This window comes from Petromyzon marinus, chromosome 21 (assembly GCF_048934315.1).
Source record: "Petromyzon marinus isolate PM22_M1 ecotype Great Lakes invasive population chromosome 21, UKy_Petmar_22M1.pri1.0, whole genome shotgun sequence".
Taxonomy (NCBI): Eukaryota; Metazoa; Chordata; class Hyperoartia; order Petromyzontiformes; family Petromyzontidae; genus Petromyzon; species Petromyzon marinus.
Window position 1 is genome coordinate 454,317 of NC_133687.1, and position 110,887 is coordinate 565,203.

Consider the following 110,887-nt stretch of genomic DNA (forward strand, 5'->3'; position numbering starts at 1 on the left):
CATCCCCCCACCCCCTCCTGATGCCGAGGGGAAATGAGCGAGGTTTTACTCCGGTGGCTCTTTCAGCTGCAATCGCTGCTTTGATTATGCAGTCCAAACCTGCCCAGAGAGACCCTGGTTGTTTGAGAAAGTGTTCCGGCTGGCTGAGTAAAAGCTACAGGCCCATTTCCACCATCTGCAGCATTCCATATTGGAGAATGAGGCTCATCAGAGAGTCGTGTGTTGCTGCAAGGATGAGTGGTCGTCACAGGTTGCTGAGGAGATGGAGTCTGCCTCCGTTGCCCGCAATCACAAATCGCTAAATTTCATTAAAGTAACTTGCAGCACCACACCTATCGCCATCCTTCGGGGAACGAAAGGTCATCAGATCTCCGCCACCTGGGAACAAGTTTGCAGTTTTGCTGAGAATTTTTATGAGGTCTTGGGGGAGGGGAAATCCCTCCACTCAGAAAACATCATGGGGGCAAAGTGGGGATGCCCTGCTGAGGCTGCCGTGCCTCAAATAATGGGAGAAGTAGTTACCCTCTGTGAGTTGCTGGCTGAAGTGCCATCTGTTGAAAAACTACGGAAGGTGATCCAGAGTCGGACCAGGAAGAGCGCTGGGCAGAGATCTCCCAAGCTAAATGCTCAGGAACGGTGGTATTTGTGTGCCGACTGCCCTATATGACATCATAATAACAGTCTTGACCACTGGATGGGTTTCGGAGGATTGGAAGGATGCCCCTGGTGATCCCCCTCTTTAAGAAGGGGGACCGCATAGACTAAATACTACAGGGCATCTTCCTTCTTAATGTACCGGGAATGGTCCTGGCAAGGATTAGGGGCCGTCCATAAATGATGTCACGCACCTGGGGGGGGGGGGGGGGTCAGACATTTGTGATGCCGTGTGACGAGGGGGGGGCAAAAAATCGTCCAAAATCACGTGATGTCATTTATGGACGGCCCCTTACTCAACATTGCCTCGTCAGGCACGCTGAGGAGAAGCTTGCAGAGCCCCACAATGCGATTGTGGTGCCATGACCGCAAAGCAACTCCGCAAACACAGCGAACCCCTCCCGCACCTCGTATGAAACACACACCCACACGCAGCGCAGCCACGTAGTGTCCTGATGGGGGGTTGCCTGGCACATCGGGTTTTAATCCGAAGGGCCCCTAGAGTGAAAGTCCCACAGTTTCCCAGTGCCAGGAGATTGGCCGACCCTCGCAGGACAGGTTACATTGCAGTGCCCCTAAATTGGTTTAAAATTGTATGGGCGCACAGAAAGTCACCGGACTAACCGCAATGAGAACGCTCACAGCACGGGGGAGGGGGCAGGGGGGAAATAGCATGTGGCGGCGCAGACGGGGAGGGGGGAGGGAAAGCCCTGGACCCACCGCAGAGGTGTATTTCGCGGGATGGCAACACCGGCCAAATCGTCTGAATCCGAAAGGGGGAGGGTGGGCGCGTAGACAATGGGTCGAGGCATAACGGAAAATAACGCTCCAGGTCAGGGTGGGACGTCAGTTTAAAATCGAAAGGTAGGCGCATGATTGGCTGCGTGGCGCGACGTCCCCCTGGGCCTTTGAAGTTTAAAGAATAAAGGTGGGAGCCCCGGGACGATTAGTTGAGTTGTCTTCAACCTACGGGCCGTCAAGACCCACTCCCTGCCGTCCTGCCTCCTCGAGCCGCTCGCAGCATCCGTGTGATGCCAGCAGCGAGTGCTGCTACAAGGCAGTGATAGGTGAGGTCGCTCGTCCTTCTCCCTCCGACTCTCACAGTGGTCCGTGCGACGCCGTGAGCCCAGCTTCGAGGTACGTGGTATAACGCTTGGGTTCGTAGGCAGAATCAGGCTAAGCCCTTCTTGCGAAATATTCCCCTTCCATATAGGGTGTATTTGCGCCATTAATAAACTTTAGTTCAGAGTATCGGTGCAGTGCGATTTCTGTGTGTGTGTGGGTAGAATCTCGGTGTGGTGTCTGTGATTTGCGTGTGGTGTGACTGCACGGGGAGACGATGTGTGCGAGAGAGCGAGCGCAGGGCTGCAAGTGTCGGAGTGGTGTTGGTAATTTGAGCGTACGTGTGAGGCGTGCGTGTATTAAAACATACACGGCCGCCGATGCTCGCGCGTGTTTATGCGCGCGTGTGTGAAAAACGAGCGCCTGCAGTGTGCCGCGTGGGCGGGGGCAGGGTGCGATAAACCCACTCGCCAGAGCTCGCGCGCTAACACAGCATGTTTACACAGCGACAATAGCAGGCGAGGCGCAAATTCGCGCAGCTCTTTAACGCTAGACTTGGTGTGCAAGCGGATTAAGGAGGTGCGCGTGTATATTCATACAGCTCTTTGTGTAAAACGAGCGCCTTGCAGGGGCGCACGTGTGCACGCGGGGGAAGGGTACAATTGAAAATCGCTCGCCGACGCTTGCGCGTGTCTACGCGCGCGTTTGTGCGTGTGGGGGAAACACGCGCCTGCAGGGGTGCGAGCGTGCACGCCACCACGTTCGCTTTTGGTGGTGGTGTACGTGGGTGTGTGCGAGATAACCCCGGGCGGTGGTGAACCAGCCGATTAGCGATGTCCCTCAGAGGGGGCGCTGGCGTGGGGGGGCTTATCACCTGATTGGCGGGGACCCGGCGAGAGGCGGCCGACGAGGAGGAGGGGAGAGTGGGGGGGACGTCGCGCCCCGCCCGCTCGCAGGGAGCAGGGAGGCAGACGTTGGCCCCCACATGATGCCATATTTTCTGTCCGTCTGCTATAGTCGAGGTGTAGGGAATTCCAACAGGACCTACATCTCTGCTTTATTGACCTGGTCAATAAAGGTCTGGGCTCTGGGTTATTCATCGTGCTTTTGGAGTGCCTGCCTCTCTGCTCACAATCATTAAGGACCTTCATTGTGGTGGGCAGGCCTTGGTAAAGCTACATGGCCAGGCGTCAGAGCTATTCCCTGCTCACCTTTGCGTGCGACAAGGATGCACTCTGGCTCCCACATTATTTAACACTAGCTATACTCTTTGGTTCTTTCGGTAAAGTCACGTAGATAGAAAACATTAAAGAAACACGACGTTTCGGTCGCAACCCAAGCGTCCGTCATCAGGTGATAAAGAATGATCTGCTGTTGTGGCTTTATATAGGCACGGGGGGGGGGGGTTGTAGAGTTGTGGCTGCAGGAGTTCACGGGGGGGGGGGGAGAGGGTTTGTGGCGTGCTGGGACGGGTGGGTGCTGGAGAAATAAGCATGTCCATGAGCTTGAATTAGTAAACGACGGAGACGGATCGTCAAGGCAGCGGGCGAAGCGAAGCGACTACCCAGAGAGAGAGAGAGAGCGCAGCGCTGTGCAGACATTCTGTTGAATAAAAACACCAGTCAAGAGTCGTCGTGGAAGTCGTTTATTACATTAGTACCTGGTGTGGTGTGTAAACATCGCCACTGTGGAAAATCCGAATCAGAATATTTATATCAGAATCAGCATATTTATTTATCCTGGAGAAATCCAATGAGCTGTAAAGCTCTGTTGCACAGATGTCCGGTTGAGGCAGGACAAACGATACAAAAGAAACCATCAGAGTGTAAGATATAGGAAAGGAACTCAATCAAAAAAATACATGCAGAAAATAGATAAAGTATATAAGTTCAAATGGCATAAGTATACCAGTTCCCAAGCTTGGGCAAGGCAGCAAAACAACAGCAAAAACAGTCCCAGACCACAGCAAGACAACACATCGTCCCTCAATAAAATTGCACGTAAATTATTTTACGATCGAAACACGGGTAAAGATGAAAGTTATAAACCACATTTGCAAATACAGTTGCATCCAGCATTAATCTTCTGCTTTAGGTATTTTTTTAATAAAGTTTGACGATGTTCGATGAAACAAGGTTATTCTAAAAAGTTGTTGCTGCAACGACAAATTCTTTGTCACCTTTTCTTGACCGTGGCGGGTAGGGCGTGGTGTTGGTCATCCACCCACTCGTCTACTGTGCCGACCTTCATAGGGGCTCGCTCACAGTACTTGCCCCAAAAGTGTGTCGAGTCTATACGGGGGATCTTTGTCTTTGTATGTGATGTGGGCTGTGCTGGGTGTGGTCGCTGGGCTGTGATGGTGGTGGAGAGATTTTAATTCGCTCGCCTGGTATGCAAGAGCTACGTGGGTTTGATCCCGACTCGGACGCCGTCTTTTATTTGGAGTTTGCACGTTCTCCTCATGGTCACATACATTTTTCTCCGGGTCCTCCGATTTTTACCTCCATATTTAGAACGACAAGCCACTTCGTTGAGCTGTCATTTGTGGCCAGGTCGCGTTTGAAAAAGAGCTGTATAGCATCTCAGTGGGCCTTACTTATCTGGTAACAAGTGGTAGTGGACTGGAGCGGCGTACTCTCCGGCGCATCTACGTGAAGCCAACGCCGCTATCAATACCGCGGGCTCGCTCACCCACTCGCCCTTATCGGAGTGCGCGTGTGGGAGACGCGCGTCAGCGCACGCCTGCGGGTGTCAGTTGTGTCGCGTGTTTGTGTGGCGGTGTTACATCTGCGCCAGTTCATGGCAAGGATTATTCAACATCGCCTTGCCAGGCACGCTGAGGAGAGGCTTGCGGAGCCTCAATGTGGTTTCATGAATGGTCGGTCCTGCACAGATGCCATATTCTCTGTCCGTCTGCTATAGCAGAGGTGTAGGGAATTCCAACAAGACCTATATATCTGCTTTATTGACCTAGTCAAGGCCTATGATACCATCAACAGGCCAGGGCTGTGGGCAGTTCTTCGTGCTTACAAACATTAAGGGCCTTAATTATGGTGGGCAGCAGGCCCAGGTAAAGCTACGTGGCCAGGAGTCGGAGCCATTCCATGTTCACCTTAGGGTGCGATAGGGATGTCCACTGGCTCCCACATTATTTAACATCATCTTTGACCACATAGTTCGAGAAGCTTTCCATGGCTGTACCAGAGGAATTTCCATCTGGTAAAGATACATCTGGAGGCTGATCGATACTCGAGTGTTCGAGGGATGGCTCCCGATTGGTAAACCCATGTTATGTATGCTGATGATCTGGTAATTACTTTTCAATTTAAAGCTTTCGTGACTGCAAGGATTCATCTTCTTTGGTTCTTTCGGTAAAGTCACGTAGAATGTGGCCGAAACGTCGTGAGAATATTATTGTGTTATTTTATTTTATCAATGTATTATTTTATTCTCATTCTACGTGACTTTACCGAAAGAACCAAAGAAGATGAATTGCTTTTCACTTAGAGGAGTTGGAGGTGCTGCTGCTGAACCTGGAGTGTGCCACTAAGAGGTGGGGTGAAACATGGACGCCTCTAATGGAACATCTGTACCAGTTAGAACCATTCAGAATGGATTGTGTGGGGAGCTCACAAATCCTTGAACGATCTGGACACGAGTGCGCTCCTCCAGCAGGCAAGGCTGCGTTGGCTGGGTCACGCAGCCCGCATGCCCAGCCACTGCATGCCCAAGCAGCTTCTGTTTGGCCGCATAGAGGGGGCTAAACGGGCACGACATGGGCTGGAAAAGAAATTGACGGATGGGGTATGGGAGGATGTGGAAGTGAGTGGACTTGCTGGCAACTGGTACCAGCGGTGTCAAGATCGGCCTCTATGGAGGCTCGTGAAGGTCGCGACTGGGCAGTTAGAGGCAGTCCCCCTTCAGCAACAAAGGAGGGCAGAGGAGCGACGCTCACGGCAACGAGCGGAGCGCCAGGCGGCTAAAATGCAGCACGTTAGCACGGTAGGGTCTACCAGTCATCTCAGTCAGCCAACCCATGGCACCTTGCTCTATCCCGAGGCCTCCTGTCAGCGAGCCTTCGACACTTCACGTGGCCTCAAAGTGCGTCTGGCCTGGCACAGGCGCCGTGGTGACGTCACCGTCACTTAGTGGGTTGTGTGGGGGTGTGGGGGGGGTGTGTAGAGTGTGTGTAGGGGTGTATTTCAGGTGTGTTTGGGTGTGTGGGGTGTGTGTAGGGGTGTATAGATGTACGTGGTTTGTGTTGGTGTGCATAGGATTGTGTGGTGTATGTGGGGTTTGTAGGGGTGTGTGGGGTTTGCAGGTGTGTATAGGTGTGCGTGGGGAGTATGAGGTGTGTAGGTGTGTCGGTGTGTAGGTGTGTGTGCATGCCGAAACAGCTTTTGTTTGGCCGGATTGAGGGGGCTAAGCGGGCGCGGCACGGGCTAGAGAAGAGATGGAGTGATGTGGTACGGGAGGACGTGGAGCTGAGTGGACTTGCCGATGACTGGTACCAGCGGTGTCAAGATCGGCCTCTGTGGAGGAGGCTCGTGAAGGAGGCTACTGGGCAGTTGGAGGCAGTCGCCCTCCAACAACAACGAAGGGCGGAGGAGCGACGCACAGAACAACGAGCAGAGCGCCGGGTGGCTAAAGCACAGCAGGTTGGCACAGTAGGGGGCACAGGTGGTGCATCAGCCAGTCATCTCAGTCAGTCGACCCGTGGCACCTGGGTCTGCCCCGTGACCTCCTGCCGGCGGGCGTTCGACACTTCACGTGGCCTCAGGGTGCACATAGCCTGGCACAAGCGTCGTGGTGACGTCACCGCCACTTAGTGGCGAATGGCGGTTGTTGTTGTGGGGTGTGTGGGGTGTATGAGGTGTGTAGGTGTGTCGGTGTGTAGGTGTGTGTGGGGTGAATGAGGTGTGTAGGTGTGTGTGGGGTGTGTGGGGTGTGTGGGGTGTATGAGGTGTGTAGGTGTGTCGCTGTGTGTGGGGTGTATGAGGTGTGTGGGGTGTATGAGGTGTGTGTGGGGTGTGTGGGGTGTATGAGGTGTGTAGGTGTGCGGGGTGTGTGGGGTGTGTAGGTGTGTCGGTGTGTAGGTGTGTGTGGGGTGTATGAGGTGTGTAGGTGTGTGGAGTGTGTGGGGTGTATGAGGTGTATAGGTGTGTGGGGTGTATGAGGTGTGTAGGTGTGTAGGTGTGTGGAGTGTGTAGGTGTGTGTGGGGTGTATGAGGCGTGTAGGTGTGTGTAGGTGTGTGTATAGGTGTGTAGGTGTGTGGAGTGTGTAGGTGTGTGTGGGGTGTATGAGGTGTGTAGGTGTGTGTAGGTGTGTAGGTGTGTAGGTGTGTGTGGGGTGTGTAGGGGTGTGTAGGTGTATCAGTGTGTAGGTGTGTGTGTATAGGGAGTGGTAGTGCAGCGGTTAGCATAGTGCGCTACGAACCCGGTGGCCCGGGGTCAATTCCTGTTCACGGCTAACACCGGTGACTATTATCTGAATCGGTCCTGGGCTTCCCCTAGGTCGACTCAGCCTCAAATGAGTATCTGGTGCGGTGTGTAAACATCGTCACTAGGGAGACAAAGGCGGTCGGGCGTGGGGCTGGCCACCCACCCCCTCGTGTGCCGCGCCGACACAGACACACAGACACGCTGCTTGCTAACAGCACTTGCCCCACAGTCTGTTAAAGGCTATACGGGGACCTTTGTTTATTTTACACCTTATCACGGATTCCATTTCAGGCCGCCCACGAGTGGAAACTCTTATCGGTATCTGTCTCTCCCCTAGGTCCACTCGGCCTGAAGTGAGTGCCTGGGAGTGGACGACATCATCAGCGGCACGCGGAGTCAGAAGAGGCAGGAGAGAGAGTGGGAATCTCCTCCGCTCCCTCCCTCGCTGCCTTAATAGGAGCTCGCCGAAAGCCCTGGCGCAGGCCGCGATGTCGGGGGAAGGAACGGGAGCGGTGCAGCCCCTCCCCCCAGATGCCACCCCCTGCTCCACTCTCCTCCATCTCCACGATATTTCCTCTGCCCTCCATCTCCCCGTCTCCAATTCGTCCCCTGATCTCTCCCTTCTCTCTCCACATTCCTGTCCCATTTTTACTCTTTCCCCCAATAATCGCTCTCCTCCCTCTCTCCCCAATATCTCTCGTTCCCTCGACTCTCTCTCTCTCCCTTCCCGCCCTCCTCTCTCCTCCCTCTATCTTCCCCTCTGTTCTATCTCCCCGTTATTCCCTCTCCTCTCCCATCACCTCTCCCCTGCCCTCCCACTCTGACCTCTCTCCTCCCCTCTCCTCTCCTAATCTGTCCCCTCTCCATCTCCTCCCTTATCTACAATCTGCGTTCCTACAACTCCCTCCCCTCTGCCCCATCTCTCTCCTCCCTCTCTCCTCCCTCTCCCCAATCTCCTGTCCGCTCTCTCTGACCCCTCTCCCGTAGCCACTATAAGAGTTCGCTCCCCACGCTCCCCGTCACCGTCCGCAGGCGACCTCCAGCCCGCACCGAGCGCGCTATGGTGAACCCCTTGGTGGTGGTGGTGGTGATGATGAGTGTGGTGGTGGTAGTGATGAGTGTGGTGGTGGTGGTGGTGGTAATAATTGTGGTGGTGGTAATGATGAGTGTGATGGTGGTGGTGATGAGTGTGGTGGTGGTGGTGGTAATGAGTGTGGTGGTGGTAATGATGAGTGTGGTGGTGGTTATTAGTGTGGTGGTGGTGGTGGTGATGAGTGAGGTGGTGGTGGTGAGTGTGGTGGTGGTGATGATGAGTGTGGTGGTCGTGATGAGTGTGGTGGTGGTGAGTGTGGTGGTGGTGGTAGTAATGATGAGTGTGGTGGTGGTGGTGGTGGTGATGAGTGTGGTGGTGGTGGTGATGAGTGTGGTTGTGGTGGTCGTGATGAGTGTGGTGGTGGTGGTGGTAATGATGAGTGTGGTGGTGGTGAGTGTGGTGGTGGTGGTAATGATGAGTGTGGTGGTGACAATAGTGGTGGTCATGTGCTCTCCGCTTGTGGTAATTGTAACGTGATAGTGATTGTGGTAATGCGATATGATGGTATGTTAGTTTGTGTTGATGGTTGCAGCAGTTGTGATGGTGTTTGTGGTAGGGGTGATGGTGTTTGTGGTAGAGGTTGATGGTGTGTGTGACACGATGGTGATTGTAGTGGTGTTGTTGGTGTATATTGTATTTACTAGGTTAAGGCAACCTGGCCACGCACGGTAGCTCATCACCGCAGTGGCGGAGATCACGCACGGGAAATTAGTTGTAGTGGCAGAGGTGCCAGTTGTGGTGGTGGTTGATGGTTATGGTGGTGGTGGTGATGTTGTGGTGCTTGTTGTTGTTGTTGCTGCTGCAGGCGAGCAGAAAGAGCCGGCGCAAGGAGGGGAAGCCACAGAGAGCCTCCTCCAACGTCTTCTCCATGTTCGAGCAAAACCAGATCCAGGAGTTCAAGGAGGTGACCTTCCCAGCAGCACCACCACCACCACACACCTCGTTACACCACACACCTCGTCACATAACACATACACTACACACCTCGTCACATAGCACACACTACACACCTCGTCACACTACACACACACTACACACCTCGTCACACTACACACACACTACACACCTCGTCACATAACACACTACACACCTCGTCACACTACACACACACTACACACCTCGTCACACTACACACCTCGTCACATAACACACACGCACTACACACCTCGTCACATAACACACACCCTACACACCTCGTCACATAACACACACACTACACACCTCGTCACACTAAACACACACTACACACCTCGTCACACTACACACACACTACACACCTCATCACATAACACACACACTACACACCTCGTCACGTAACACACACACTACACACCTCGTCACACTACACACACACATACACACCTCGTCACACTACACACACACTACACACCTCGTCACACTACACACCTCGTCATACAACACACACACTACACACCTCGTCACACTACACACACACTACACACCTCGTCACACTACACACACACTACACACCTCGTCACACTACACACACACCTCGTCACAACACACACACACTACACACCTCGTCACACATCACACACACTACACACCTCGTCACACAAACACTACACACCTCGTCACACTACACACCTCGTCACACTACACACCTCGTCACACTACACACACTACACACCTCGTCACACTACCCACACACTAAACACCTCGTCACACACCCACACACTGCACACCTCGTCACACTACACACACACTACAAACCTCGTCACATAACACACTACACACCTCGTCACACTACACACACACTACACACCTCGTCACACTACACACCTCGTCACATAACACACACACTACACACCTCGTCACATAACACACACACTACACACCTCGTCACATAACACACACACACTACACACCTCCTCACACTACACACACACACTACACACCTCGTCACACTAAACACACACTACACACCTCATCACACTACACACCTCGTCACACTACACACACACTACACACCTTGTCACATAACACACACACACTACACACCTCGTCACACTACACACACTACACGCCTCGTCACACTACACACCTCGTCATACAACACACACACTACACACCTCGTCACATAACACACACACTACACACCTCGTCACATAACACACACACTACACACCTCGTCACACTACACACACACTACACACCTCGTCACATAACACACACACTACACACCTCGTCACCAACACACACACTACACACCTCGTCACATAACACACACACTACACACCTCGTCACACTACACACACACTACACACCTCGTCACATAACACACACACACTACACACCTCGTCACACTACACACACTACACACCTCGTCACATAACACACACACTACACACCTCGTCACACTACACACACACTACACACCTCGTCACACTACACACACACTACTCACCTCGTCACATAACACACACACACTACACACCTCGTCACACTACACACACACTACACACCTCATCACATAATACACACACTACACACCTCGTCACACTACACACACACTACACACCTCGTCACACTACACACACTACACACCTCGTCACACTACACACACACACTACACACCTCGTCACACTACACACCTCGTCACATAACACACACACTACACACCTCGTCACGTAACACACACACTACACACCTCGTCACACTACACACACACTACACACCTCGTCACACTACACACACACTACACACCTCGTCACACTACACACCTCGTCATACAACACACACTACACACCTCGTCACACTACACACACACTACACACCTCGTCACACTACACACACACTACACACCTCGTCACACTACACACACACCACACACCTCGTCACAACACACACTACACACCTCGTCACACTACACACACACTACACACCTCGTTACACAACACACACACACTACACACCTCGTCACACACCCACACACTACACACCTCGTCACACATCACACACACTACACACCTCGTCACACACACACTACACACCTCGTCACACTACACACCTCGTCACACTACACACCTCGTCACACTACACACCTCGTCACACTACACACACTACACACCTCGTCACACTACCCACACACTAAACACCTCGTCACACACCCACACACTGCACACCTCGTCACAACACACACAATCATCACTACTATTATTCCACACCTCGTCACACTACACACACTACACACCTCGTCACACGACACACAGACTACACACCTAGTCATACAACACACAATCATCACTACTACTACTCCACACCTCGTCACACAACACACACCACCACCAGTACTGTACCAGTAGACACCTCATCACGCAACACACCACACGACACCAGCAGCATGGTGTGTGTCTGTGTGCATGTCTGTGTGTGTATCTGTGTGTATCCCTATTGCTCAACCACGTTATGTATGCCGATGATTTAGTAATAGCTGCTCATTCAGAGGAGGAGTTGGAGACGCTGCTGCTGAGACTGGAGCGTGCCACTAAGAGATGGGGCCTTACCATCAGCCTCATAAAAACTAAGCACCTTCCTGGGTATTTTGTACCATCGGACACTCCACCCCCCCAACTCCCAATCGGTGATGGGGCAGTTGTGGAGAGAGTGGAGAGTTTCCCATACCTGGGCAGTGTGCTTATGACTGGCTCCAGTTTAACAGCAGAGGTCTCACTCCGAATCAGTCGAGCGGCAATATCTTTTCATCGGTTGCGTAACGCTGTGTGGAAGCTACCTGGTCTGTCGTTCCGCACTAAGCTTCAGGTCTTCTCGGACACGGTCATTCCCTCCCTTCTATACGCTTGCGAAACGTGGACCCCCCTAATGGAACATCTTCACCGGTTAGAAACATTTAGGCTAGCCTGCCTACGATCCATCCTGGGTTTAACCAGGCTGGATTGTGTGAGGAGCTCACAAATCCTTGAAAGATCTGGGCAAGGTCCCACCGGTGAGTTCCTCCGGCAGGCAAGGCTGCGTTGGCTGGGTCATGTACCCCTTATGCCCAGCCACCGCATGTCGAAACAGCGTTTGTTCGACCGGATCGAGGGGGCTAAACGGGCGCAGCACGGGCTAGAGAAGAGATGGAGTGATGTGGTACAGGAGGACGTGGAGCTGAGTGGACTTGCCGATGACTGGTACCAGCGGTGTCAAGATCGGCCTCTGTGGAGGAGGCTCGTGAAGGATGCTACTGGGCAGTTGGAGGCAGTCGCCCTCCAACAACAACGGAGGGCGGAGGAGTGACGCTCACAACAACGAGCGGAGCACCGGGTAGTTAAAGCACGGCAGGTTAGCACAGTAGGGGGCACAGGTGGTGCATCAGCCAGTCATCTCAGTCAGTCGACCTGTGGCACTTGGGTCTGCCCCGTGACCTCCTGCCAGCGGGCGTTCCACACTTCACGTGGTCTCAAGGTGCACATGGCCTGGCACAAGCGTCGTGGTGACGTCACAGCCACTTAGTGGCGAATGGCGGTTGTTGTTGTTGTTGTATTTGTGTCTGTGCATCTGTCTGTGTGTGTCTGTGTGTGTTTCTGTCTGTGTGTATCTGTGTGTATGTGTGTATCTGTGTGTGTGTCTGTGTGTGTCGCTGATGTGGTGGTGGTGACTCCCAGGCATTCACGATGATTGACCAGGATCGTGACGGAGCCATTGGAAAATCCGACCTCAAGGAGACATACGCCTCTCTTGGTGCGTCTCGACTCGCTATCTCCGTGTGTCTCCCGTGTGTCTCGGCATCTCCGTGTGTCTCCCCGTGTGTCTCGGCATCTCCGTGTGTCTCGCTATCTCCGTGTCTCCCAATGTCTCGCTAGCTCCGTGTCTCCCGCTCTCTCCGTGTCTCCCAATGTCTCAGTATCTCCGTGTGTCTCCCGTGTCTCTCGCTATCTCCGTGTGTCTCCCCGTGTCTCTGCTATCTCCGTGTGTCTCCCCGTGTCTCTGCTATCTCCGTGTGTCTCCCCGTGTCTCTCGCTATCTCCGTGTGTCTCCCCGTGTCTCTCGCTATCTCCGTGTGTCTCCCCGTGTCTCTGCTATCTCCGTGTGTCTCCCCGTGTCTCTCGCTATCTCCGTGTGTCTCCCCGTGTCTCTGCTATCTCCGTGTGTCTCCCCGTGTCTCGGCATCTCCGTGTGTCTCCCCGTGTGTCTCGCTATCTCCGTGTCTCCCAATGTCTCGCTAGCTCCGTGTCTCCCGCTCTCTCCGTGTCTCCCAATGTCTCAGTATCTCCGTGTGTCTCCCGTGTCTCTCGCTATCTCCGTGTGTCTCCCCGTGTCTCTGCTATCTCCGTGTGTCTCCCCGTGTCTCTGCTATCTCCGTGTCTCCCCGTGTCTCTCGCTATCTCCGTGTGTCTCCCCGTGTCTCTCGCTATCTCCGTGTGTCTCCCCGTGTCTCTGCTATCTCCGTGTGTCTCCCCGTGTCTCTCGCTATCTCCGTGTGTCTCCCCGTGTCTCTGCTATCTCCGTGTGTCTCCCCGTGTCTCTGCTATCTCTGTGTGTCTCCCGTGTCTCTCGCTATCTCCGTGTGTCTCCCCGTGTCTCTCGCTATCTCCGTGTCTCCCCGTGTCTCTCCGTGTGACCCCAACGTTGTGGTTGTTGATGGCTCGCAGTGACGGCTCCACGCGCGGGGGGGGGGGGGTAGAAGCTGCCCCCACGTGAAGCAGGCGCTGCTGCCCCCAAGCTGCCCCCGCGTGAAGCAGGCGCTGCTACTCCCACGTGAAGGAGGCGCTGCTACTCCCACGTGAAGCAGGCGCTGCTACTCCCACGCTGCCCCCACGTGAAGCAGGCGCTGCTACTCCCACGTGAAGCAGGCGCTGCTACTCCCACGCTGCCCCCACGTGAAGCAGGCGCTGCTACTCCCACGTGAAGCAGGCGCTGCTACTCCCACGCTGCCCCCACGTGAAGCAGGCGCTGCTACTCCCACGTGAAGCAGGCGCTGCTACTCCCACGCTGCCCCCACGTGAAGCAGGCGCTGCTACTCCCACGTGAAGCAGGCGCTGCTACTCCCACGCTGCCCCCAAGCTGCCCCCACGCTGCCCGTGTTCCCCAACGGGATAAGTGGCTGGCAGCAGACGCTCCCTCAAACTCCAGGCGCACTCTGCGAGCCCCACATCCGTGTCCTCATTGCTGTGTCTCCATGTACCTCCCGTGTGCCGCCATGAAACACCGTCCTCATATCTGTCTTGTCTCCCCGTATCAACATGTCCCCCGCGTGTCTACCCGTGTCCCCCCACGTCTCCCCGTTCGTCCCTGCGTCTCCCCGCGTGTCCTCGAGTCTCTCCTCATGTGTGCCCGCCTCTTCCTGCGTATCCCCGTGTCTCCCCCGTGTGTCGCCGCATGTCCCCCCATGTGTCCCCTCGTGTCTCCAGGCAAGCTGAACGTGCAGGAGGAGGAGCTGACCTCGATGTTGGCCGAGGCGAGTGGCCCGGTGAACTTCACCATGTTCCTCACGCTCTTCGGGGAGAAGCTCAACGGTCACTCCTCACCACCACCACCACCACCTCACCATCCACTCACCATCTACTCACCATCTACCCACCATCCACATCACACACTCACCCTGCTCACTCACCTCTCAAAGCACGTTCACCACCCCTTTCCCTCGCCTCGCTCAAAGCAATCACCACTCTCACCTCACATACCACCACTCACCTACCATTTAGCACGCTCACCGCACTCGCACCTCTCACCTCCACTCACCACTCACCATGTACACCACGCACACCTATCACTCACCACGCACACCACTCACCATGTACACCACGCACACCTATCACTCACCACGCACACCACTCACCATGTACACCACGCACACCTATCACTCACTATACACACCACTCACCATGTACACCACTCACACCTATCACTCACTATACACACCACTCACCATGTACACCACGCACACCTATCACTCACTACGCACACCACTCACACCTATCACTCACCACGCACACCACTCACCATGTACACCACGCACACCACTCACCATGTACACCACGCACACCTATCACTCACTACGCACACCACTCACACCTATCACTCACCACGCACACCACTCACCATGTACACCACGCACACCACTCACCATGTACACCACGCACACCAATCACTCACCACGCACACCTATCACTCACTATACACACCACTCACCATGTACACCACGCTCACCACTCACCATGTACACCACTCACACCTATCACTCACCACGCACGCCTCTCACCATGTACACCACTCACACCTATCACTCACCACGCACACCACTCACCATGTACACCACGCACACCACTCACCATGTACACCAGGCACACCAATCACTCACCGCGCACACCTATCACTCACTATACACACCACTCACCATGTACACCACGCACACCTATCACTCACTACGCACACCTCTCACCATGTACACCACTCACGCCTATCACTCACCACGCACACCACTCACCATGCACACCACGCACACCAATCACTCACCACGCACGCCACTCACAATGTACACCACTCACACCACTCACACTGCACAGCATTCACCTCACCACCACACCCCGACCCCACTATGACCCCGCTGTCACCCACAGGCACGGACCCTGAGGAGACCATCATGAACGCGTTCAAGATTTTCGACCCCGATGGGAAAGGGCACATCAACGCAGACGAGTGCGTCCACACACCATAATCACCACTCTGATCATCACCATCACTACCATAATCACCATCATTAACATCATCACCATCGTGTCAACACCGTCACCTTGCCATTGCCAGAGTGTAACTCATCATCACATCACCACCACCACTAACAACACCATCACCTCCAGTTGTGTGTTGTTATTGTCACGTGTTGTGTGTGATGTTTGTGTTGTGATGTGTGGCGCAGCATTTTGTGTGCTGCGCTACAAACCCGGCCTCCCGAGTTTGTTTTCCCGCTCAACGACCAGTGACGATTATCTGAACCAGTCTTGACTCAGCCTAAAATGAGTCTGGTGAGTTGTGTAAGCACCGATACTGGAGAGACAAAGGCGGTCGGACGTGGTGCTGGCCACCCACCCCCTCGTGTGCCGTGTCGGCCTTCATAGGTGCTCGCTAACAGCACTTGCCCCAACAGTCTGTTGAGGGCTACACGGGTGATCTTTGTCTTTGTTGTTTCACTCAGAATGAAGAGACTGCTCATGACACAAGCCGACAGGTTCACAGCCACAGAGGTGATGCGACACACCTCGTCACAGCACACCTTATCACACAAACACAACACACCTCATCACAAACACTCCCCATTGCATACACTCATCACAAACGCAGCACACCGCACACCTAGCCTGGCACAAAAGCTGTGGTAACATCACCGACAATTAAGTGGATGTTTGTTGTTGCATGTTCTTGCGATGTTAGTGGTGACGATGATATTAAATTGTGGTGGTGTTGATGTTATGTGGCAATGATGTTGATGATGTCATGGTGTGATGTTGATGTGATAATGTGAATATAGTGGTGTTGATGCGATGATGTTAATATGGTGGTGATGTTGATATGACACAGGCAGACCAGATGTGCAACATGGCACCCATTGACCCAGCAGGACATCTTGACTACAAATCCCTGTGCTACATCATTACGCACGGAGAGGAGAAGGAGGAGTGATGGCATCACCACCACCATCGTCACCCTAATAAATATCACCATCAGCTTCACCAACATTATCACTGCCGAAATGCATCACAAACCAACACCACCACCATCATAATTTTCATCACCACTGTCACGATAAATTACCACCACTCTTACCAACATTACAAACACCACCACTGTCATCACCTTCATGACCACCATCACCATAAACAACACGATCATCTCCATCACCACCAATCGCAAGTCACCATTGTGAAGGAGACGTGAATAAAGTATATTGAAACTGCTGTGTGTGGGTTGATGAGTGAGGTGACAAGCGCAACAACAACCGCCGTTCACCAATAAGTGATGGTGACGTCACCACGGCGCTTGTACCATGCTAGGTGCGCTTTGAGGCCACGTGCAGTGTCGAAGGCCCGCTGGCAAGTCACGGAACAGATCAAAGTGCCATGGGTTGACTGACCGAGATGACTGGCAGATGATAATGACATTTATAACGTGCCAGATTTTGCAGACAAGTCAAAAACTCAGAGGCGCGGATCCAAGCTCAGGGCTGCTCGAAAGCCTGACCAAAACAGAGAAGCCTTAAAAGTAAAAGTGCATTTGTTACGGATGTGCAAAGGGATAGAGTTCCACACCGAACTCTATCCCTTTGTCCGAGGCAGATTTTGAGTGATGCTGCATACGGTTTTATCATGAACTTCAGTGCAAGGCGAGAGGAGTGATGCACCAACTGTGCTCTCCACTGTGCCAACTCTGTGTTTCAGCCGCACGGCGCTCCGTTTATTGTTGTGAGCGTCGCTCCTCTGCCCTCCGTTGTTGCTGTGTCCTTCACGAACTTCCTCCACAGAGGCCGATCTTGACACTGCTGAGATCAGTCTACAAGTCCAATCAGCTACACATCCTTCTCTATCACATTAGTCCATCTCTTCTCAAGCCTCATGCCGTATCCATTAAGCCCCCTCTATCCAGCCAAATAGAAGTTGCTTGGGCATGCGGTGGCTGCGCATACGGGCTACGTGACCTAGCAGATGCAGTTGCTTGCCGGCAGAGGTCACTGATTGGACAGTGTCACGGTGATGAGATGTTAACTACCTCGCCTGGTCTGGAGGTCATGAGTTCGCTCCCAACCCTGACGCCTGTATATTTGGTTTTTCCCTTCACGTGTATAAGCTACTATACATTTCAACATCAGCCAGTTCGTTCAGATATCATTTGTGGCCAGGTAGCTTCTGAAAAAACAGCTCTATAGCTCAGTGGCCCTTGCCTGGTCAAACAAAAAGTAAAAAAAATATTGTCCAGATCTTGCAACAATCCGTGAACTCACACAACCCAGTCTGGTTGAACCCAAGATAGCTCGTATGCAGGCTAGCACACACTTATACCTACACAATCACACATCACAACTCAACACCCCACAACACTCAGCTTGAGCAGGCAAAAATATTAATATTGGTTGAACACCAAAAACACACCACACACAAACACACGCAAAACACCCACGACATGAATACACTAACACCCAATTGCATCTGTAACAAAACACACATGGGAACACAAACACCACTTCAGAAACACACACCCAAACTGGAATACACCACAATACGCAGAGACCGAACACAACACACCCACAGGCTGAACACGCCACGTCGTTTCACTTGTTTACCCGCGACAGTCTCAGCCTCATGACATATCTAGGAGGGTCTTGCCAAAAAAATGTTTTTATGTAGGGGGCGATGATAGCGACATATATTCAAAATGAAGAAATTGTGAAGTAATCTGACAAATTATTTTATACTCGATGGCCTCCCATCCCACAGACGGGGTTATGTTCCCAATCGGCTCAGTCCCCTTCTCTTGCTGGTGCCTCCACCATTGCCTCCACCTCTCAACTCCCCACTACTATGCACCTGACGCCATGCATTTAACACCATTGCCAGTCGCCCACCACTCACCTGATGTTTGACTCTCACCAGACAACTCACCATTCTCACACCACTCGCGAGCCATCTACCTGACCCTCACCAGACCCCTCACCACTCGGTAGACGCCACTACTCTGCTAATACTCACGACTCTCCTACAACTCAGTAGACATCAAAGACAAATAGCCTGAACATACTGTTGGGGCAAGCGAACACCTATGAAGGCTGGCACGACACACGAGAGGGTTGGTGGCCAAAACCACGCCCGACCGCCTTTGTCTCCCCAATAACAATACTTACACATCGCACCAGGTACTCATTTGAGGCTGAGTCGACATAAGGGAGGCCCAAGACCGGTTCAGATAATCGTCACTGGTGTTGACTGTGAACGGGAATCGAACTTGGGTCGCCGGGTTCGTAGCGCAGCATGCTAACCGCTGCACTACCGCTCGCCTACAACTCACACTTGCCACGCTGGCGGAGCCAGTGGGGGGTGGGGTGGCACGTGCCCCCCCAGTGATCCGATCGAATTCCCTAATTTCGATCGGATCATTGGGGTTTACTAGTAATAAATCGGCATTTTGCGACCCCCACTGCCACTGTGGAGCATATTGACTCAGAATTGTGCGCAGTTGCGTATACAGTACACGACTTCCCTGAAGGCAAACACCTTCAGCGAGCGCGAAGCCGATCACACAACGCGGTTCGAATTCGACCCTCGATCGATGGCTGCGCCATCGCCGCACACGCGTCCAATAAAAAGCAGGAGACAACTCCTTACTTACTACTCCTATCATTTTTCATTGCTGGAGAGGTTGCCCCCCTCCGCCAGTCGCCAAACCAACTGATGAGACATTCACCACCCCCACTACACACCACCCCCTCACACACCCATTACACTACACTCCCACTACACTACACCCCACACACCCACGACACTACGGGTGTTGAACTTCTTTCGCGCAGTACGCAGCCAACCGTAATACTCAAAGGTGTGGGGGAAGGATAACAATTTAAAAAAAAAAGTTTTCAATCTAGATTTAAAAGTGCATATTTCCAGTGGCTTCCTAAAATCGGCAGAAAATTGGACACTAGCAATAGATGGTCGTTTGAATGACGTAATGGGGGTAATAAATCCACAACACAATTTTACCATCACGAGGAACTTGAGCAATGGCAGGTAGGAAAGGGAAGACCGGTGAAGTGCACTGCTGACTGGCTGCTGGTAATGTCAACCACCCATACGAGGTTGTGTTTACAGGGCATGCAGTTGTAGTGGGTTTATGGAGAGCAGAGACGACTCGTAGAGGCAACGCGTTTATTCCAATAAACGGTAAGTCACAGTCTTCACTAGGGCAACGGCCCTTTTTACCTACTGCCTGGGGAAGTACGGCCTCCGGACTAGCGTGTCCTAACTCGGGGCTACGGGCTCTAAGTCCTCCGGCTACGAGTGACCTAGGGAAGGCTACACTGACCCGATCCAGCCAAGGTACGGGTCCCGACCACTGGCCCAGTTGGACCCGGCCCTTACAAGAACGTCAGGCCGGGGGTTCCCAGGGTCTCACCACTGGCCCACAGAGTCCCGGCCCTTACAAGAGCAGCGGGGCTAGGGGTGCCAGGATTCTAGGCTAGCTGGTCTTCTGGCTTCGGTCTTGGATTGGCCCCGGACCCTTCCAGAGGTCCGGCTTTTTTACACCTCATCCGGTGTGTCAGCCCCTGGCCACGCCTCCCTTCCAGAGAGTTCCAGGGGGGTCTCGGGGGATCCTAGGACACCCTGCAGCCCCCTCCTATTGGGAGGGGTCTCAGGGGATCCCAGACGACTACTCTATGGCCGACTTTGCTAACGGATCCTCTGGGAACAAAGCTCCTTTACAAGAGGTATTTCTGTACAATATATAGATACAACACAGCATCCACAACACCGACACACCATACCAAAACCACAACACATACTACGTGCACACATCCGACATAGATCCCCCATATAGCCTTAACAGACTGCTGGGGCAAGTGCGGTTAGAAAGCACCTATAACGGCCGACACGGCACACGAAACAGTGGCTGGCCAGCATCATGCCCGACCGCCTTTGTCTCACCAGTAGCGATGCTTACACATCGTACCAGGTACACATTTGAGGCTGAGTCGACCTAGGAGAAGCCCAGGTCCTGTTTCAGATAGTCATCACTGGTGTTGGTCATGAGTGGGATTCGAACTCGGGTCACCAGGTTTGTAGCGCTCCACTACCGCTCCCACAACAACACCCACACACAGACATACCACACACACCACACCAATTACAGAAAACACACCACACCTGTTATATTCATCGCTATGTTATTTTAATCAGACTAAAAACACACAAACCAATTTGAAATGGCCACACAAACACACGAGAGCAAGAAATGTAGAACACCACATCCATCACTCATCCATTATAGCTCCAGAATTTAGAAAGTGACAGCACAGACCACCCCCCACAATCACAGGGAGCCATGGGGAGGATGTGGGGAGATATGGGGCTACACAGGGATACAGAGGGAGATGGGGATACGCAAATATACTCGGGAACATACGGGGCTACACGATAAGACACGGGGATTCACAGGGCCACACGGGGACAAAGGAATACACAGGGAACAGGCAAGGGGCTAGATGAGGTGGATGGAAGAGGAGAGCAGCAGTGGGGCCACGGTGGAGTAGCGCATGAGGTGCTGCGAGCCTTCCTCCAGGTCCACCACAAACTCCCTGCACACATAAAGACAACCAATCCCCCGTATAGCTAACATCAACTGGTGGCGAACGTGCTGTTAGCGAGTACCTATCAAGAACACATCATATGAAGGGGTGGTGTGGCCAGGCCCACGCACGGCCACCTTTGTCTCCGTAATCATGTTTAACGCGGTTGGCTACGTACGGTGCAAAAGAAGTTCAACATACATAAACATTATATACATACCACACTGGGTTTTCATTTAAGGCTGAGTTGACCTAGGGGTGTACGTTTATGTTGGGCTGTGTCTCCACATTGAGCTAGGTGTTGAGCGTTCAGTATGTTGTGTTGGGCTCCTCGATCTGTGGTGGCACAGAAGCCGTCACCGACGAGCGTGTTGTGTGTGTGTAAGCATTGTATGTGTCTAGTAAGTGTATGTTTATATATGTCGTCTGTATGCGTGAATTCTATGTATGTTCCTTTAAGCTCGTCCTAAATCAATTGACGCATCATCGCTGTGTATGTAGTGTAGTATGTACAGTGAGGGAAAAAAGTATTTGATCCCCTGCTGATTTTGTACGTTTGCCCACTGACAAAGAAATGATCAGTCTATAATTTTAATGGTAGATAGGTTTATTTGAACAGTGAGGGACAGAATAACAAGAAAAAAATCCAGAAAAACGCATGTCAAAAATGTTATAAATTGATTGGCATTTTAAGGAGGGAAATAAATATTAGACCCCTCTGCAAAAACATGACTTAGTACTTGGTGGCAAAACCCTTGTTGGCAATCACAGAGGTCAGACGTTTCTTGTAGTTGGCCACCAGGTTTGCACACATCTCAGGAGGGATTTTGTCCCACTCCTCTTTGCAGATCTTTTCCAAGTCATTAAGGTTTCGAGGCTGACGTTTGGCAAATCGAACCTTCAGCTCCCTCCACAGATTTTCTATGGGATTAAGGTCTGGAGACTGGCTAGGCCACTCCAGGACCTTAATGTGCTTCTTCTTGAGCCACTCCTTTGTTGCCTTGGCCGTGTGTTTTGGGTCATTGCCATGCTGGAATACCCATCCACGACCCATTTTCAATGCCCTGGCTGAGGGAAGGGGGTTCTCACCCAAGATTTGATGGTACATGGCCCCGTCCATCGTCCCTTTGATGCGGTGAAGTTGTCCTGTCCCCTTAGCAGAAAAACACCCCCAAAGCATAATGTTTCCACCTCCATGTTTGACGGTGGGGATAGTGTTCTAGGGGTCATAGGCAGCATTCCTCCTCCTCCAAACACGGCGAGTTGAGTTGATGCCAAAGAGCTCCATTTTGGTCTCATCTGACCACAACACTTTCACCCAGTTGTCCTATGAATCATTCAGATGTTCATTGGCAAACTTCAGACGGGCATGTACATGTGCTTTCTTGAGCAGGGGGACCTTGCGGGCGCTGCAGGATTTCAGTCTTTCACGGCGTAATGTGTTACCAATTGTTTTCTTGGTGACTATGGTCCCAGCTGCCTTGAGATCATTGACAAGATCCTCCCGTGTAGTTCTGAGCTGATTCCTCACCGTTCTCATGATCATTGCAACTCCACGAAGTGAGATCTTGCATGGAGCCCCAGGCCGAGGGAGATTGACAGTTCTTTTGTGTTTCTTCCATTTGCGAATAATCGTACCAACTGTTGTCACCTTCCCACCAAGCTGCTTAGCAATGGTCTTGTAGCCCATTCCAGCCTTGTGTAGGTCTACAATCTTGTCCCTGACATCCTTGGAGAGCTCTTTGGTCTTGGCTATGGTGGAGAGTTTGGAATCTGGTTGATTGATTGCCTCTGTGGACAGGTGTCTTTTATACAGGTAACGAGCTGAGATTAGGAGCACACTCTTAAAGGGAGTGCTCCTAATCTCAGCTTGTTACCTGTATAAAAGACACCTGGGAGTCAGAAATCTATCTGATTGAGATGGGGTCAAATATGTATTTCCCTCATTAAAATGCAAATCAATTTATAACATTTTTGACATGCGTTTTTCCGGATTTTTTGTTGTTATTCTGTCTCTCACTGTTCAAATAAACCTACCATTAAAATTATAGACTGATCATTTCTTCGTCAGTGGGCAAACGTACAAAATCAGCAGGGGATCAAATACTTGTTTCCCTCATTGTAGTGTAGTGTTGTGTGTATGTGTATATGTGCATATGTGCGAAGCTATTGATACTTTATAACTTCACTTGCAATTGCATTTGACTTGTATATCCTCGTCGGTTTACATATTAGTACAACGTTCAGCCTAAATCTGTTTAATATTTCTGTAATATTGTAATTGTGCTGTGATCAGTCTAAACGTAATCCGCTCAAGTCAACTTATGTCCAGAGCATTACCTATTTAACAGCTATTTATGTTTGTGCAATATTTTATATTTTGGTTTAACACGTAGGCTTTCGCGACCAATATTATTCATAATAAAGGTTTTTGGGTTAGATCGCGTTAATTATAAATGTGTCGTAACCCTCCACCACCCGACACGGCCAATCGGCAGAGAAAGTGTCACGTTGACAAAAGACAATTAGTTCACTCTTCAACACACCGGCGGGCTAAAGTAGTGAACTAATTGTCTTTTGTCAACGTGACACTTTTTTTGCTGATTGGCCGTGTCGGGTGCTGGAGGGTTACGAACATTTATAAATAACGCGATCTAACCCAAAAACCTTTATTATGAATTTTATATTTTGTCGTTTTGGTGACCCGGTGTCACTCTTGCAAGTGAGACTATCCTGGTCTCTTGACTTCTCAACTTCTCACACGGTCACACAACATAGTTCAATGTTAATGTGGCCATTTTATTAAAGGAACGAATACTGCTGTGTGGTGTTATCTTGATGTGGTCTGGGACTGTTTTGTTGTTTTTGGTGACCTTGCACAATCTTGATAAATGAGACTGGTGTGCTAAAGTAGTAATTAATTGGCAAGTTTTGTCTACGTGACAAACCTTACTGTGTCGGGTGGGGTTGGGTTAAGAACGCATTTATATTTAAATGATTTAACTCCAAATAACTTGTATTATAAATAACATTGGTCGCAAAAGCCTACGTGTTATATTTAGTGACCTGCTTACCATTTTCTCTATTTTGCACTCCTATCATGTTTTTGTATTGTTTGCAGTTATAACTTGCTGACCCTCCCTGACTGGACATCTGTGCAAAAGAGCTTTTTAGCTCTTCGGATTCCTCCTCGAGTCTAAATAAAGATTCTGATTCTGACATCAAGTTGATACGTGCTACGTGTGCTACGTGTTGAGTGTGTAGCTCCTGCTCCCGTAATCCGTCACCTCTGCTCGCTGGACTCGGCCTCCACGAGGACGTTCTCCTGCCGCTCGCGCACACGCAGGAACACGAATGCGCCCACGTCCGGCCGGGGCACTGAGGGGTCACGCCACAAAAACAAAGATCCCCCGTTTAGTCTTAATAAACTGTCGGGGCAAATGTTGTAAGCAAGTAGCACCTATGAAGGCTGGCACGGCACACGAGGGAGTGGGTGGCCAGTACAACGCCCGGTCGCCTTTGTCTCCCCAGTGGTGATGTTTACACACCACACCAGGTACTCATTTAAGGCTGAGCGGACCTAGGGGAGACCCAGGACCGGTTCAGATAATCGTCACTGGTGTGGGCCAGGAGCGGGAATCGAACTCGGATGCACAGGTTCGTAGTGCAGCATGCTATCCCCTGCGCCACCATCACAACACATCCACACATATATACATAAACACGTACACAGAGAAAAATAATGTTTTCGGCAGGTGTTGCTAGAAAACATCAATGAAAGCCACCATGGTGCACGAGGGTGAGGTGTTGTTCACTCCATGCCCAGCGACCTTTGTCTCCCTAATACTGAAGTTTGCACACTGCACCAGGCACTCAAAAAATCCAGAAAAACGCATGTCAAAAATGTTATAATTGATTTGCATTTTAATGAGGGAAATAAGTATTTGACCCCCTCTCAATCAGAAAGATTTCTGGCTCCCAGGTGTCTTTTATACAGGTAACGAGCTGAGATTAGGAGCACTCCCTTTAAGAGTGTGCTCCTTGTTACCTGTATAAAAGACACCTGTCCACAGAAGCAATCAATCAATCAGATTCCAAACTCTCCACCATGGCCAAGACCAAAGAGCTCTCCAAGGATGTCAGGGACAAGATTGTAGACCTATACAAGGCTGGAATGGGCTACAAGACCATTGCCAAGCAGCTTGGTGAGAAGGTGACAACAGTTGGTGCAATTATTCGCAAATGGAAGAAACACAAACGAACTGTCAATCTCACTCGGCCTGGGGCTCCATGCAAGATCTCACCTCGTGGAGTTGCAATGATCATGAGAACGGTGAGGAATCAGCCCAGACCTACAGGGGAGGATCTTGTCAATGATCTCAAGGCAGCTGGGACCATAGTCACCAAGAAAACAATTGGTAACACACTACGTCGTGAAGGACTGAAATCCTGCAGCGCCTGCAAGGTCCCCCTGCTCAAGAAAGCACATATACATGCCCGTCTGAAGTATGCCAAAGAACATCTGAATGATTCAGAGGACAACCGGATGAAAGTGTTGTGGTCAGATGAGACCAAAATGGAGCTCTTTGGCATCAACTCAACTCGCCGTGTTTGGAGGAGGAGGAATGTTGCCTATGACCGCAAGAACACCATCCCCACCGTCAAACATGGAGGTGGAAACATGTTTTGGGGGTGTTTTTCTGCTAAGGGGACAGGACAACTTCACCGCATCAAAGGGACGATGGACGGGGCCTCCTTCCCTCAGCCAGGGCATTGAAAATGGGTCATGGATGGGTATTCCAGCATGACAATGACCCAAAACACATGGCCAAGGCAACAAAGGAGTGGCTCAAGAAGAAGCACATTAAGGTCCTGGAGTGGCCTAGCCAGTCTCCAGACCTTAATCCCATAGAAAATCTGTGGAGGGAGCTGAAGGTTCGAGTTGCCAAATGTCAGCCTCGAAACCTTAATGACTTGGAGAAGATCTGCAAAGAGGAGTGGGACAAAATCCCTCCTGAGATGTGTGCAAACCTGGTGGCCAACTACAAGAAACGTCTGACCTCTGTGATTGCCAACAAGGGTTTTTGCCACCAAGTACTAAGTCATGTTTTGCAGAGGGGTCAAATGCTTATTTCCCTCATTAAAATGCAAATCAATTTATAACATTTTTGACATGCGTTTTTCTGGATTTTTTGTTGTTATTCTGTCTCTCACTGTTCAAATAAACCTACCATTAAATTATAGACTGATCATTTCTTTGTCAGTGGGCAAACATACAAAATCAGCAGGGGATCAAATACTTTTTTTCCTCACTGTACAACCTTAACAGACTGTTGGGGAAAGTGCTTTTAGCAAGCTGGTATGGCACACGAGGGGTTGGGTGGCCAACACCACGTCCAGTCACCCTCTCTCCCCAGTGGCGACCTTTACACATCGCATTCAACCTAGGGGAGAGGCCCACAACCGATTCAGATAATCATCACTTGTATTGGCCGTAAGCAGGAATTTACTTCGGGTTGCCAGGTTCATAGTGCAGTGCGCTAACCGATACACTACCACTCCCCTCTCTCTCAGACTCACCTGCTTTGCTGAGGTCCAGGGCCTGTAGGTTGGGTGGCATGTGCCTCAGAGCCACAGACTTCAGGAACCTTTCCATGTTGGAAGCATACCTTCAATCACAAACACAAAGATCCCCCTTTAAGCTTTAACAGGCTGTCGCAGCAAGGGCTACCAACATGGCACACAAGAGGGTGGGTGGTCAGCACAAGGTTCTGCTGCCTTTGTCTCCCCGGTGTTTATGCTGACACATCGCACCAGGTACTCGTTTAAGGGCAAGTTGACCTCGGGAAAGCCCAGGACCGGTTCAGTTGTCACGGATGTTGGCTGCGAGTGGAAATCAAACTTGGGTCACTGGGTTCACAGCACGGTACGCTAACCACTGGACCACTGCACCCCACTGCAACTTTTCTCACACACGTGTACAAATACAGAGACATGTGTGCACATATACACACGTATATTTTGCAGCACAAAAGTGTCCAGCACTGCACGCACAACATATCTTAACAATGTCTACACCACCACCATTTCACAAGAACTAGATGTGTGGTCGCATTGTCGTTTAGAACAACCAACTGAAAGAGTTCAGTAAATGTGGCATATAAGGAAAGAGCTGTTACTTTTACATATACAGATTTGAACACAAAGACAGATGTATACACTCAACACGTGTATACATGTGTAATGACAGGGTGACACCTGTTGGCCGGAAAGGGAATCACGGGTACAGGCACGGTGAAGTACCAACCAATCAGAGAAGGAGGTGTATCTGGGGCAAAGGTAACAGGTGGGGCTAGCCGAGATACTCCCGGAACCTGCTCGAAGGTTCCACGAGAGGGCGTGGCCGGAGGCGGGGCCTAGCCACACCTGGGGGGATATAAGGGGGAGCGGACCCGGGGCTCGTGTGTGGGGTCTTGGGTCCAGGCTGCGTCGTTGCTCGCCGACATCTCTTTCCGTCATCCGGCCACATGAAAGATCTCCTGCATGGTTTCCATCGCCGTCATCGTCATGCCGCCAGCCAGCAGTGTAGCCGAGTGAGGGCAATGGGACCACACCGAGTGATCGGCTGTGTGTAGCTAGTAGAGACGTTAATATCGAGTGTTGTACTCAGTGTGAGGAAGAATAAGTGTTGGCCTGTGTTGTGCCCAGTGTGAGTAATCAAAGAAAAAGTACCCTCTACACGATGTGTCGCGGAAGTCGCTCATTACACATGCACACACCAAAGCCCAGATGAACAAAGCCCAGTCTGTATGACTTCACAGAGGATCTGTCTGTGTGAGTTGGAGGGTGGTGACATATCGATTGGTTAAAGTGAGGTCTGATGCGTGATGCGGTAAAGTAATGGGGGAGCAGGTATGGATGATGTGATGATCACGAGCAGTGATGTGTGATTGTGATGAGGTGTTTTTGCGTGTGAAATTGTGGCAATAGGAGTGCATGGTGGGAAATATGATTGGATTATGAGGTGTGATGTGTGGTGATGTGACGATGATGAAGTGTTTGATGATGAGTGCTTATGGTGATGAGGTGTGAGATGTGCGAAGATGGAGATGGTGTGAGACTTTTAAGGAGGCGTAGATAGTGCGAGGTGAGAGACGTGATGATGAGGTGTGAGATAAGGTGATGAAGTGGTGTGATGTGATGTCTGGTAATGTTAGGTGTGGTGGTGATGATGTGGTGTGAGGTGTAGTGTAAGGTGTATGTGATGACATGAGCTGATTGAGTGCAGGGAGAGGTAGAGCGCACTTCGCTACAAACCCGGCAAACCGAGTTCAATTCTCGCTCATGGTCAATAAGAGTGGTGAATATTTGAACCGGTCTTTGGCTTGCCCTCAAATTAGTACCTGGTGAGGTGTGTAAATATCGCGATTAGGGACACTAAGATGGCCAGGCGCAGTTCTGGCCACCCACCCATTTATGTGCTGTGCCAGCCTTCATTGGTGCTCGCTTACAGCACTTGCCCCGATAGTCCATGTGGGCTACATGGGGGATCTTTGTCTCTGTCTTTTGTCTATGCTTAAGCGTGTGTTGACAATGAGGTATGGTGGTGACGTAATGTGCTCATGATGTGTGAGGTGTTGCTGAAGGAGGTGTAATGAGGTGAGGGATCTCACTCGATGGCAAAGGCAAACTCCTCGGGGGACAGGAGTGAGGGCTGCCCCTCGGTGCGAGACTTCTCCCTCTCCAGTACGTGAGTGTAGAAGCGCTCGATCTACACCGCACACACCGTGGACACACCACGCACACCATCTACACCACACACATCAATGCCACACAAACCCATCACACACATAACTACTATACACATCAATACATTGACAAACACACACAACACCAACACAACATACACACCATACACACACACAGTATACCACACACAACCCCATACACAGCACAAACTCCACACCCTACACAAGATCCATGTCAGCAGGGCCAGAGGTTGATGCCACAGTACACAGTGAGGGAAAAAAGTATTTGATCCCCTGCTGATTTTGTACGTTTGCCCACTGACAAAGAAATGATCAGTCTATAATTTTAATGGTAGGTTTATTTGAACAGTGAGAGACAGAATAACAACAACAAAATCCAGAAAAACGCATGTCAAAAATGTCATAAATTGATTTGCATTTTAATGAGGGAAATAAGTATTTGACCCCTCTGCAAAACATGACTTAGTACTTGGTGGCAAAACCCTTGTTGGCAATCACAGAGGTCAGATGTTTCTTGTAGTTGGCCACCAGGTTTGCACACATCTCAGGAGGGATTTTGTCCCACTCCTCTTTGCAGATCTTCTCCAAGTCATTAAGGTTTCGAGGCTGACGTTTGGCAACTCGAACCTTCAGCTCCCTCCACAGATTTTCTATGGGATTAAGGTCTGGAGACTGGCTAGGCCACTCCAGGACCTTAATGTGCTTCTTCTTGAGCCACTCCTTTGTTACCTTGGCCGTGTGTTTTGGGTCATTGCCATGCTGGAATACCCATCCACGACCCATTTTCAATGCCCTGGCTGAGGGAAGGAGGTTCTCACCCAAGATTTGATGGTACATGGCCCCGTCCATCGTCCCATTGATGCGGTGAAGTTGTCCTGTCCCCTTAGCAGAAAAACACCCCCATAGCATAATGTTTCCACCTCCTTGTTTGACGGTGGGGATGGTGTTCTTGGGGTCATAGGCAGCATTCCTCCTCCTCCAAACACGGCGAGTTGAGTTGATGCCAAAGAGCTCCATTTTGGTCTCATCTGACCACAACACTTTCACTCAGTTGTCCTCTGAATCATTCAGATGTTCATTGGCAAACTTCAGATGGGCATGTATATGCGCTTTCTTGAGCAGGGGGACCTTGCGGGCGCTGCAGGATTTCAGTCCTTCACGGCGTAGTGTTACCAATTGTTTTCTTGGTGACTATGGTCCCAGCCGCCTTGACAGCATTGACAAGATCCTCCCGTGTAGTTCTGGGCTGATTCATCACCGTTCTCATGATCATTGCAACTCCACGAGGTGAGATCTTGCATGGAGCCCCAGGCCGAGGGAGATTCACAGTTCGTTTGTGTTTCTTCCATTTGCGAATAATCGCACCAACTGTTGTCACCTTCTCACCAAGCTGCTTGGCAATGGTCTTGTAGCCCATTCCAGCCTTGTATAGGTCTACAATCTTGTCCCTGACATCCTTGGAGAGCTCTTTGGTCTTGGCCATGGTGGAGAGTTTGGAATCTGATTGATTGCTTCTGTGGACAGGTGTCTTTTATACAGGTAAAAAGCTGAGATTAGGAGCACTCCCTTTAAGAGTGTGCTCCTAATCTCAGCTCGTTACCTGTATAAAAGACACCTGGGAGCCAGAAATCTTTCTGATTGACAGGGGGTCAAATACTTATTTCCCTTATTAAAATGCAAATCAATTTATAACATTTTGACATGCGTTCTTCTGGATTTTTTGTTGTTATTCTGTATCTCACTGTTCAAATAAACCTACCATTAAAATTATAGACTGATCATTTCTTCGTCAGTGGGCAAACGTACAAAATCAGCAGGGGATCAAATACTCTTTGGTTCTATTCGGTAAAGTCATGTAGGTAAAAATAAAACAACAAAAATCACGACGTTTCAGCCACAACACAAGTGGCCTTCATCAGGTGAAGGGACTAGACTGTCTCGAGGACAGCGCTGGAGTGACCACAAACTCAGACCGCGACCTTTAAGCTTGTGTGAGAGGAATTAAGGTGCCTTGACAAAGGAATTAGCATAAAAATTAGCATTCAATTGGCGGACTTAGCATGGTGAACGGTGTAGAGGGGGTGAACATGTGCAGACCGGCGAGGGGGGGAGGGGTAGTTTGCATATTGATGGTGTGAAAAGGGAATTTTAGCAGCTGCGAAAGTTTGGGATACCACTACTTGAAAAAATATACTGCACTATTGAAAATTAGTTTAATGTTTGGTTCGATTTAGAACATCTTTCCAATGGTTGCTGCTTAAATTCCCTTTTCACACCATCAATATGTAAACTCCCCCTCCCCCCCTCGCCGGTCTGCACATGTTCACCCCCTCTACACCATTCACCATGCTAAATCCGCCAAATGAATGCTAATTGTTATGCAAATTCCTTTGTCAAGGCACCTTAATTCCTCTCACACAAGCTTAAAGGTCGCGGTCTGAGCTTGGCTGTGTTCACTCCAGCGCTGTCCTCGAGACAGTCTGGTCCCTTCACCTGATGAAGGCCACTTGTGTTGTGGTCGAAACGTCGTGATTTTTGTTGTTTTATTTTTTACCTACGTGACTTTACCGAATAGAACCAAAGAGTATGGATCCTTGCAGTCACAAAAGCTTCAATTCTAGAAGGGGATCAAATACTTTTTTCCCTCACTGTACACATGCTGCGTGGTGGTGTGGTGTGCAGAATGGTGGAGTGGTGTGCTACGTGGTGGTGTGGTGTGCTGCATGGTGGCGTGCCACGCGCTCACCTTGTTGAGGCGCGTGCGCAGGTATGAGCTCAGCATGAAGCGGATTCTCTCGAGCTCCATGCGGTGGAGAGACGACTTCACATCCGCACGCTGGACCCTCCGCAGGTTGCCCTCCTACTCACACACACCGAGGGGTGTGAGTGAGGGGGCGAGTGAGAGGGGTCAGTGATTGGTTTGTGAGGGGTGCGAGTCAGGGGCATGAGGAGTTTAAGAGAGGAGTGTAAATGGTGAAATGGGTGAGAGGGGCGAGTGAGGTGTGTGAGTGAGCCAGGGGTGTGAGTGAGCCAGGGGTGTGAGAGGGGTGAGAGGGGTTGAGTGAGGGGTTTGAATGAGCAAGGGGTGTGAGAGGGCTGAGTGAGGGGGGGTGATTGAAAGGGAGTGAGTAAGCGGGGTGAGTAAGGGATGTGTGCAGACCCCACCATATGCGTGAGCTGCTCCACCACACACTCTGTGAGCTCCGAGTGCTGAGGCAGCAAATCCGGGCAAAGCTTCTCATTAAGCCACGCCTGCACACACCATACACACACCATACAAACACCATACACACACCATGCAAACACCATACACACACCATACAAAGACAGAGATACCCCGTGTAGCCTGCACAGACTTCAGGGGCAAGTGCTGTTCGCAAGCACCTATGAATGCTGGGTTCAGCACGAGGGTATGGGTGGCCAACACCACGCCCGGCCGCCTTTGTCTCCCCAGTGGTGATGTTTACACACCACACCAGGTACTCATTTGAGGCTGAATCGACCTAGGAGAGGCCAAAGACCGGTTCAGATAATCGTCACTGGTATTGGCCGTGAGCAGGAATCAAACTAGGGTTCGTAGCGTAGCGCACTAACAGCTACACTACCGCTCCCCACACAACACAACAACCGCCATTCGCCACTAAGTGGCGGTGACATCACCACGACGCTTGTGCCAGGCCATGTGCACCTTGAGGTCACACAACACACACACCACTACCCCAACACGCTATACACACACCCTACTACTTCAACACTATATCAACACACTAAACACCACTACACCAACACAGCACACATACCACTACATCAACACACCACTACTCCAACACCCCACACACACCACTACATCAACACACACCGCTACATCAACACACACACATTACTACAACACACCACTACATCAACACCACACCACTACATCAACACACCACACACACCACTACATCAACACACACCACGACATCATGCAACACACATCGCTACATCAACACACCACTACATCAACACACAGGCACCACTACATCAACACACACACCACACACCCCACTACATCAACACACCACTTCATCAACATCCCACACACACTACATCAACACACCCCACACACACCACTACATCAACACACCACACACCCCACTACAGCAACACCCCACACACACCACAACATCAACACACCACACACAACACTACATCAACACACGACTACATCAACACACCACACACACCACTACAGCAACACCCCACACACACCACAACATCAACACACCACACACACCACAACACACCACACACACCACTACATCAACATCCCACACACACCACTACATTAACACACCACACACACCACTACAGCGACACCCCACACACACCACAACATCAACACACCACACACACCACTACATAAACACCCCACACACACGACTACATTAACACACCACGACATCAACACCCCCCACACAACACTACAGCAACACCCCACACACACAACATTAACACACCACACACACCACTACATCAACACACCACTACATCAACACCCCACACACACGACTACATTAACACACCACGCACACCACTACATCAACACCCCCCACACACCACTACAGCAACACCCCACACACACAACATCAACACACCACACACACCACTACATCAACACCCCACACACACGACTACATTAACACACCACTACATCAACACCCCACACACACACGACTACATTAACACACCACTACATCAACACCCCGCACACACCACTACAGCAACACCCCACACACACCACTACATCAACACACCACACCATCAACACCCCACACACACCACTACGTCAACACCCCACACACACCACTACATCAACACCCCACACACACCACAACATCAACACACCACACACACATCAACACACCACACACACCACTACAGCAACACACCACACACACCACAACATCAACACCCCACACACACGACTACATTAACACACCACTACATCAACACCCCACACACACGACTACATTAACACACCACACACACCACTACATCAACACCCCACACACACGACTACATTAACACACCACTACATCAACACCCCACACACACGACTACATTAACACACCACTACATCAACACCCCACACACACGACTACATTAACACACCACTACATCAACACCCACACACACCACTACATCAACACCCCACACACACCACTACATTAACACCCCACACACACCACTAAATCAACAAACCAACCCCCACCACCCTTCACTCTCCAGCCCCTGGCCTCACCTCGCGCAGTCTGCTCACCAGCTCTGCCGGCGTTACCTCCTCACCCTCCTCCTCCTCCTCACCGCTCCTCGTCCCCTCCAACTCGTGCAGATCCTCCATGCCTGGGGATAACGCCTCACCCCTTACCCTGTCTATCCGTTAGTGGTGAGGTGATGCAGTAGTGAGGTGATGTTAGGAGTGGTGAGGTGGCGTGTTGATGTAGTGAGTGGTGAGGTGATGTAGTGAGTGGCGAGGTGATGCAGTAGTGAGGTGATGTAGCGAGTGGTGAGGTGGCGTGTTGATGTAGTGAGTGGTTAGGTGATGTAGTAAGTGGTGAGGTGATGTAGTAAGTGGTGAGGTGATGTGCTAAGTTGTGAGGTTACACGTCGCTCGCTCGCTCCCCACCGCTCCGCGACTCTAAATTTGGCGGGAAACGACAGCAGACACCGGAAGCTGTTTGTCAATTCACGGTTCGGGGCCCCGACCCAGCGGGCCCCGTAACGAGCATCGCCAGAGTCGGCATTGACCCTACAGTGACCCTGGCTCAGTCGTGCTCACCCAATAACTCAATAACCCATGAACTCGTTATTGCATATTACCCAATAACCCAATAACCCGTTGCTTCCAATGACCTGGTAACCATTAAGCCGTTACCCCTGATGACCTTGCAACCGAATATCAAAATAACCCAATGACCCATTAACCCAATCACCCGAATGTTGACACCGTTTTGCTCGTGGAATCAATGTTGCTAAAATTGTGTACACTCAGATGGCGATGTGGTTGATGGGATGTGTAATATATACACATAATATAGGTTTATTTTGGGGTTAGATCGCATAAATATATAAATGTGTCATTAAAACCCGCCACCACTCGACACAGCCAACTAGTAGGGGTTGTCACGTAAACAGAACTTGCCAATTCGTCACTAGTACAGCACACCGGTTGTGTGTTGGACAGCCAAGCCACAACATTTACAATCTGAGTACGACGTTTCGCCAGTAATTACAACTAGCTGCTTTATGTCAATGACTTGGGCACTGACCTGGATCTTTCCAGGGTAAATCTTTTTGCAGATGACACGATACTGATTACTGCTGGCCGCTCTCCGGATGACGTGATTGCTAAGCTACAGGGTGATTTCAACAAACTACATCAGCTAGTTGCTCTTAAACTAGTCCTGAATACCTCCAAAACCAAGGTGCTATGCTTCTCACCAGGACTAAAGCAGGAAGTTATTTTTCGCCAATTACATTCCTTAAATAATTATCAAATAGAGCAAGTCAAGATCTATAAGTATATTGGGGTCATCCTGGATTAAAAACTGAATTTTGAAGATCACATTGATTATATTGGTAAAAGGCAAAAATAAAAATTGGTTTTCTGTATCGACACAAGCACTGCTTCCCCCCAATGTTCCGTTTGGAATTGATAAAAGCTACCATACTGCCTCTACTTGACTACTGTGGCATCGTGTATAAATCAGCCTCAAGTACTGTACTGAAGAAGCTTGATTCCGTCTATAACTCGGCCTTAAGATTTACATTGAACTGCCCATATACTGTAGGACTCACCACTGTGATCTCTACATTGGGTCAAACTTAACATCTCTTAATGTTCGACGGCTTGTGCACCAGATCTTATTTATTCACGATGTACTTACAAAAAAATCCACAGACTACCTGTTGGATCTCATCTCTGTTTCAAAAAACAAATTTGACCTCAGGTCTTCGCTCATTTACCAGCTTCACATTCCCTATTGCCGTACAAAAACTGGAGGAAGAGCCTTTGCTATTGATGCCCCCAGGGTCTGGAATGCTATTGCCAGTAAACTGCAACTTGAATCGCTACCAATGAGATCTTCTCTCAAAACTGCTCTAGAGCAGTTGTACACCCCTATCTACCACTGCTATTCATTGGCGTAAAATAAAATAAAATGTTTCGCTCCGGATGACGCTGCAAAGTGTTATCTGTATTTTGATTTAGCGTGCTGATCTTAAAGGTGCATTGAAAAATTTGATACTCCGACTGATGCTTCTGTTGTTGTGGAATAACTCATGCAGCCAGCTATGGCTCTAGGATTTGGTGTTACATGTTATTTATGTAGTTTATTGTAAAAATTCGGTCACAGTCCCTGTGATCACTGTTACGTTGCAATTATGGCTTTATTTTTTGGTGATTTCGAAAAGTTTTTTGATTTGGACATGTTTGTTTTGTTGTAGTACGGAGTTAGACTGATGGCCTTAATCTAAGTTTTCTTGTGGTTGTTGTTGTTGTTTGACTTGCATCCCACTGGGATTTTTTGCACACAGCGTTGGTGTACGGTGCTTTTTCAGGAATATTTTGCTGGTTTTTTTCATGGATTTTCTGTTTGCACAGTCACATAGTCACTTTAAGATGTTTTTCTTGTTCGTGTTTTAGTTTTTTTGTTTGTTGTGGTTGCACCCGATTCAAGAGCCGAATGGCTCACAGGGCTATACCAAAATAAATAAACTGAAACTGAAATTAAAATCAGGCGACAGCCAGATTTGTGGAGAAGTCCACCTGTTTCGTAGATGTGGTGACCGCAGTTCTGCGCTCTTGCGCAAAGTGGGGGGGGGGGGGGATTAATGAGTCAACGCACATTATGCATGCGCATTATGCGACCCCTTTGATCTTGTCTTGTGTGTGTACATCACTGTCAACCCATATGGTTTACCTGTATTCTTCTACGGAGAAATGTAGTTGTCAGCTCCATATGGCGTACAGCCGTTTCAATAAGGTCAACATTTTATTCATGTGTTTTGTCTATTTGTTTGTGTTCCTCCATTGTAATTGGACTTTGTAGGATGAACGTTGAGATTTATAAGGGCACGGGGTGACCAATAAGGTCTGCATTGGTCTGTAATAAGGTAGGCACTGATAAGCGGTTGACAGGTATGGATCACCATCAAAATCAATTCTGGAGATTGTGACACTAATAGCAGCAGCAGCGATATAGAGAGACAAACTGTCGGCCGCTTTTGTTTTGACAAGGACTCATCAGCAGAGTTTAGCCACCAATATTCAATGCCTGGGGGATGACCGTGTCCTCGTGGAAAGGTCGGGGTCTTGTAATAGGGGAGGAGCTGAGGAGGGGGCGGGGCTTCTATTGTAGCCCCGCCTCCCCGGCACAGGTGTCAATTTTGCGAGCCACGTGACAGCTGCTGCACTACCCTGTGCAGCTCTCTCCCTCTCCACCCTCACAGCTGTACACCCACTGACACGCCTACCGACACCTGTACACCCACTGACACGCCTGTACACTGACACATACACCTGCACCCGTCTCTATCTGCGCACCTACACGCCTATATACCTACACCAATACACCTACACGCATCTTGCACCTACACAGCCTCTGCACATTCACGCACCCCTGCACTTACCTGCACTCCTACATATCTACACCACTGTAGACTTCTATACCTGCACACCTGTACATCGAAATAACTGCACACCTGCACACATATATATGCACACCTGACCATTTGCGCATGCACGTCCAGCTCTGCACGGAGCTCTCCTGCACACCTGCGTCTCCACCGACACGTGGTGAGTGTGACGCTACACGTGGTGAGGTTCTTCCGGCAGGTGAGGCTGCGTTGGCTGGGTCATGTAGCCCGCATGCCCAGCTACCGCATGCCCAAACAGCTTCTGTTTAGCCGGATAGAGGGGGCTAAACGGGAACGACACGGACTGGAGAAGCCATGAACTGGTGTGGTGCAGGAGGATGTGGAGCTGAATGGACTTGCCGATGACCGGTACCAGCGGTGTCAAGATCGGCCTCTGTGGAGGAGGCTCGTGAAGGACGCTACTGGGCAGTTGGAGGCAGTCGCCCTCCAACAACAACGGAAGAGCGACGCTCACAATAATGAGCGTTGCTCTTCCGTTGTGCGGAGCACCGGGCAGATAAAATACAGCAAGTTGGCACAATAGGGGGCACAGGTGGTGCATCTCCTGGTCATCTCAGTCAACCCATGGCACCTGGGTCTGTTCCGTAACCTCCTGCCAGCGAGCGTTCAACACTTCACATGGCCTTAAAGTGCACCTAGCCTGGCACAAGCGCCATGGTGACGTCATCGCCACTTAGTAGTGAATGGCGGTTGTTGTTGATGGTGAGGCTACATGTGGTGAGTGGCTGGTGAGGCTACATGTGGTGAGGCTACAAGTGGTGAGTGGCTGGTGAGGCAACACGTGGTGAGGCTACACGCGTCTGAGAGAGACGTCACGGCAGGGTGAGTGAGAGGTGAGTTGCAGACGGGTAATAGGCAGGCAATGGTAAATGGTAACCAGGTGAGTGACGGGTGAGGACGAGTGACAGGTGGGAGTGAGAGACAGACGTGTGACAGGTGGGTGAGAGACTGGTGATGATAAGTGGTGTTCTAGATCATGTTTGGATGATTATGATTTATATGATCTTTTATGTACTGTGGATTAGGTGATGATGAGGTAATGATGCTGAGATGATTGTTTTACATTACGATGTTTTAGGTGATGCAATCATCACGACGTGATGTTAAGACATTTATTTTCGGTAGTGTTTGTTGAAATGATCAGGTGTCGTGTTGTTACTGATATTAGATGATGTCGAGAAGATTGATGTTTTGATGATGACGATGCATTAATGACCCCTCCAGGCCCAGGGACATGTTGTGGGGGGCCCTTCTTCTCACCGCCCTCATCGGGGCCTCACTCGGGCCTTCACTCGGCACCCCTCAGCCTGGGGACACCATAGCTGAGATCCCTCAGCCCAGAGATCCCCTCGCTGAGAGTCCTGAGCCCAGGGACCTCTCAGGGGATACCCTGCCTAGGCTGAGGAGAGATGCCGCCCCCAGGACCCCTAGGGCCCCCTCTGGGGGGTCCTTCAGGGCAGTGAAAGGAGACGCATGCCGCTGGGCCACGAAAGGTTCCCCGAAGTCGCGGATATCCCTGTCCGTGACGTGCGATGCTCCCGATGGCGGTGGGGTTGAGTGCCAGTACCAGGGAAAGCCCGCGGCCTGCAAAGCCTTCGCCAAGCGAGAGGCCAAGTACTGGACCCAGGCCCTGAAGGCCCTGAAGAGCAAGAAGGAGCCGTGTGGAGGTCACGCCACCATCAAGCCGCACGTGTGCAGGGACGGGCCCAGGGAGGCCTTCCTCACCAAAGACAGGTGACACGGGAAGACGATACGGGTAGACATCAGGGTCATGGGGACAAGAGACACCTGGGAAAGAAGGGACATGGGCAGGGACACGGGGAGACAGGGGCCGACACTGGGAGAGAGACAAGATAAGTGATGAGAAACGGGGAGACAGGAGACATGGGACAACAGGGGGAGATGAGACAAGGGGCGACAGGGAGGAAGAAAGGGACAGGAGACAGAAGTGACGAATTCTACAATCATACAGCAGGTTTCCATCCTACCATGGTCCCTCCTGGGGTCGCACTGACCCATGGCTCAATCCCAATCGCAGCTCCTCCAGCCGTCAGCTGATGAGACGTGGACAGACATCGCAATTTCATTTACGGACAGTCCTCAACGTATGAACACACTTCTGTTAGTTCCTGAGATCCGTTGTTAAGTCGAACGGACAGTTTGTAAGTGGGGAAACAACAATGTATTGTATTTAAATGCCCATACGGTCAGTGTTATGAAATGTGTACGGTTCAACAAAAAAGGGAAGCTTTGTTCAACTCTGAAATAAGAAAAAAATATGGTACATTTGCATGAAACACTTAAAAAAATACTATCCGTTTTATTTTCAATTACCATGAGTCCTGATGCTGGCTTGTCGGACGGGGCACAATGAGTAACCACAATTACACACGCACACTGTGCACGCGCTCTCGCACACACACATAGACACAAAAAGACAAAGATCCCTCGTATAGCCTGAACAGACTGTTGGGGCAAGTGCTGCCAGCGAGCACCTATGAAGGCCGGCGACTTTCACACACCGCACCAGGTACTCGTTTGAGGCTGAGTCGACCTAGGGAAGGCCGAGGACCGGTTTAGATAATCGTCACTCCTGTTGGCCATGAGTGGGAAACAAACTTGGGTCGCCGGGTTCGTTGCGCAGCGTAGCGCTAACCACTACACCACCACTCCCCACGCAAACACACGGGGTACGCGCGCATACACACGCGCACATACTCACTTTCACACACGCTCACTTTCACACACACATACACATGTGCGCACAAACGTACAATCACTAGAGCGAGGGTGACTCATTACATTTTGCGGAGGATTGCCCCTCTGAAAAGTGCGAGTTCACGTTTTAAGTCGATAGCTGGTTCGTAAGTTTGAGTTTTCGTAAATCAGGTGTTCATAAGTCGATGGCTGTCTGTATAATACAGGGAGTTTCAAAAGATGGACCCGAATTGAAATCGCTGTATCTCTGCAACCACGAACCGCCCATGAATGGAACTCTTACCATTCGAAAGGGCGGGCCATAGAGAGGGCGGGGCATAGAGAGGGCGGGGCATAGAGTTCAAATGATGACCGCTAGATGCCTCTCCCAGCGCACAAACAGCCCCTAGCCTCAGTCATTCGCAAGACAACACCGCCTCAACGTTGGATAGGTCGCATGGGACCCTAAGTCTTGGCGCTACACTCTTGGCCCCCAAGATCCCCAGATATAATCACACCCTGCGACTTTTTCTTGTGGGGATACGTCAAAGACCCGTGGTGTTTTTGTGCCACCATTAGCGACTAATGTGGATGACCTCAAAAACAGAATCACGGCAGCGGTAACTTCAGTAGAAGAAGACACTTTGAGAGGCGTTTGGGACGAATTCAACTATCGTCACGGTGGTGTCCGTACAGCAGGTGGAGGGCACATAGAGCATTTATAAAATGGTTAGTAAAACTTGATAACTCATTAAACCGTTTGTAACTATTTGTGTAATTGTAACATGTTGCCATCGTGAAATATACTGCTTTGAAATTGGTTCCATCTTTTTCAAACACCCTGTATACTGTAAAAGGGTCGAGGTGAGCATTAGAAGTTATAATTTGGATTAGATATTATGGGTTTGTGATTAGAGGTTTGCGTTAACTGTTACGAATCAAGGATAGCGTTGAGGGTGAGGCATTAGAGGGTAGAGCTGACTAGTTAGAGTACTGGTTTAGGGGTGAGTGGTATGCACGGTGTCCATGGTGTGTATGGTGTGTGCCGTTTGTGTGGTGTGTGCGGTGTGTGTGGTGTGTGCGGTGTGTGTGGTGTGTGCGGTGTGTGTGGGGTGTGCGGTCTGTGTGGTGTGTGCGGTGTGTGTGGTGTGTACGGTGTGTGTGGTGTGTACGGTGTGTGCGGTGTGTGTGGTGTGTGCGGTGTGTGTGGTGTGTACGGTGTGTGCGGTGTGTGTGGTGTGTGCGGTGTGTGTGGTGTGTACGGTGTGTGTGGTGTGTACGGTGTGTGTGGTGTGTACGGTGTGTGCGGTGTGTGTGGTGTGTGTGGTGTGTGCGGTGTGTGTGGTGTGTGCGGTGTGTGTGGTGTGTGCGGTGTGTGTGGTGTGTGCGGTGTGTGTGGTGTGTGCGGTGTGTGTGGGGTGTGATGACAGGACCAAGGTAACGAAGTCTCCTTCAAAATTCAAATCAAAGCTGAATCCACCGAAGAAAACTCCAAAAGCTGAAAAGACGAAAAGTAAAGCGGTGAGGCGTGCGATGCTCTCCCGTGTGTGTGTGTGTCCACGTGTCTGTCCACAGAGGGTTTTTTTTTACCACGTAGTATTATCTCTGTCCGTTTGCCACAGCAGATGAATTCAACAGGGCCTATATAGCTGCTTTATTGACCTGACCAAGGCCTATGATACAATCTGCAGGCCAGGGCTCTGGGTTGTTCTTCGTGCTTTCGGTGTCCCCGACTCTTTCTCTGCTCACAACCGTTAAGCGCTTTCATGATGGTGCACAAGGCCTGGGTAAAGCTACGTGCCCGGAAGTCAGAGCCATCCCCTGTTTACAGGGTGCGATAGGGATGTTCTCTGGCCACGTAGTTCGAGAATCTTTCCATAGCTCTACCAGAAGTATTTCCAACTGGTACAGATACAATAGGAGGCTGATCGATGCCCAGGTGTGGCCAATGCAGCAGCAATGCCAATTCAGCAGCAATGCCAATGCAGCAACAATGCCAATGCAGCAGCATTGCCAATGCAGCAGCAATGCCAATGCAGCAGCAATGCCAATGCAGCAACAATGCCAATGCAGCAGCATTGCCAATGCAGCAGCAATGCCAATGCAGCAGCAGCAATGCTAATGCAGCATAGGTCCGCCAGGAAATCACTGCACACCGCTCCACACACCACACTGCTGTCGGTGGAGGTTGATTGACAAGAAAACACAAGTCAAATCATGACCCAAAGTGGTTGATGACATATTTCCAATGATTGCAGGGTGTATAAACTTCCCCTCGGTTGAAATTGTGTCTGTATAGATAGATGGCTTCATGAACTAATCTTTGTTGATAGCCATTTTCCCGAACAACACACTTTCAATTGTTCTGTTGTTGTCCATACAACATGTGTGTCCAAATACAGTGAGGGAAAAAAGTATTTGACCCCCTGCTGATTTTGTACGTTTGCCCACTGACAAAGATATGCTCAGTCTATAATTTTAATTGTAGGTTTATTTGAACAGTGAGAAACAGAATAACAACAAAAAAATCCAGAAAAACGCATGTCGAAAATGTTATAAATTGATATGTATTTTAATGAGGGAAATAAGTATTTGACCCCTCTGCAAAACATGACTTAATACTTGGTGACAAAACCCTTGTTGGCAATCACAGAGGTCAGACGTTTCTTGTAGTTGGCCACCAGGTTTGCACACATCGCAGGAGGGATTTTGTCCCACTCCTCTTTGCAGATCTTCTCCAAGTCATTAAGGTTTCGAGGCTGACGTTTGGCAACTCGAACCTTCAGCTCCCTCCACAGATTTTCTATGGGATTAAGGTCTGGAGACTGGCTAGGCCACTCCAGGACCTTAATGTGCTTCTTCTTGAGCCACTCCTTTGTTGCCTTGGCCATGTGTTTTGGGTCATTGTCATGCTGGAATACCCATCCACGACCCATTTTCAATGCCCTGGTTGAGGGAAGGAGGTTCTCAACCAAGATTTGACGGCACATGGCCCCGTCCATCGTCCCTTTGATGTGGTGTTGTCCTGTCCCCATAGCAGAAAAACACCCCCAAAGCATGTTTCCACCTCCATGTTTGACGGTGGGGATGGTGTTCTTGGGGTCATAGGCAGCATTCCTCCTCCTTCAAACACAGCGAGTTGAGTTGATGCCAAAGAGCTCCATTTTGGTATCATCTGACCACAACACTTTCACCCAGTTGTCCTCTGAATCATTCAGATGTTCATTGGCAAACTTCAGACGGGCATGTATATGTGCTTTCTTGAGCAGGGGGACCTTGCGTGCGCTGCAGGAGTTCAGTCCTTCACGGCGTAGTGTGTTACCAATTGTTTTCTTGGTGACTATGGTCCCAGCTGCCTTGAGATCATTGACAAGATCCTCCCGTGTAGTTCTGGGCTGATTCCTCACCGTTCTCATGATCATTGCAACTCCACGAGATGAGATCTGGCATGGAGCCCCAGGCCGAGGGAGATTGACAGTTCTTTTGTGTTTCTTCCATTTGCGAATAATCGCACCAACTGTTGTCACCTTCTCACCAAGCTGCTTGGCAATGGTCTTGTAGCCCATTCCAGCCTTAAATTTTGATTTAAAGCTTTCGTGACTGCAGTAATTCATATTCTTAGTTTTTTCGGTAAAGTCACGTTGAAGAGAAACAACAAAATAATAAAATATATATAAAACAATAAAAAAATTTCTCACGACGTTTCGACCATAACTCAAACGGTCATCTTCAGGTGTGTTGGTTTGCATAAATTTATTTTTAAACGGCGCATTTATTTATTTATAAAAAAAACGTTAGCGCCACGCGCAGCGATTTGGCAGTTTGCCCAGGACTAGTCCATCTATATTTTGAAAAGAGGAGGGGGGAGACGAAATTTTTTATAATGTATGCTGTCTGAAAGCCACTGTAAGCGTGAACAATCAATTAAGAACTGAAATGGTTTATCAAATCTTTCCATTGATTGCTAAGATAGAATCCATCTTCTCGGTTGAAATTGTATCTGTGCTTGTATATGTGGATAGCCTCATGAACGAATCTCTCATGGAAGCCAGATGGCTTACAAAGAACCTCTGTCTTGGAAAAGTCAATGGCATGTGAGCCTACTGAATTAGAACAATGATCTGCTACGGCCGAGGTGTTGGTCCTACCGTGTTTAAGGTCTGCTTTGTGTTCACGAATGCGGTCCGAGACATGGCGTTTGGTTTCTCCAATGTAACTACTACCACAGAGGCAACTTAGTTTGTAGACACCAGGGTATTGTATGTCCGGAATCACATCTTTTACAGACGGAACCAGATCACGGATTTTATGTAATGTGTTGAAACGGACCTGGATCTTGTGTTTATTCAAGATTTTGGAGATCTTTTTTGTGATCCCAGCAATGTAGGGTAAAGTGATGGTTTTGAAAGGCTCCTCAAGAGGGTTCTTCTTCATGGTTTGAGTGATAGCTTTGCGGATTGTATAGTCGGAGTAACCATTAGCCCTAAGAGCTTGGTGTACGTGCTTGAGTTCACTGCTTATGTGTTCCTGGTCGGATATGCATTGGGCTCTATGATACAGAGTCTTGATGAGAGAATTCTTCTGTGATGGATGGTGGTGGGAATCCGGTTTCAGATAAGCATCCGTATGGGTAGCTTTCCTGTAGACAGAGTGGCTCATTGAACCATCAGGTCTCTTTTTAATTAGGACATCCAAAAAAGGTATCTTGCCATCTATTTCGACTTCCATGGTAAATCTGATGGCTGGGTGTATGGAATTGATGTGGTCGAAGAATTGGTCTAGAGCAGGCCGGCCATGTGGCCAGATGACAAAAGTGTCATCCACGTACCTCTTCCATAAGGTTGGGCGCAGAGTGGCAGTCTGGATGGCGTCAGTCTCAAATTTCTCCATGAAAATGTTAGCTATAACTGGAGAAAGGGGGGAGCCCATTGGGGTGCCCTCAGTTTGTTTGTAGAAAGTTCCATTCCAAGTGAAGTATGTATTGGTTAAACAGTGTTTCCAGCCTTGTGTAGGTCTACAATATTGCCCCTGACATCCTTGGAGAGCTCTTTAGTCTTGGCCATGGTGGAGAGTTTGGAATCTGATTGATTGCTTCTGTGGACAGGTGTTTTTATACAGATAACAAGCTGAGATTAGGAGCACTCCCTTTAAGAGTGTGCTCCTAAACTCAGGTCGTTACCTGTATAAAAGACACCTGGGAGCCAGAAATCTTTCTGATTGAGAGGGGGTCAAATGCTTATTTCCCTCATTAAAATGCAAATCAATTTATAACATTTTTGACATTCGTTCTTCTGGATTTTTTTTGTTCTTATTCTGTCTCTCACTGTTCAAATAAACCTACCATAAAAAATATAGACTGTTAATTTATCTGTCATTGGGCAAACGTACAAAATTAGCAGGGGATCAAATACTTTTTTCCCTCACTAGTGCCAGGGTCCTCATCACTGCCTGCATCATCAGGTTGTCTTCTTCTATGTGCAACCTTTTTCTTCTATGTTGGTCACTCTTTGGGTCCCTCATTTTCTGTATGATGTTGATTGGCAAAGCCATTCCTATTTAAACGCATGGTTTTATTTGAAGAGCGCATCCCTTTTGTAAGTCGAGGGACACCTGTACAGTGCTGTGGGGTGTAAACATCAGCACTTGGGAGACAAAGGCGTCCGAGAAAGGCGCTCACCACACCACCCCCACATAGGTGGTCCTCACAAGCAGCAGTCCTTGTCCGAGCAGCTAATGGAGGCTACACGGGGGACCCTTTGTCTGTGTCTGTGTTCAGCCCAGCGAGCAGTACTGCAGCGAGACGTGGAACGCGTTCTGCTCCTTCTTCGTCAACCTCTACCACGGATGAGGCGGGGAAGGGGACGTGGAGGGCACGGGGGAGCTCCTCTTGCTGCCTGGGATGCTCATGCTTGACCACTTACGTGTGTGAGTGTGTAAGTTACGTGTGTGTGTTACGTGTGTGTTACGTGTGTGTGTGTTACGTGTATGTGTGTATTACGTGTATGTTACACGTGTGTGTTACGCGTGTGTGAGTGTGTGTTACGTGTGTGTGTTACGTGTATGTTACGTGAGTGTGTGTTACGTGTATGTTACGTGTGTGTGTGTTACGTGAGTGTGTGTTACGTGTGTGTGTGTGTGTTACGTGTATGTTACGTGTGTGTTACGTGTGTGTGTGAGTGTGTGTGTTACGTGTGTGTGTGTGTGTGTGTTACGTGTATGTTACGTGAGTGTGTGTTACGTGAGTGTTTGTAATATGTGTGTGTGTTACGTGTATGTTACGTGTGTGTGTGTGTGTTACGTGTGTGTGTATTACGTGAGTGTGTGTAATACGTGTGTGTGTGTGTGTTACGTGTGTGTGTTACGTGAGTGTGTGTTACGTGAGTGTGTGTAATACGTGTGTGTGTGTTACGTGAGTGTGTGTAATACGTGTGTGTGTGTGTTACGTGTGTGTGTGTTACGTGTGTGTGTATTACGTGTATTACGTGTGTGTGTTACGTGTGTGTGTGGCATGTGTCACGTGTGTGTGTTACATGTGTGTGTTACGAATGTGTTACATGTGTGTTATGTGTGTGTGTTACATGTGTGTGGCATGTGTGTGTCACGTATGTGTTACATGTGTGTTATGTGTGTGTGTGTGTTACATGTGTGTGGCATGTGTGTGTCACGTATGTGTTACATGTGTGTTACGTGTGTAATACGTGTGTGTATTACGTGTGTGTGTGTGTGGCGTGTGTTAAGGATTTCGTGTGAGCATGGAATAAAGCTTATTGCTGTTTCACGCAGTGCCTCCCCGACTGAATGATTCATGGTAAAGAATCAGCTCCACCTGCCCCCCCCCCCATCTCACTCCACCCCCCCCCGTCTCACTCCACCCCCGTCTCACTCCGCTCCACCTCACCCCGTCTCACTCCCCCCCCGTCTCACTCCACCCCCCCCGTCTCACTCCACCCCCCCGTCTCACTCCACCCCCCCCGTCTCACTCCACCCCCCCGTCTCACTCCCCCCCCCGTCTCACCCCCCCCCCGTCTCACTCCAACCCCCCCTGTCTCACTCGACCCCCCCGCCTCACCCCCCCCGTCTCACTCCACCCCCCCCCCCCGTCTCACTCCACCCCCCCCCCCGTCTCACTCCACCCCCCCCTTCTCACTCCGCTCCACCCCACCTCCATCTCACTCTGCTCCACCTCCCACCGTCACACACACTACGCCCTGCACCCCACACGCAAAATTCAAGGACTGCAGGCTTGCCACGGCCACAACACACGCACTGAACGCACACCGAGCCCTCCACGCTGCAAATTGCACGCACGCAACGCATTATAATCGGCACCCCGACCGCACACGTGCGCCGCAAGGCGCGTGTCTCGGGCGAGCCCGGACGTGCGGGGGGAGGAATGAGGTGGGGGAAGCCTGGGGGCCAGAGACGATGTTGGAACAATCGCCACAAAGAATGCGGAGCGATCACTTCGTTCCCTCGGCTCCATCCCCAAGCCCTCATTATTGCAGGGCTCGCACCCCGGCTCAACTATGCCCCTGACCCAGGGGGTTGGCTACCTGCGGCTCCGGAGCCGCATGCGGCTCTTCCTAAGGACGGCTCCGTGGCGTTATTCACGTGCATTGTGGATCGTGAAATATTTAGGGTTTTTTTATACCGAATTCTAAAAAAATGGCTCTTGCAACTCTTGCCCCAATCCTCCCCCTAACTCGGACCCATTACCCTGTCACATTATATCCCTGAACCCAAACCTAACCTTGTCTCACCATCATAGCCCTAACTCTATCCTAACTATACTCCTAACCCCGTCTCATCATAAGCCCTAACTCCAACCTAACTATACCCCTAACCCTACCTCCAAACCTCGCCCTAACCCTGTCATAACCCTAACGCTGTCCCCAAAACCTTATCAATCTAACCCTGTCCCCCAGACCCTAACTCCCACCCCTTACTCGTAATTGTCCCCTAACACCTGGCTCTAAAACGAACCCTCATTATCATCGCCTCAACTCTACCCCTCTGATCACCATGACCCTATCCAAAACCCCTGACACTGCTAGATCTATCAATACTGTCGAGTTTACCGTGAGTTCAACACCATGCCACCAGATCTCGGTACAAGTCAACTCCTGTCAATTCCTGGACTGTCCAAGTCACACTCAGGCAGGTTGCAACACTAACCCCTGACGCATATTCTAATTATAATGATCACAGTCCTAAGCCTCATCCTAACTATACCCCAACACCTAACCCTACTTTATCCCCAATTCCTACCATCACTCTACTAACCACCACTTTACCCCAACAACTAACGCGACTCTATCCCTAACTCCTACCACCACTCAACCCCGACCTTGCAGTTGCATCAGGATCAGAATTAAACTTGCCCTGTGATGTTATATGGTCCGAGGGGTTTCCTCACCAAAACTTCACAGAAATCTTCAATTTTCAAACCTGTTCCTGGTGAATGGATATCACCACTCTTTAGTTTACGATTCGGGGTGGTGCTCTCAATTTTTTGATAGAATCAGAGAGTGATTTGTGATCATGACCACCACTCAACCTTGCAGTGCCGCACGGCTCTCCGAACTTCTGAGCGAAGGCTGCAGTTAGCTTTTTAATCCTGGGACGTGGGATGTTGTAGATGGCGAGTGTGGGCCTGCCACTTTCTTTCAGCTCGCTGGAACACCTCCCTCCTTGCAGTCATATCAGCTGCATGAGCCACAGCCCTGAAATCCACCCATTTCCCCTCGGCATCAGGAGGCCCCCTCCTGACGATGCCAACAACCCCAGCTGCAGGCAATGATGGAATTCTCTCTTGCAACCTTCAGAAGCCAGCCAAGACCAGGCGACTGTGGGTTTGAATGGGGACCTGGGTGGACACCCACCACCGCAGTTGAAGGGCAGGCTCATGATCTTGCAGATGACAAGCCGATGGTCATTGGAGCTGATCTCTCTCCAGTCGTCTTTACACACTGCAACTTGGTCTCCGCACACTGTGACACACACATACAGTACATTGATGCACTGACAGGCACACACACAAAAAGTTACCAAACACAGACGTTCACACGTGCACAAAAACGTGTTGTCACAAAGACCCCCTATATAGACTTTAACACTTGGGGCAAGTGCTGTTAGCGAGTAACTATGAAAGTTGGCACAGCACACGAGGTGTGACGTGTGACAAACGTCACGCCAGGTCACCTTGATGTTTGCACACTGATCCAGATACTTCTGTAAGGTTGAGGCGACCAAGGGGAGGCTCACGACTCGTTCACTGTTAACGACCGTGAGCGGGAATCAAATTAGGGTCGTCGGGTTCACAATGCAGGGCCCTGACCACGACACTGTCACCCCCACCGCCCCCCACAAATGCATGCACGTCAGCAGCTAAACAAACCAGTGTAAACACGTGTTACCATCAACATTAACAATTTGTCTTATAGAATTACAACCGCTGTTCACCACTAAGTGGCAGTGACGTCACTACGACGCTTGTGCCATACGAAGTGCATTTGAGGCCACGTCAAATATCAAAGGCTCGCTGGCAAGTCACGGAACCGACCCAGGTGATGATTGACAGATGCACCACCAGCTGTGCTCCCCACTGTGCCATATCTCTGCGTTTAATCCACCCGGCGCTCCGCTCGTTGTTGTGAGCGTCGCTCCTCTGCCCTCCGCTATTGCTGGAGGGCGACTGCCTCCAACTGCCCAGCAGCGTCCTTCACGAACCTCCTCTACAGAGGCCGATCTTGACACCGCTGGTACCAGTCAGTGACAAGTCCACTCAGCTCCACATCCTCCCGCACCGCATCAGTCCACCTCACACACACGCAGGCGTGCACGGGCAGGTGGTGCTAGTGGCGACATATAAACGAGCTCGCCACTGAGAGAGAGACACACAGATTGTAAGATCACGGCTCACCGAGTTTAATCGCGCTGAACGATAGTCATGCCTTCTGCCCCGAGACATGCACAACTGGACGCAATCAAGCACGCATGGGCTTGACCTGGTGAAGAGTGCCAGCGAGTGAGTGTGAATTAGTGTTGAGTGTGAAATAGAGTGAACATGGTTACACTAGTCGCTTGCATTCACCCTAACTCTCTGTCACCATTGTATAAATGAGTGAGAATGGATGGCAAAGATAGTGAATGCCTCATTTAATGCGGTGCGCAAACTCTTCCTAGGTCGACTCAGCCTAAAATTTGCACCTGGTGCGGTGTAAACATCAGCACTGATGTGGCCGGGCGTGGTGCTGGCCATCCACTCCATCGTGTGCCTTTGCCAGCCTTCATTGGTGCTCGCTAACATCACTTACACTGACAATCTGTTAAGGCTGTTCGGAGGATCTTTGTCTTTACAACTCTCCTATTTCTCTCAAATGGTTGAAAACATCACAAACATAACTCTAGTGTCTGACTCTTCTCACCATATCGCCTGTCCTTGTGTCTTCCCTCGACCTAACCTCAACATCCTTCAGCCTGTCACCATAAACATCGCTACAATGATCTATCCTCTTTGTCTTCCCTCCTCATTCACCATTCACTACCTCTACTCACCCCGACCCCATAATTTACCGGCCTCGTCAATGCTTCCATCTCATCCGGGACCGTTCCCTTAGCCCTCAAGACTGCTGCTGTCACTCCGATCCCCGACAAAATCCACTTTGGGCCCCGACATTCCAGAACATTTCCATTCAATTTCAAACCTCCCCTTCCTCAGAGACGTCCTACAAAGGGGCATCTTCTCCTTCCTCTCTGTGGTCTCCACGACCCCACTCCATCTGATTTCCGCCGGTTCCATTCGACTGACACTGCTCTCCTACGTTTGGTCGGTGAGCTAATTCTCTGCTAACACCGTGGATCCCTCTTGCTTCGAATTCTCCTAAAATATTTCTGCTCCTTTTGATACCATAGACGAGGCGGTCATCCTTGAGCACTCCCATGATGGCGTAGGGGTCTGCGGCACACTTATCAACCCAAATGGCTGATCTACTACTTACGCGTAATTAAAATGTCCACAGCCAAACAGACTCCTCACCCGCACCTATAAATCAGACCACATCTCCCAATACTCCTCTACCTCCACTGGTTCCCAATCCAATCCTGAATCAACTTCAAGATCACACTCACCGTCTTCAAGAACCTTCATCCACTCTACTCTCCCTACCCCTCCCCTCACTCTGCTTCCCTCTATGCACTCATCTACCTCTTATCTCACTCTTCTCCCCTCCACCCTCTCTCCTACCTCTCCCCTCTCAATTCACTCTACTCCCCTCCACACACTCTCCTACCTCTCCCCTCTCAATTCACTCTACTCCCCTCCACACACTCTCCTACCTCTCCCCTCTCAATTCACTCTACTCCCCTCCACACACTCTCCTACCTCTCCCCTCTCAATTCACTCTACTCCCCTCCACACACTCTCCTACCTCTCTCCTCTCATCTCACTCTATTCCCCTCCATGTACTATACCACCTCTCCCCTCTCATCCACTCTACTCCCCTCCACGCACTCTGTTCCAGTAACCAAGTATTTCCGTCGAAGCCCCCAGTTAATTTTCGCTCAGTGGGAGGTCACTTATTCTCCTGTGCTGCCTCCAAGTCTGAAACTCCCTTCCCCAGCCATCCCGTGCTGCCGTGGCTTAAGTCCGTTCTCGTTTCCTATCCCAAACACTGGATGCCCCTTTTGGTCTATAAATTAAGTAAATAAATATGTCTCCTTTCACCAAGATGCCCAAGTTCCACTGCCTCTAGACAATTTCTAGAGATGCATTTGCATTTACACGCTATAGGAATAAAAATGGTATCGTTTACCTTTGTGTCAGAATCAGTTTGTGTGTGTGAAGATGTTGAAGAGTGATTTGTGGTCGCGAGATTCCATCTCTGCTGAGGCATGTTCCATTTGCTCAGCAACTCGAAACCACCACTTATCCTTGTAGTGCGTATGGCTCTATGAACCTCTGAGCAAAGCCTGCGAGATGTTATATATGGTAAGAGTGGACCTGCTGCTTTTTCTCAACTAGATGGATCATCTCCTCCATTAACCAGTTTTGGGAGTTTTTGGACTGCATACACAATACAGCAAAATCAGCTGCATGAGCCACAGTCCGGAACCTCACCCATTTCCTTTTAATATTAGAGGGGGGGATGTCAACCTCAGCCACAACCAATGATCGAATTCTCACCTGCAACTTTCGTCAGCTAGCCTAGACCAGGCTACTGTGGGTTTGAATGAGGTCCTCGGTGGACGCCCACCACAGGAGTGGAAGAATGGCAGGCACATCTTACAGATGAAAAGCCGATGGTCAGCGGACAGATCAGCTCCACAGTAGGTCCTGGTGTCAAGATCCGCATTTGCAGTCTCGTCACTAGTTCTTAATGTCTGGATGTGCCGATCCCAAAACAATGTATTGGATGACTATCCCAAGGGGTCACTTTAGCCATCATCTGGCAGGAGGTCAAAGACTCATAAGCCTTGTCTGCATCCCTCTACTGATGTTCATCTTCAATGGGGGCGTAATCCACCTATTTGGACCATTCCTCCCCTGCTATAGATAGGGAGGCGAGCCCATACCAGCCTGTAACTCACAGCCACTGTTACCATTATGATGTTGGGCAGGCCCAGGTAAAGCTGCCTAGCTGGACGTCAGAGCCATTCCCTGTTTGTGTGAGTCTGCGAGCGTTTGTGGGTGTCTGTGTTTGTGTGTGGTCACTGCGTGCATGTCTGTGTCTGTGTGTGTGTCCCCGTGCCAGGTACTGTCTCTGTATGTGTGTGTTGACGGGTATCTTCTGTGGTTGTGTCTGTACGTGCATCTGTCTGTGCATGTTGACGGGTGTCTATGTGCGTGTTGCTGCTCTTCACGGATGTGTCCGATTGCATGACGTGCGCTTCACTGGGAGTGTGAGAGATGTTTCCGTTGGACACTCCTGGTGCTCCATTCTCCTGTAGTACACACAAAGACAAAAATCCCCTGTGTAGTCTTAACAGACTGTAGGACCAAGTGCCTTTAGCGAGTAGCACCGATGAAGGCCTGCATGGCACACGAGGGGTGGGTGGCCAGCACCATGCCGGCCACCGCGATACACACCATCACAGTGCCCCACCACTCCCACTTCCTGGCATTGGGACACAAGCAGTACCACTCTCTCCATCCTCTCTCACCTTCCCCCTCGCCACACTCCCCACTCTCCCCCCGCTCTCTCGCCTCTCTCCCCGCTCTCTCACCTTCCCCTCCCCACTCTCCCGGTCTCTCCGCCGGTGCACGTAAAGTGTAGAGGCCGCCAGGACGGTCACCGCCGCAGCCATGAGCAGCCACCCGGGCAGGTACACGGCACACTGCGGGCATGGGATACAGCAGCCACCAACAACAAGCACACGGAACATATATGCAGCCAACCAATTAGCATGGTTGGCTATATAGAACACGAAAGAAGTTGAATATACATACAATACATAGATTAAACAACATGATCGACTCCCAACAACACCTTGAGCCACAACCACTAACAATCGGCCAAGCACACCAAAAAGCAGCACCCTCCTGGGGAGAGTCCAAAGACTGAACGTGGCTTTCCTGTGTAAATTAATGTCACTGTTATCGTCGTTGTTTTTCTTATTCTTAGGCAGGTCCATTCGCGGTCCATCCAATGGGCTTGGCGATTGTTATGTTGTCTGAATCTATTTAAACTTTTAAACTATAAAAAAAATAACCAGGTAAGGCTCACTGAGCTATGTAGTTCTTTTTCAGAAGCGACCTGGCCACAAATGACAGCTCACCGAGGTGGCCTATCAAGTGAAAATGTATAGAACCCAAATACAGTAAAACCTTGGATTGCGAGCATAATTCGTTCCGGAAACGTGTTTGTAATCCAAAGCACTCGTATATCAGTTATGATCACGTGACGCTCGGCAGACAAAGCATATACGTTACTACTCGTATTGCAAGACCTCGCTCGTTTATCAAATTAATATTTCTTTAAACATTTTGCTCGTCTTGCAAAACACTCGCAGACCAAGTTACTCGCAATCCAAGGTTTTACTGTACTCCAAAACTAGACAGCTCGGAGAAAAATCCATGCGGCCACAGGGAGAACATGCAAACTCCAAATATACAGGCGTCAGGGTCGGGATCGAACCCATGACCTCCTGCATGTACCAGGCGAGGAAGTTAACATCTGGCCACCGTGAATTGAAACCTCGTCATGTTCCTCCCTCCACCGTCCGGTCACTCCGCATGTTATCCACCGGGCAGCGGACGTGATGGCAGGACACATAAATAGGACACATCACTAGAGGGATTTTTAGACCTAGATCCAAGTTCATCGGATGTACAGGGCCCACACTCCACCGGATCCTTCCAGTCCAAAACGGGACACGACTCAACCCGACGGTTAGCACGGCAAAATAACCCCCATGCCTCCTCGGTGGTGTCGGACGGTAACGCTGTGGTGAGCAGTGCCATGGGGGGAGGTCCAATTTCAATTGGCTATTCCCTTCATGGCGTTTGTAGCCACCACAACGGCCAAAGGGGCCTCTGGATGGATGCAAGGGGCTGGTAACCCCTCCGCCTTCAACCCAAGTACCACGAAACCACGTGAAAAAATCTAATCAAGCTTGTTCTGGAGGCCCCGGGGGGACAGGTGTCTATGGCGTCTCCTGGCCAAACCCCATTTGTCGTAGGCAGGAGTCTGAATCCTTACCCTCGGGGTTCCTCCAGAAACTACAAAACGCCACTATGGGTGGCTACGTGGAATGTTCGAATGCTCAATGCGGAGGAGAGGTTGTCACTCCTCTGTCAGGAGCTGGACTGATACCGCCTGTATCTCTGCGGTATTCAGGAGGTCCGGTGGACTGGCTCTGGCTCCAGCCACTAATAAGGGTGGACAGTCCTCGACTCGGAGCAGGAGACTACCAAACAACAGGGAGTGGCTCTTCTCCTAAACAAAAGAATGAACAGAGTGTGGGAGCATGACGGTAAGGTGTGGGAAGATGTAAGCCCCAGGCTACTGTGGGCTCGCCTCCCCATCAACCAGAGGTGAAGAGTGGTGGTGGTTACTTATGCCCCCACCGAAGATGATTAGTGGAGGGATACAGGCAAGGCCAATGAGTCAGATGCCTTCTATGACCCCCTGTCACAGGTGCTAGCAAAAGTGGCCCCTCGGGATAGCCATCCTGTTGGGTGACTTTAATGCCCCAGTGGGTCATGATGCTGGTACCTGGGCTGAAGTGATTGGAAGCCATAGGTCAGATCAGCTCAATAACAATGGTAGGAGGCTGCTAGACTGTTGTGTAGCCCATGGGCTTGTAATTACCAACACGCTGTTTCGGCATTGGCACATCCACACGACATCATGGATGCACAGAAAACATCATGGGGCAAAGTGGAGTTGACCCTCCTGAAGCTGCCATGCCTCAAATATTAGAAGTAGTCACCCCCTGTGAGTGGCTGGCTCAAGTGCCATCTGTTGAGGAAGTGCGGAAGGTGATCCAGAGTCTGAGACCAGGAAAAGTGCTGGGCAGAAATTATCTCCCAAGCGAAATGCTGGGGGAGGGTGGCGTTTGTGTGCAGACTGCCCTTTATGAAATCATAATAACATTCTGGACCACTCGACGGGTTTCGCAGGATTTAAGAAGGGGGACCGCAGACTCTAACAACTACAGGCATCACCCTCCTCTGTGTGCCCAGAAAGGTCCTGGCAAGGATTATTCAACATCGCCTTGCCAGTTACGCTGAGAGGCTTGCGGAGCCCCAATGTGGTTTCAGGCCAGGGCCATCCTGCACAGATGCCATATTTTTTGTCCGTCTGCAACAGCAGAGATGTAGGGAATTCCCGCAGGACCTACATCTCTGCTCTATTGACCTGGTCAAGGCCTACGATACCATCATTAGGCCTGGGCTCTGGGCTGTTCTTCGTGCTTTCAGAGTCCCTGACTCTCTGCTCGCAATCATTAAGGACCTTCATGATGGTGGACAGGCCCGGGCAAAACTATGTGGCTGGGAGTTGGTGCCATTCCCTATTCACCTTGGCATGTGAGAGGGATGTCCTCAGGCTCCCTTATTACACATCTATTTCGACCACATAGTTCGTGAAGCCTTCAATGGCTGTACCAGAGAAATTTCCATCTGGTACAGATACAATGGAAAGCTGATCGCTGCCCGGGTGCGGTCAAGGGATGGTTCCCTATATTGGTCAACCATCGTATGTATGCTGATGATCTGGTGATTTCTGCTCACTCAGAGGAGGAGTTGGAGGTGCTGCTGCTGAACCTGGAGCATGCCCCTAAAAGGTGGGCCCTTATCGTCAGCCCCACCAAAACTAAGCACCTGCCTGGGTATTTTTTGCCAGCAAAAACTCCACCCCCTCAACTCCCCATTGGTGATGGGGCAGTTGTGGAGAAAGTGGAAGGTTTTCCATACCTGGGCAGTGTGCTCATGACCAGCTCCGGTTTGACAGCAAAGGTCTTACTCCGAATGAGTCGAGCGGCATTATCTTTTCATCAACTGCGTAATGCTGTGTGGAAGCTACCTGGTCTGTCGCTCCACACAAACCTTCGGGTCTTCTTGGCCACAGTAATGCCTTCCATTCCCTATGCTTGCGAAACATGGACCCCCTAATGGAACATCTTCGCCAGTTAGAAACATTTAGGCTGGCCTGCCTACGATCCATCCTGGGTTTAACCAGGCTGGATTGTGAGACGAGCTAACAAATCCGTGAAAGATCTGGACAAAGTCCCATCGGTGAGCTCCTCTGGCAGGTAAGACTGCATTGGCTGGATCATACAGCCTGCATGCCTAGTCAACACATGCCTAAACAGCTTTTTTTCGGCCAATTAGAGGGGCGAAAAGGGCACGGCACCAACTAGAAAAGAGATGATGCAAGAGGATGTGGAGCTGAATGGACTTGCAGATGACTGGTACCAGCGGTGTCAAGATCGGCCTCTGTGGAGGAGGCTTGTGAAGGACGCTACTGGGCAGTTGGAGGCAGTCGCCCTCCAGCAACAATGGATGCCAGAGGAGCGACACTCACAACAACAAGCGGAGCGCTGGATGGCTAAAGCACAGCAAATTGGAACAGTAGGGGGCACAGGTGGTGCATCGGCCAGTCATCTCAGTCAGTCAACCTATAGCACCTGGGTCTGTCCCATGACCTCCTGCCAGCGGGTGTCCGACACTTCATGTGGCCTTAATGTGCACATAGCCTGGCACAAGCGATGTGGTGACATCACCGCCACTTAGTGGCGAATGCCGGTTGTTGTTGTTGTGACCCACGGACTAACCGAACCCTGACCCCCGACGCCTTGACCCCCCGCACACACCTGGACCCTGCAGGATGCGGCGGGGGATCCGGCGGGGCCTCCAGCGCCCCCCACCACGAGGCGGAATGCCGCGACGGCACGCCGCGCATCCCCCTCCTCCTCCCAGCAGCGGTACTCGCCGGCCACGTACGACAGCTCCGCCCCCCCTCCGTCCGTGAACACCAGCAGCCCCGGAGGACCCTCCCGGGGGGCCACAGGGACCCAGCGGGGGGTCGCTTGGGCCGAGGTCGCCGCCAGGGGACCCGCGGGGAGGGGAGCTTCGGGCAAGGCGCCCCGGTCGAGGGGCGACCCCCCCACCGCGCGTACCCCTGGATGGGGGTCCAGGTCCGACGCCACCACCAGGCGGCGCGGGGATGGCGTGGGGGGTGGGCCGGGGGGCTCCTGGCTGGGGCCCTGCCCCATGGGGACCCCGAGCGGGCCCTGCACTGGCGTCAAAGGTCGGAGGTTGTGCATCCAGGTGGCGCGCGCCAGGTTCGAGGTCAGAGGGCACGGGAGGAAGATGGCCGGGAGCCACGGGGACACGGGGACGTCGAGCAGCAGAACTGAGATGCGGAGACATGCGGAGACATGCAAGAGACACAGCAATAAACACGACCGGAATTAAGACATGGAGACATGCGGACACATGTGCGGACATGGCAATAAACACTATCTCAACTGAGACATGGAGACGCAGAGAGAAATGGGTACACGGAGACACGTGGGGGACATGGAGGCACAGGGGGATACACGGAGTCATGGTGGAACGTGGAGACACAGGGTCACGTGAGGGCACTTGGGGTAGGAGGGCGGGTCCACGAGGATTGAGACAGCCACCACGAGAGACGTGGAAACACAGGTGGCACGATGGGAGATGGCGATGATGAAATGGAGATTGCGATGACGGCAAGGTATTTATGATGATGACGTGAGAATGATGGAGTCCCCACGCCTCCTCCCCTTCTTCCTCCTGCTCACCCGTGGTGTCGGTGCGAGTGACATCGCACAGCCCGGCCGTGATGCCCGTCTCCACATTCTGCAGCAGCCGCCCTCCCCTGTGACTGCAATACAGAGCAGAACTTGCTTAGCGTGACCCCACGGAGCGACGATTCCTTATTGGATCCCAAAAAGTGATACAAAAAAATCTACAAAGTGCTTACGGGTGAGAATATGCAGCAGCGGCAGCAGCTCCGGCCAAGGAAATGTCCCCAACCCCATCATTCACTCAGCCAATAAGAATGACAAATGCTCTGATAGCAGATTCCACCACCCCGCGATTCGATTATCACAATTCTTGGTCATGATCCCAGCACAGAAATTTAGACTGAGGGCATCACTAAGACCACCGAGAGAGAGAGGGGAGTAGAGGGGGCGGAGAGAGCGGGAGAGAGAGAGGGGGAGAGAGAGAGGGGGGGAGAGAGAGGAGGGGAGAAAGGGGTGGGGGGTGACAGGACGGTGCGAGAGGTTTGAGCCGCCGAATGGCGGGTGGATATGGACAGAATCAGAATATTTATTTATACTGGAGGAATCCGATGAGCTATGAAGCTCTTTTTTTACAGATGTCCAGTGAAGAGTGAAGAGGACGAGTGGCGGAGTGGAGTATAGACAGGGCCCTGCGGTAGGGAGGTGATGTTATCTCCCTCGCCATGTACACAGAAGTGCATGGGTTCAGTCCCGGACTTTGACGATGCCTGTTGTATATTTGGAGTTTGCATGATCTCTCTCTCTCTCCCCATGGTGGTGACATGGATTTTTCTCCGGTCCTTCCGGTTTTTCCCTCCTCCAAATTTACAAACATGCGTTTAGATTATTATATGGCTGCTGCTATTAATTCATATCAGCCACTGCGATGGTGCGCTACCATTTGTGGCCAGATACCCACCGAAAAGAGCTTATAGCTCAGTGGGCTTTACCTGGTAAGTAAAAGTTTAGTTTTAGTGTAGTTAATAAAAAGTCTACGGGCCAAGTGGACGGAGTGGAGAGTTCAGGTCGAGTGGTGTTGTACATGGAGTTACTTGTTGAGCATGAGGCATCACAGCAATAGCCATCATGATTATTCGGAAGCCACTGGAACAATGCACTTTAAAATCTGGATTGAAAACTAATGTCTTTAGAAATTATTGTAGTGTTTAGTTTTTTTGTCCTTCCCCTGCACCTCTGATGAGCACGATTGTCTACGTACTGTGTGAAAGAGGTTGAACATACGTACATGCACGACCCCGTCGATGATACACGTTATTCCTTTGCTGACAATGTTTGTGAAGTTACAATAGACCCGGGCTACATTGAGAGAGAAGCCTGCGATTCGCCCCGATCGTCGCAGTGGCCGTCATTGCACGTACACACACACTCACAAACCAACACTGCCCATCCACATACATCATCAACACGGAGGTGTGTGTACATTTGCCTGTGTGTGTCAGTACATGCGCATGTGTGTGTAGCCGTGTTCTGGGGATCGGTAGTGTAGCGGTTATCGCTGCACTGCGCTATGAACTGGGCGGCTCGTGTTCGATTCCCACTCACAGACACCAATACCAGTTATGATTATCTGAACCGGTCTTCGGCCTCCCCTAGCCTCAAATGAGTACCTGGTGCGATATGTAAACATCACAAAGGCGGCCGGATGTTGTGCTGGCCACCCACCCCTTCGTGAGCCGTACCGGCCTTCATAGGTGCTCGCTAACAGCACTTTCCCCAACAGTCGGTTAAGGCTACACGGGGGATCTTTGTCTTTGTACCTGTGCATGTACCTGTGCGTGTACCTGTGAATGTGTCTGCACGTGCGTGTGCGCGCGTCCCAGCCGCAGTGCGGGTCACGAGCGAGGATGCAGTCGGCGCAGGAGGTGAGGCGCGAGCACGAGGCGGCGGGGAGCTGCAGGCACGAGGCCTCGGCCAACACAAACACTGCGCGCTGCACACACACAGGTCTCCCGTGTAGCCTCAGGCAGCATGTTGGGACAAGTATGTACGTGTGTACGTTAACGTTATTTCGCACCGTACGTAGCCAACCGTGCTAATTGGAGGTGTGGGGAAGGACAACAAACTAAACACACAAAAAATCAGTTCTCAAGAAATTAGTTTTCAGTCTAGATTATTTAAAAGTGCATAGCTTCTGTAGCTTCCTAGTATCGGATTAGCGTTCCAGACGGCCGCAGAAGTGTGTCTGAAAGCACGCAATAATAATAGAATAATAACCTCTATTTTCCAGTGCCTTTCATTTTGAAATATCTCAAAGCACTGGACATAAAAATAAAGCGACACTCACAAATTCAAATAAAATCTAAGCGAAATAGGAAGCTGATAATAACAATATCAATGATTCTCGAAATTTCAATACAATGAAGAATTATGATTAATAATTGCATAGTAATCCAATCAGACAATAGAATAGTATTTAAAATCTTAAGTTACAGGGAAAGCCTGTACAAATAGGTGATGAAGTGACCGTCTTTGTTCGATGGTTCGCCAAAAGGCGCTGCGAGGATGACCAGAGCTCGCATGATGGCTTATGCTCCTTGATGAGATCAGCAAGGTATTGTGCTCTTAGTGAGGAGCAAGTACGAAGGGCGCCATGGCACACGAGGGAGCGGGTAGCCAGCATCACTTCTGGCCGCCTTCGTTTCCCTGGTGCTGATGCGTTTACACACCGCACCAGGTACTCACTTAAGGCCGATTCGACTTAAGGGAGGCCCTGGACTGGTTCAAATCTTCACCACGATAACAATAGGTTTTTCCCCCTTTTTTTTGGCAACAAAACTGAAACCTTCTTACAAGGACTCATGTCTGCATTAACCACAATACTTGTGGTCAGAATGCAAGCAAAAAGCATACTCTGATAATATATGCAGCTATAACGCTGTGGGCTCTCATGATATTGTTTTTTCCGAGACCAAGGTGCTCTGCAAACCTTCCGGCTACGATCAAAGGTTTGTTCATGAAGCCATCCAGATATATAAACACAGACATAACTTCAACCCAGAAGATGGATACAAATTGGAAGGATATTACTGTATTAACCAGGTAAAACCTTAACTGCTTTATAGTTTGCCTTCATATCCGCATCTCCAATTTTCTTCAGGCTCCTACTCCTAGCCCCGCTCACTTCTCAGCCCCGGCATTGTCGTCGTGCAGCACCATATTCCCCCTACCCCACACCCCCACCCTCTCTATCTCTCCTCCCTGGCTCTGCCCCCGCCTCTCTTACCTATATAGCCTCTTGATACAAGCATCCCGTTTGCCCACTTCAGCAACTGTTTATTGCTGTGGTTGTCACACCTGATGACGGACCCTTGTGTTGCGCCCGAAACGTCGTGATTTAATTTATTTTATTTTTATACCTACGTGACTTTACCGAAAGATGCATTGTCCTTGAAACTGATTGGTCCACACCAGAGACAGCTTTCTTTTGAGCCTCGTCTTCACCACTGTTGAACAGTCGACCAAATCTTCGGCTGTGAGCAGGAATTGATGCTGGTGGCTGGGTTCGTATTGCAGTGCACTAACCACGGCACTACTGCTCATTATGCGCAAAACACATGTACATGCACGCACGTACATGCTGCTTTTATGGAGCGAAAGGCCAAGCCAGGGAGCCGCCACCTGTGAGTGTTACAACGTGTGCATGCTGTCACCTGATTGGCTGAGAGAAGCAGACGGCTGATTGGCTGCGGCTCGGGGAATAGGCGGGTTTCCTCGATGATGTGTGACAACGAGCCAATTAGGACGGCCTTGTACAGCACACCTCGTTCTACAGCACACACACACACCGTGTCGTCATACCATACACACGCCGTGTTATAATACCATATACATCTTGCTTTGAACACGCATGTCATCATACACACCTCGTCATACACATCATACACCACATCATACTGTGTACACCATCACGCCATACACACCGCATAAGGGAGCTATTCCTGGTCAGTTTTTTAGTGTCAGTATTTATCTGAGTTAGAACCTCTGTGTTAGTATCTGAGTGAGTATCTCTGACTGAGCTAGTATTTCTGTATTAGTATCTCTCCAAGTTAGTATATCTGTTAGTTATTATTTCTGAGTGGGTGCATACTGCTGTGTATTTTTTGCGTTAGTCGCACAAAGCCCAAGGGAAGGTCTGGAGTAGTATATGAGGCGAATCTGATTCCAGACAAGGCTTCAGAAACCAGACAGATGCTGGTTGTGCTGGTGTAGGGAGTGGGAATGCAACGGATAGCATGCTGCACTCCGAATCCGGTGACCTGAGTTCGATTCCCGCTCAAGGCCAATACTAGTTACTATCTGAACCGGTCCTGGGTCTCCCCTAGGTCGACTCAGCCTCATATGAGTATCTGGTGCGATGTGTTACCATCGCCACTGGGCCAGGCGTGGTGCTGGCCATCCACCCACTCGTGTGCCGTTCCTGCCACCATAGGTGCTACTCGCTAACAGCAATTGCGCCAACAGTCTGTGAAGGCTATACAGGGGATCTCTGTCTTTGGTGGCACCGGTAGAGTGCATGCCGTTGCTACACGTTGTTGTTTGCTGCTGTGTGGGCTGCCTGTGCTACGGCCAGGGGCGGAGCCAGGGGGGGTGACAGGGGTGACATTCTGCGTATAAGTGTACGACACTCGGTCTGGCGGACTCCGTGCAACTGCATTGTCAGAGCGTGTCGCCAACCGATGGCGTCTAGTTCAACAGCTTGACTCTCTAATCATTCTTGAAATTAAAATTTGTTGAATGTCACCCCGGCCTGAAATCCTGGCTCCACCCCTGGCTATGGCACGTGGTCGCAATTTGTGAGCGATACGGTGGCACTCACGGTGCGACATTCATCATGGCGTTACATTCCCACTCCTAGTTCACCGCTAGATGGTGTGGTCCACGGAGACCACGTGGAAGGAGGGTGACTTGAGCAACAATCATCGACGGGGTCGTGCATGAAGTCGCTCCCGAATGGAGGTAAATAGGAATTGCGATCAAGGCTGCAGAAACCGCAAACCTAAGCTATCGTTAGTGCGTTAGTATATGCCAGTTAGTACGTGCGAGTTAAGTGGTATGTGCAAGCGAACGTGTTAATACCGCCGGCAAGGTAAAGCACAGGGTAGGCTGTCGCCTTCGTTGTTGCTGTGGCGACCTCCACATGCGTCACCGCTATGGCCGCCAGCGAGTCTCCACGCACAGCCAAGATGGCCGCAGCGGTAGTGGTAGAGTCGGCGGTGGAGTCGGTGGTGGTGTTGGTAGGGCTGGCGGGGTTGGAGGGCCGAACTGAGCTGAACATGAGAGGGTGCTCCAGCGCAAAGGAGAGCGTGCGGTCAGGGAGAGAGGAGGAACGCGGGAAGCCACGGGCTCGCACACCTGCGCTCACACACTGCGTTGCCAACGACAACAAGCCCACTACTCAACACCAGGTCCAAAACTCACCACAATAACAACACAAGCATCGAACCACTCAATGTGCACATGGCAAATGTGCTGAGGGGAGAACGGTGTGGTGAGGGTGGTTGGGTGAGGGCAGTGTGGTGAAATAGGTGCGGAAAGGGCGGTGCGGTGAGGGTGGTGCGGTGAGTTCAGTGTGGTCAGATCGGTGCCTTGTGGTCGTCTTCTCGTTGCCGCTGCGTTTGGATCTAAGCGCTGGGTGCGGAGCTATCCCTCCATGGCTTGCAGGGTGACGAGGTGGCGAGGTGTTAACTACCTTGCCTGGTATGCAGGAGGTAGTGGTTTCCATCCCAACCCTGATGCCTGTACTGTATATTTGGTGTTTTGCATGTTCTCCCTGTGGTTGTGTGGATTTTTCTCCGGATCCTCCGGTTTTTCTCTACACATTTATGAACATGCTTTTCGAGTATCTGGCTGTGATACATTTCCACACAATACGCCACTTCATCGTGCTATCATTTGTGGCCTCTCTGAAAAATAACAATATAGCTATATAGTGGATCTTACCTGGTAAAATAAAAAATAGTTCAGTTTATACCCTTTGGTTCTTTCGGTGAAGTCACGTAGGTATATCGCAACACAAGCAATCGTCATCAGGTGGGACAACCACAGCAAGAAACAACTGCTGAAGTAGGCGAGAGATCTGCCGTGGCACGAGGTTATATAGTAGGCCTCAGCAGTAGGGGGGGGGAGAGAAGTGGGGGGGGGGGAAGGAGGCGGGGCAGAAAGTGGACCCCGCAGCAGTACCCGGGTCACTGGAGTAGAGATCGGAGAGAGATGCACAGAGAGAGAGAGAAATACACACAGAGAGTTGGAAATAACAGCTGACATAGGCAGGTAGGATGGAAACATCAGTCAGTTAAGACTTTACCTGGTTAATAACGTCCTTACAATGATTGCTCAGTTTGCACCCATCTTCTCAGTTGAAGTTGTGTCTGTGTTTATATATCTGCCGAGTCCTATATAACCTCATGCCATGGCAGATCTCTCGCCTACTTCACAAGTTTTTTCTTGCTGTGGTTGTCCCACCTGATGACGATTGCTCGTGTTGCGATCGAAACGTCGTGATCTATTATTTTTCTACCTACGTGAATTTACCTAAAGAACCAAAGAGTATGGTTTCCTGCAGTCACGAAAGCTTCAAATCAAGATAGTTCAGTTTATCGGTCTCTTTGCAGGGTCGCCAGTGTCGCCTCATCAAGCATCTCCCCCGCTCTGTCTCTTGTGCCCCCCCCCCCCGCTGTCTTGCCCCTCCTCGCTGGCCTCTCGCCCACCACTCTATCTCTTGCCTCCCGCTCTGACTCTCGCCCCCCGTTCTGTCTCTCGCCCCCCCCCCCCCCCCCCCACTGTCTCTCGCCGCCCTCCAACTCCGTCTCTCGCCCCCCACTCTGTCTCTTGCCCACCACTCTATCTCACGCTCTCCACTCTGACTCTTGCACGCCCCCTTCCACCACTCTGTCTCTCGCTCCTCGCAACAATCTTTTGCTGATGTTCACACGGGAACTGAGGTCGCTAGGGCAGCGATCGGTTGTTCGGCCGGTAGTCGATGACCTTCACCAGCCGGAGACCCTTCCAGCAGACGGTGTCGTATGGAGAGAGGGCCATGAACTCTGCACTCATCTGTAATTTGTGGTGTGGTGAGACTGGTGGTGTGGCCAGGTCCTGCTCTGGGCCGGGGGACCTGCAGGCTGTGTGGGTACGTCGGATACCCGAGTATGTGCTGCGGTGCGGTGAGGATGGGGTGTTGATAGTGGTGCTGTGAGGCTAGTGTAATGAGATTGGGGTGGCCGTTACCGCTCCAGGTCGGGGGTCTGGCACGCTACGAGGGTAGGTGATCCACTTGCGCGTGGCGTCGTCGTGGTGACGGTAGGAGCCGCGGAATGCGGCTCTCACATCCGCCATGCGGTAAACACACACGGCCGAGAGCCGGGAGCTGCACGCCCAGCACGCAACGCCACACCGAGCCACACAACACCACGCCAAGCCACACCGAGTCACACAACATCACACCACAACCACGTCACACCAGGCCAAGCCACACCATGCCGAGCCATAAGAACACCTTTTATGTCATGTACACCACATGAATCCCACACACACACCACACTTACACCACATGCCAGACACTCACATTCATACATTCACTCACTCACATGCAGATACACACAATCACTCACACAGTCACACAATCAAGAACAAATACAAAGATCCCCCGTGTAGCCTTAATAGGCTGTTGAGACAAGTGCTCTTAGTGCTCACCTATTGAGGCCGGCATGCTGCACAAGTGGGTGGTGTGGCCAATACCACATCCGGCCGCCTTTGTATCCCCAGTGGTGATATTCACACACCACACGAGGTACTCATTTCATACTCAATCGACCTAGGGGAGGCCCAGGACCAAGTTCAACGTTCAAGTTGATCTTGTTTAACCAGGTAATAATTCAGACTGGTTCACATATTCATAACTGATGTTGGCTGTGAGCAGGATTCAAACTCAAGTCGCTGGATTATCGGCGCAGTACGCTAAGCACTACACAACCGCTACCCACACACAGATAAGCGCAGCTGACAAAGATCCCCCACGAGCACTTAAGATGGTCGGCACAGCACACGAGGGGGTGGGTGGTCAGCACCATGTCTGCCTGCCTTTATCTCCCCAGTGGAAATATTTTACACACCGCAACAGATGCTAATTTAAGGCCGAGTCAACCTAGGAGATGTCCAGCACCGTTTCAGATCATCGTCACTGGTATTGGTGGCAATGAGCAGGAATCGAACTCGGGGTCCCTGCCGAGTTTGTAGCGCAGAGCGCTAACCGTTAGTACACTACCACTCCCAATGAGCACAGTGGACTCACACGCATGCACACACGCACGCAATGCGTTCCCTCCCCTACCCCACATGAGACTCACGTGGGCCCCCCAGTGAGAAGCAGGTAGAGGGCCCCCCGGGACAGCTGGGCCCCCCGCACTTGGGAGAGGAGGTGGGGTGGGGTGTGCGGGGTGGCGCCGCACTCCAAGTGCGATTTCAGGAAACTAGTCCAGCGGCGCTGTAGCGTGCGGAGTCCACCCACGTCTCCCTGAGACACAGGGAAACACGGGGATACACGAGGAGACAAAGGAAGACATAGGGACACGGAAAGACACGAGGCAGGTGGATATGGAGACTTTTGGATATACAGATAGGAAGACACAGAGACACGAGAGCACAAACACGAGGAGACAGAGACACACATGTGGACATGAGACACAGGAGACAGACACAAGAAGTGGGAGCCACAACCCAAACACACAAAGACAATTCAACCCGCGCACACACACAATTCACACATGCCTAATTCACAAATACACTGTGCACGCACACACCACCAAACCACACACCATGCACACAAAAACACCTCCCATTCACCACTAAGTGGTTATGATGCCACCACATCGCTTGTGCCAGGCTGTGCACTTTCAGCTTTGAGGCTATATGAAGTGTCGAAGACTCGCTGGCAGAAGTTTCACGGGACAGACCCAACAGGTGCCATGGGTTGACTGACAGAGATGAATGGCAGATGTACCACCTGTGCCCCCTGTATTTTGGACGCCTGGCGCTCTCCTCATTGTTGTGAGCATCGCTACTCTGCCCTCCGTTGTTGCTGGAGGGCGACTGCCTCCAACTGCACATGTAGCGTCCTTCACGAGCCTCCTCCTCTACATAGGCCGATCTTAACACCGCTGGTAAAAGTGATCAGCAAATCCACTAAACTGCACATCCTCCCATACGACATCAGTCCAACTCTTCTCTAGCCCATGGCATGCCCATTTAGCCACCTCTATCCAGCCAAACAGAACCTGCTTGGGCATGCGGTGGCTGGTCATGCAGGCTACATAAACCCAGCCAATGCAGCCTTGCCTGCCGGAGTTCATTGATAGGACTTTGTCCAGATGAAGGATCTGTGAGCTCCTCAGAATCCAGCCTGGTTAAACCCAGGATGGATCGTAAGCAGGCCAGCCTGAATTTTTCAAACCGACGCAAATGTGTTTTTAAAGGGGTTCAAGTTTTGTAAACATACAGAAGAGTGGCCATAACTCTGGCCGAGAAAACCCGGAACGTCACAGGGAGCGGCAGATCAGGTTGCTTCCACACAGCCTTATGCAGCCGATGAATATAAAATGCCACTCGACCAATTTGGAGTGAGATCTCCGCTGCCAAACCAGAGCTGTTCATAAACAAGCTGCTCACGTACGGAAACCTCTCCACTCTCTCCACAACTGTCCCGCCAATGAGGAATTGAAGGGGTGGAGTATTTGATGACATAAAATACTCAGGCAGGTGCTTTGTTTATGTAGGGCTGATGGTAATGCCATATCTCTTATTCTCCAACTCCTGCTCAAACGTGAGTACCAATTACCAAATCATCGGCATATATAACGTGGTTGACCAATATAGGGAGCCATCCCTTGACCGCACCCAGGCATCAATTAGCCTCCCATTGTATCTGTATTAGATTGAAATCCCTCTGGTAGAGTCATGGAAAGCTTCTCTGTCACTCCGCACAATGACTTTGACTCCTGGCAAGGCATCATTAGCCGGGCCTGTTCACCGGGCCTGTCACGAAGGACCATAACTATTGTGAGCAGAGGGTCAGGAACAAACACACACGCCTAGCACACACTCCGTCCGTACACACATGCACAAGTTACAGCGAAAGTTACACAGTTATAATGCGCTGCACAGTTTGTGTGATTCAGAGGTGTGGGAGTGGCACAGACAAGTGGAAAGGCAGCCAGAACTGGCGTTACCAACAATTCTCCAAGCTTTGTGCCCCTATATATAAGGGCGCTGCGGTGGCGAGATGTTAACTCCCTCACCTGGTATATAGGTCGTGGGTTCCATCCTGACCCTGACGCCTGTATATTTCAAGTTTGCATGTCTATCTCCCTGTGGTTGTGTGGATATTTCTCCAGGTCCTCCTGTTTTTCCCTCCACAGTTAGAATCAACAACCCGTGTTCAGAGTATTTGGCTGCTGCTATAAATTTCCACGTGATGAGCCACTCCGTTGAACTATCATTTGTGGCCAGGTCGTTCTGAAAAAGAGCTATATAGCTCAGTGGGTCTTACCTGGTAAAATAAAAAAAAAAACGTTTCATAGTTTAGTATAGTTAAATAGTTTTAATATTGTAATGTTTTTTGGCCAACTCCATTCCTCCAGAGAGGAAACTGGAGCACCACATGCATGCGAGAGGCCAACACCCCATACAGATGGGCCAGGTGGAGATTAGTCCACACTTTGCCGTAGCGCCTTCTCCTGGCGAGACAGGCTACGGGCTCCTCCTCGCTGCCTACCCACGGGAAGGGAGTTTCACAACGTCTGTGTGGTGATCCAACAACTCTCGCTGCTGCTGCTGCTGCCTCCACAATGCTGGATCACTACAAGCAGCCACGTGCAGCGGCACAGCAACCACCACAACGAACGTACAGCCCGTACATCAGACAAATATCCCCCGTGTAGCCTTAACAGGCTGTTGGGGCAAGTGCTGTTAGCGAGCACCTATGAAAATCGGCACGCACACCACGCCCAACCACCTTTGGTTCCCCAGTGGCAATGCTTATACACCGCATTGGGTATTAATTTGAAGCTGAGTAAACCTAGGGGAGGCCCAGGACCAGTCCAGATAATCGTCACTGGTGTTGGCCATGAGTGGGAATCGAACTCAGGTCGCCAGGTTCGTAGTGTAGCGCGCTAACCACTGCACCACCGCTCTCGCTAACCTCTACACACGCACACTCTTAATCTTGCACATACACACATTCTCTCCACCTGGCTCTTACCTTGCACACACACACATTCTCTCTACCTGGAGAGAGGTAATGCTGCAATGAGCTCCTGAACTTTATTTTCTTACAATTTGGACAACTTCTGGGGTCATATCTGTTACCTTTCTCTTGGTGGATGTCTTGTGAGTACTTACGTGTCTTCTTCTTGAATGTTATATTTGTAGTTATGGTATTGTAATGACAGGGTGACACCTGCTGGCCTGGGAAGGGATTCACGGGTACGGCCACAGAGGTAACAACCAATCAGGGAAGGTGTATCTGGGACAAAAGTAACAGGTGGGGCTAGCCGAGACACTCCGGGAACCTATCGAAGGTTCCACGAGAGGGCGTGAAGGGAGGCGGGGCCTAACCACGCCTGGGGGGATATATAAGGGGGAGCGGACCCGGAGCTCGGGGCTCGTGTGTGGGGATCCTGGGTCCTGCGTGTCGCTGTTCACCGACATCTTTTTCCGTCGTCCGGCCAAGTGGAAGATCTCCTGCATGGGTTCCATCGCCGTCATCGTCACGCCGCCAGCCAGCGGCAAAGACGAGTGAGGGTGAAGGAACCACGCCGAGTGATCGGCTGTGCATGTAGCCAGTAAGGGTGTTATTGCCTAGAGTATATTCAGTGGAGGAAGAACCAGTGTTGGCCTGTGTTGTGCCCAGTGTGAGTAATATAGAAGTACCCTCTATACGACGTGTCGTGGAAGTCACTCATTACAGTATGATTTTGATGGTAGTGAGGCCTTGTCATCCTTGTGTGTAGGCAAGTCCTGACTATCCTAGATCGGCCTAGCCTAGGCCTGAGATTAAACACCCCCCCCCCCCAATTCGCTCTTTTATCTCATGTCTCTGTTGCTTTCTCTGTGTTTATTTTCCGTGTTATTTGTCAATATTTAGTTGATGTCATTTTGTCTTGTAATACTGCATTAGGCCTCGAAGGCCTAGCATCTAGGCAAGCCTGCCGTTGTAAGCCTTGCTCCTTCTGAGTTGCTTTCTATCACTTTTCACTTCCATTTATACTGTTGTGTTTGTTGCCCTCTGACCATAGTGGGTTGTGTGTGCTCTCCTCTCCACACCCCATTGGTGCTTGACTGTAGTGTGTCCCGACCCATATACACAAAATAATAACTGCAGTAGTGATTAATACATCTAGTACTCATTGTTTTTTTCGGTAAAGGCACGTATGTAGAAATACAATAAAATTATATTAAAACAAAAACAATCACGACGTTTCGATCACAACGCAAGCGATCTTCATCAGGTGTCAAGAACAAATCCCGGAGGTAAATACAACAAAAAGATGAGAGACGAGAATTCAACAAACCTGAAAAAACATGTGAAGCACATCCAGTCAGGCCAACAACACAGTTAGACACTTCCTGGCGGACCACGAATTTCAGAAGAGTGTTAAATTTCGTGTTCAACCTTTGGATTGCACATACCAGCATAGATAGAATGAAAAATACGAGGTACACGGTCAGTAGAAATACATATACAAGTCCACCAAGAGGTAAGGAGGGAGGAAAGACGGACAAGGAGGCAGAGAGAGAGAAAGAGAGGGGGCAGCTCAAAAAAGGACCACCTCTTGTAAATACAAAACGGCAGCTCAAAAAATGACCACCTCTTGTAATTATGTGTAAGATGTGCCCTTTTTTGAGCTGCCGTTTTGTATTTTTTGTTTTAATATAATTTTATTGTATTTCTACATACGTGACTTTACCGAAAAAACCAATGAGTAATTTTATGCAGTCACGAAAGCTTTAATACTTTATTAATACATCTAGTGTTAGGTATTGTTATGGTGCTGTTAGGCTGTTGATGCAGTGGTGTTAGGGTACAGGATTGTTAGTATAACACTGTGTTATAGTTTTGTTATAATTAAAACTTGTATTGGCCACTTACATGAGCGTAACAGCTGCTGGAAAGTCAACTGCTGCAGCTGCCGTGTGCAACTCAACGCCGGCTTTGCAACGCAGCGGTGTCCGGAGCTTGCCTCGTCGAATATAACCATCGAGGAATATGCGGATGCACTTGTGCAGACGTCATCCCAGCTCGTGAAATCACATGTGCTGCCAAGGTTAGCGGCAAGGCGGTGTTCTACATCTCGACCGAGTCTGCAGTGAACCGTGCTGTGGAGACTGGACTCTTGTGTCGGCGGACTGTTCGTGCAGCTTGAGCCACCGACATCTCCAACCACAAGGATTGTTCTCTACAATGTTTCCATGTACATCCCTGATGAAATGCTGAGAGAGCACATCGTCAAGCTTGGCAAGATCACGTCACCTTTCTTCCCGGTCCCTATCAGGACCAAGATTCCAAGGCTAAAACATGTGCTTTCCTCTCGATGCCACATACAAATGCTGCCCATTTCTCAAAAATCGGTTCGAAGCAAGCTTCATTGTGAATTTTTAGGATATTGCTCACATAATTTACTATGCTGCCAACATGCTTAAGTGCAACGGTTGTGGAAGGCATGGGCATATCCGCAAGAACTGTCCCACTCCCAGGGCCATCAATAATATGGGGGAAACTATAAGATAAAACAAATTTGAGAGTGGTGAAATTGTGGTGGAGCCTGCAAACAAAAGCACAGAGGTGCAGCAAGAACCGGTGGAAGCAGTGCTGCATCCTCAGGCTGCGACTCCCTTTGCCAAACGTCGGCTCCCACTCCCGAATTGAGTATATTGATAGAAAATGAAGTATCACTTGCCCTGCGCTGTCTTACAAGAGGAAGCTCAACAGATCTGGTTCCAGTTCACAAGAAACAGAGACGGAGGTGGTGGACGCAGACAGCGACATCCCTCCACTGGAGTCAAGAGGAAGAACCTCATAGCAATAAGGAGAGTGATGGGGTCATTGCTCAGAAGACAACAGTAATGCACATGCCTCAGTGGAAAAAGGGGGACACAAGAAGAACCGTCAAACAGCAGCCACCCCTGCCAAATAAGTGCATGATTCTGGTTGAAATTGAGTTCTCAAATACTCAAGTTGAACAGCTAACATGTGTGAAGGAACCGATGCCAGATGTGCAAGATGACAAGGCCACATCAACATGAGGGAATGATGAAAATTAGGTGACATTCGAAGCCTCAATGAATGCTTAAACAAAGCTTTTGATCTCTCCAGGGGATACATGCTCAGACAGCACCCAGCTAAATGATGCCGAGGATGGGGGTGAATCTGATGCCTGGGAAGGAGAAGCAGCAGTAGCAACTCCTGAGGAGCGGCACGATGTGAATGATGACACCCAAGAGCGCCAGGAAGATAATGGGGACATGAACCCAGAGGAGCAGCACGATGTGGGCGAGCCTCAAAAGCGCCCTGAGAATCATGGGGAAGTAAACCCAAAGGAGCAGCAGAACGTGGGCGATATGCAAGAGTGCCCAGAAAGTCATGGGGACGTGAACCCGGATTTAGTTTCTGCCAACTGCTTTGCAGCAAATAATAATAGGGTTTTTCCCCCTTTTTTCTGGCAACAAAACTGAAACCTTTTTACAAGGATTCATGTCTGCATTAACCACAATACCTGCAGTCAAAATGCAAACAAAAAACACACTATGATAATATATGCATTGAAACTGATTGGTCCACACCAAATAGTGCAAGGACATCCGTGGTGCTAACATTAAAAAAACGCCACTTTTTTTCAAATTTTCTTGTTGTGGTTTTCACACCTGATGATGATTGCTTGTGTTGCAGTCGAAACGTCGTGATAATTTTATTGTTTTATATTTTTATTATTTATTGTTTCCCTTCTACGTGACTTTACCGAAAGAACCAAGAATATACTGCTGGTCAGGCTTAGAGATGCTGAAGCCAGATGTCTGGTGGCGGTTGCAGCCATAGAAGTTGATCTAAGAACCTGTAATAGACGTGACCTCTACCTCATGATGGTACATCACATCCATCAAATGCCACTCAGCAGCCATAAATATATGCCTGGGGGCAGATGCTTAGTGTGAGCCCAAAGAAGCTTGGGGATCTAAGCTTGAAGGTCACCCAACAGTATCTGGCGAGGTTTGAAGACAGAGGCTCCAGGTGCCCTCACTGCAGAGAGGAGGAGAGCCTATCCCACGTGTTCCTTGAGTGCAGGAGCCTACACTTCTTGTTACAACTGCTGAATAACCTGCTGCTCAAGTTAGGGCTGGAATTCTATCCCAAGCTCTTTATCCTGGGCCGCAACTCTACTGGCAACGAGGGCATTTGGGAGCTGCTGTTTAGTTCCCTGCTGAGCTACGAGCGAGGCTCAAACTGGATTTACAATTTGTGCTCTTAACTAACACAGTACCTGAATTTTGTTCACAATTGGGGCGTTGATGGGGTGCTCTGCTCAGTGGATAAATTGGTGCCGCACATATAGGCTTTGTATTGTACACACGGTGGCTTTCAATAATCACAGTTGCTTAATATTGAGTAAAAATAACTGAAATGATAAACGGACACCCGATCATGTATTTGATGGACTTGAGACGTTTAACTCTCCACCTGACTCTCACCTTGCACACAGACACACGCAAACTCTCCACCTTGCACACACGCACGCTCTCCACCTCACTCTCACCTTGTATACGCACAAACATGCACGCTCTCCAACTAGCGCTCACCTTGCACATACACGCATGTTCTCCACCTCATTCTCACCTTGCACACGCGTGCCACGCGTGCCACCCTGGGCCGCGTGTAGAAGTCGTACTCCTTGGCCGTTTCACTGAAGAAGAAGTAAATCTTATCGTCGTCCTCGTCGTCATCGTCGTCCTCGTCGCCATTGTCACCATCTCCGCCATCGGCACCACCGTCATCGTCTTCTCTCACAAACGCCGATCCAGCAAAAGTGGGTTCTGAAAGCAAACATCATCGTCTTTCACCACCATCGTTAACGTGAGCGTCTTCTTCATCTCATCATCACCGTGGTCATTTTATACTCAACTCCATCACCACCACCGTCATTGGCATCACTTTATACTGAATGACATCACCACCACCATCACTGTGGTTTTCTGTATCGACACAAGCACTGCTTCCCCCCTATGTTCCGTTTGGAATTGATAAAAGCTACCATACTGCCTCTACTTGATTACTGTGACATCGTGTATAAATCAGCCCAAGTACTGTACTGAAGAAGCTTGATTCCATCTATCACGCGGCCTTAAGATTTGCATTGAACTGCCCATATAGGACTCACCACTGTGATCTCTACATTGGGTCAAACTTAACATCTCTCAATGTTCGACGGCTTGTGCACCAGATCTTATTTATTCACGATGTACTTACAAAAAATTCCACAGACTATCTGTTGGATCTCCTCTCTGTTTCAAAAAACAAATTTGATCTCAGGTCTTCGCTCATTTACCAGCTTCACATTCCCTATTGCCGTACAAAACTGGAGGAAGGGCCTTTGCTATTGATGCTCCCAGGGTCTGGAATGCTATTGCCAATAAACTGCAACTTGAATCACTACCTATGAGATCTTCACTCAAAACTAGCTCAAAACTAGCTGCCACTGCTATTCAGTGGCCTAAAATTAAATAAAATGTTTCGCTCCAGATGACCGCTGCAAAGTATTATCTGTATTTTGATTTAGTGTGCTGATCTTAAAGGTGCATTGAAAAATTTGATACTCCGACTGATGCTCCTGTTGTTGTGGAGTGACTCATGCAGCCAGCTATGGCTCTAGGGTTTGGTATTACATGTTGTTTATGTCGTTTATTGTGAAAATTCGGTCACAGTTCCTATCATCACTGTTACATTGCTTTTATGGATTTATTTTGGTGATTTCGAAAAGTTTTTGGTTTGGCCATGTTTGTTTGTTGTAGTAGGAGTTAGACTGATGGCCTTAATATAAGTTGACTTGTGGTTGTTGTTGTTTGACTTGCATCCCACTGGGATTTTTGCACACAGCGTTGGTGTATGGTGCTTTTTCAGGAATATTTTGCTGTTTTTTCCTGGCTTTTATGTTTGCACAGTCACAGAGTCACTTTAAGATGTTTTCTTGTTCATGTTTTTGTTTGTTGCAGTTGCACCCGATTCAAGAGTCGAATGGCTCACAGGGCTATACCAAATAAATGAAACTGAAACTATACTCAACACCACCACTGCCATCATCGTCAAGAGTTCATACCACATACACCCCCACACCACACCATATATTTCAGCATGCATGGTTCACAAGAGTGAGCGAGCAAGTGGGCGGGTGAGTGAACAAGTGGTGGAGCAAGTGGGCAAATGAGTGAGCAGGCAGGTGGGTGAGTGAGTAGATGAGTGATAGAGTGGATGAGTAAGTGAGTGAGAGGATGTGTGAGCATGTGAAGGAGTGAGTGGTGGAGTGAGAGAGTGAATATGCGAGTGGGCAAGCAAGTGAGTGGGTGAGTAGATGAGTGAATGGGTGAGTGAGCGAGTGGGTGAGCGAGTGGGCAGGCGAGTGAGTGAGTGGGCAAGCGAGCACGTGGGTCAGTGGATGAGTGAGCAGGTGAGTGAGCGAGTAGGTGAGCAAGTGGGCAGGCAAATGAGTGAGCTAGTAAGTCAGCAAGTGAGTGAGTGAATGAGTCGGAGAATGAGTGAGAAAATGAGTGAGCGAGTGGGTTACTGGGTGAGCGAGTGGGCAGGCGAGTGGGCAGGTGATTGAGTGAGTCAGTAAGTGTGCGGGTGAGTAAGCAAGTTGCAAACCGTTGAGCCAGCTGGAAAGTGGCTCAGTCTTGAGGTGGGGTCGCGATCCCATAGAGCGAGCGATCACTGACTCCGAGCCCAGGAAGTTACTCACAGTCGCTGTATACAGGTCTCCGTCTGGCACACACACACACAGAGAGGTCCCCCGGGTAGCCTTCACAGGCTGTCGGGGAAAGTGCTGTTAACGAGCACTTATGGTGGGGTCAGCTCTGCACCCATCCGCCTTTGTGTTCCCAATAGACTTCAGTGGTGATGTTTACACACTCCACCAAGTACTAATTTAAGGCTGAGTCGACCTAGAGAAGGCATAGGACCGGTTAAGATACTCGTCACCGATGTTGGTTGTGGGCAAGAATCGAACTCGGGTCGCCGGGTACGTAGCGCGGTGCAGCACTAACTGCTGCACCACCGCTGCGCACTCTGGACGAACACGTGTGTATACAACACACACGTGGAAATAATAACGGCAGCAGCTGCCTCTGATCATCTCTTGGTGGTGATGTCACCACGGTACTTGTGCCAGGCTAGGTGCACGTTGAGGCCATCGCGTGAAGCGAGGAAGGCTCGCTGATGGCAGCAAGCGCTGTGGGTTGCACGTTGCCGTAGTCACCGTCCATGAGAGATGAGAAGGGCTGCGTCGGGTGGTAAGGACACCGGCCCCGGCCCGCCTCCGTGGGAAACAACAGCTGCAGTGAGCGCATATCCTACATTTGCACACACACGTATACATGCACACGTGTACAAAACAAACATCCCCGCATAGCCTGAACAGACTGTTGGTTTAGAACAGAACAGTTTATTTAGAATTCCCCTGTGAGCTAAGAGGCTCTTGAATAGAGTTTCATCAACAACAAAACAACTAAAATTAAAAACACAACGCTTGCAACAGGTCGCATAAAAATTATAAATACAATAAATACAGCAATGAAAAAAGTCAACAACTTTTATTTTTTTACAATATATTACTTAATTATTAATTAAATATTTCACTAAAGTGAACTTTAAGATTAGAGAAACATTGCAAAATAGTGCATCTAGAGTGAGGAATAAGATTCGATAAAATATTGCAAAACGAGAATTGAAACGCCTTTGGTAAAATAGTTTTCCCGTGCAAACAACAAATTTCAAGTAACACTAGTAATCATACCAATCACCATGACACTGCACACATTACAACGGGACTCATATACAAAATATATCATCTACTTATTTCAGCAGTGGCAGATTGGGAGAAATGCACTTGAAAGAAGTGATTTAAGATGATTGAGTGAAGATAGTGACTGTAAATCAAGTTTTGTGGTGATATTATTCCAGAGACTAGGGATGGCCACTGAGAATGCCTGTTTACCAAAACCTGTTTCGTACCTACGAACATTCAACAAAAACAATGATGAGCTCCTCAGGTTAGGTATGGCATCCCGTGGTGTCAACAGATCCAACAAATATTCTGCTGAATTGGAACTAAGGACATTTTGAATAAACAAAGCCTGGTGAATGATTCTGCGATCATGGAGGGATGCTAGGCCAGTCTCTCTATATAGGTCACACTGATGAGTTTTCTAAGGGGCATACAGAGCAAATCTTAGAGCCGAATTATATATTGGGTTGGTGCAGTGTTGATAGCAATAGCAAGCACCTATGAAGGCCAGCACAGCATACGAGGGAGTGGGTGGCAATGTTTGAGGCTGAGTCGATCTAGGGGAGGCCTAGGACCAGTTTTGATCATCGTCACTAGTGTTGGCCATGAGCGGGAATCGAACTCGGGTCCACGGGTTCATAGCGCAGCCCGCTAACTGCTACACTACCACTCCCACCATTGTACAAACAACAACAGCAACAACACCCGCCATTCGCGATGAAGTGGCGGTGACATCAGAACGGTGCTTGTACCAGGCCAGGTACACTTTGAGGCCACGTGAAGTGTCAAAGGCTCGCTGAAGGAGGTCACGGGACAGACCCAGGTGGCATGGGTTAACTTAGATGACTGGCAGATGCACCAGCTGTGCCCCCTACTGTGCGAACTTGCTGTATTTTATCTGCCAGAAACTCTGGTTGCGGTTATGAGCATCGCTCCTCTACCCTCCGTTGTTGTTGGAGAGCAACTGCCTCCAACTGATCAGTAGGGTCCTTTATGAGCCTCCTCCATAGAGGCCTGTCTTGACATCGCTGGTACTAGTCTTCCGCAAGTCCACTCAGCTCCACATCCTCCGGTACTGCATCAGTCCATCTCTTCTCCAGCCCGTATCATGTATGTTTAGCCCTCTCTATCCGGCCAAACAGAAGCTGCTTGGGCATGCGGTGGCTGAGTATGCGGGCTACATGACCCAGACAACGCAGCCTTGTCTTCCACAGGAGCTCACTGATGGAAGGATCGTAGGAAGGATCGTAGGGAGATCAGCGTAAATGTTTCTAACCAGAGTAGATGTTCCATTAGAGGGGTCCACATTTCACAAGCATAGAAAAGGGAGGATATGACTGTGGCCAAGCAGACCCGAAGCTTCGTGTGGAGCGACAGACTAGGTAGCTTCCACACTGCTACACAGCTGATGAAAAGATAATGCCGCTTGACTGATTCGGAGTGAGACCTATGCTGTCAAACCGGAGCCGGTTATGAGCACACTGCCCAGGTATGGAAAACTTTCACTCTCTCCACAATTACCCCATCACCAATTGTGAGTTGTGTGGATAGAGTGTCTGATGGCACAAAATACCCAGGCAGGTGTTTAGTTTTGGTGGGGCTGATGATAAGGCCCCACCTCTTTTAGTGGCACGCTCCAGGTTCTGCAGTAATGCCTCCAACTTCCCCTCTGAGTGAGCAGCAATCACCAGATCATCAGTATACATGTGTAGTGAGTCTAACTGAGTCGCAGACGTTGTCTTGGGAGCAACATTATTCAAAACTCAACGTAACATAACAACCTACACTTGGGTGTTAAATGCTCATCTAGCCACGCTACGGCAGAACTAGACACGGTTCACTATCCCGGCCCGGACCACAATCTGGGTCCCGGACCGCATGGCTAGACGCTTACCCGACAAGTATCTTCATCACCAGCAACACGAAGAACCCTGAGCCCCTCACGGGGCCCCCGTTATATCAGACTGGGCTGGGGCTGGCTCCGCCCCTCGCCCCGCCCACCTTCCAGATCTCTCGAGCTCTTTCCCGAAGGCTCCCCAGGAGCTCTTTTATAGCACGTGACCGCCCAGCGGCCCCCGTCTACCGGTGGCCCCCCGCCAATATCATCCAGTCACGTGTCGGCAGGTCAGCCAGCATATCATGCCCTAACGTAACCCTGGCTGGCTGATACTCCCTCTCGCTCCCTCGCAGGGAGCCCGCATCGCACATTGTACGTGGTGCCTCCACGCTGACCAGTGCTCACCCAAACCCCGCTCGGGCTGGTACTACGCCCAGTAAGCAGGCTACACATAATGCCAACACATTATCCGCCGTGGCTTCGTAAGCCCGGCACCACACAGTGACAATCACAGTCACGACACATATGATGATTAACCAATAGGGAGCCATCCCTTGACCACACCTGGGCATCAATCAGCCTCCCATTGTATCTGTACCAGATGGAAATTCCTTCCTCCAGTACAGCCATCGAAGGCTTCACGAACGACGTAGTCGAAATAGATATTAAATAATATTGGAGCCAGAGGACATCCCTGTCGCACCCCAAGGTGAATAGGGAATGGCTCTGACTCCTGGACAAGTAGTTTTACCCGGACCTGCTCACCATCATGAAGGTCCTTAATGATTGTGAGCAGAGTCAGGGACTCTGAAAGCATAAAGAACAACCCAGAGCCCAGGTCTACTGATGGTATTATAGGCATTGACCACGTCAATAAAACAGAGATGTAGGTCCTGTTGGAATTCCATACACCTCTGCTGTAGCAGATGGACAGAATATATGGCATATGTGCAGGACTGTCCTTTCCTACAAGCCTGAGCCTCTCCTTCCCAGAACCTTTCCCGGCATACTGAGGAGGGAGATGTCCCTGTAGCTGATACAGTCTGTGCGGTCCCCCTTCTTAAAGAGGGGGACCACTAGGGCATCCTCCCAATCCTGCAGAACCCGTCCAGTAGTCCAGACTGTTATTATGATGTCATATAGGGCTATCTGCACACAAATGCCACCCTCCCTCAGCATTTTGCTTGGGAGATCTTCTCTCCCTGGTGCTTTTCCTGGTCTCAGACTCTGGATAGCCTTCTGTACTTCCTCAACAGATGGCACTTCAGCCAGCTACTCCAGGGGGTAACTACTTCCAATATTTGAGGCACCGCAGCCTCATCTGGTTCATCCCTACTTCGATGATATTTTCCAGGTTGAGGGATTTACCCTGCCCCAAGACCTTACAGAAATACATACCTATTCCTGAGGGTCGGAGATCGGATCATCTTCCTTTCCTCTAATGATGGTGATAGGTGTGGTGCTGCAAGTTATTTTTTTTTTTAAAGACTTATTTGTGATCGCGGGCTATGGAGGCAACCACCCATCCTTGCTGTGCCGCACGGCTCTTCGAACCTCCGAGCGAAGGCTGTTTTGTAAGCATTTTCTCACGTGGGATGCTGTAGACAGTGACAGTGGGCCTGTAGCCTTTTCTCAGCAGCCGGAACACCTCCTCTGTCAGCCAGGGTCTATGGCGAGATTTGGTCCGTGCACCCAAAGCAGCCATTGCAACTGCATGAGCCACAGTCTTAAACCTCATCCATGTCCCCTCAGCATCAGGAGGAGTGGGGGACGATACCAACCTCAGCTGCAAAGGATGATGAAATGATCACTTGCAACTTTCATCAGCTAGCTGAGATCAAGCCACTTTGGGTTTAAATGGGGTCCTGGATGTATACCCACTACTGGAGTGGAAGAATGGCAAGCGCATCTTACAGATGACAAGCCGATGGTCAGTGGGCAGATCAACTCCACGGTAGGTCCTTGTGTCAAGGACATGGGCCCATATCCGCTGTTCCGTCACTATATAGTTGAGCAGATGTTCTTGCTTGGACCCGGCGGCGTGCATCCATGATGTGTGGCTGTGCTGATGCCGGAACAGCGTGTTGGTAAGTACAAGCCCATGGGTTACACAAAAGTCTAGTAGCCTCCTACCGTTGTTGTTTAACTGATCTTGCCCATACCTTCCGATTACTCCAGACCAGGTGCCAGCATCATGACCCACTCAGGCATCAAAATCACCCAACAGGATGACTCTATCCTGAGGGGCCACTTTAGCTAGCACCTGTGACAGGAGGTCATAGAAGACATCTGACTCATTGGCCTTGCCTGCATCCCTCCACTGATGTTTATCTTCGCTGGGGGAATAAGTAACCACGACCATTACTCCTCACTTCTGGTTGATGGGAAGGTGAGCCCACAGTAACCTGGGGCTTACAGTTTTCCACACCTCACCACCATGCTCCTACACCCCCTTCGTATATTTGTTCAAAAGAAGAGACACTCCGTGTTGTTTGGCAGTCTTCTGCCCCGAGTAGAGGACTGTCCAGCCCTCATGGTGGTAGGAGCCAGAGCCAGTCCACCGGACCTCCTGAATACCACAGAGGTCCAGCTCCCAACAGAGGAGTGGCAGCCTCTCCTCCGCAGTGAGCATTCGAACATTCCACGTGGCCACCCACAATGGCTTTTTGCTGTTTCTGGAGGAATCCTGAAGGTAAAGATTGGAGTCTCCTGGTTTCGCCAAATGGGGTTTGGACAAGAGACGTCCTAGATGCCTGTCCCTCTGAGGCATCCGGCACAAGCTTCGTTCTATATTCTTCATGTGGTTTCGTAGTAATTAATAGAAGGTGGAGGGGTTACCAGCCTCTTGCACCCATCCAGAGCCCCCGTTTGGTCGCTGTGCTGGCTACAAGCGCCATGAAGAGGTATAGCCGATTTTGGAATTGGCCTTCCCTCCATTGCATTGCTCACATCCATCACAGCGTTGCTGTCCGGCACCAGCGAGGAGGTAGGGGGTTGTTTTCGCCTGCACACATACATACATGTACACAAGTGTACACATGTGTCGTGATGCCGACACACGTTCTTGCTTTACCATGAGCCTTTATTTTATACACAACGCTAATTCTAGCCCCACGCTTTAGTTCATGATGCTTGTACTTCATCTTCTCTCCAACCGTCCCTTCCCCTTGTGCTCTACGCTTTTATATTCCTCGAACCCCCTTTCTCGAAGTTTCGCTCACCCAATTTCCTCCAGCCAATCCTTGTCCTCTTTGCCGAATGGTTGTCAACCATTACCCATACAGTCTACCCTCGTTTTCCCACATTTTACCTTTGAATTTTCCTTCTAATCAGTTTAATTCTCACCATAACAATTGCTCTTTGAGCCCTCCCTGCACCAATCAGAGGCCCCTAACACACTACCTGACTGTCCGTCTGCATGCGTACCACATCGGGCAAGTGGTCTATTGTTTTGGTCTTTACACATGTGCAAAGACAGACCCCCTACACAGACACCACGGGTCACTCACCCCACACTCGCCAAATACTCACCCCCACCCGCGCCACTCACCACGTATGTACACTGGGGGTCGAAGGCGTGCGTGCCGCATGTGTACAGGTGGGACGCGTTCACGAAGTGCAGCACGCGCACAAAGTTAAGGCACTCCCTCTGCAAAGACAAAGACCCCCCGTGTAGCCCACACAGACTGCTGGGGCAAGTGCTGTTAGCGAGTAGCAGCACCTGCAAAGGCCGGCGTGGCACACAAGGGAGTGGGTGGCCAGCACTACGACTGGCCACCTTTGTCATTCGAATGGAAACGTTAACTACACACCGCACCAGGTACTTATTTGAGGCTGAGTCGACCACACCCAGGAACGATTCAGATAATCGTCGCTGGTGTTGGCTATGAGTGAAAATTAAACTTGGGTCGCACACACACGGGGTCACAGAAAGAAGGCATGTGACTACTCAGCCACCATGGGAAACACGATGTGGTTATGGTAAAAGCCATTTGTTATACTGCCATCTCCTGGCCACCTTCTTGCAGCCCGGTGGGATTGAGATTTTCAGAAATCTCTGTCATCCCCCACAGAGATTCACAGGCGTGCACCACAACATCTGCCAATGCTACAGACACTGATGATGATGTGAGCAAAGGTGTTGGTAGTGGATTTTATTATATAAGTAGTGGTGATGGTCATTGTCATGATGATGGTGATGAGAATGGTGGTGGTAGTGATGTTGGTGGTGATCGGGGTGGTTGTAATATGATGGTGGTGATGGTTGAAATTATATGATGGTGGTGGTGGCGGTGGTGTTAGTGTTATTGGTGGCACCTCAGGGTGTCTCCCTTTCCTTATGCACTCCTCTTTGCTGGCAGTCGTGGCATTCCACACAATCTGTTACACCGCACACACCAGATACATCACAAAGACAAAGGTCCCCCGTGTAGCCTACACAGACTTTTGGGGCCAGTGCTGTTTGCGAGCACCTATGAAGGCCGACATGGCACACGATGGGCGGTGTGGCCAGCCCTATGCTAGGCCACCTTTGTCTCCCCGGAGGAGATGTTTAAATGCCACACCAGATACTCATGAGGCTGATTCGACCTAGGGGAGGCCCATGACCAGTTTAAATATTTGTCAACAAAGTTGGGTGGTGGCGGGTTTAATGACACATTTATATTTACATGATCTAACCCAAAAAACCTCTTATGGATAATATTGGTCACGAAAGCCAATGTGTTAAAATGTTGGCTGTGAGCGGGAATGAACTCGGATCATCGAGTTCGTAATGAAGTGCGCTATTCACTGTGCCAAAGCCCCCAAATGCACACGCACGCATGCACACAGATTAAGATCCCCCGTACAGTCTTAACAGACTGTTGGAGCAAGTGCTGTAAGCAAACACCTATGAAGGACGGCACAGCACACGAGGGGGTGGGTGGCCAACATTATGCCTGGCCGCCTTTGTCTCCCCAGTGGCAATGTTTACACACTGCATTAGGTACTAATTTGAGGCTGACTCGACCTATGGGAGGCCCAGGATTGGTTCAGATAATCGACACTGGTGTTGGCCATGAGTGGGAATCGAACTCAGATCGCCGAGTTCGGAGCGCAGCGCGCTAACCGCAACACTACCGCTCCCCACTCATGCACGCACACTCCACCTTCACCTAACTCAACCACAGCCATTCTGCTTCATATGGCTGATGTTTCTTTAACTACTCACAAACCAACTTCCAACCCCACCATGCCATCTGACGTCCACCATGCTCCCTGCCCCGGCGAGCCCTCCCCCCCATGTAAGCTCACCGTGCGGGGCTGGTGGTCAAGCTGGTGAGCGTTGAGCACAACGAGGCCCTCGCAGGCGCCGACGAGGAGCGTCGCCCCATCCGGAGAAAGTGCCAGCGCCCCGCCTCCCCCCACACGCACAGCCACGCGGCGGACAGTGCTGCCCAGAGCTGCACACGGCGCGGGGGGTGGGGACACGGGGGAGGGGGGGCACGGGGGGGACACGGTGGGGGGGGGGGGGTGGGGGGCACCCGGGGGACAAGGGGTCACCGAGACACAGGGAAACAGAGACACTGGCCACTCAGACATGGGGACACAGGGAGACAGGGTGATCGGAGTCACAATCGGAATCATTAGACTGGAGGTGGAATCCAGTCTGACCTATGAAGCTCTTTCCCACAGATGCCCAGTAGGGACGGGTCAGCAAGTTACAACAATACAAAAAAATAAGAGTGCAAGATAGAGAAAAGGTAAGTAAATCACGAAAATAAATAAATAAATAGTATACAATTAGATATTGCATAAGCACATACATTCCTGCCGATTTTTCAACACTAAATGCAAGCTTGGGCAAGGCAGGATAACAACCACAGTCCTAGACCACACCAAGACAACGCACACATTAACAAATTACATACAGTGAGGGAAAAAAGTATTTGATCCCCTGCTGATTTTGTACGTTTGCCCACTGACAAAGAAATTATCAGTCTATAATTTTAATGTTAGGTTTTTTTTAACAGTGAGAGACAGAATAACAACAACAAAAATCCAGAAAAACGCATGTCAAAAATGTTATAAATTGATTTGCATTTTAATGAGGTAAATAAGTATTTGACCCCCTCTCAATCAGAAATATTTCTGGCTCCCAGGTGTCTTTTATACAGGTAACGAGCTGAGATTAGGAGCACACTCTTAAAGGGAGTGCTCCTAATCTCAGCTTGTTACCTGTATAAAAGACACCTGTCCACAGAAGCAATCAATCAGAATCCAAACTCTCCACCATGGCCAAGACCAAAAGAGCTCTCCAAGGATGTCAGGGACAAGATTGTAGACCTACACAAGGCTGGAATGGGCTACAAGACCTTTGCCAAGCAACTTGGTGAGAAAGTGACAACATATAATAATAATAATAATAGGGGGTTTCCCCTTTTTTCTGGCAAAACTGACACCTTTTTACAAGGATTCATGTCTGCATTAACCACAATACCTGCAGTCAAAATGCAAACAAAAACATAATATGATAATATATGCATTGTCCTTGAAAATGATTGGTCCACACCAAGGGACGGCTTTCTTTTGAGCCTCGACCCAATTGGTGCATCCTCTGGTCGAGCACCAATAGGGTTTTGTTGCCAGAAAAGAGGGGAAAAACCATATTATTACATTTTGGTACTGGCAAAGGAGGTCTAATTATGAAGGTGACAACAAGTTGGTGCGATTATTCGCAAATGGAAGAAACACAAAAGAACTGTCAATCTCCCTCGGCCTGGGGCTGCATGCAAGATCTCACCCCGTGGAGTTGCAATGATCATGAGAACGGTGAGGAATCAGCCCAGAACTACACGGGAGGATCTTGTTAATGACCTCAAGGCAGCTGGGACCATAGTCACCAAGAAAACAATTGGTAATACACTACGCCGTGAAGGACTGAAATCCTGCAGCGCCCGCAAGGTCCCCCTGCTCAAGAAAGCACATACATGCCCGTCTGAAGTTTGCCAATGAACATCTGAATGATTCAGAGGACAACTGGGTGAAAGTGTTGTGGTCAGATGAGACCAAAATGGAGCTCTTTGGCATCAACTCAACTCGCCATGTTTGGAGGAGGAATGCTGCCTATGACCCCAAGAACACCATCCCCACCGTCAAACATGGAGGTGGAAACATTATGCTTTGGGGGTGTTTTTCTGCGAAGGGGACAGGACAACTTCACCGCATCAAAGGGACGATGGATGGGGCCATGTACCATCAAATCTTGTTGAGAACCTCCTTCCCTCAGCCAGGGCATTGAAAATGGGTCGTGGATAGCGATTCCAGCATGACAATGACCCAAAACACACGGCCAAGGCAACAAAGGAGTGGCTCAAGAAGAAGCACATTAAGGTCCTGGAGTGGCCTAGCCAGTCTCCAGACCTTAATCCCATAGAAAATCTGTGGAGGGAGCTGAAGATTCGAGTTGCCAAACGTCAGCCTCGAAACCTTAATGACTTGGAGAAGATCTGCAAAGAGGAGTGGGACAAAATCCCTCCTGAGATGTGTGCAAACCTGGTGGCCAACTACAAGAAACGTCTGACCTCTGTGATTGCCAACAAGGGTTTTGCCACCAAGTACTAAGTCATGTTTTGCAGAGGGGTCAAATACTCATTTCCCTCATTAAAATGCAAATCAATTTATAACATTTTTGACATGCGTTTTTCTGGATTTTGTTGTTATTCTGTCTCTCACTGTTCAAATAAACCTACCATTAAAATTATAGACTGATCATTTCTTTGTCAGTGGGCAAACGTACAAAATCAGAAGGGGATCAAATACTTTTTTCCCTCACTGTAAGCAAATGTGGTTGTATCCAACACGAATCTTCTTCAGGAGAATGTTTGAAGATGTACTATGTTAAGGTATGAAACGAGGCTGTTCCAATATCTTGGTGTTTTCCATAAGAGTTTTTTTTTGGGTTAGATCGCGTAATTATATAAATGCGTCGTTAAAACCCGCCACCACTCGACACACCTGATGAAGCTAGTTGTAATTACTGGCGAAACGTCGTACTCAGATTGTAAATGTTGTGGCTTGGTTCTCCAACACACCAGTGTGCTGTGCTAGTGACGAATTGGCCACGTTCTGTTTACGTGACAACCCTTACTTGTTGACTGTGTCGGATGGTGGCGGGTTTTAACGACACAATTTTATATTTACGCGATCTAACCCAAAAAAACCTATATTATGGATGATATTGTACGCGAAAGCCTATGTTGATGTTGCATTGGCTAAGGCTTTGTCACCGATTCCAATTCTTGTTCTCAGGATAGCTAAAAGGCAATTAGATGGACGTCTTAGGTTTCCTGGGTTTCACTATGGTGTTAATGAATTAGCTAAGTATAGTGCAGATTTGCCAATAAGGATTTTATGGATGAACAGGGCCAGTCTAATGTAGATTTCTTCTTCAATCAGTAAATCCAAGTATGGGCACACTGAGACACTGAGACAGAGAAACTGAGACATGGAGGCACGTGCTTCGTGTTGCGTCTCGGGGGTTTTTTGTAGCCGTAAAGCGGCTCTAACGTTCCACGCGCACATGCACGAATGTAAACACTGAGTGGCCAGACACTCAGTGTTTGGCCAAACCTCCCAATTAGTCAGGCAGCTTTCCAAAATGAAGGGGACAGACTGGATAAAAGCAATAAACTTTGTGATTTACTTGTTTAGGTCCTACTGGTTAACTTTTTTCTAGAATCCATCAGATTTGAGATCTTGGATGCTATCACGTGACATTTACATTTTTGATTGCACGGTTAAAAAAAAACCCGAACGTAGCAGATTAATTTTAATTTATTTTTTATGTGAAAACAATCATATCAACGATAGGTCATTATACATTTATGGAGCTCACATATAACTTCATTTTTAAAAATAAATTTCACACTTTTGTAACTTCATTGGAAACTTCGAAACTTCGTTACTTTGAGTGCTGTGATAATGCCCTTTGTGTTGGCGCAACCATTTCCATTGTTTGCACATCCAACTCAGTGTATGGATTCTCCACCATGAAGGTGAAAGCCTCTGTTACTTAGAGATAAGACTTCCAAGTCTGCAATGCTGACCTTTTCCCTATTCCAAAAAAGGAAGACACCGTATCACAGCCTGTGAAACTGTTGAAAATGGGTAAGGCAGTGGATTTGTTTTCTCCTAAAGCCTGGGCGATGGCATTGATGTGAAAATAGCTGAAGTTCTTTCCCCCGCCGAAGCTACTCATATGTGAACCAAACACGTGACAACCATTCTGCAAGGCACCCTGCAAATGAACCAGCATTCTTGTGTCCGCCTCCTCCTTGCCACATTTTGGCATGCTGCAGTTGATTCTAGATTTAAAGCTTTCGTGACTGCAAGGATCCATACTCTTTGGTTCTATTCGGTAAAGTCACGTAGGTAAATAATAAAACAACAATAATCACGACGTTTCGGCCACAACACAAGCGGCTTTCATCAGGTGAGCCTGTCCTCCAGACAGGCTCGTCCCTTCACCTGATGAAGGCCGCTTGTGTTGTGGCCGAAACGTCGTGATTATTGTTGTTTTATTATTTACCTACGTGACTTTACCGAATAGAACCAAAGAGTATGCTGCTGTTGGTTCCTCTGATCACAACACTTTGATCACATGTCGCAGACGTTATCTTGGGAGCAACACTATTTATTAACATTAACACGCAACACAACACGATCTACACTCGGGTCTCGAATGCCCATCTAACCACGCTACGGCAGAACTAGACACGGTTCGCTATCCCGGTCCGGACCACAAGCTGGGTCCCGGACCGCGTGGCTAGAGAATTCTTCTCCCTGACGTGGATCTTCGTAACACCAGCACACGAAGAACCTCGAGCTCCTCACGGGGCCCTCGTTATATGCCCCTGGGCTGGGGCTGGCTCCGCCCTTCGCCCCGCCCACCTTCCAGGTCTCTCGAGCTCCTTCTCGAAGGTTCCCGAGAGCTCCTTTGGACCACGTGACCGCCCCATGGCCCCCGTCCACTGGTGGCCCCCCTCCAATATCATCCGTTCACGTGACAGCAGGTCAACCAGTGTATCATGCTCCAAGGTAACCCTGGCTGGCTGACGCTCCCTCTTGCTCCCTCACCGGGAGCCCGCACCGCACAATGCTCACGGTGCCTCCGCGCTAACCAGTGCTCACCCAAGCCCCGCTAGGGCTGGTACTACATCCCGTAACCCGGGCTGCCCATAATGAGAACACATTACCGGCCGTGGCTTCGCAAGCCCCGGCACCATACAGTGACAAGCACAGTCACTAAACATATAATAACAACCTCCTTTTGAGTTGGGAATTCAATGACTGCTACTTTGTCCGAGAGGAAGGCAAAGAGCTGCTTGTTTTCTGGATCACACAGAAAATCTTTCCACTTCCTAGGGATATTATTCTGACTGGGAGACTTTCTCCTGATGCCTTTGCCTCTCATCTCTCTTGTAGATTCTTTGATGCTGCTTTTGAGGTAGGTGTCCCATACTATATCCACTCTCTTGGCATTTCCCAGCTGGTTCATGATGTAGGGCATAAAGTTGTCATTGGCAGTCTCCAAATATTGTGATACTGCTTGTGGAGTGGGGATGCAAGACAGCAGCACTGTCTAGAGTGTCCATGTCAAATATATTTGGAGGCTCTGTCTGAGATGTTTGTTCAAGACAAGCTAGCAGATCAGGAGCAACATCTAGAACTGTGATGTCAATGGAACTTATAGTCTCTGTCTCAGTAGTTTGTATCAAACATGCTACCAGGTCAGTATCATCATCTAGAACTTGCATTGGAGCCTCTGTCTGAGTTGTTTCCACCAGACAAGTTAGTAGGTAAGACTTATTTCCCAGATGCAGACTGCCTCTGTCAGAGAGAGACGGGGGTGATTTTCATGCATGAAAAAGGTACCCATGTCTGTTTCCCTGAGCTGTGCCACAACATAGAGATGGGAGAAAAGGTTGACATCAGTCTTCAAAGTTGTGATCTTGTCAGCTTGCTTGGTTTTGAGTATAGGCTCAAGACACTTGAAGAGTCGTAGGCAGTTCTTTTTGATTGGGTGCTTCTACATTGTGGACAGTGTTAATCACAGATTCATTCAGAACATCACAAGAATCCAAAGTTAGCAGCTCTGGAGTGTCGCTCAGGAAAGGTTTGCCCATTTCACTGACGGCCACCGCCAGACTCAGGGCGTACAGTCTGAAGTTATTTTGGACAGACAGGCCCTCCTCCTGGTGGTGCTTTTCAATTTTTCCCAAAAAGCATTCCTAAAACTCATTCAGCAATCTTGCTTGCTTTCGGAAGTCTGATGGGTTTTCCGTAAGTGCTACTGCACCGCTAAAGCTTTTCACCATGTCATTATTTTGCTCATGGGCCTGATCGATGGATATGGCTAAGAATTAGTTTGTAGTCTTGGGAACAATCCAATTGCCATGTTGCGCAAATTCTTCTTGGATGGAATGAGGTAGGTTTTCCATGTCTCGAAAGTGAACAGGGATCCAACGAACATCATTCGGGTGATGCAGTTCATGGAACCAGGGCTTTCAGTGATTTCACATACATTTGGAAGTTTGCTTCACAGTGAGCTCTGATGAAGATGAGACCCAGAAGCTCTAGGTTGAGGATATCCTAATACTGGAATGTTGGGCTCTTGCTGCTGATGTCTTGTCTCCAAAGTTATTTTGCTTCATCAGTTTGGAGCTGCTCCGTGTAAGAGAAGGCATCCTGCTGTAGCTTGGCCCAGGCCATAGAACTAATTTGGTGTGCTTGCCTTGTTCTGGTGAGATGGGAGCTGCGATTAAATACATGTGCTGTGCCTGAGGAGTCAATGCCTCCCTGTTGTAAGTGCAGTAGTCCAACCTGAGTCATCCAGATAGTCTCCAACTGTATTATTCCACATGGCCATTTCAATGTTTGAGACCACCAAACATGACGACATACCTGTCCTCCCCATGTGTCTGAGGCCAATTTCATTGAATGTACTTTGCTAGGATATACAGCGAAGCATCCATGGCCATTATAGGAATTTGGCCAGGGTTGAGGAATTGTGTGGCTTGGCGCTGAACATCCATTCCATGGTTAATCATGGCGGCTGCTGCCTTTTCATAAAAGAGTGGCAAGAGTTGCGTGAGAGCTGCTTGCTTACCCTCCAAGTCGGAGTCATCTTGCAGAGATGCATGGTAGGCTGACCATGCTACATTGTTGCGTTTTTCCAATTTATTTTGCTTTATAAGTTCGAGTGCCCTCGCTAATCAAAATTTTTCCTGCATATTTGCTACCACTAGGTCTACACCAATTGTCTCTTGCATTGACAAGCTTCAGTACTGCTACTGTGGTTTCCTTGAGAGCAACAGCTGGCACTGTAGTAAAACTATTAGGCATTGAATGGCACTTCTTTGTGTCTGTAGAAGTCGTATTGCCTCTCGGCAATGTCGCATGTTCCACTTGGTTGGAGACTGAAACAGGCTTGTGCCATGGAATGAACCTTTAGCTGTAGTGCTTGAATGGTTGTGATCCAGGTTGTCCAAGGCACCGACAGTGAAGAGACCATGACGTAGCTGAGAAGGGCACACAACACCTTCTTTCTCAGTATAGAGACAGACTACAATTACCAACTGATTCTCAAGCTGCAAGATTTGGTCATAGCTGACACTGAGACCTAAATCATAGATGTGTGATCAGTTTCTTTGATTGCGTAAGTGTATGAACATTCAGTCCAATGTACAGAGGTAGTGGTGGTTCATAATTGACTGAGTGTTGAGATTTGGCAACAGTGGGAGCTTTTTTCTTACAATTGAAGACGATGATCTGGGATTATAATGTCAGGTGTTTCCGTCATTTTATCGAGACAAAATCATATTTTTGCAATTGTTTTGCTTACATATGTTGTGGTGCAAGTGACGACGCTGACGCAGTTCTTCGATAAGGGCTGATGCCAGGTTTTTTAGGGGATTATGCCTGGGAACTAATTAGGGGCTTACGCCTAACAGTGGATGGCTGGTATGTTTCTCCCCAGGGAAAGGGTACTGGGAGGCCCCTAGCACCCACCCAGGCAATTCGGGCTCTTCCCTCAGCATCGACCGAGGGATCAGCCAACTCGGTCGGTCGGGTGAAGTAGCCACCCTACCCTGGGTCTCGACTCTCAACCTCTCTCGTTCCCGGGCCCCGACGACGACCCCGCTCACGTCACGGATCCCTGCTTATATATCACAGGGTAACATGACGTCATCAATTATCTCCCCCAGGGTGATATGACGTCATCAATTACTCCTCTACACATATGTGACATGATGATTGTGTGGTAATATTTGCAAGACTCTGTTAATGGTGTTTCCTTTCATCAACTTCATGTTAATGGGTTTTTTTTACCAAAATACGTGTTTTTTGCGATTTTCACAGTGCGGAATGAACGAAAATAACATTTTGGCTCGTAAAAACTGTCCCAATGACTTGTTTTCGTGGATCCTCGCAAAAACTTAAAGTATTTCCTATGAAGATCATCTAAATCAAATATTATGCTTTTATCCACACTCTCCCCATTTCATCAAGATCCAGCCCTAAGCTGTCCGACTAAATATAGGGCCACGGAGGTCGGGAAATTGCCAGTCGCGACGGTTGTGGCTGATGCCTTCCTTTGCGCGTCCACGTTTTTCCCTGCCTCGGAATCTCACGGAAATTTAGCGCAGCATGGTGGCAGCGTGTCATAAATGCGCGTTTTTTTTATATAATTGTCAATTTCTCCTGCACGGCCTCCACGCCGTGTGCGTGCATGCATCACCGTGGTGCGGGATCGTGGAGCGGGGGATGGCGAACGCGTCATCACGGACCCCGCGCTCGTGGGCCCAGGTGCACGACCCCCACGTCACCAAGGCGACCCAGATGAGCGGCCAGCGAGGGGGGGCTGGGCCCCCCACAGCCAGCAGGACCCCTCCCATGGCAGCAGCTACACTCACGCAAAGACAGAGATCCCCCGTGCAGCCTTAAACAGGCTGCTGGGGCAAGTCAGACTCTTTATTTAGACTGAAGGAATCTGATGGCCTAGGAAGCTCTTTTTGACAGATGTCCAGTACAGGCATGGGGTCAGAAGTGGTGTCAGCGAGCAGCACCCATGAAGGTCGGCACAACGGCGTTTGTCTCCCCAGTGCTGATGGCACCAGGTGCCATTGTACGGCTCAGTAGACCTAGGGGAGGCCCAGGACAGTGTACGTAGACAACTGTCCTAATCGGAGGTGTGGGGGAAAGATAACAAGTTATTGCTATAACTGACGAAGATAAATACGATATAGAAATAAACGATATATTTAAAACGTTTAAAATTGTACAAAAATAATTGGTTTAACTTTTAACTTATGGAAAGCCCAAGGTCCAGGTACAGGTGAGGTGCTGGGCCTCACCTCAGTCCTAGCCACAAAAACGGCGACATCCAAGGCAGAGAAAGAGCAAGGGAGGTGATTTTTCTATTAAGTAAAAAAATACATCCACAAATATATGAATGTACATCAACGAGTACAAAGTACATAACCACTACAATTCGCCACGTGTCACAGACATAGCCACACACACTCAGAATGCATCCAAAGATCCACCTATAGCCTTGACTGTTGGGTCAAATGCTGTGAGCAAGTTACAACACGGCACACGAGGAGGTTTTGGTGCTCAGCACCACGCCCGTCCGCCTTTGTCTCCCCAGTGGCGATGTTTACACATTTACACTAGCTACTCATTTGAAGCTTAGTCGACATGTGGGAGGCCCAGGACTGGTTCAGATAATTAATCATCGTCTGGGAATCAAACTCGGGTGGCCGGGTTCGTTGAGCACCACGCTAACCGCTGCGCCACCACTCCCAACAATATACAAAGATGCCCCACACAGGCTTTAACATACTTCGGGTAAATGGATGAACTGGCAGTACACTGGTGCAGTATAACAACACCGGTCCTCATGAAACAGTCTGACCGTGTCGCTGTTACCCCTTGAGTGAGCTGTAGACTTTCCATCAGACGTTTTACTTCGATTCAGCAGCCGCTTTTCTACTCGAACGTATGGTGGTGTTGGTGACGCCACGAGTCCTAATCTTTTGATGCCACCGTCCGCCAAGAAATTATTCTGGAATTAATCGAGGAGTCAAATCTGCCTTTGGAACACGGAGCCAGCAAATGCTATACGGCAACAGACTGCGAAGCTTCGTGTTCAGCTGCGTCGACATCACGAGAACTGATTTTGACGCACCACAACCACCACCCCACAATATTTTCTCACTGAGGTTTGGAATCAAGGGAAAATAAATAATAGTTGCGAAAATTGTACGAATATATTTTTTTATCGCGCTACACAGGTGTCCCGCCAGTACGTTCACGTGCTGTTAGCGAGCACCGATGAAGGCCAACACGGCACACGAGGGGGTGGGTGGCCAGCACCACGCATACACCGACACACCATGCGCCTCTCTGCCACCGTGATGTCAGCAAAGCGCTTGTGCCAAGCTAGGTGTATATACACACGTGCACATGCTTTGTGAGTGAAGGCTGTCCGTGGCCGGCACTTCGATGAATGATGCTAATGGTGGTGATGATGCTGTTGGTGGTAGTGTTGCTGATTATGTTGATGATGATGTTGACAATAACAGTTATGATGACGTTGATATGAATACTGTAAGTCATGATGTTTACGTTGATATTTTAAACCGGTAACGCGCCGCACCGTATTCGCTCACTCTGAAAGAGAACGACTCAGAGGCACGACTGCCCAAGTTCTTCGGTCCTCTATGTATCAAAGTGTTGTCGATTAATTCCTGAGTGTTACATTTGGACGGAAAACCAGAGCCACCTAGAGAAAACCCACGCGTGCGACGGGGAAACGCTCTATCCGATTCAGACGGAATAGGTGGAGTCCACATTTTTTCTGCACCGCATTCTCCTGGGGAGCCAGGGCTCCTCAACACCCACGGGATGGACGTTTCAAAGCAAATGTGCATGATCCACCAACCCTCGCCTCCAGCGCTGCGTTACAGGCCACGTGCATAGCCACCACCATGTGATGTTGGTGGCGATGATTGGGGTAGTGTAGCGGTTAGCGCGCTGCGCTACAAACCCAGCCACCCGAGTTCGAATCCCGCTCAGGGCCAACACCAGTTACGATTATCTGAACAGGCCCTGGGCCTCCCCTAGGTCGACTCAGCCTCAAATGGGTACCTGGTGCAGTGTGTAAACATTGCCACTAGGGAGACAAAGGTGGCCGGCCGTGGTGTTGGCCACCCACCCCCTCGTGTGCCGTGTTGGCCTTCATAGGTGCTCGCTCACAGCACTTACCCCAACAGTCTGTTAAGGGCTATACAGGGGGTTTTTGTCTTTGGTGTTGATAATAATGTTGATGAAAATGATGGTTTACGAGGATGATGTTAATTGTGATGATGGTGACAAAAATGGTGGTGGTGATGATGGTGATGATGTTCATGTGGTGATGTTGGTGATGAGGGTAATGAGCTATTACGATCGAATTACCTATTTGCAGCGTGCTCCCTCCCTCCGCCACGTGTTTATTCTTGTTGTTGTTCTTCCCCCGCACCTCCGATTAGCACGGTTGGCTACGTAAGGCGCAAAAGAAGTTCAACATTCATATTGTTCACATGCCACCTATTGCCTCTTGCTCACCTATTGTCTCTTGCTCACCCATTGTCTCATGGTCACCCATTGTCGCATGGTCACCTATTCACATATTCGTCTATTGGCTGTTCATACCTGTCTGTGTATTTTCTATTGTCCATTGCTACCGCAGTTGTCAATGTTAGTGGACACAGACCGTATCCTCTCATTGTTCACCGCTGCCCGGGTGTTGAGCTATTGAGCATCTATTGTCAACTGCTCCTCCACCGTGTATCTGTTACAATATGCGTCGTTCCGACATTGAATTACCTATTCCTATTGCCTATTGTTCGCCTACGTACAGTCGATTGCTTTGTATCGCCTCTTGTTCCGAATTCCAATAGTGCCCATCTATTGCTTATTGGCGAGTGTCCATGAGTCACCCGTTGTCGAATTACTCCGCTCCGCTGCCGATTGATTGTGTCCCGTCGACTCACCGCATTAACAATGCACCGTCCATTCGCATCATCAATCTCAATCTCGGCATCACCTATGCCGGCATGATCACCACCACCACGATCACTCTCTCTTAACTATTGGCATGTATTCCATGCACACCCATACAACTACACCGACACACACCTAAACATTTACACACACGCATGCACGGACACACCTATATAAACACACACACAGAGTATGCACATACACCTAATAAACACGTACACATCCATAGGCACAAAGATCCTCCGTGTAGCCTTAACACGAGGGGGTGGGTGGCCAGCACCACATCACAACAGGTACTCATTTGAGGCTGAGTCGACCTAGGGGAGGACCAGGGCCTGTTCAGATGATCGTCACTGGTGCTGGCGATGAGCTGGAATCGAACTCGGTTAGCCAGGTTCGTAGTGTATCGCGCTAATCGCTACACTACCGCTCCCCATAAGACGGACACACACCCATTCGTATATAATAAATACAGATCCCCCGTATAGCCTTAACAGACTGTTGGGGCAGGGGCTCTGAGCGAGCATCTATTCGTATACACACACACAGCGTGCACTCACCCACACGGCGCGCACTCACCCACACGGCGCGCATTCACACACGCACACCCATCACAGCATGCACAACACTCGCTATTCGCCATTGAGTGGCGGTGACGTCACACAGCGCTCGTGCCAGGCTAGGTGTACTTTCATGCCGTCGCGTGACATGAGGAAGGCGCTACAGGCAGGAAGAGGTGACGGAACAGAGCCGGGCAGCGTGCAACCCCTCGCACACACACAGCCACGCACACACACACACCCACGCACACCCACGCACACACACCCCACGCACACCCCCCACGCACACACACACCCACGCATACACACCCCACGCACACACACCCACGCACACACCCACGCACACACCCACGCACACACACCCCCACGCACACACACACCCACGCACACACACCCACGCACACATTCCCCCACGCACCCCCCCCCCACACACACGTACACACACCCACGCACACATACACTCCCCCACGCACACACAACCCCACGCACACACCCCCACGGCCACACCCCCCCCCCCACACACCCACGCACACATACCCCCCCCCACACACACCCACCCACACATACCCCCCCACAAACACCCCCCCCCCCACGCACACCCCCCCCACACACCCTTGCACACACACCCCCACGCACACCCACGCACACATCCCCCGACGCACACCCACACCCCCTACCCACACACACCCCCACGCACACACACGCACACACCCACGCACACACCCCCCCACACACACACCCCCACGCATACACACCCCCACACACACACCCCACGCACACACCCCCCACACACGCACACACCCACGCACCCTCCCCCACACACACCCCCCACGCACACACACCCCCACGCACACTCCCCCACGCACACACCCCCACACACACCCCCACGCACACACACCCCCACGCACACACACCCCCCACACACCCCCCCATGCACATACACCCCCACGCACACACACCCCCACGCACACACACCCCCCACACACACCCCCATGCACACACACCCCCACGCACACCCCTCCCACGAACACCCTCCCACGCACACACACCCCACGCACACACACCCCCACGCACACACACCCACGCACACCCATTTATCACTCTCTCCACGCACACCCACCCATCCATCACCCCTCCTATGCACGCACACACACACCCACGCAAAACCCCATTCATCACTCTCCCCACGCACACACCCACCCAAGCACATCCGCACCACACCGATCACGCGCACACACACACACATATATATCCATTACACTCCCCACGCATGCACGCACACACACGCCCACCTCCATTCACGCGCGTGCACACCCAGCATTGCACCCCCACGCACGCACACCCGGCCACACCTGCGCGTGTCGCCTGTGCGCCCGGCCCACCCGGGGCCGCTCCCCACGTCCCTCGCCCCGGGTCCCTCCTCCTCCTCCTCTCTCTCCACCTCCTCCTCCTCCCCCCACCCTCCGCCTCTTCCTCCTCCTCCTTTTCCCGCCATCAGCCGCTCCCTGCACAGCTGGAGGTGACGTCATGCGGGTGGGATCAGTAGTAGTGACGTCATGGAGATGGTAACAGCTGTGACGCCGAGGGGTGGGTGGGATCAGCTGTGGCGACGTCACGTCGGAGGGATCAGCTGCGGTGACGTCACGTCAGTAGGATCAGCATTGATGACGTCATGCGGGTGTGATCGCTGAGGGGACGTCATGTCGGTGGGTTCAGCTGTGTTGACGCGAGGTGGGTGGAATCAATTGTGGGGATGTCCCGTTAGTGGGATCGGCAGTGATGACGGCATACGGATGGGATAGCTAAAGTGACGTCATGTCGGTGGGTTCAACGTGGTGACGACCAATATCCAAAACAGTTTTTTTTTGGGTTAGATCGCGTAAATATATAAATGTTGTTAAAACCCGCCACCACCCGACACACCTGATGAAGCTAGTTGTAAAACGTCGTACTCAGATTGTAAATGTTGTGGCTTGGCTCTCCAACACACCGGCGTGCTGTACTAGTATACTACACTATACACTACACTACTATACACTACTCTACACACTAGTGCTGTACTAGTGACGAATTGGCCACGTTTTGTTTACGTGACAACCCTTACTAGTTGGCTGTGTCGGGTGGTGGTGGGTTTTAACGACACAACATTTATATACTTTGACGAGTCAGGTTATTAATGATAAATTCATTATAGGCACTACTCTTTTCGGCAACATAGTTTGCATATTTAGCACAGGTATGTGTATGCATTACCTCTTTGAACTTATTTCGCACACGCGTGCTAATCGGATGTGTGGTTAATGCAGATTATTTGGTGATTGAACATCTTAACACCTATTCGTGTTATTGTTGGAGAGGGTAAAGTCGATTATTTTTTTCGTAATTTTCATACCGGCCAACAGTTTATTAAGTTTTAGAGCCAAAACTTATCCCACTTTTCACCCAGGCAACTGGAGAGTAACACAGGCGGCTTAGTGTTTCTGACATGATATTAAACTACCAATTAGATATTTAAGAAGCACTGTTAAGCGACGAACATATATAATACATATTACATATTATATTGTGATGCACTGCCCTCTGCTGGCCGGGCTGTGTCGCTGGCCGCGCTGCACGTGGCATGGCAGCCAGGGTTGGTGGATCACGCACGGATTGTGAAACTCCCTTCTATCCGAAGGCGGTACAGCGAAGTGTGTGGACTAATCTCCATCTGTCCCTTCTGTATGGAATTGATTATTGCCCCCTTGGCACGCTTCGACATCTGTGAAAAGGAGCTTCATAGCTCATCGGATTCCTCCAGTATAAATAAAGATTATAATTTCGATTCTTTGCGTGCTCCGATTTCCCTCCACACGTATAAATACAAGTCGTGATTTGGCTGAAAGCATCTTAATGTAAAGATGACTGCAGATCTTTGTTGGATGTTGGCTCACCTGTCTGGCTGCTGTCCAGCTTGTGTGCGGTTCCTCAGGAATTGTCACACATAAACGACGATGCTATATGCAAAACTACGCATTATTGCTACGTGGTAGTCATCTCTAGGCAGCGCGGAGCGCAGGTGGTACATCTACCAGTCATCTCGATCAACCCGTGGCACCTGGGCCTGTCCAGTGACCTTGCCAGCGAGCCACCCACACTTCACGTGGCAGCCTCAAAGTGCACCTAGCCTGGCACCAGCACCGTGGTTATGTTGCCGTCACTTAGTAGGGAATTACATCTACTGTTGTTATGTGTACTTATATACAGTTTGTACATAGATGTATATGTGGAGATGTGCAAGTACATATAAACGGTATACTGTACTGTAATGTATTTGTAGCCACAATTGAAAATCGTGGTTTGCAATGTGATGAGAATCATCCTTTAGTTTTAAGAATATATTTTCTCCTTTATGGCAATAAAACAGGTGCTAAGATGTTAAAACACCAAACTGAAACCTTTTGCAAGGAATCATGTCTGTGAAGTGTGCTAATTCACAGACACTAGGAGGCAGTACTCTCTCTTTTATTCCGGCCTTCACAGTCTTAGGGGATAAGTGCGTACTGGGTCGGGACAGCCAACATGAAGAGGGCAAAGATCACGACGACGGCATGACGAGTTCCATTCCAGATTGCAGCAGCCCCGATTGCAGCAGACCCAGCGTGGCCAGGCTCCGCCCTCGACCCCACACCCCTCTGGATCCCCCAGAGGGCTCCTGGCCTTGCCCACAGGTGCAACTGGTAGACTGGGCTGTTACCCCTAATTATATTGTCTACCAATCTCCCAGCGGCACGCGCTACAGCGACTCATTCTATGTTACTACATCACATCCCCCCCGTGAAAAAAAATCAGCCATCCCGCCATATCCATGAAACATCCACAATGCATTGCAACAATCCAGGCCCGAAAATAACAGCAATCCAAAGTAGGGGCGGTCATCTGAACCGAACCTCGTATGAGCCCGGCACGGGTCCCCCAGGGACCCCGGGGGTGACTCGCAGCTGGCCTAACGGGCGCGGTCCCCCCCAGGACGAAAATGGAGGAGAGGAAGAAGCGGGTGGTGGTTGTACCGTCCACCCCGGTCCACCTGTGGGCGGCACCGCCGGCGGTTCCATAGGCGTTAAGCCCTGGGTTCCTGCGGATGGAGAAACAGAGTCTCGCAGAGGCCCAACCTCCGTACACATATGTCCGTCCCCGTCGGACACATTACACACCCGGCCACCAGATGGTGGAGATGAATTTCCCTCAAGATGGAAAATATGCTTTCAGTCATGATGGGTGCACATACTAACGCCTGCGACCAACTTGGATCCGTACACACTGTGGCCTCCTAACCTCAATTACCTCCACTGGGCCCTGCCATGGCCTATGTAATTTAGGAGATGTGCCCACGGGCACCTGGGGGCAATGCAGCCATGCCCTCCCCTCCACGATTTCCCCAATTCCTTAAGCCCAGCCAATTTTTCATTTGCAGCCTGCCGTTTGGCCAAATTTCCCCGGGATGCCTTCCATGCTTCCGTTAACCGCTTTAGGTTAAGGCTCACCAGTCCTGGCACAGTGGCTCTCTTTTTGCTTGGCTCAATATTTAACTGGGCTTCCATGGGGGGGGGGGGTCGCATTTTCTCCCATACATAAAAAATGGGGAGAATCCGGTAGAGGCATGAGGAGCCATCCTATGGTCGCAAGAACTCCGCAAGAACTCCCAGAACATGTAGGTCCCAATCGGACTGTGCCTCGTTGACTTGTTGGCACAACATGGACGTAAGTGTCCTATGGGGAGGTTCGAATTTTCTTCATACCCAACAAATCACATACTTCTTGCAACAACTTCAAAGAAAAATTTCGGCCCTGGTCCGTAAGCAGATGTTCCGGTGCCCCTTTATCCAATACATAACCATGCAGGGACGCGTCCGTAATGGACGCCGCTGACTAATTCGGTAGGGGCCATGCCACTGGCCACCGGCCACCGTGACAGGTACTTTACCCCTACCAGCAAGAATTTATTTATCCTCGGAGTGGTAGGAAATAGCCCGAGGATGTCGAAGGCAACGAGCTCGTTTACACGAGACACCCCAATGGACTGCAGTGGTGGTCGGGTCAGTCTCGGCGGGGGCTTCCGGCAGGCACATTCTACACATCTCTTGAGCACGTTGTGAACGTCCTCTGCCATCCCGGGCCAAAAGAAGTCCCGCTTGAATGTAGACAACGTTTTTTGCACCCATAGGTGCATCAATCGCACATGGGCAGCTTGCGTTACTCTACCTCGCAGAGCAGTTGGCACCACAATACAGTACCGCTGTACCTCCGTATCCCAGGGCATAAGTAGCCCATCTCAGAGGACCACGGGGGGCATACGCCCTGGACCCTTCCTATCGCTTGGTGCATCAACACGGCACCGTAACTTTAGTAAGGAGGGGTCTTCCACTTGGAGGCGCCCCCATTCCTCGCTCGCAAGGCGGGTGGCGGAGCATCCACCGATGCTACCACGGCACCCCGGCTCCCCCGCATCTAACTGCTTACAATGGCTGATGTCCATCAAACATGCGCACTGACTCTTCGGCGATAACCGTGGCAGAGCGTCCGCGTTGCAGTGGTGCAACCCTTTCCTTTAGGTGACTTCGAATGAATAGTCTTGCAAGATTTCCAACCATTGCAAGAGTTGCGCGGACAGCTGGTCAATGTGTAGCGCGTATTGCAAATTTGCGTGATCTGCGCATACCATAAACTGCCTACCATAGAGGTACGGGCGGTACTGTTGTACAAAGTGCAAGCGGTGCGTAACATAATAGCGCTCCTCTGTGGGGGGCAGCACCCAGCTACCATAAGCGACCACGCTCTCCACCCTGTTCTCCACCTGCGACAACACGGCGCTGATCCCGGTATAACTGGCGTCCGTATTCAACGTAAATGGCAAGGAGAAATCGGGGTATCGAAGGGGGGGTGGGTTCACGAGGCCGTCGCGCAGTGCAACAAATGCGGCCTCCTCCTCCATCCTCTGGCCCTTTGCCGTGAGTGAGGAGCGGCTTCGCGATTGTTATAAACCCGTGCACAAAGCGCCACAAAACGAACCCCACAAAACTGCAGACCTCACCAACATTTGTAGGGGTCGGCCACTTACACATGCATGCAGTCTTGTCAGGGTCCGTGGCGATCCCGGACTCACGAACAATGTGCCCCAGGTATCGAACCGATTTTTGCAAGAGGTAACATTTCTGCGGCTTGAATTTCAAATTAGCTGCCCACATTTTAACAAATACCGCACGCAAACCGCTGCAGATGTTCCTGGAATGTGTGGCCAAAGACAATTATGTCATCCAAATAGATCAGACATGACTCCCATTGGAGCCCCGACAATACCAACCCCGTAAGTCGCTGGAACGTGGCCGAAGCTGAATGAAGCCCCATCGGAAGCATGTTAAATTGAAACAGCCCTTGCGGTGTCCGGAACGCGGTTTTGGGTTTCGAACTTTCATCCAGGGGCAACTGCCAAAACCCTGACAATAGATCCAGGGTGGAGAAAAACTGCGCTTCTGACAGGGCATCCAACGAATCGTCCATCCGTGGGAGCGGATACGCGTCCGCCACGGAGACTTTATTTAATTTCCAAAAGTCCACAGAACCGCAAACTCCCATCCTTTTTAACCAGGAAAATGGGAGCACCCCATGGACTGGTTGGTGGGGAGATTATATTGGCGGCCAACATCTCGTCGACCACCTGATGAACGTAGTCCTTTTCCTTCAGACTAAACTAAAATGAGTTCTGACAAATGGGAGCGGCGCCACCCGTATCAATATGGTGACGCATCAGGGACGTGCGGCCCACATCGAATTTACCCTTACTAAATACATTGGAGAATTCCCGAAGCAATGCCCGCAACTCACCTCGCTGCTCCCATGACAAATCCGGATTACCCATGCACAACGGATCCATCCAAGAGTCATCCAACACCGCTTCCCGTTCAACCGCGGCCACGACCCATGTGGTTACATCATCCGTTTCTTCAAAACACGCAGCCGTCTCGTGGGCCAACACCATACCCGCCTATATGACCGTGTTATCTAGCCCAGCATTCAATACTTGCAGGAAGGGCTCCTGATCCCCCCTCACTATCGTCTGAGCTCCTATCAAAGTGAGCCCACGAACTGCTCTATTCGATGGGGTTAAAAGAACCCCACCCCCAGTGATTTTCTGGTCGAGCCGCTTCCGCAGCCTCAAGGGTACCTGGGGGAACCCTAACAGTTTCACGCACCAGGGCCCAAACCACAACATTAGCCATACACCACCCAGTAGGGGACTCCAAAAACCTCAACCGATGCCCCAACGATAACTCCACACAACCCTGGTCAATTAAAATCTAGAGGGGCATCCTCTTAACAAAATCCATCCCCAATAAACAAGGCACCGCCAATGAACTTCAAAAGAACACCGAGCACGTCCTTTCAATATCGCCAATCCGTGTCGATGCCTTAATTTGGCCCACAATGCCTAAACTCCCACCATTAGTGGCAACACACGGACTACCGACAGGAGTAAGGCAACCCACCGTCGACGGCAGTTCTAAAAACAAACTCGGAAACCATGGTGTCACATGCCCATATATCTATGAGCATCCGCACCTCAACACCCTGCACAAATCCACATACTGTGAATGATCCCGCTCCCGCTGCCATGACACGGTGTGCCAATGCAGTCCATTGCCCGGACCCCCGCGGCCAACCATCACGCCCCAAAGCACCATCTTCGTACCCCGTATCACTACATGGGATGATGGCGTGTGCACATGACACAGACTGAAATGGGGATGCATGAGATAGCTGTGTCGACCGGGTGTGTGGTGTATCGCGACCTGACTTTGGACCCAGAGGAGTGGAGGTTGGCAGGGTGGAGGACGGCGAAGCCGGGAACAATTGCCCCAAAACAGCACGGCAGCCCCTGGAGATGTGGCCCAGTAGGCCACACTTGAAGCAGGTAACGGGGCCCCGCCATGGTGGAGGTAAGGTCGCCCCCCGCTGGTCCCATCATCGTCCCACTCCGACTCTCCCCTGCAGGCTCCAACCACCCGACGCGCAGACCCAAGGAGACTCTCGACGCTTCTCGTTGCCCTCTTCTCCCAAAAATCCAGCCCTGGCCACCACCCCGGCACGTCGTCTCAGGTTACAGTGGGCCTGGATGCATCAGGCTACCTGAATCGAGGACAGGTCGTCCTCCTCTGTGGCCGGCAAAAAAACGTTCATTTCCTGAGCCAGTGTCAACAGTTTCTCTAGCACTAGAGAATCCAATCCTGCCCGCTCCATCCTTGGGTACGCATCCTGGGCCAGCAACAGTAGTGCACTGCGGAAAGCGAGGGGTGTCTCTGTCTCCCCCCGACTCCGCATCACGAATTTCCGCCGCGCGTTGGACGGCGGGTAAAAAATTGCCGCCAACTGGGCGTACGCTTGACGCAGCATTGTTCTGTCCACCTCGGGAATGGAAAAAAATGCCGCCAAGGCTGCGTTGTCCAGCGCTGTGGGAAGAATATGTAGCGCCTCCACATTGGACCACCCCGCGAGCTCACAAGTGGCGGCAAACCGCCACCGGAAGGCCGCCCAATCACCCCCTGCAGCCGAAAATTATTTGAGAAGCGGCAGCCGCTGTGTGAGGGAAGGTGCCCCCGGATGAGCTGGCGGCGGCAGGTTAAATTTGGCGGGACCCTGTTCCTGCCCTAGGTTTGCAGTGACGGCGGAGTCGCCTGCTCGCTGCCTCCGAGCCGCAGTCCCTTTGTTCGGTTCTTCCCATACCCAGCTGCCGCACGAGCGTCGACACCGTGGAGAGCAGCCCCACGATGCGCGTGCTGAGTGCCCGCAGCCCTCCTTCAGCCGGCGACGGCACGGAATCGTCGTCCTTTGCCCGCTGCTCCGCCGGGATCGCCAATTCGGGGCCCCCCACCGGGGTCTCGGCTGCCAGCCCTGCCCGGGAATCCTCATCGCCCGAGGATATGTGGGTGAGAGTCTTCCTCTTCGCGGATTTTGGCATAGTTTATTTCCCCCGACAAGGATTCGAAAGGAAAAAAATTAAACTCCTAACAACCCTCCAATATATATGAAAATAAAAATGTTGTTAACACTCCGTACACCAAATGCAGTGTGCTAATTCAGACACTAGTAGGAGGTACTCTCTCTTTTATTCCGGCCTTCACAGCCTTAGGGGATAACTACATACCGGGCCGGGACGGCCAACATGCTGCCAGACCCACAGCTTGAAGAGGGCGAAGATCACGACTACGACGGCACGATGAGTTCCATTCCAGATCGCAGCAGCCCCGACTGTGAGTCGGAGCTCGGCTTTTATCCTGCCCAGCGTGGCCAGGCTCTGCCCAGCGTGGCCAGGCTCTGCCCTCGGCCCTGCACCCCTCTGGATCCCCCAGCTCCGTGCCTTGCCCACAGGTGCAACTGGTAGAACTGGCTATTACCCCTAGTTCCATTGTCTACCAATCTCCCAGCGGCACGCGCTACAGTTACTCATTCAATGTCACTACATCTGCATTAACCACATATACTTGTGGTGAAAATACAAAACAAACATGCTCTGACAGTATATGCATTCTCTTTGGTTCTTTCAGTAAAGTCACGTAGATAGAAAAATCAAATAAAACAAAAAATAATATCTTCTTTGGTTCTTTCGGTAAAGTCACGTAGAATGAGAATAAAATAATAAATTGATAAAATAAAATAACACAATAATATTCTCACGACGTTTCGTGCCTTTGCGGATGTGTATGCTTTAACTTAGCTATTTCAATGCTAAATTCTATGCTAATTCCTTTGTCAAGGGGTGCCTCTGCGGATGTGTATGCTTTAACTTTAACATAGCCATTTCTGTGACCAGTCACAAGCCAATCACTCAGCCATTTCAATGCTAAATTCAATGCTAATTCCTTTGTCAAGGCGCTTTGTTTCTTCTCACACAGCTTAAAGGTCGCGATCTGAGCGTGGCTTTTTCACTCCAGCGCTGTCCTCCAGACAGTCTCGTCTCTTCACCTGATGAAGGCCGCTTGTGTTGTGGCCGAAACGTCGTTAGAATATTATTGTGTTATTTTATTTTATTAATTTATTATTTTATTCTCATTCTACGTGACTTTACCGAAAGAACCAAGGAAGATGAATCCTTGCAGTCACGAAAGCTTTAAATCGGAAAAAAATAATATATCACGACGTTTCGATCGCAACACAAGCGGTCATCCACAGGTGGAAAAAATAATCCAGTAGTCAAACTGCTGAACCAGCGAGAGAGCTGTTACAACAAGAGATGATTTATGTGGCGATGGGCAAGCAAGCGGGGTCTGAGCTGGAAAGGAATTCCATTCCCGAACGCAAGCACGTCAGTTGTGTTAATGGGGGAGATTAGGGAGAGAGAGATTAAGGAGAGAGAATCGCATGAAATGAGCTTCCATCGCCGCATAAGAGTATCGTCCCCACATATGCGCACAACAGCAGTGTTAATGGAAGATTAGCATTATGTTGATGGGAGAGATTAGGCAAGGAGATTAGGGGGATTAGCAAGTTAATGTCATGTTTATGTGTAACACAAGCTGCGGCGCTGTCAACTGTGCTGTGAGGCAAGCGCGTCCACACAAGACAGTATATGCATTGTCTTTGAAACTGATTGGTCTACACCAGAGACAGCTTTCTTTAGAGCCTAGTCTCAAACATTGTTGGACCAGAGGATGCCAAAAAGCGAACAGCACAAAGACAATGCACTATCAGGACATTGAGAGCTCGGGGTGAGTAGCTACATCACGGGACCTCCTTTGCCAGTATCAAAATATAATAATAGGTTTTCCACTTTCTGGCAATAAAACAGGCGTTAAGATGTTCAAACATAAAACTGAAACCTATTGCAAGGAATCATGTCTGCATATAAAAAAAGTTTCAAAGACAATGCATATACTGTCAGAGCATGTTTTTGTTTGTATTTTTACCACAAGTATATGTGGTTAATGCAGACGTGATTCCTAGCAAAAGGTTTCAGTTTGGTGTTTTAACATCTTAACGCCTATTTTATTGCCAGATAGGGGAAAACCTATGCCTATATTGTGATGCTGGCAAAGGAGGTACCGTGATCCTTTAGTTGGTTCGTTTATTAAGTTTTAGAGCCAGCTGGCCAGGATTGGGTAAACCTTAGCTCACTTTTCACCCAGGCAACTGGAGAGTAATGCAAACTAAGTGTTTCCAACCCTAACATTAATATGAACAATAACATATTTAAGAATCATAGTTCAGAGACAAACAATATGCATATACGATTTTTAAAATGATTTAATTGTTTTTTTTTACTTAAAATCTCATAAATGTCCTCATTCGATTCGGGACGCTATTGGTCTAGTGCCTGGCCAGGCTGCTATTGTTAGTATTTAATTTAAAACAACATCAGCCACCAACTGAATGCCGCAAGGACATTTTTTTTGCCATTTAAAAGCAGTCCAGGACTTTTACCGGCCTTTGATCCAGGTGAAAGTACAGAAGGTGCATTTTCCCTTCACGTTATACATTTTAAGTGTTCTTAAATAAACTCTTGTGTATGAACAGGAGGACATAGCTCTGTACCCTTAGATCTGCTGATGAGGTTTCCATTTCGTGAGCTCGTTGGAGGAGATTCGTGGAGTGAGGTGCGTGACATCTGAGATAAAGTGGAGGTGAGAGTACAAAGCAACATCAAGACCATTCAAGGCCCTGGCTGAGGTTAATTGATGGACTATATCGCAATAGTCAGAGACTAGGAGGGTGCCTATTTTTAAGGCTGCCTTAAATAGACGAAGCCTCAATGTTTGGCTGATGTCCATCTTTTGTGCCTAGTTCATATTCTGCCTTAACTTAAAATTAATGTGTTCAATATGAGACTCAAAATGTCGCTTCTCTTTTGATCCAAACGCCAAGGTATTTAAATGTATTAACCCCATCTAAAGAGTCAACATTATTAAGTTTAATGGACACTTCAATATTAACAAGCCACAAGTACGTGGAATTAATGCAGACTTGATACCTTGCAAACGGTATCTATTTGGTGTTAAACATCTTAACACCCCCTGTTTTTTTACGGAAAGGGTAAAACCTATTCTTATTTTTTCACCATTTTGATATTGGCAAAAAGGTCCCATAGATATTAAGAGGCCAATTAGAAAAAAACATGTACTGTATACGGTTTTTTAGCATTCCATATCAGTATTTGACAATTAAATAAATCCTAGATTACATAAACAAAATCACTCAGAAGGCATTCCCCTAATTTATCTGGGTTTGGGCTACAAGTGAACAACACCTCATCACCTCACCCCCTCTCATTGCCTCATCCCCCTCATCACCTCATTCGTGACCCAAACACCATCGCACCTTCTGGCTTTGACATTCCTCCTCCTCGAAGACACTGGTGGTGAAACTGTCAACTGCATCAGAACATCAGCACCAGGCCGATGCGCTTATCTCCTTCATGAATGGAAAGTTAGAGACACAAAGCACAGGAGTGCGACTGTGGCCATGCAACACAAACTATGGACCTGAAAAGGACAAGAAAGAACAGCAAAACGACACGGACTCTCTCTCTCTCTCTGCTGAAGCCCTCTTGTCGTGGCTAGCAGCAGACCTCAATATTGGCATCTAGCTCCTGAACACATTGCTGCCAGTATACGCAAGACGAGAACATAATTAATCTTGATTTGAAGCTTTCGTGACTGCAGGAATCCAAACTCTTTGGTTCTTTCGGTAAAGTCAAGTAGGTATAAAAATAATATAGAACAGAATTACTCGTTTGGGATTACGCAGATCAACCATCGGCCCCTGCTAGCAGATTCGTGCCCACTTGCAGGCCAGGTGGCTGAGTCACCTCTTACCGCACAGAGACAGCTGCCATACGGGGGTCCCCTATGATCACTCCCCTTTCCCACCCACCTCTGCGCTCTCAGACTACACATTCATCTTACGTAACGCCACAAATAATTATAATATTAATACAACTTTATCTTTAACAAATCGCACACTTATATTCTTTGGGTCTTTCGGTAAAGTCACGTAGATAGGTTCAAATAAATAACAAAAATAACAAAAAAACTACGACGTTTTGATCACAACACAAGCGATCATCATCAGGAGGAAAAAAGAGAGGGGGAGACTGTTTTAAAAGTTTAAAATGGGTGTAGCCCAAGGGTCATAAACGAAGTGGGCGGGGCTAGTGATGCTAATGTGAGAAATTAGCATGTTAATGTAAGATCAGAAAGCGGCCTCCACGAGGGCGTGGAGGTGGCTATGTTAATGTGAAAAAATTAGCATGTTAATGGGAGATCGCAGAGCAGCAACGTCGAGCTCGGCGAGCGAGGTGGCTGTGTTAGTGTGGGAAATTTAACCTGTTAATGTAAAA

The 110,887-nt window shown here is 50.0% G+C and overlaps 4 protein-coding genes and 1 long non-coding RNA gene across 11 annotated transcripts; 2 read left to right on the plus strand and 3 right to left on the minus strand.

The window, feature by feature from the left end:
* The first annotated feature begins 8,091 nt into the window (after positions 1–8,091).
* On the plus strand, positions 8,092–17,169 carry LOC116944697 (myosin light chain 5-like). Its single transcript, XM_032958484.2, has 7 exons — positions 8,092–8,221; positions 9,057–9,155; positions 12,880–12,955; positions 14,626–14,730; positions 15,835–15,913; positions 16,410–16,458; positions 16,793–17,169. Exons 1-7 carry the CDS (start codon positions 8,219–8,221, stop codon positions 16,892–16,894), a joined length of 513 nt encoding a protein of 170 aa, XP_032814375.1. The 5' UTR covers positions 8,092–8,218; the 3' UTR covers positions 16,895–17,169.
* Positions 9,240–10,289, minus strand: LOC142925529 (uncharacterized). Of its 2 annotated transcripts, none has more exons than XR_012942483.1 (3): positions 9,614–10,289; positions 9,529–9,556; positions 9,240–9,386 (listed from the first exon to the last, which is right to left on the minus strand). It is a non-coding gene; the product is annotated as an uncharacterized LOC142925529 (long non-coding RNA). The 2 variants fall into 2 exon arrangements; XR_012942482.1 differs by having other exon boundaries at positions 9,445–9,556.
* A 3,954-nt stretch (positions 17,170–21,123) lies between the features above and the next one.
* GINS4 (GINS complex subunit 4) lies at positions 21,124–35,060 on the minus strand. 3 transcript variants are annotated; one of them, XM_032958482.2, is made up of 7 exons: positions 34,614–35,060; positions 32,477–32,563; positions 32,058–32,171; positions 29,216–29,313; positions 27,123–27,211; positions 24,830–24,920; positions 21,124–21,551 (listed from the first exon to the last, which is right to left on the minus strand). In XM_032958482.2, exons 1-7 carry the CDS (start codon positions 34,692–34,694, stop codon positions 21,455–21,457), a joined length of 657 nt encoding a protein of 218 aa, XP_032814373.1. In that variant the 5' UTR covers positions 34,695–35,060; the 3' UTR covers positions 21,124–21,454. The 3 variants fall into 3 exon arrangements, with proteins under 3 accessions (XP_032814373.1, XP_032814372.1, XP_032814374.1); XM_032958481.2 differs by having other exon boundaries at positions 34,596–35,058; XM_032958483.2 differs by lacking the exon at positions 29,216–29,313 and having other exon boundaries at positions 34,596–35,060.
* Positions 35,061–39,245: 4,185 nt separating this feature from the next.
* On the plus strand, positions 39,246–47,486 carry FGFBP2 (fibroblast growth factor binding protein 2). Its single transcript, XM_032958480.2, has 3 exons — positions 39,246–39,745; positions 42,139–42,229; positions 46,485–47,486. The coding sequence occupies exons 1-3, from the start codon at positions 39,246–39,248 to the stop codon at positions 46,554–46,556; spliced, it is 663 nt and encodes a 220-aa protein (XP_032814371.2). The 3' UTR covers positions 46,557–47,486.
* Positions 47,487–50,619: 3,133 nt separating this feature from the next.
* Positions 50,620–98,969, minus strand: LOC103091736 (semaphorin-4C). 4 transcript variants are annotated; one of them, XM_032958478.2, is made up of 18 exons: positions 98,874–98,969; positions 96,374–96,456; positions 93,651–93,815; positions 85,163–85,311; positions 84,185–84,247; positions 83,418–83,516; positions 77,503–77,596; positions 76,893–77,009; positions 74,871–75,067; positions 67,333–67,499; positions 66,215–66,353; positions 64,064–64,352; positions 62,638–62,753; positions 60,769–60,917; positions 58,982–59,064; positions 58,025–58,566; positions 53,933–54,043; positions 50,620–53,650 (listed from the first exon to the last, which is right to left on the minus strand). In XM_032958478.2, exons 3-18 carry the CDS (start codon positions 93,805–93,807, stop codon positions 53,417–53,419), a joined length of 2,706 nt encoding a protein of 901 aa, XP_032814369.2. In that variant the 5' UTR covers positions 93,808–93,815; positions 96,374–96,456; positions 98,874–98,969; the 3' UTR covers positions 50,620–53,416. The 4 variants fall into 4 exon arrangements, with proteins under 4 accessions (XP_032814369.2, XP_075924499.1, XP_075924500.1 ...); XM_076068384.1 differs by having other exon boundaries at positions 93,651–93,861; XM_076068385.1 differs by having other exon boundaries at positions 93,651–93,864.
* Positions 98,970–110,887: the final 11,918 nt, after the last annotated feature.

Excerpts from the sequence above, each read along its gene's own strand:
- GINS4 (XM_032958481.2), bottom strand. The coding sequence starts at position 34,694 with ATGGAGGATCTGCACGAGTTGGAGGGGACGAGGAGCGGTGAGGAGGAG. Across the intron at positions 27,212-29,215 it reads GAGTTTGCCTTTGCCATCGA|GTATGCTTCCAACATGGAAA; the intron begins GTGAGATCCCTC and ends TTGTGATTGAAG. Across the intron at positions 24,921-27,122 it reads CCTGGACCTCAGCAAAGCAG|TGCCCCGGCCGGACGTGGGC; the intron begins GTGAGTCTGAGA and ends GTGACCCCTCAG.
- LOC103091736 (XM_032958478.2), bottom strand. The coding sequence starts at position 93,807 with ATGGGAGGGGTCCTGCTGGCTGTGGGGGGCCCAGCCCCCCCTCGCTGG. Across the intron at positions 83,517-84,184 it reads GGAAAGGGAGACACCCTGAG|AGGGAGTGCCTTAACTTTGT; the intron begins GTGCCACCAATA and ends TTGTCTTTGCAG. Across the intron at positions 77,010-77,502 it reads CTTCTCATCTCTCATGGACG|ACGGAGACCTGTATACAGCG; the intron begins GTGACTACGGCA and ends TGTGTGTGCCAG.
- LOC116944697 (XM_032958484.2), top strand. Across the intron at positions 9,156-12,879 it reads AGATCCAGGAGTTCAAGGAG|GCATTCACGATGATTGACCA; the intron begins GTGACCTTCCCA and ends GGTGACTCCCAG. Across the intron at positions 16,459-16,792 it reads ACAGGTTCACAGCCACAGAG|GCAGACCAGATGTGCAACAT; the intron begins GTGATGCGACAC and ends GATATGACACAG.
- FGFBP2 (XM_032958480.2), top strand. The coding sequence starts at position 39,246 with ATGTTGTGGGGGGCCCTTCTTCTCACCGCCCTCATCGGGGCCTCACTC. Across the intron at positions 39,746-42,138 it reads GCCTTCCTCACCAAAGACAG|GACCAAGGTAACGAAGTCTC; the intron begins GTGACACGGGAA and ends GTGTGATGACAG. Across the intron at positions 42,230-46,484 it reads AAAAGACGAAAAGTAAAGCG|CCCAGCGAGCAGTACTGCAG; the intron begins GTGAGGCGTGCG and ends GTCTGTGTTCAG.